Source organism: Trichosurus vulpecula, chromosome 7, assembly GCF_011100635.1.
Source record: "Trichosurus vulpecula isolate mTriVul1 chromosome 7, mTriVul1.pri, whole genome shotgun sequence".
NCBI lineage: Eukaryota > Metazoa > Chordata > Mammalia > Diprotodontia > Phalangeridae > Trichosurus > Trichosurus vulpecula.
Window position 1 is genome coordinate 270361076 of NC_050579.1, and position 141730 is coordinate 270502805.

The following is a 141730-nucleotide window of genomic DNA, read 5'->3' on the forward strand; positions in this document are numbered from 1 at the left end:
GTATGTTTAACCATGATACAAGAAGAGGATTTTCCTTAATGGAATAGAGTTGTAAAGGATGTTGACAAAAGTCAGTTGAGACTACAGCCCAGAGTCTCTGTGTCTCATTACATTCCATAACATAGTATATACCTGTAGAATATTAAGCAAGGTAATCTCTCTTGGGGTTAGGGTAATGTCCTTAATGATCTGGCCTTGCTGACAGAGGTAAGGGTATTGCCTGAGCAAACTTTTAGAGAGAACAAAGAAGCCCAGGTCCTGGATCTTCATCCAGTTACTCATTAAATCAGGCCCTGGGTCTGGTTGAAATTAGAAAATGATATAAAACAATATTTTTCACACCCTTCACTTGAATGTTCCCCAGTTGGACTATGTAACGCTATGGAGCTTTCAGCAGGCTGCAATACCTGTTATGGCCACAAGAGGGTGATTAAAGGTTATACTTCTCCCATAATGGCTCACTGTCCCTGGTTTTTTTGTCTTTCACTCTTCCCTTCAAAGTGGCGTTTCCAGAACTGATAAACTCTGAATGCATATTGAACCTTTTTTATTTTTAAATTTTTATTTTTAATAAGTTAATATAGAAATATATTTTGCATGTCTTCATGCTTCCTAAGACTCACTCGACTTCATTCTCAGGATGTCTGGCTCTAGATCAGTAACCGTCCCATTGGTGATGTTAAGATCTTTCTTGATAGGTCTTTTCTGTATTCTTGCCACCTCTTCTTAATTTCTTCTGCTTCTGTTAAATCTCTATCATTTTTTTTTGTTTTTATATATTGTTTTTATATATTTTTTGTTTTTTATATACCCATTTTTTCTTGAAACTTTCCTTTGATATCTCTAATTTTCTTGAAAAGATCTTGTCTTTCCCATTCTATTGTTTTCTATTTCTTGGCATTGCTTATTTAAGAAAACTTTATCTCTGCTTGCTATTCTCTTGAATTCTGCGTTCAGATGAGTATATGTTTCCCTTTCACTTTCCTTCTTTTCTCAAGCCTCATGAGAAAGCCATTTTGCATTCCTACTCTTTTTCTTTGAAAAGTTTTTTTTTGTTGCTACCTCGTATGCAATATTTCTAGCTTCTGTCCATAGTTCTTCAGGCACTCCATCTACCAGATCTAATCCCTTAAATCTATTCATCATCTCTATTTCACATTCATAAGAGATGTTATTTGGGTCATACCTATATGGTCTGATGGCTTTCCCTACTTCAAGTTAAGTCTGAATTATGCAATAAGAAGCTCAAGATCTGAGCTACAGTTAGCTGACTGTATAGAGCTTCTCCATCTTTGGCTGCAAAGTATATAATAAGTCTAATTTCTGTATTAACTATCTGGTGATGTCCATGTGTAGAGTCACCTTTGGATTATTGAAAGAGTACTTGTTATGACCAGTGAGTTATCTTGACCAAACTCTATAATAATAAAAATAGCTACCATATAATAGAGCTTTAAGATTTGAAAAGATCTTTACAAGTATTACCACATAACAACCCTGAGAGGTTTGACAGATAAGGAAACCGAGGCAGAGAGCGATTAAGTGACTTCTCCAGGGTCACATACCTCATAAGTATCTGAAGCTAGATTTGAATCCAAGTCTTCCGAACTCCATATTCATCACCCTATTTGCTGTACTACATAGCTACCTAAGAGAAGCAAGGATTCTTCCCTCTTCACCCAACCTGATCACTAGGCTAGATTCATAGTCTATATCATACTCTGGGTGACTAGTAAGTAATTTCCCCCTTGAATTTGGATTTTGCCTGGTATGGTCTGATGGGCACCCCATATTCCTGCTGCACTAGTGATATCTCAGCTTCATATGAAGGCCCCCCCCCAAAAGGGGTCATATATTATAATCATCCTCCCTTTATAGTACTCTCTGTAAGGCATATCTGATGGCAGAAAGTGAAGAGCAATTATGAAGCCTCTTGGCAATTAGTCCCATCACTTCCTGGCAAATAGAGAAGAAATGGAAGCAGTGTCAGATTTTATATTTTTGGGCTCAAAGATCTCTGCAGTGACTACAGCCTTGAAATGAAAGAATACTTGCTCCTTGGAAGGAAAGCTATGGCAAATCTAGACAGCATACTAAAAATCAGAGATAACATCTTGCTGACAAAGGTCTGTATTGTCAAAGCTATGGTTTTTCTAGTAGCAAGGTATGACTATGAGAGTTGGATTATAAGGAAAGCTGAGCTCCATGAAATTGATGCTTCTGAATTGTTCTGGAGAAGAGTCCCTTGGACAGCAAGGAGGTCAAATCAGTCAATACTTAAAAGAAATTAATTCAGGCTATTCACTGGAGGGTCAGATACTGAAGCTGAAGCTTAAATACTTTGACCTCATAATGAGAAGGCAGGACTCATTGGAAAAGACCTCGATGTTGGGAAAGATTGAAGGCAAAAGGAAAAGGAGACAGGAGAGGATGAGATGTATCATGGAGACAATGAAGATGAACTTGTACAGACTTCAAGAGATAGTGGGTGAAGAGAAGTGCCTAGTGTGCTATGGTCCATGGGGTCATGAAGAGTCATACCCAACTGCAAGAAATGAGCCCAAGGGTGGGTCCTTTATACCAGAAAAGCCCCAGAATTCATTCTAGCATATTGTCCCCCTCTGAATTGCTAGGGCTTTGGGGAGATCAAGAAAGGCAGAAAGACAAGACAAAATTCTATTCCTCTACAGACGAGGAAACTGAAGCCTAGAGAGAAGTGGGTAAGCTGCATCCAGAGCCCACGTCTTGTGACTCCCAGCCTTGAAGTACTAGAAAAACAAATGTTTATTATATTTGTACAGACACCCTAATAAACAGTTCATGAGATCATAGGATCCCTGATGTAGAGGCAGCAGATGGACCTCAGAGTCCATCTAATCCAACCCTTTCATTTTATGGGTGGGGAAGCTGAGGCCTGGAGAAGTTAGGTGATGAGCCAAAGATCACATAGTAAGTATCAGAGGTTAGACTTGAATTCAGGTCCTCTGATTCCAGAGCTCCTTCTGTCTTATATACTGCTCTTCCTTTTTGAACCAAAATGAAATGAGCAGCTTTTGTAGGTAATGAAATTCTCATCACTGGAGGTCTTCATAAGAGATACGATGAACATTCGTCTGTGATGTTATAAAGAGTATTAATTCATGCTTCAATTAAGTGCTGGATTACATGACTTCTTAGGTTCTTTACTCTAAGACCTATGATAGATCTTCAATTGATTTTTTTCCCCTACCAGTCACTGACCTCATTGGGAAAAGTGCTGCCTATCTCTTAAGATCTTATCTTCCTTGTGTGAGAAGTGTATGCCCATGTAGAATATTAACATCTGCAGGATTTATCTAAATGTGGTATGAGTGCAACATGGAAAGATATGCCTGGACTCTGGCTTACTCCTCCCCTAGGGGTACTGTGCCTTCTCACTCACTTAGGCTCTCTTTGTCCCTCCAACACCTTCCCTAAAACCATTCCTCTGCCCCCTCAATGGTGCTCTACTCCCTTCCCACTATTTGGTAGAGTTAATCATTGACCAAAGAAGATCAGTATAGTGGTGGAGCAGAAAGAGTCTTAGAACTGAAGATGAAAGACCTTAACTCCAATTCTAGTTCCAACACTTACTAGCCATGTTCCTATGACCAAGTTACTTAAACTCTCTAAGCCATAATTTCCTGATCTATAAAGTAAAGATAATATTTGTACTACCTGCTTCTCAGGTGAAAAGTGTTTATTCAGTTTTAAAGTACTAAAGAACTATGACACATACTTATATGTATATGTACTAAATATACTCTTATCTGTATAACCACATAGTTATACACACATATATAATGTGTTCCTAAAGTCTAGACACATAGGCAAAAATGCATATTTTCAAGAAATGAAATGAATGAAATTTTTAACATTTTATTTAATTAGAATATTAACAAATAACATCTTTAATGTGATTTCCATCATTTGTGATGCAAAGGTGTGCAAGATTCATGTGAACTCGATGCAGTAACTCCACATTGCTGTCAATTTTAGCACATTCACTATGCATTCAATCAAGTGTGTTGCATCTGTGATTTTCATTGAGTACACCTTCTCCTTTAGCATACCCCAGAAAAAGAAGTCAAGGGGGCTAAGGTCTGTTAATATACCAATTTCTTGAAAATATGCATTTTTGCTTATGTGTCCAGACTTTAGGGACACCCTGTATGTAGATACACATGTATATATAACATTATGGCTGTTAGGTGGTGAAGTGGATAGAGTGCTGTGCTGGAGTCAGGAAGACCTGAGTTCAAATCTAGCCTCAGACACTTATTAGCTGTGTGACCCTGGGCAAGTCACTTATAGCAAACCACTTCATTATCTTTGTTAAGAAAACCCCAAATGGAGTCATGAAGAGTCAGACATGACTGAAAACGACTAAACAACAACATATATGATATATAACATCATATAATATATAATATGTGATATGTAATATATGTATGTGTACATAAATATACACACACACATACACACGTCTATATGTATACACACATAATAAGCCTTTTAAACTACAAGGATGGAAAAATGAATGCCTCTAGCACTACCACCATATTAGGTAACTTCTGGACTCATTTCAATGTTGTTATTTGCTTTACACAGAGAAAGATCTAGGACTGAGAAAATGGCAACAATGGGGAATGGGCTGAAGAGGTGCACAATCTGGTGGAAGCATTTGGTGGCCTTTTTATCCTTGCCACTTAACTCAGACTTTGAAGAATAAATTGTAATGAATAGAAAATAAATGGAGACAACAGATGGACCAAAGAGGTCATAAAAGAACGAAAGAGAATAAAGTCTCTAATACAACAAGCAGATCCCTATGGAGGATTTTGGAAAAAACAGACAATAATTGAGTGGGATGAGAAATCCTGGAAAGGGTTTCCATTTTTGTGGGTGGAGGGACTTACACATTCTAATGAAATTAGATTTTTTTATAGTATCAAAGTAAAGACTAAACAGACTGGAGGTAGGGCTAAGATGGTGGAGCTGAACTCTCCTAACATTTTCTTCTAAACAACTTTTAAAAAAACTCAAATAAAATTTTGAAGTAGCAGAACCAACAAAAGGTCAGAATGAGACATTTTTCCAGGCTAAGGGAACTTGGGAGGATGGCAGGAGTGGTCTGTAATGCAGTATAGGAGCCTAGCCTGGAGCATAATAGCACCATAAGCAGTGGGTCTTGGAGGTGATTGCAATAGTGGTGGCAATGGCAGCAGAAGCAACAGCAACTTCAGGATCTATCAGCCAGAGATGATAAAGTGAGAGTGGGCATGGGGGGGGGGGGACTGGCAGTAGGCAACTGGTCAAAAAGAGATTACAGGCTACTCTTTGCTAGCACTGGGTACAGCTGGTGCTGATTGGGAACTCTGTGGCCCATAAGCAGTTCTGGATCACAACTCCAGAACAGAGAGGAGCTTTTGTAATAAGTCACAAGGGAGCAGGGTTCCTGGTCACAGTTCCAAGGTGGAGAGGAACACTACTGCTTATGGCCATAGGGAAGTAGAGGGGCTCTTCCTGGGTAAAGGCCAGAGTGAAGATCAAGAGAGCAGTGACCACACCTCTCCCCAGATCACACCACCTGGGAAGCACTGAAAACTTAGACTAACGAGTTTTGAACTAGCTCTAAAACAGCACAAAAAAGGCTGAAGCTTTGGACAGTTCCTCCTTACCCCCAGGTGAGCAGAACCCAACTTTAACATAAAGATCAAAGTCAAGAAATAGGCTTGAAAAATGAGCAAACAAAAAAGATACCTTGACCATAAAAAGCTACTGTGGTGGCAGGGAAGACCAAGATATAAGCTCAGAAGAAGACAACGATGTGAAAGCAGATACAAACCCAATAAGAATTCCTGGAAGAGTTCAAGAGAAAAGAATGACAGAGGAAAAATTGGGAAAATATTAGAGTGGTGCAAGAAAATTATGAAAAGATAATTAACAGCTTGGTAAAAGAGGCATAAAAATACTAAAGAAAATATTTTTAAAAATAGAATTGGCCTAATGATAAAAAGAGGAACAAAAATTCACAGAAGAAAAGAATTCCTAAAAAGAATAGGCCAAATGGAAAAAAAGTAAAAAAAAAAAAACATGGAAGAAAAGAATTCCTTAAAAATTACGGACAAGTAGAAGTTAATAACTCCATGAGACATCAAGAAACAATAAAGCAAAGTGAAAAGAATGAAAAAATGGAAAAAGATGTGAAATATCTAATTGGAAAAACAACTGACCTAGAAAATAAATTAAGAATAGATAATTTAAGAATGAATTAATCTCTAGTACCTGTACTACCTGAAAGCCATGACTAAAGAAAGAACCTAGACATTCTCTTTCAAGAAATTAGCAAGGAAAATTACCCCAATATCTTAGAGCCAAAGGGTAAAATAGAAATTGAAAAAATCTACCAATCACATCCCAAAAGAGATCCCCGAAATGAAAATTCCCAGGAATATTATAACCAAATTTCAGAGCTCCCAGGTCAAGGAGAAAATACTGCAAGCAGCCAGAAAGAAATAATCCAAATATCATGGAGCCACAGCCAGGATCAAACAAGATCTAGCAGCTTCCATGTTAAAGGAGCTGAGTGTCTTGGAATATTGGTGGGGCTGGGTGGGGGAGTGCAAAGCAGCTAGAATTACAACCAAGAATAACCTATCCAGTGAAACTAAGTATAATCCTTCGGGGGGGAAATGGAGAACTTTCAAGTATTCCTGATGATAAAAAACAGAGCTGGAGGCAGAGCCAAGGTGGCAGAAAAAAGGCAGGGATTAGCCTGACTTCTCCAAACCCCTGTAAATAATGCCCCAAAACAAATTCTAGAGTGGCAGAACCAAAAAAAGAATGGAGCGAAACAGTTTTCCATCCCAAGACAACTTGGTCAGCAGGAAAGGTCTATTGCGCCAGAGTGAGAGTGGAGTACAGTCTAGCACAGGCTGCACCCCAGCAAACCAGGAGCAGACCTTCAGGACAACTGAATCAGTGGCTGTGGTGGCGATTTCTGGGGGTGGCGATCTCTTAGCCCACAGAGGTAAGGGGATTGGATAACTGGTCAGAAGATTACAGGGATCCCTTTGCTGGCACTGGTGTCAGGATTGCCCATATCTTGGATCTGGGTTGCAGTCTTGGGTCTCAGTCCAGGGCAAGGAGGAGCACTAGCACACCAGAGCTTGCAGCCCCAGTGGAGAAGGGATCTGGATCATAGTTCTAGGGTGGAGACTAGTGTTTGTGGTTGCTCACAGACCAGTGTGAAGTACAAGACAGTAGTAAACACATTTCTCACTAGATCATACCATCTTGGAAGAACCAAAAACTTAACAGATTCCCAGGATTACCTATGAAAACTGTACAAAAACCCAGAATCTTGGGACAGTGCTCCCTCCACTCTGGAAGCAGAGCCTTACTTTAGCATGGAGTTAAAAGTCAAGAAATAGGCTGAAAAATTAGCAGATAGCAGAAAAAGATCCTGACTATAGAAAGTTACTATGGTGACAAGGAAGATCAAAACACAACCTCAGAAGAAAACAACAAAGTCAAAACTCCTACATCCAAAGCCTCAAAGAAAAATATGAATTGGTCTCAGGCCATAGAAGAGCTCAAAAAGGATTTTTAAAAAGCAAGTAATCAGCAGAAGAAAAATTGTAAAGAGAAATGAGTGATGCAAGAAAATCATGAAAAGAGGTCAGTAGCTTGGTAAAGGAGGCACAAAAAATACTGAAGAAAACAACACCTTAAAAAATAGAATAGGTCAAATGATGAAAGAGGCATAAAAATCCATTGGAGAGAAGAATGCCTTGAAAAGCAGAATTGGCCAAACAAGAAAAGATATACAAAAATTTGCTGAAGAGAACTCCTTAAAAAGTAAAATTGACCAAATGGAAAAGGAGGGACAAAAGCTCACTGAAGAAAATAACTCCTTAAAAAGTAGAATTGGACAAGTAGAAGCTAATGACATTATGAGAAATCAAGAAACAATTTTAAAAAATTTTCACGCAAATAAAATCAGATCTAAATAAATGGAAAAATATCAGTTGCTCATGGTTAGGCCAAGCTAATATAATAAAAATGACAATTTTACCTAAATTAATCTATCTATTCAGTGCCATACCAATCGAACTACCAAAAAATTTTTTTACCGAGCTGGACAAAATAATAACAAAATTCATTTGGAAAAACAAGAGGTCTAGAGTATCTAGGATATTAATGAAAAGACATGCTAGAGAAGGTGGCTTAGCCACACCAGATATTAAACTGTACTACACAGCAGCAGTCATCAAAACTGCCTGGTACTGGTTAAGAAACAGGGGTGTGGATCAGTGGAATAGGATAGGTACACAAGTAGGAGAAATCAACAAGTTTAGCAATCTACTCTTTGATAAACCCAAAGAGGCCAGCTTCTGGGCTAATAATTCGCTATTTCACAAAAACTGTTGGGAAAATTGGAAAATGGTAGGGCAAAAACTGGGCGTAGACCAATATCTTACACCATATAGCAAAGTAAAGTCAAAATGGGTTCATGATTTAGGAGTAAAAGCTGATACTCTTAAGTAATTTGGGAAAGCAAGGAATAGTTTACTTATCAGATTTATGGAAAAGTAAAGAATTCATGACCCAACAAGAGATAGAGAGCATTACAAAATGCAAAATGGATAATTTTAATTATGTCAAATTGAAATGTTTTTGTACAAAAAAAGCCAATGCAACAAGAATTAGGAGGGAAGCAGAAAATTGGGAGAAAATCTTTGCAACTAGTATCTCTTATAAAGGCCTCATTTCTAAAATATACAGGGAACTGAGCCAAATATACAGGAATACAAGCCATCCCCCAATTGAGAAATGGTCAAAGGATATGAACAGGCAGTTTTCAGAGGAAGAAATTAAAGCTATCTATAGGCATATGAAAAAATGCTCTGGATCACTACTGATTAGAGAAATGCAAATCAAAACAACTCTTAGATACCACATCTCTCCTGTCAGATTGGCTAAAATAACAAAACAGGAAAATGATAAATGCTGGAAAGGATGTGGGGAAACTGGAACATTGTTACATTGCTGGTGGAGTTGTGAGCTGATCTAGCCATTTTGGAGAGCAGTTTGGAACTATGCCCAAAGGGCTATAGATATGTTCATACCCTTTGACCCAGCAATACCACTTCTAGGGTTGTATCCCAAAGAAATCACACAAGCGGGAAAAGGACCCATATGTACAAAAATATTTATAGCAGCTCTTTTTGTGGTAGCCAAGAATTGGAAATCAAAGGGCTGCCCATCAATTGGGGAATGGCTGAACAAGCTATGGTATATGAAGGTGATGGAATACTATTGTGCCATAAGAAATGGGGATGATGCAGACTTCGTAACAACCCGGGAAAACTTACATGACATAATGCTGAGTGAGCGGAGCAGAGCCAGGAGAACGTTGTGCACAGCCACAGATATATGGATTCCGTGAGGACCAACCCTGACATACTGCGCTCTTCTCAGCAACCTAAGGGGCAAGGACAACTCCAGGGGACTCACGATGGAGAATGCTATCTTCATCCAGAGAAAGAACTGTGAAGTTTGAATACAGATCGAGGCGCACTACATGCTCGCCTTTTTTTGCTTCTCTTTTGTTTTTGTTTTTGGGTTGGTTTTTTTTTTTTTTTTGGTTCTGTTTCTTCTTTCTCATGATTCATTCCATTGGTCAAAATTCTTCTCCACAACTTGACTAGTGCATAAATTAATTCAATGCGAAGTTATACATGACAGTTATATGAGATGAGATTCCATGCCTCTTGGGGAGGGAGGGGGGAGGGAGGGGAGAAAATCTGGAACTCAAAACTATGTAGAACTGTGTGTGGTAAACTAAAAATAAATTTAAAAAAATTTTAAAAAAATCAAAAGAATGAAAAAAATAGAAGAAAATGTGAAATATCTTATTGGACAAACTTAACTGACCTAGAAAATAGATCTAGGAGAGATAATTTAAGAACTGTTTATATTCTTACATGGGAAGATGATACTTGTAACTCATTAGAACTTTCTCATTATTAGAAAGGCCCAAAAGGGATTTTGTCATGATGGGGAATATGGGGTAAGTGGGAAAGGGGAAGTGGGTGAACCTTACTCTCACCAGAATTGGTTCAAAGGGGGAATAACTTATACAGTCAGTTGGGTGTAGAAATCTTTCTTACATACAGGAAAGTAGGAGGGGAAGGGGACGAGAGAACAGGGGGAGGGGAGAAAATAGAAGGGAAGGCAAATTGGGGGACGTTAAAGTCAGAAGGAAAACACTTTTGAGAATGTACAGGGTGAAAGGAGAGAGAGTAGGATAAATGGGGAAAATTAGATGGAGTGAAATACATAGTAATCATTACTGTGAAAAAAAATTTATGGCAAGTTTCTCTGATAAAGGCCTTATTTCTGAAATAAATAGAAAACTGAGTCAAATTTATAGAAATAAGAACCATTCCTCAATTGATGAGTGGTCAAAGGATATGAACAGGCAGTTTTCAAAGTAATCAAAGCTATCTATAGTTATGTGAAAAATGCACTAAATCACTATTGATTAGAGAAATGCAAATTAACACAATTCTGAGGTACCACCTCACACACCTATCAGATTGGCTAATATAACTGAAAAGAAAAATGATAAATGTTGGAGGGGATATGGGATAACTAAAACACTAATACACTATTGGTGAAGTTGTATATTAATTCAACCATTCTGGAGAGCAATTTGGAGCTATGCCCAAAGGTCTATAAAACCATGAATACCCAGCAATACCACTATGAAGTCTTTGTCCCAAACAGATAAAAAACAAAAATATATACAAAAATATTTATAGCAGCTCTTTTAGTGGTGGCAAAGAATTGGAAACTGAAGGGATGTCCATCAATTGGGGAATGGCTGAACATGTTGTATATGATTGTGATGGAATACTACTTAAGCTATAAGAAATGGTGAACGGGATGCTCTCAAAAACCTGGAAAAATTTACATGAACTGATGCAGAGTGAAGTGAGCAGAACCAGAACATTATACACAGTAACAGCAATAGTGTATGATGATCTCCTGTGAAAAGTCTGGCTGTCCTCAGCAATAGAATGACCCAAGACAATTCTGAAGGACTTACGATGAAAGGTGCTGTGCATCTCCAGAGAAAGAACTGGTGGAGCCTGAATGCAGATCAAAGATACTTTTTTCTTTATTTTTTTTGGGGGGGGGTTGTCTTTGTTTTCTTTCACAAGCATGACTTACATGGAAATGTGTTTTGCATGATTACACACATATAGCCTATGTAAAATTGTCTGCCTTCTCAATGAGGAGGGGAGGCAAGTGAGGAATGGAGAGAATTTGGAACTGAAAATTTGGAAAAAAAAAAAAGTTAAAATTGTTTTTACATGTAATTGGGGAAAAATAAAATATTAAATTTTTAAAAACAGAGCTGAATAGAAAATTTGGTATTCAAACCCAAGACTCAAGAGAAGCATAAAAAGGTAAACATGAAAGAATAATCATAAGAGACTCAATAAAGTTAAATTGTTTGCATTCTTATATGAGAAGATAATACATGTAACTCCTAAAAGCTTTATCATTATTAGGACAGTTTGAAAGAATCCACATAGAAAACATGGGTACAAGTCAATTATGATGGGATGATCTAAAAAGAAAAAATGGAGTGAGAGGGATGCACTGGGAGAAGGGGAAAGGGAGAGGTAGAATGGGAAAATTTTTCTCACGTGAAAGAGACAAGGGAGAGCTTTTATAGTGGAGGGGACAATTGGGGAGGTGAGTGGCCCACAATGCTTGAACCTTACTCTCATCAGAAATTGTTCAAAGAGAGAAGAATATACACACTCAGTTGAGTATAGAAATCTATCTTACCCACTAGAGAAATAGTAGGGGAAGAGGATAAGAGATCTTGGGGCGGGGGGAGTTATGATGATAAAATGGGTAGATTAAGGGAAGCCATGGTAAAAAGCAAAACAGATTTTTGAGGAAGGACAGGATAAAAAAAGAAGGATTAAAAAAATAGGATGGAGGAAAATACACAGTAATCATAGCTGGGAATGGGATGCATTCACTCATAAAATGGAAGTGGATAGCAGAATGGATTAGAAATCAAAATCCAACAATATGTTGTGCACTAGAGACATTTGGAAGAGAAAGACACAGTTAAAGTGCTCGGGGCAGCTAGGTGGCCCAGTGAGTAGAGCACCAGCCCTGGAGTCAGGAGGACCTGAGTTCAAATCTGCCCTCAGACACTTGACACGTGTACTAGCTGTGTGACCTTGGGCAAGTCACTTAACCCCAATTGCCCTGCCCCTCCCCCAAAAAAACTAAAATAAAAGGCTGGAGCTGAATCTATTATGCTTCAACTAAAGTAAAAAAAAAGGCAAGGGTAGGGGGCAGCTAGGTGGCGCAGTGAGTAGAGCACCAGCCCTGGAGTCAGGAGGATCTGAGGTCAAATGTAGCCTCAGACACTTGACATACTAGTTGTGTGACCTTGGGCAAGTCACTTAACCCCAATTACCCTGCCTCCCCCTCTCCAAACAAAAAGGCAGTGGTAGCAATCATAATCTCTTTTCAAAAGCAAAAATAGACCTAGTTAAAGGATAATCAGGGCAACTACCTTTTGCTAAAAGGTACCATAGAAAATGAAGTAATCTTAAAAAAATTTTACAGCAAGATTCTTTGATAAAGGCCTAATTTCTCAAATATATAGGGAGCTGAACCAAATTTAAAAAAAATTTCCCAAATGATAAATGGTCAAAGGATGTGAAGTTTTCAGAAGAAATCAAAGCTTTCAATAATCGTATGAAAGAAATGCCCTAAATCACTATTGACTAGAGAAATCCAAATTAAAACAACTCTGGGGTACTACATCATGCCTATCAGAAATAACAAATGCTGGAGGAGATGTGGGGAAATTGGCTCACTAATAAACTGTTGATGCAGTTGTGAGCTGTTTCAACCATTTTCAAGAACGTTTTGGAAATAATACCCAAAGGGTTATAAAACTGCATACCTTTTGACCCAGAAATGCCATTACTAGGTCTGCACCTCAAAGACCTAAAAGGAAAAAGAAAAGGACCCATTTGTACAAAAATATTTGCAGCAGCTCTTCTTGTGATGGCCAAGAACTGGGAATTGAGGGGATGATCAATTGGGGAATGACTGAACAAACTGTAGCATATGATTGTGACGAAGTACAATAAGTGCTATAAGAAATGACAAGGGGGTTGGTTTCAGATAAAAACAGGGCAAGACATATATGAACTTATGCAAAGTGAGAAAAGCTGGGAGATCATTGTTTGCAGCAAGACCAATGTTGTAATAATCATCAACTGCGAAAGATTTGGCCACTCTGATCAATACAATGATCTGAGACAATTCCAAAGGACTCATGATGAAAAATTATTTCTACCTCCAGAGAAAGAACTGGTGGACTCTGAGTGCAAATTGAAGTATCATTTTCTCACTTTACTTTTCTTACTTTAAAAACGACATGGCTAATATGGATATATGTTTTAGATTTCACATGTCTCGTTGATGTAATTTTGCTTGCCTTCTCAGTAGGCGGAGAGAGGTGGGAGGGAGGAAGAGTATTTGGCACTCAATTTAAAAATGAAAACTATTTAAAATATATTTTTTAAAAAGAATAGGTTCTAGGTCATTAATGTGATAAGATGTATGGTAGTTTGCATGGCCCTCTCTACTCAGCCAAGACCCTGGACAGAGATGGTTATCAAATTGTCCTGCAACCGACCCCACACTGCTAAATCAATCTCAGATCTTTTTTATCCAAATATATAAATCATTCAATTAACAACTTGTGCCCCCATCCAACTAACCGCCCTGCTTTCATTATTGTTGGTCAGTTGTGTCTGACTCTTCATGACCCTATTTGGGATTTTCTTAGCAAAGATACTGGAGTGGTTTGTTATTTCCTTCTCCAGCTCACTTAACAGATGAGGAAACCAAGGCATACAAGGTGAAGTGACATGCCTGGGTTCACACAACTAGTAAGTGTCTGAGACTAGATTTGAACTCAGGTCTTCCTCACTCCAGGTCTGGCGCTCTATCCACTGTACTACCTTTATGCCCCCTGCTTTCATTCCTTTCCAGCATATTATTTCAATCAAACTCTCTGTGTAAGGGTCTTATGACTCTGATAAACAGTTTAACAATGAATTAAAGTATAATAAAATGCAAGTAACACACTTGCATCACAGAAGCTCCAAGTATCACAACCTCCCTGCTACCCCTTATGTTGGATTTTCACTGGAACTGTTTCACATTTCAGGTGAAAGAGAGAAGTATTAGATGTAGGGATGAATATTGTCACTAATTCATGATAGTCTATACCAGCTGAGAGCTGAACTTATTTTCCTGCTTCAATTTACTGCAGAGAACCTTGAACAGTACTCTTGCTGGTTCTCTGGGAACATTTTGCTCATCAGATTAACTGCATACAAACTTGCTTGCCCTGTTGTGGCCGCCATTCTGCATGCCTCCATCTCCCCCAAGCTCACTGACTTTCTTCTTAAAAGTCCAAGGACCAAGTGAATATGTTTTCATTCCCCTGCATAGGCTTCTGGGAAGTCAATTTCAGTACTAGTGTACTCTGTCCCAAGTTCATCTGGGATAAATAATCCTTGGAGAAGAGCGTGCAAGTTCTTAGTCACAGGACTGCTACAATTTAGCAGGGGTGGAAGGTTTTGTTTCATAAAATTTGTAGTAAGGTTAAATAGGCAGGTATATTCAGTTCACGTAAGTCTTTCCAGGTTTTAGAAAAACCAAATAAAATTGTGTAGGTACCCATGGCTGCTAATAAATGCCACCCTTCCACTCCTCACCACTGTGTGTGTTTCAATGTAGTTGTAAGTAGTCCTGCTCTTTTTCCTCTTTGCAACATTTCGTATAGACCTTTCTATATTTCCTATGTTACTACTTGTGTTTGTCATTCTAGAGGCAATCAGGTGGTGCAGTGGATAGAGTTTAAGTCCCTTGGCCTCTGTTTGCCTCTGTCTCCTCATCTGTAAAAGGCGGTTAACATCATTTGTTGTGAGGATAAAATGGCATGATATCTGAAAAACGTGTTGCAAACCTTGAAGCGCTTTATAAATGTTATCTGTTGTTATTTTTATTACCGTAGAGTGCCCCACAGTCCCCTCATCCAATCCTCATTGCTACGTTGGACACTTACGCTAGTCCCAGTTTTTTACTGTCTGGATGGTGCCAGCAAAAACACTTTGTATCAATTGGTATTTTCATCCTTTACATTATTTCCTGAGTATGTATTTTCTCCACAAGGGAGATCATGAGGTCAAAGGATATGCCCAGTTTCATGGCCTCTATTAGGTGTTGCCAGATAGTTTTTCAGAAAAATTGCACTTAATTTCAGTAGCCACCAGTAGTATTTGATTCTGTCTCCTAAAAGCTCCAGGAGCATCGCATTTTACCATTTGTATTTATTTTTGTCAAATTGATGTGTGGGCAGTATGGCCTCATTGTCACTTTAATTATAGTGAGGCTGAACCATTTTTGTTTATTAACTGCTTTGTCTCTTATGTGCTTTCTCTTCACATCTTTTTATTTGTCTAGAGGGACTAGGTATTAACTGCCCTTATAGACTTCTATCAGCTCCCTATAAATTCTGGCAGTCATGATTTCATCTGTTGAAATAACAAAAGCTTCTCTACCTTTCTGTTCATTCCTGTTCATCATTTTAACACTTTTCTTACTAAACAGCTTGAGAGAGACACTGGCAAATACTACTTTCTGCGTCCTCTCGCAATGCAGCATACTATCTAAGCAAAAAAACCCAAACCCAACAACAGCAGAAATCACCCAGAACATTTCTGCATTGTGTTAGGGTTAGATCTATTTAGAATCAAAGTTTCACTGTATAAATAAGGCAGTTGGCAGGAGAGTGGTGTCCGAAATGGACATAGTAACACCATGCCATCGGAGAGAGCTCTGAGTAATAGACTTGAATTGGTAGTTTTTATATATTCTCCGGAATAATCTAGGCAGCTATTTCTGGTTTATCACTTACATAAAATGTTACAGATTAGGATAGAACTGTTTGTCTCAAGAAAGCATTTTCAAAGACCTCATTGTAGTGTAAACAAAATAAGACATTTATAATGTTAATGGTCCTCAAGATGTGAAAACAGTTTCAAAATTTTCTATGGAAAGATTTAATTCATGTTTATTACTTTCTTTTCCTCTACACTAGCTCATATGCAATGAAGCTTAATCTATAGTTTTTAGGCCTTTGTTTCTAACTTAACTACAACTTGAGGTCTTAATTTCTTTGCTTCTACAATAAATTTTTACCCACCCTGAGCAACCAGCCATTTCAGGGAATATTTGTGCATAACAAACTTTTTTGGTTGAAATCTTCTTTTTAGTGTATTGGAGCTAGAAAAAAAATAGGTGACAGTCTCTCAAACTAATGCATATGTCAGCTTTAAGAAAAGTTATGATGCCTTTTGTTTTAATGTCATAGTCACTCGCCAGTACATCTTTCCCTAGACAAATGGAATCCTCTCTTGTAACAAAACTGTTAAGTAAAATCAAGCAACACAGCAACCATGTGTGAACATAGCATAGGCCACCTTCCACACCCATCCTCTCTCTAGAGAAGAGGGAGTTGAGATTCGTCACTTGTTCTCTAGGACTGGAACGGCTTCAACCTTTATCTTGTGCAGGTTGGATGAAGGGAATTCTTGAGAAGAGACTGCTTCCTACATTGAGTGAATTGAATGGTTGCACCATTATTCCAGAATTACAATTAAGTGATGGTTAGAGGTGTCTGTGCCTGTGATTTTTTTCATGGCTCAAATAGTGTAGATAGTTATGCATCAAAGATACCCTTTGTAGGAGATGCCGTTTGAAACAAGGGTTTAAGTTGGGGTTTTTTGTATTTGTTTTTACTGATTATGTTGCTAACAAATTGTATAGTCACTAACTTTGGTATTGAGTTGATTCTAGGAGATTATGTATATATGCACATATATGTATGTATGTATATATATGTGTATATATACATATATAAATAACATATATGTGTGCAAATGCATAAGGGCAACTAGGTGGGGCAATGGATCGAGCCCTGGGCTTGGAATCAGAGAGACTCATCTTTATAAGTTCAAATCTGGCCTCAAATACTTACCAGCTATGTGACGTCATTTAATCCCGTATGCCTCAGTTTCTTCATCTGTAAAATGAGATGGAAATGGAAAACATATCCAGTATCTTTGCCAAGAAAATTTCAAATGGGGTCACGAAGAGTCAGATACAACTGAAATAACCAACAACAAAACTACATATGCATACACACATTATGGGGAACCCAGAAGCAAGGTCTCCATGGTTCCGGTGAGAATTGCTGAGGATAGTGGCCTTAACAGCAGGTATATAGCACAGTTCCTGAAAAAAAAAAAAGCTGGCATTTGGCAAATGTTGTATAAACTTAGCATTAACTGGACACAGATTGAATGATTTCACTTCTGGAGACTCACCAACAACCCTTCATGAGCGGTGTTTTGTCTCCTCCCACACCAGAAATTAACTCCCTCAAAAAAATAATAAAGTTAGCTCTCTTCTAGGATATTTCAGTTCTGTTTTCCTGATAGCAACCAAGAATTAAGGTTAGCATTTTAAACAAAAAACGTTTTTATTACCCCGTCCAAAAAAAGATAAAGAAGTACATGGGGGCTGATGTAAAGTGAAATGTACTGTGCACAAAGTAACGGCCACACTGTAGGACGATCAGCTGTGAATGACTTAGCTATTCTTAGCAATGCAATGATCCGAGACAACTCTGAAGGACTTAGGATGAAAGCTATCCTAGTATCCTACCTATCCTAGCTAGCTATCCCCAGAGACAGAACTGATGGGGTCTGAATACACATTGAGCCATCTTTTTTCTTCTACTTTCTTTATTTTTCTTGAATTTTTTTGTCTATGTTTCCTTTCACAACATCACTATTATGGAAATGTTTTGCATGACTACACATGTATAACCTATATCGAATTGCTTGCCTTATCAATGGAGGAGGAGGGAAGGAGGAAGGGAGAGAATTTGGAACTCAGAGTTTAAAAAAATGTTAGAAATTGTTTGGGGGAAAATTAAATACTAAATAAATACAAAATAAAGAAAAGAAAAGAAATACATGGGACTCAGATCCCAGTCTAGTAGCAAGGAACAACTTCCCTAGCAATAACGAAGTTCCTGCAGTGTGATTGGGATTCAGAGGTGTACTAGAGACAGCTGGGAACTGACAACTGATTGTTAAATTTTCTGTGTGAGCATTTACACTTTAGAAATTGGCAAACTACAAACCAGGGCTTAATTCATTGTTTTGTCTAGACTTGAGAAAAGTAATGGCGAAATATTAATAATGCAGGTTAAATTTAAAAGTGTGTCTGCGTACATTTCCCCCCTCCCCGGGCCAGTTGTTAAACATTTACTGGAGCGTTTGAGTTTTTAGGTGAAGCGCACAGCAGTGTCCCTTCTTAGCCCTGGCACTCCCTGTTTCCTCTGGTTTCCCTTTGCAGTCTCACGTGGCTCAGTCTAAGATCTTAGAGAGACCAAGTTAATTCTTCTTCTTGTACTCTGGCTTAAGTCTCCTTCCAGATAAGTCTGGGAACACCAGAAATTAGATCCTTCCAAAAAAAGTAATAAAGTTCTTGTATAAATAAAACCAACGGAGCCAAGAATAGATGGAACGCAGAAAATTGGGGGAACATTTTTCATAGACAATCTCTCAGGATGTGATTTTGTTGGAATATTGCTGTGGTGTAGGAAACGATCAGCTGATTGCTTTAGAAAAACATGGAGACACCTGGACCTGTAAAGCAAGATGCTGTCCACCTCCAGAGGAGGAGAAGACGCATGGAAAAATGCATGGTACTGTCTTACACATATGTGATGAGTGTATGTCTGTGTATATATGTGTGTGTGTGTATAGATATCTACATATGTGTATATATATATATATCCATCTATAGCTCCACATTTAATTGTAGCCTTCTTTGGGGGAGGGGAAACAGAAAGTAAAAAATGCACATCAGAGAAGAAAAGAAAACTTACAAGGAAGCAAAAAAAAAAAAGCTGGGTAGCTTTGAAAACAATGTGTAGTATTTATTATATAAGTTTTCTTGAAATGGAAATTTATTGTTTTATATTGGATCCTCTCATGTTCTGCTTTGTACATGGCAATGTTTTTTTCTTTTCTTGTTTTGTACGTAAGTTTAAAATGAATGAAAAAGTAAAAAAAAAATAAAGTTAGCTCCTTTCTAAGATATTTAATTCAGCTTGCCTGGTAGAAACCAAAGGTTAGGGTTGAGGGGATGGTCCTGGTTTAGGACTGTTCTCCCTCCTGTTTCTAGTCCACAGGGTTCTGGGAAATCTGATCTTTGCACTCCTTTGCATTTCCTAATGCATACACCTTCTTATCCTGAGGGACTGGAGTAAGAGAGACTGGATAAACTACCGGTGAAAAAAATAGTGATGTCAGAAGGAGGGCCAGGTAATGACACCCAGAGGGAGGAGGAGAAAGAAAGTGCCTGTACTAAACTGATAATGCCCACATTCCGACATGGAGGGGAAGGGAGAGTCAGAAGAGATAGAGATTCCTCTTTCATTTTCACTTCATTTTTAAAAAATAAAATTTTATTGATATCTTTTGTTTTTACACCACCTAAATTTCCTCCTATATTTCCCCACCTCAGATCTTCCAGAGAGTCATCCCAAATAACAGAGTATATTTTTTTCCAAGAAAAAAAAAGTGGGAGAAAAGAAAAAAAATCAGTAAAACCAATAAATACATTGAAAAAAATCTAAAAATATATACAATGTCTGTACTCATGAACCTCTCGCTTCCTCATTTTCATTTTCCAACCAGACTGTGGCACATAAATGTAAAGAACATTGTTGTGTCATAAGAAATGATGAATAAAATAAATTCAGAGAAGCATGGGAAGACATAGGAACTGACACTGAGTGAAGCAAGCGCAACAAAGAAAAAAATACACGACTACAATAATATAAATAAGAACAAAAAGTCCACCCAAACTGAATGTTGTGTAATTATAATGACCCAGTTTGGCCCTAGAGAAGAAAATTCTGAGGTGGGGTAAAATGTTTGTGGAATATTGCATCTGTCAAACTTTGTTGATGCATTTGGTTTTGCTGAACTGCTCCTCCCCCCCCCCCCCGCCTTTTTATTCTTTGTTACAAAGACAAGGAAGAGAGTAAGGGATATATTCAGAAATAAAAAAGACGTAAAGACAAAAAAATCAAAAACGTTTTTTTAAAGGATCGGGTCATTCCAGATTAATCTCATCACCTCATTTCTTATTTTGACAAGCTGGAGAGAATCTAGACGACAGCAAAGACAATGATGAAGGAATTGGATAATATTTTATACAAAAATTGGTTGAAGGAAATGGAGACACTTAACCTGTAGAAGACACATATGTTAGGCAGAAGCTGGGCACATAATAGCTGTCTTCAATCCTACAGGGCTCTCATGTGCCAGAGGGCAGTTAGATCAATGAATGGAAGAGATGGAGAGGAATAGTTCAGCTTGATAGAAAGAAAAACTTCTTCCTAATTAGGGCCATCCAAAAGGCTGAGTTATCAGCGTACTGTAGTGAAAAGACTGCCTTAGAATCAGGAGAAGCTTAGCATGGTCAAGTCACTTTCTCTCTCAGAGACTCAAGTAACACCCTAAAATGTATCTAAATTATGAACGGGTTTCAATTTGCTTGGTCGAGCAAGTTCCCACTCAGTCAGTGAAATCTTAGCCTCACATATCTAGAGCTGGACGCGACCTTAAGGGCATCCAACACAGAGAGGTTATGGGATTTGCCTAGGGTAAAGAAGGTAGTTAAGCCGCCAAATTGGGATTGGAACTCCGTCCTTGTCTGCTTCTAAGAGAAGGGCTCTTCGGACTGCGCCATGCAAATCACAGATTCCTGGCCAGGGTCAAATGAGACGAGGTGCAAACAGCGGTTTTCCAGCCAAAGTACTCCCTCCCGGTACTTTGTCTATGTTCAGAATTCATTAAACAAAGTGAGGATCCTACTACGTACAAATATGGTCCTAGACTGGGGGTGGGAATAGGGTGGTGGTGGTGGTGGTGGGGACGTCAACTATTAATATTGTTACGTTGTGAAGGTCCAGGTGAGATTCTGTGAAGTTCAAGTCTGCAGTTCCGGAGTGAGGTCAGGGCTCTGGGGTATGGGATGCAGAAAAGTGAGTCGCATGACTCCCAGAGGTCTGAAGATTTCCCTTCTCTTCTCTGGGGAGGCTGAAATCCGATGCAGAACAGAAGTCTCTCCGCCCCTTGACCATCCTTTGGGGAAGAGCGGGGTCGGGGCAGGGGGTGGGGGTGGACCTCTCTCTCCCTGAATAGATGGGAAGGACGCCAGAATCCCTGAGCCAATGAAGAGAAGGCCTGCCCAAGAAGATAATAAACACACGTTCCTCAATGTTTTGACTGGAGACTGAGGACCACACAAACCCTTCTCTGAATAACTCCCCTTCCCGCAAACTTCCCCTGTCCCAGGTTCATGCCTTGGAATTCCTGATCTTTGCAGCCACACTCTCTCTTCTACCGGACTTTTCTACTTCTGCCTTCCAATCGCCACCCCCTTCTTCCCAACCCCCATTCAACCCCGCAAATAGCTCTTGCACCCCAATTGATCAACGGTTATGTACTGACAGTTTTCAGAGGAAGAAATCCAGGCTAACAATAGCCATATGGGAAAAAAATCATTAAATCGTTAATATTTAGAGAAATGCAAATTAAAACAACCCTGCAGTTCCTCCTTACATCCATCAAATCGACAAAATTGATTTTTTAAAAATGGAAAATGACATATGCTGCCATGGCTGTAGGAAAACAGGTATGTTGAAGACACAGTTTGTTGGTGGAACTGTGAATTAGTCCAGCCATTCTGGAAAGCAATTTATGATCCAGTGATATTCTAAGCCTATACCCCAAAGAGATCAAAGAAAGAGGAAAAGGATTCATGTACAAAGACATTTATATACTCTGTGTGTGCGCGCGCGCGCTTGTCGAGGGGCTGGAAAATGTGGGGTGCGGGACATGAATTGAGAAATGGCTGAACATGTTATTGTGCTATAAGAAATGATGAAGTGGATAATTTCAAAGAAACCTGGGAAGACTCATATGAAATGATGCAGTGTGGTGAACAGAACCACGAGAATATTTTGAATAATAACAAAAATACGTCAAAACAAACAAGTTTGAATGACTCATCCTCTCTGATCACCAATATAATGGTAATCAATGTTTGATGATCAATACAATTCCAGATGCATCATAAAATGTCACGGACATCCTGTCTGTCTCCTGATGGAGAGGCAATGGTCTCAGAGTCTCTGAGACATTTTTTGGTACGTGGTCAGTGTAAATATTTGTTTTGCTTGACCATGTATGTTTGTAACAGGGGTTTTATTTTTCTCCATTTCTTGGGAGGGGTAAGTAAGGAGATAAGGCCGATCTTCATTGAAAATAAAATAAAATTTAATTTAAAAAATCTTTCAGGCTGCCCTAGACAGCCTGATTTACAACCTAGAGCTTGCAGCGGAGGGGAGCCAAGAAATCAGAGGGGTAGGTGTGGAAAAGGATGAGGGGGGGGGGGACAATTTTGGGAAAGAGCTCTGTTTGGTAGCGCAACCATCACGATTCCCATTTCACAGCTGACAAAAGTGAAGCTTAGAAAGGTGAAGTGACTTGTTTAAGGTCACACAGCAAGTCAGTGCTAAAGCTAGAATGGGAGCCCTGGTTCCCACCGGGGTTCTCCGATACACCACATTTCCAACTCTTAACTTGGGCAACCTGTCTGAGCCTCAGTTTCATCAGCTGTGAAACAGAAGGAAGAAAACAAGCACTTGTTAAAAGAACATTAAATATTATTATTAATTATTTTTAAGTTAACGTCACTTCGCTGCATCAGTTCATATGAACCTTCTCAGTCTTCCTTGAAATTGTCCGCTTCATCCTTTCTTATAGCACAATGGTATACCACGATTTATTCAGCCGTTTACCAATCGATGCCCCCGCTCCAGTTTCTGGCTCTTTGTCATCGCAGAACAGAATATAATGATTGATAATAATAATAATATAATGGTTATTAAATATTAGTGAATTATTAATTAGTCAATTATCATACTAATATTAAATATTACCAAATATTAAATGCAACTAAATGATTATTGATTAGTCAATTATTATCATACTAATATTACATATCAGTGAATTATTATTAATTAGTAATTATTATACTAATATTAAATATTACTAAATATTAAATATTGGTAAATGCCTACTGTGTGTTCCATGCCGTGCTAAGCACTTTACAAATACTATCTCATTTGGTCCTCACAATTTCCCTTTGAAGTAGCTGCTGTTCTTATTATGCCTATTTATAGTTGTGGAAGCTGAGCCAGATGGAAGTGAAGTGACTTACCCAGGGTCATACAGCTAACGCATTTCTGAGGCAGGATTTGAACTCACACGTTCCTGACCCTAGGCCCCGTTTTCTATCCCACAGACCACCTAGTCACCAAGTTGCCTCATCAAAGATAATATTTGTCCCATCTACCTTGTAATGTGCTGTAAAAATTAAATAAAGTCATACTCCGGAAGGGTGGAAACCATATCAAATACATTTCCCCACCCTCCCACAGCATAAACATTAATTCAGAATTAAAGACATTTAACTAAAGCACAGGAAAAAAAATGGCAAGATTCCCCCAAACACATGGGGTCCTCTCTCCTAAATGTTACAGTGAAAAGTGGGGGAAGGCACGGAAGTAGGAGACCCACATGGGCCAGGGACAGATCACTGGAGGCCTTCCAACAGAGGTATTGTGGATGGAAGTAGAGGGTCCCGTTTGACCGGATCTGTTCTCTAAGACTCTATTTCTTTTACTGTCACAAGGCCCTTCACATAATTATCTCACTTAGTCCTCCTCACAGCTCTCTGAAACAGCTAGGCTAGGGATTACAATGAGCAAATCATCAGAGAGGGCAAGTGACTTGTCCAAGGTCCCACAGCCACAGAAAGCATCAGAGCCAGGACTCAACCCCAAGTGTTCTTGAGGAGCTCCTATGCAGTGCGCCTTACACCACAGCTGCTTCTCATTTTTATCATGCTGTAATCCAATATATAAATGAGTGAACGCAAAGATGGAAAGGAATTGTTTTTCAATTAGGCGGAGTACAAATGTCAAGGTAGAGATAAGCTTCTTGAGGTCAGGGGCCATGCCTACGTTATACTTGCTTATATCTTTCTCACATTACTTTGTATGTGTTCAAAATTATTAAACAAATCATAAGATTCTACTATGTATAAATATGAGGCAGCTAGGTGCATAGTGCTGGGCCCAGAGTCAGGAAGACCTGAGTTTAAATCAGGCCTCAGGCCCTTGCTAGCTGTGTGACCCTGGGCAAGTCACAACTTCTGTTTACCTTAATCCACTGGGGAAGGAAATGGCAAACCACTCCAATATCTTTGCCAAGAAAACCCCATGAACAGTATGGTCAAACAGGGTCAGGAAGACCCAGACACCGAATAACTAAACAAGTACATATGCAAATATGGTCCTAGACTGGGGATGGGGTAGAGATGTGGGGAGAAAAATATGAAGGTAAACAAAACCAGGCTCCAAATCTCAAGGGGAGATAGGGGAACACATAGTAGGTGCTTAATAAGTATTTGGATGAAATGAAAGTTTACACTTTAGTAGGGGAGATAAGATATAAATATTTGCTGACAAATAACTTATTTTCAATAGCTAGTGTGTGAGGATGGAGGTGAATATTTTGAAAGGATGGCTAGGTTAAGTGTAGGGTTAGGTATTGGAGACCCAAGACATCTACCTGGTGAAGCCTCCCCTTTCTCCTATCTCTAGCCCATGTCTATCAACTGGATTCCTAGAGGTTGCGTAGTGATCTGTGTAATGGAGGTAAATCCATCCCATTTCCTCTCCCGCATTGGACCACACATTGCCAGAGCTGAATTGAGCTCCCCTAGCTACTTCCAGTGATGTATGTGGCTTAGCATTGAAGACTTGGTGCTTTGAAACGATGAAGCAATTTCTTAATTGTCCCTTAGTTCTTGCCTTTCTCTTCCCAACCTATAACAGGGTGATGAGAAATGGCCACTAAGACTGGAAAAGCTTCCCGTTTGGTAGACTTTAAAGGGCAAGACAATTTTGGTTCTTGCAATCTTCTTCCTCTCAATGTCCTCTCATGGGGAGGAGAAGCAGAAGATTTCTCCTTTCCCTCTCCTCTGGTAGCAATGGCTATTAATCAAATAAGGCAGCTAGACTATGGCTCCTCTAGGTGAGTCTCAGTCACCTTGGCTGTCCCTTCCCTTTCTTTCCCTGAGCATTCGTGACCAAACAATGATCGTGGGATGGGAGTTCCCGCCTGGGTGGCGAACTCCTGAGTTTGAGATGTTGGTAACTCCCAAGTCCCTTAGTTGGTGTGGATGACTGATAGGATGATGACTCCAAGCCAGGCCAGGCTCCTGATTTAGTCTCATGACATCCACAAGGTCTGGGGTCACCATGCTGGGTAGAGATGCCCTCAACACATTAGAATGCAAGACAGCGGGAGACATCAAGATCTCCTCTAGTGCCTTCAGCTTAAGCACATCGATCTCAGCTTGGGCTTAGATGTTGGAGGCAGCAAAATATGCTGGAAAGGAACGTTAGAAGGAAGAGGAGTCAGGAGACTCCAGTCTGGACTCTAGTCTCATTTATTCAACTAAGAGAGATAACTAGAACATGTAAGGTGGACATGACCATGGCTGTACAGAAGACAGTCTGACTGGCCACGAGGTGCGCTTGGGCTGAGATTCAAGGGCAGTTAGACCCTTCCCCCAAAGAATTAGTGAGGGAGTCAACTTGAGTAAGGGGCTGGGGGTGGACCAGGGCACTTGAACCCTGCGAAGGGATAGGCCCGCTGGTCAATTACTACATGATGTTTTCAGACTCAGTTACCCTGGGAAGCCGGGAGTGTGCTGGAGCCAGTTCATGGTGGTGGATGGGGAGAACCTATTGTTAAAGTCTCAGTGTAAGCGTCTGAACCCCAGAAATCAGCAAAGGCTACCAATCGGGGTTTGGCTTACTGTCTCGTCGATTGTCTAGACTTAAGAAAGTGATGAAGTAAATGTTAATAATGCAGATTAAACTGCGTGTGTTACACGATATTTCCCCCCTCAGAAACATTCATTAAACATTTACTCTTTTTAAAAATAATTAATTTTTAGTTTTAGTTTACAATATTCAGCTCCTCAAGTTTCTGAATTTCAAATTTTCTCCCCTTCCCTCTCCTCCCCCCTCCGCACCCAAGACGGCGTGCGATCCGATATAGGTTCTACAGACACCTTCACGCTAAACATATTTTCGCAGCAGTCAGGTTGTGAAGAAGTATAGCCAATGGAATGACCCGGGAGAAAGAAGAAACAGAACAGAAACAACCAAAAAAGAGAGAGCAAATGGTTTATTTCAACCCGCCTTCAGACTCCGTAACTCTTCGCTGTTCGATCATGGACCTTGCACGGCTGAGAGGCGCCCAGTCCTCAGAGACAGCGCGTGTCCCCCACCACCGGGGCACCCGGGGAAGAAGCACCGCGGCGTGGGTGCCGGCCCTCAAGGCGCCCCAACTCAGTCAATACTTTTCGGACGCCTGCTAGGCGCCCTCTTCCTTAAAGGGAGCAACCAGGCGGCAGCGGGTGTGGCCAGAGTCAGGAAGAGCGGACCTCCACCCCGCGTGACCCTGGGCGAGTCACCGCACCGCTGTTGGCCTCAGTTTCCTCCCGCCTGCCATCCGGGGTGGTTGTGAGGACGCCGTGAGATCGGCGCAGCGGCTGGCCCCGAAATGTCAGCGGTTATGATGACGGGACGCGGGGCGATGACCAGTGCTGCCCGCACCCGGGGGAGGGGCCCACCGGCTATTTTCACTTTGTGTGTGGGGGGGGGCGGGGGGCGGGTTTCCTTGTTTTCCCTTTTGTTCTGTTTCCTCTTTCACCGCAAGACGGACGTGTCGGAGAATACGTTAAACATGATTGAGCGTACGTAACTGTCCTGGGGGGGAGGGGCTGGGGTGAGATAACTATCAAGAAGGGCTCTAACAGCCCACCCACCACCGAACCTCATTCGTTTGATTTAGAGGGGCAACTTTAGGACAGCGCCTAGAGACCCCCCCTCCGGGTTCGGGTAGATCCGAATTCAAGTTCTACCTTCCTGGCCCCGTGACCTTGGGCAAGTCACTCCCCTCTCGGCACCCGTAGGCAGCTCTCTGATGACGAGCAGCACCGCAAATACACGTCAGTACCGGGACGCCCCGGCGCTGGTGAAAGCTACATCCGCTCCGCCGGGATCATAAAGCTAATCCTTTTCGTGGTTTCCGCTCCGATAGCCGCGCGGTCACGCCCCGCCCCTCGGGGGGCGGGGGGCGCGATGGGTAGGGCCCTTTATAAGGCCAATTCATTACTTCCGCCATCGGCCCGCCTGCAGGGCCCTCCTAGGTCTGCGCATGCGCTTGGAGCGCGCGGTGGCGGGGAGCAGGAGGCGGAGAAGTCAAAGCCGCTGGCGAGAGAGAGAGTGAGGAGGAGTGGTTCCTAACGGAAAACAGAAGGCCGGGGGGAAAGCAGAGGGGGTGAGTTCACCAGGACGGAAGGAGGCGTGTCCTCCACCCCGGAGAGACGCTGCGATTGGCTGAGGGGTAGAGGCGGGATCTGTGATTGGTCACAAGCTGCTGCTGGGGTTTGGTTGGCTGGAGAGTCGCAGATTTGAATTTAAAAGGGTCGGGCGGCGCGGACGGCTGCGGACTGTGCTGGAGGCTGGGTTCTTGGGGGTCCTAGAATGTTTATTGTTGGGTGATAGGAGGGGGAATCCTCTCCGCCTCGCCCCGCCCCGCCCCTGGCCGGCCTGCCCCTCTCTGCTCCGGCGCCTTCCCTTCTCCCGCCTTGGGCCTTGACGAAACCGGAGTAGGAGCATCTGGTGAGTGAATGGACCCGCGACTCGCGGCTCCCCGCCTCGGGACGGTGGGGGGAGGGGCATCCACGGGGGCTCGTGGAAGCCCTCGCCGCGGGCCTGCTCCGGGCCCATCAGCCCCTCACTTTCCCAAATCCCTATCCCTTTCTTCACTCTTCCCCGCCTCCGCCGCCGGCCAGGACATTGTGAGAGTATGCGCAGGGGATCCCGCCTGGAGCGCGCGCGCGCGTCTGTGTCTCTGTTTGTGTCTCTGTGTGTGTGTGTGTGTGTGTCTGTCTGTCTGTCTGTCGGCAGAAATTGCAAGCTGTCCAGTTGCATCCCTCCCCCACGACGTTGTGTGTGTGTGTGTGTCTGTACGCATGTACGCTCCCTCTACGCCCTTGGTCTGTCTATTTCTTTTACCGTTTGGGAGAAGAGAGCTGAAACTGGAATCGGAGAAATGATTTTTTTTTTAATTAAAAAGTAGTGGGGGTGGGGGGGCGGTGCTGGGCTGGCTTTCTCTGTGTCTCCAGCCTCGAGCACAGAGCTGGCGCGCAGTCGATGCTTAATAAATTGCTTGTTGATTTGACTTGAATCCGGTGCTTGCTTTTCTGCCACCAGTGTGTGACTTGAGGCAAGTGACTTACACTCTCTCTGGGCTTCCCTGTTCCGTTCGGTTGAAGGAAGGAATTGGACTAGATGGCCTCTAGGATCATTTTCAGATCTAGATCAAAGGTCCTCCTTTGTGATCTCACCCTACAAACTGTAGAACTGGAAGTGACCTCAGAGTTTATCTAAACCCTCACTTCACAAATGAGAAAATGGTGGTTAAGTGACTTGCCTGAGGTCTTATAGGTGACAAACATCCGGGTCAGAATTTGAACCCAGATATTCTGGCTCCTAATGTAGATAGAGCTCCCTTCCTTCTGATGTAGAATGGGGGAGAGGGGGCTGTTAACATATGATATGTATATATATATATGAGACACTAGGATATATGCTCTAGCGTAGCTCTTACTAGATCAGGGCCTAGGTGTCAGGTTTCAGCCCATGGGGTTAATTTGTGTTGTGGAGAAGATGAGGTGGTACCTAATCGAAACATAGGAGAAATGGGAGAAATTCCTAATATTGTCCGTGGTCTGTTTTAACTGTGACAGCACATTTCATTGTTGGACAGCTTCAGCTGTTCCCAATCTAAACTGAAGTCTGCCTTCCTATAATTTTTGCAGGGAATTTCTTCCTCCAATCAGCCTTTCACATATTTGAAAAGTATCATATCTCCCCATTATCTTCTTTTCTTCTGGTAAAACACATCAAATTATTTCAACTGGAACTCATATATGATTTCTAGACTTCTAAAAATCTGATTCTCCTCCTAGTTTTTAATAATAGCCCTAGCAAGCAACAAGTGCTATCTGGTAGAGGCCCTCTGAAATCTAAAGGAAAAAGGCTCCATGAAGGGTTTCTTAAAGATCCTTTTCCAACATAAGATAAGGGGAATTAGGGGGTCACTCTATCCCGAATTTATAGTTGGAAGAATAACTCTTTAACTCCTTTATAACAGTATCATTTCTAATATATACCTTATCATCTACAAAGTACTTTATATATATGCAAAATAAACCTGTTACTATTCAGTTTAAATTTGGGCTGTATTGAAACCCTCGTTGAGCATACTCCTACGGATTGAAGCAAGCTGGATGGTTTGGAGAAGTCATCTATGTATGAATTACAAATTTGTTCCAGTTATACTTTATACTTTGCTCAAAGAATGAGAAGTTAATTATGTTAACATTTTTGAGAAGGCTGTTAGTCTTTCTCTTTTCATTATCGTGAGGGAATAGGATGATGTATGTATTCATCTTGCCCTGTGATCTTTTTCCCAACCAACAGTCCTTTAGATTTCTATGAGCACTGAGTCAAGAAAGGGGCCTTGGAGGAAGAGAGCCAATCAAATGAGATGTGTGTGAATCAATTACCACAATATCTCTACGCGTAGTAGGAGCTTAATGAATATGCTTGTTTCCCTCCCCTTCTCCATTCCTACTGCTAACAACCTTAGGTCTAGCCGGTTCATTTTTATACCTGAATTATTACAGTTGGTTCCTAACAGTCTTCTCCCTGTCTAATCCACCATACTGTTAGGTTAACCTTCCTAGCATGTTTTTTTGGTAAATATTGGCTTGTACTCAAAAACCTCTAGTAGATTCCCTTTGTCTGCAGGATAAAACCCCAAACTCTCCAACCTCATATTCAGTGCCTTTCATATAGTCTGATTCCTACTAGAGGTTTTAGCAGCCCGCCAATTCAATGGCATTTACTGGGTGATATTTCAGGAGAAAGAAGACTAAGACTGCATCAATACATGTGCAACATTAAGAACAGCTGTAAGGAATATCAGAGGCCATGTTGTCCAATTCGTACCTAAACAGGAATTTTTGCTATCAAGCCTCTGCTCCAAGAACCCTAATGAAGGGAAATTTACCACCCCAGGCAGCCCATTTTAGTTAGATTTATTAGGAAGTCCCATATGTACAAAAGTATTTATAGCAGCTCTTTATGTGGTGGCAAAGAACTGGAAATCAAGGGGATGCCTGTCAATTGGGGAATGGCTAAACAAGTTGTGGTATATGAATGTAGTGGAATACTATTGTGCTATAAGAAATGAGGAGCAGACGGACTTCATTACAGTTTGGAAAGGCTTACTCGATCTGATGCTGAGTGAGGGGAGCAGAACCAGGAGATCAATATATACAATTACAGACACAGTGTCTGTAAGGACTAACTTTGATAGGCTTGACTCCTCTCATCAATGCAAGGTTCAAAGACAGCCCCAAGAGACTCATGATGGAAAAAGCCATGCACATCCAGAGAAAGAATTATGGAGTCTGAATGCAGATTGAGGCAAACTATTTGCTTTTTCCCCTTCTTTTTTGGTTTCACTTTTCAGTTCTCATGATTCATTTCACTGGTTATAATTCACTAATTACAACTGGACTATTATGTAAATAAGTTCAATGTGAAGGTAAATATAGAACCTGCATTGGATTTCATGCTGTCCTGGGGGTGGCCGGGGAGGGGGGAGGAGAGGGAGGGAGAGAAATTTTGGAACCCCCAAACCTATGGAACTGAATGTTGTAAACTAAGACTAATAATAATAAAAAAAGAATTGTTAGGAAGTTTTGTCTTATATCAAGCACGAACCTACCTCTGCACTTTTAGCCATTGCTTCCACATATGTGCTCTGACTTGTATTTGGAATTTTGTGTCTAGTTAGAGGTGCTACATTTGGGGACATTGACAAATTCAAGTTTGCCCAGAGTGGGGCAACCAGGATGGTGAAAATATTGGATGCCATTCCATGTAATGATAAGTTGAAAGAAACAAGAATGTTTAGCCTGGAGAAGAAAAGACTTGGGGGTGGACATGAGAGCTGACTGAATTTAATAACCACTTAGTGCTTTGTGAAGGACTGTCACACAGAAATAAGAGTGGTAGGTAAACATTACAAAAGAACGTTCATTTTGGCTTAGTGTAAGGAAAAGCTTTCTTAACCCTTAGAAGGTAAAAAAGAAATAGAACAGGCCGCCCAAGGGGGGAGTTTCCCTTCATCTGCCCCATCGCTTGAAATTGGTGAGTGGAGGATCACTTGGGATCACTAGGGATGCTGTAGAATGAATTCCAGTTCATGTGTTAGGTTGGCCCTGCCTATCTTATCTAAAGCTGCTGCCCTGCATCTCTGCTCCAACCAAACTGGTTTACTCATTTCCCCTGTGTGATGTTTATTTTTACTTCCTCCATTCGCCCCTTGCCTGGAATGCCCTCCAAGACCCAACAAAAAAAGTCCTGTCTCCTTCATTAGGCCTTCCTTAAGTGCCCTCTTCTGAACTCTTATAGCACTTCTTGTCTATACTATTCATTTAATACAGGATGTGAAGGTGTGTTTCACGATGTCTAGAGAGCATAGAGTACCTGAATTAATAAAAAGGGAAAGAAAACCAGAATATACTTCAGTATGTCTGTCCTACTTCCCTAAGTAAATTATAAGCTCTTGGAAAATAGCGTCTCATAGTTTTTACATCCAGGGTGCCCAGTACACTGCTCTATGTGTAGTAAACTTTCAGTAGATATTTGCTGCTGATAACAAAAGGGCTGTAGGGAGGCAGTTAAGAGAATTGTGAGGCAGTCGGGAAATAAAAATGTGGGGGTAGCAGGAAAACCAAAAGGTCTGAGTGGCTTCCTTTTTCTTACAGAAGTTATCACTGATGGAAAAGGGGAACGTGGAGTTGAAGATGCCCCCAGACAAGGCCTCATCTTCTCGATTGCCTGTTCGAGGCCTTGGTACAAAGAGAAGACTAGATAAAGAGAATGCTCCTGAGCCTGAGAAGGTGAGATGGACTAGAGATATGTGGGAGCCTGGGCAGAGACAAAAGAGAACTGGGTTAGTTGGGAAGAGTGGGAGCCCAAAGAGGTGGTGAATGGGAAGAGGTTCTCTTCTCTAAAAGTATCCTTTTTTAAAATATTTTTAACCCGGTGAAAGACCATTTTTAACGTTCTTTTTTTTTTAAATTTTGAGTTCCAAATTTTCTCTCTCCCTCTCCCACCTCCACCTTTCCTGAGACAGTACAGTAAACAATTTGATACAGGTTATACATGAAAACTATCCTTTCGCCTTCCTCAGAAGCGGATGCGAGGTCCTGGAACAGCAGTGACTTTCGCCATCTCTCGTCCCAGGGTCTCCACTGTGGCAGCCACTATGCCCAGGGCAAAAAAACAGGAAGCAGGTAAATAAACACCTATAGGTTTGAGAAATGACAAAGGAATCCAAAGTGTCATCTTCCCTATTTATCATTACGTGACCAGAGTAATTCTGTCTTAGGTTATATGTGCAGTAGGAGAGGAACAGATCTGAGAGGAATGGGTACATTATCTCTTTAGAACATGAGCCCAACCCTAGGCTGGCTCTTATATTCTTTCCAGTATAGAAACTGCCCTGAGGATGCTCCCTATCATCTTCTTCCTTATCTCCTCACAGCCCAGAAGGCTCCCCTGAAAACAGGACCTTGGCATCCTACAGCCACCACCACAGGTGAGTAGGTATCTCAGGGAAATGAGCATAAGTTGGAAACTGAGAAATGACGGAGGTCTTTGGCTGCCTGTGACTCAGGGCTTGATCCCAGCTCTGCAACTTATGACTTAGGTGAATTTAGGCAGGGTACTTAAACCTCTAGATCTTCGTTTTCTCTGTAAAATGAGGGAGTCAATCACTACCAGCTCCAAATTATTATCTCTTATCTTTGTGCAGATGCGAAGAGTCGGAAGCCAATCTCTGCCATCTCTGCACCAAAACCTGGTAGGTGATTAATTTAATCCCTCAGGTTAGGCAGTGGACCACTTGTAGAGGGAATAGCACATGTACTGAGTTCTCTACAAAAACTGTTAGCCCATTTCTGTCTCCCCTGTGAGATAAGGAGGAGGGAATGGGAGGCAGTGGTGTTTGTTACTCACTGAAAGGAGAAGAGAATGGAGCTAGAGTTTTCACTCACCTTGCTCCTCCTTCCCATTCACAGTATCAGGAGCGTCCCCTACAACAGCAAGGAAAGGATCTAGCAAGCGTCCAGCCTGGGATGTGAAGGGACAGCTGTGCGACTTACGGAAGGAGTTCAGTGCCTGCCAGGTACAGACCGAAGTTCTAACCAGGGAGAATCGGGAACTAAGGAGCCAGTTTGGGCAAGCCGAGCAGCAAGCCAAAACCTTGGAGGCTGAGAACAAGGTGCTGACTGAGGAGCTGACTGAGGCTCGGGCCCAAGGTAAGCAAGACCAGCTGGAGCTGGGGAAGTTGCGTGCCCGGGTCCAGGAGCTGGAGGAACTTACGCATACTCAGAAACACCTAGTTCAGTCAATGCAAGAAGAGCGGTTACAGTTGCAAGGAGAGCGAAGGGACCTGGCTGCCCGGCTAGAGGTACAGGAGGTGAGTGACACTTGGGTGGACAAAACATCATCCTGTTTGTGTTCACATGGAGTTCTTGCTGACCTTCCTTTCCCTTGTGGCTTGGAGTATGTCCTCCCCTCTCAGACGTTTTACGAGCTAAGGGCCCCCTCCCCTCAGTTTTGACTTGCATCTTTCAAGGAATTTCTGTGTACGATTTCCCTAGCCTCGTACAGTTTCAACTTGATTTTGATTTCATTTTCTCTCCTCTTTCTTGCCGTCTGTAATTTTCTTGTCCCTTTTCTTCCGTTCTATCTCTCCTTTCCTGATGTGCCTTACCCCATCTTTATTCCTCTTTCTGCATCTCTTCTTTATTCTAATCCCTATTTTTATTCCCTCTCCACCAGTTACTCTGTTCCCTCTCACAGTGGCCAGTCTTTTTTTTTTTTGGAGGGGGGAAGGCAGGGCAATTGGGGTTAAGGGACTTGCCCAAGGAAACACAGCTAGTACATGTGACAAGTGTCTGAGGCTGGATTTGAACTCAGGTCCTCCTGATTCCAGGGCTAGTGCTCTACTCACTGCGCCACCTAGTTACCCTCCATACTTTTTAACTCCTCTTTCCTCTCTGTCCCATGCCAGGCACAACTCCAAGAATCAATGGCAGCCCTGGCCAAGAGCCAGGCAGAGATCACTGCCCAGGCAGCCTTGTTGGTTGAGAGGACAGAGCATCTTCACGGTCTTGAGATGGAGCGGCGTTATCTTCACAACCAGCTGCAAGAGCTCAAGGGTAACATCCGGGTCTTTTGCCGAGTCCGCCCTGCCCTGCCTGGAGAACCCACACCACCTCCTGGCCTCATCCTTTTTCCTCCTGGGCCTAATGGGGTCTCTGAGCCTTCCACCAGACTCAGCCTTACCCGGCCAACTGATGATCGGTGTAGCATCCTAGGAGGACTTCCAGGTCCTCCTGTCCGCTATGACTTCTCCTTCGACCGAGTGTTCCTACCAGGGAGTAAACAAAATGAGGTGTTTGAAGAAGTCTCCCTGCTTGTGCAGTCAGCCCTGGATGGTTACCCTGTGTGCATCTTTGCCTATGGCCAGACAGGCAGTGGCAAGACATTCACGATGGAAGGAGGGCCAGGGGGAGACCCTCAAGTTGAGGGGCTCATCCCTCGAGCTGTAAGGCATCTGTTTTCAGTAGCCCGGAAGCTGGAGGCCCAAGGCTGGAGCTACACCTTTGTGGCTAGCTATGTGGAGATTTACAATGAAACCATCAGGGACCTGTTGGCCTGTGTGGGTGGGGCCCAAAAGGGCCAGGGGGCCGAGTATGAGATTCGACTGGCTGGCCCTGGAAGTAAGGAGCTTATTGTCACCAATGCCCGATATGTCCCCGTTTCCTGCGAAGAGGAGGTAGGGACTGAGGTAGACAGAAGGGGATAAGATTGAGGGACAAGAGAGGAGATTGGGACATGGGGAGATGGAGTGGGGGGGGGGGGATTTGGGGATATAGGAAAGATTTGAGGCTATGAGAAGTTGTCAGGTCAGGTGCAAGGTATCGGGAGTGGGGGAATGTTCGTTCTACAGAAACCAAGAGTTGGGGAAAGAGTATACGTATGCTCACTTGAGAAGATGCTGACAGTGACAGTCTTACTCTCCTAATTCAGGTGGAGTCCCTGCTCCATCTGGCTCGTCAGAATCGGGCAGTGGCTCGAACAACACAAAATGAACAGTCATCACGAAGCCACAGTGTGTTCCAGCTGCAGATTTCAGGGAAGCACGTGGGGCAGAACTTACACTGTGCAGCCCCTCTCAACCTAGTAGACCTGGCTGGGAGTGAAAGACTGGACTCTGGCTTGTCCACTGGCCCTGGAGATCGAGAACGACTGAAGGAGACCCAGGCCATCAACAGCAGCCTCTCTACTCTGGGCCTTGTCATCATGGCCCTGAGCAATAAGGTAGGGACAAGGGAGATCATAGCTGAGCTATTTTTCTGAAATTTTAAAATGCTGACTTGTCCCATTTTAATGCCACCTCCTCCATAATCCAGGAGTCACATGTGCCATACCGGAACAGCAAGCTCACATACCTGCTGCAGAATTCTCTAAGGGGCAGTGCCAAAATGTGAGTCGGACTGGGAGTAGTGGGAATAGCAACTGTGATACACCAGCTTATTAAGGATGGAAGGGATTTGAGGACTGGCTATAAGCAACACTAACAGGTGTGGACAAGGGAGGGATAAAATGTCCTAGGAATGTTGCCTTTGTGCTGAACCCCATCTCCCATCTAGGCTTATGTTTGTGAATATCTCCCCATTGGAAGAAAACTTCTCAGAGTCCCTCAACTCTCTGCGGTTTGCCTCCAAGGTACGGACATCTCCCATTTATTAAATCTTTGTTTTTGATTTCGGTCTGGCAGCCCCTGGCTCTTTGAAGGGCCACTGTGCTTTTGATGGGTGGCCTGTCAGCGCTCACTCCGGCCCTCCTCTTTCCCAGGGCTAGGGTGTCTGGGCACCCGCTTCCTGATTTCATTTGAAGGAGCTCTAGGAGGGTTGTATCCCTCCCAGAGGAATTGTTCTGGTGCTTACACAGGCATCTCTTCTTTTCCCCTTCCAGGTAAACCAGTGTGTTATTGGCACTGCTCGAGCCAACAAGAAATAGAAGGGCCAGTCTTTGTGTCCTGTGTCCTGTGTCTGTGCTTTTTACGTGTGTGTCAGAGGCGATACTTGTGATTAATTACAGCGGCAACTGGGTTTATGTAACTAGGTTAATATAGCCATAAGTGACAAAATAAAGGTACCCCGGCACGTGCCGGCAGTGGTTTTATGTGCCCGTTACTGCTGGTGAATCGCTGCCCCTTGGCCTTTGAGGGGCGGGATGCTTTCGGAAATGAAGGCGGTGTAGAAAACAAGGCCAAGATCCCTCCAGAAGCTGCCTTCTTCCGCCGCTTTCCCGGGAAGTTTCCTTCTGGCAAGCCTTGGAGAGGGCCCGAGTTGCCCGGGGGCGGCCGGCTCCTCCCGCCCCCCGCACCGCGTCGGTCTGTCCCCAGTTGCCAAGCGGCCGCGGCCGGCGCGCCCTGAGCTGGGCAGCTCCTGCCTCGGCCGCGGCGGGCGGGGTTCACGGGCTCCGAGGATGACTCCCGCCGGAGCGCCCCATTCAAACGGCCCGGGCCCCGCCCCGTCTCCTCTTCATTGGCTCTGTCCGCGCCAACGCCCCCGGCCCCGGCGATTGTCCGACAGCTCCGCTTCGGCCCTCGGCCCTCCTTCCTCCCTGCCCCGCGCTTCCCGCCCTCCGGGGCTCAGGAAGCGCTGCGCCAGCCCCCAACGGCCCCGCCCCCGCGGGGAGAAGGGGGCGCTCCAGCTCCGCAGGTGCCGCGCGCGGGGCCGGAGCGGAAAGGTGGGGAAGGGAGGTGGACCCGCGCATGCGCCTTGGCGGGGAGGCTGGGTGGGCGAAACCGGAGGGGGAGGGGGGCGGGGCTCGGGGCGATTGAAGAGGGGGGGGTGGGGCAGGGCCGTGGGGGGAGGGGGCGCGAAAGGTGCGGGAATGTGGCCGCGGGGGCGGCGCCCGGGCAGTTTCGGATTGTGGCGCGAGGCCGCGAGGCCGCGGCGGGGGCGGGGCCGGGGCCGGGGCGGGAGCCGAAGCCGAGCAGGGATTCCCTGCCGCCGGGGGCGGGCCGGGGCCACTCGGAGGGATTCCCCGTCGGCCTCGGCGCCCGGGTCTTGGGAGGAGGGCGTGCACCCAGCCCCACCCCACCCCGCGTGGCCCGCCCGGGAGGCGTAGGGGGTGGGGTGAGGTGGTTCCCGCCCCCCTCCCCCCAGCTCCTCCCTCCCTCCCAGGCCTCCCCCCCCCCAAGCCAGTCCGTCCCTCCCCTCCCTCCCTCCCTCCCTCCCTCCTCCTCTCCCTCCTCCTGCTGCCGCCGCCGCCGCCGCCGCCGCCGCTGCTTTGGCTGCTGCGTCATACGCCCCAGAGCAGCCGGGACGGAGGGGCCGGGCCTGGGGACCCCCCCGGCCTCTGTCTGCCCCCTCCCCCGGACGCCTGGACACCTCGGCCCCTCCACGGCTCCCCCTCCCCAGCTCCCCGGCGGCCGCAGCTGTCACCGGTAAGGAGGAGGCGGAGAGGGCGGTGGGGGGGGCGAAGGAGGAAGGGGAGGGGGAGTGCAGTCAGGGAGCCCCCCCTCCCCCGGGAGAGGCGTTGGCGCTAGGTGGGGGAGGGGTCCCTCTCGCTCCCCCCACCCTCGTCTCCCCCACCCAAGCTCTCCAGCCACATGCATGCAGGGACCCCCTTTCGCAAAGGGGCTGCCCCCTGTCACCTCCGGGTTTGCCCCATCTCGGGGAGTAGAGATTGGGACCGGGACACGCCCCCCTCTCTAGGTACACGGGGAAGTTATCCGCCCTACCCCCACCCCTGGGTTGGAGGACCTCAAATTTGAGGAGGACTGAAGATAACACAGAAATGGGAAGATTCTTCAGAATGGATGGGAGGGAATCTCATTACTGAGGACCCCCTCCCCCCAAAAAGCAGGTTGTCTGAACTCTGACATCTGTGGGCAGGGAAATTCCACGATGAAGCCAGCCAGGATGTAGGGGTGGGACTAGGACCCGAGGGGAGGCCTCTCTTTCTCCAATCCGTCATCCTCTGAAAATCCCTGAACCCGGAGAGAAACTCCCTGAGAGAGCCAATCCCCGGAGGAATCTTGGGGGTGGGAGACCAGAGAATCAGGTGTCTATGCTCCCTCTCCCCGCAATCCTAGATCCGAGGGACCGAAAGAGAAGAGTATGGGGTTTTGTGATGTTGAACTGGGGGGCGGCAACGAGAAAGCTGGAATATCGAATGTTGAGTCCCCTTGGGGGAGCCAAGCAGGGAGATGGGGATGCTGTTCGGGGTGGGGGGAGGTAACTCTTCCCCCTCGTCCCACCAGGCTCCCCAGGATGCAATGGCGCAGCCCTCCCGGCTGAGCCGCTCTGCCGCCCCCCAACCCTGGGAGTCCACTTCCACGGCCCCTTCCCCGGGTACCAGACCCCGGCTTTGGGAGGGGCAAGATGTTCTGGCCAGATGGACCGATGGACTCCTTTACCTGGGAACTATCAAGAAGGTGAGATCTAAACCTCTGACCTGGCCCTCAACCCCACTTTTCTCCTGCAACATTCACTTTAGCATTCCCTTTCTGTCCCCCCTGACTTAGATCAACTCTGTCCTTTTCTCTCTCCCAGGTGGATAGTGCTCGGGAGGTCTGCCTAGTCCAGTTCGAAGATGATTCCCAGTTCCTTGTTCTATGGAAAGACATTAGCCCTGGTGAGACACGAGGGAGCTTGGTCCCTAAAAGGAAGCAGAGACTGGGGGACCAGAAGCTTGGCTCTTAAGCATAATGGGGCCCTTAGCTTTCTTTTCCGTTTCCTAGCTGCCCTCCCTGGAGAAGAGCTCCTGTGCTGTGTCTGTCGATCTGAGTCTGCGGTCCCTGGGAACCGGCTGGTCAGCTGTGAGAAATGTCGACATGGTAAGGAATGCCATTTGACCCCTCCCAGCCTATTTCTACGATTTCCTTCTTTCGCTTTTTCCTATCCGTATAATCCTAAATCTCTTCCCCCTAGTCATTCCTCCTCAACCCTCCATGATCCCTCTTCTCACCCCTCAGCATATCACCAGGATTGCCACATTCCAAGAGCCCCAGCCCCTGGAGAAGGAGATGGCCCATCCCCTTGGGTCTGCAGACAGTGTGTCTTTGCAATCGCTACCAAGGTACGGGGATGGCTTCTCTCACTGACCTCCCACCCCACCCCCAAGCTGTGACTGACTTTTCTGTTTCCTCACCACCAAACCATCTCCACGTGTCTGTCCCTGCAGAGGGGAGGTGCCCTGAAGAAGGGTCCTTATGCACGGGCAATGCTGGGGATGAAGTTGTCTCTGCCATATGGGCTGAAGGGGCTGGACTGGGATGCAGGACACCTGAGCAACCGGCAGCAGAGCTACTGTTACTGCGGGGGCCCTGGGGAGTGAGTCACAGAAAGGAGGGAAGGAATGGGGAGGGCTTCTGGAGGGGGTGATGCTAGTGAGTCAAGGTGGGTGCTAGGGAGAGATTTTGGGGAAGGGGACCCAGATGTAGTAATGGAAGTGATGGCAGATGAGAGGGTCATGGAGGCAGAGCAGCTGCAGGCCTCGCCTGGTACTCTCTCTCAGGTGGAATCTAAAGATGCTACAATGTCGGAGTTGCCTCCAGTGGTTTCATGAGGCCTGCACTCAGTGTCTGAGCAAACCCCTCTTGTATGGGGACAGGTGAGCCGCGGGGCACAGAGCAGGGAAAGGGGGCTAGTTCTTTAATGTCTGTCCATGATGCGGGCTCCATCTTCTCTTCCCCCTTGTCTCCCTCGGCCCTTTCTCCTTTCCATAGCTCTGTTACTCCTCCACTGCTTTTCTGCTGCTCATTTCCAGGTTCTATGAGTTTGAGTGCTGTGTCTGCCGAGGGGGACCTGAAAGCGTCAAGAGACTTCAGCTTCGATGGTGAGCTAGACTGAGGGAGTTCTCTGAGACTCCTTGTCTGTCCTCCAATTCCTCAAATGACTGCTCTGAGCCTTAAGGCTGGGGATGGAAAGTGTCCCTGCCTTCCAGGAACTCCCAGTCTGATGGGGGAGGCAACTGCAAACCACAGTGGAGGAACTAGAAGAGGGCAGGCTAAACTGGAGCTAATCTCAGGGAAGGACAATAGCATTAAAAGCGCAGAAGGTGGCATTTATTCCTCACACCCACATAACTGTGGCCCTGTATTTCTCTAGGGTGGATGTTGCACACCTCGTCCTCTATCACCTCAGTGTTTGCTGTAAGAAGAAATATTTTGACTTTGACCGAGAGATCCTGCCATTCACTTCAGAGAACTGGGACAGCTTACTCCTGGGGGAGGTGAGGAGGGGGTGCCACCTGAGTGGGACAAGGGGAAAGAAATGCCGGGACTGGAGGATTCATTGCAACTGTTAACCTGCTCCTTTCTCCAGCTCTCAGACACCCCTAAGGGGGAGCGTTCCTCTCAACTTCTCTCTGCTCTCAACAACCACAAGGACCGGTAAGTGATAGTAGTGTGGGGTGGGGTAGTGCACCTGGGATCAATAGAAGAGTGAGATAGAGGTGGGGGGTATTAAGAGACTGAGGAGAATCTTAGCTACAAGTGGAGAGAAGTTGCATCTCTGGAAGGGGCAGTGAGGCAGGCCAATGTGTCTTTTCTGTCTCACTGCTATTTTCCCCCCACCCCTAGGTTTATCTCTGGGAAAGAGATAAAGAAACGGAAATGTCTGTTTGGACTCCATGCTCGGACTCCTCCCCCTGTGGAACCCCCCACTGGAGATGGAGCACACACCAGGTCACTGGCCCAGGGGGGGTGGGGAGCACTTTCTGGGATTCATCTGGGGAAAATGTACCTCTGGGGGTGTTCAGGAGGGGGCTGGGGGGGTAAGGAGGCCTCTTACAGCTTCCCTTCAGGGCAGGGCCCGGGGGTGGGGGTCTCACGCCCCCTGGGGAAGCGTCGGCGACTGGAGCCAGAGCCTCGGAAGAAGAAACCACCAAAGGGGAAGGAAGAAGAGCTGGGGGAACCCCAGGAGGGTCGAGATCAGCCAGAGCCCAAGGAGCAGAGGGAGCGGGCACGTCTTCGGAGGGCGCTGCAGGTAAAAGGGATGTGGGGACTAGAAAGGAGTTAGGGAAGAGGTAGAAGTAACAAAGAAGTGTGCTGGATTTGAACTTGCTAAGTGTGTGACCATGGGTTTGTCACTTTACTTCTATGACCTTCAGTGTCCTTTTTTGGTAAAAATGAGAATGATAGCTGCAGTACCTCCACGGTAGGGTTACTGTGAGGTCCAGATGAGATAATGAAAATTTTAATAATATTATGCCAAAATATAGTGTCAATTATTATTGTTAATAAAGGTTAATTGGTTATTCCAGGGTCTCAGTGCCCTTCTAAGAATACTTCTCTCCCCACCCCCATCCTCACCCCATCTCCAGGCTTCAGTGTCTCCACCTCCCCCCAGCCCTAACCAGAGCTACCAGGGCAGCAGTGGCTACAATTTCCGGCCCACGGATGCCCGCTGCCTGCCCAGGTAAGTCTTCCCCCTGGAACCTTACCCAGGCACACACCACTCCTATCACCCCCATAGTTAGTAGTCCAGGGGAGACTTTCATCAGCTCCCTCACCTGTCCATATTGGTTGGGAGGAGGGCACTGTTTGGGCTCTAGTCTTCCCTTTGAATCTTTATTCTGCTATGGGGAGGTGGGTCCCAACCTACCCAAGTGACCCCACCCCACACAACTGCAGCAGCCCCATCCGGATGTTCGCCTCCTTCCACCCCTCGGCCAGCACTGCAGGAACCCCTGGGGATGGAGACCCCCCAGACAGGTGAGGACCCCCCCCCATGTGCTTGTGATTCCCCCTTCCCTCCAATTCTCTGGTGTTTTCCCCTTCCTCTTCCTATATACTTTAATCCCTGAATATATACCTTCCCATGATTCCAATGTTGTTTTCCCCTGTAACAAAACCATTTTCTCTGTTCTAAGTAGGATACATCTGCTTTTACCCTTTCTTTCCCCATAGGTCACCTCTGGACCTTCAAGTTCCTGGTTTCCCTTCAGATTCCCCAAGGAGCGTTCCCCACTCAACGTCATCTTCATCCCCAGGCCCATCCCCTGTTCCCTCCCGAAGATCAGCTCCCCAGAGTCCTTCCCCTCTATGTCGTGGCTTATCTCCTGGAGCTGGTGTGGGAACCCGGGTTGGGGCTGGGTACCTGTCCCGAGGAGACCCCGTCCGTGTGCTGGCTCGGAGGGTTCGACCTGATGGCTCTGTGCAGTACCTTGTGGAGTGGGGCGGGGGAGGCATCTTCTAAAAGGAGGAGCTGATGGCTCCTCCTCTCCCTAGCCCTTATTCACCTACATACAACAGGCACTTTCACACCCTGACTTCTGACCTCACCTGCAGCTGGGATGTACCTGGGGGGACGGTCTGGGGTGGGGGCCCTTCCCTACCGCCCAGGCTGGAGTCAGGTGGGGAGAGACCCCTCTCTTCCTCAACCACCCCTTCATGATTCCTGACCCTACAGCCTTTTTCCCATTTCCCGTGATATTTTGTTACAGCTTTTTTTATATTTTTAAAAGTTATTTAATCCCTTAGGGGAGGGGGCTAGAATAGGGAATCCTGGGCTCTGTATGGTTGGAAATAAAGATAAATATACCCTTCAGAAACTTGACTTCTCTTGGTTGGGCTTACTACTGTACCCTCACCGAATACTCAGCAAATGACACGCGTAGTAAGGAAGAGATTCGAGGCAGCGCTCTGGGGGTAGGGTTTATTAGAGAAGGGGTGTAGAAGTCAGCCCGGGGTACCCCAGCAGGCTCGGGGGTCACCCAGGCGGAATTATCCCGGATAAGCGGTGCTGTCTTTTACCCACCGAAGGTACGGAAGGTTCCCCTGCTCCACAGGCAGTGCGATGACCTCGACCACTTCATAGGGATGCACAGAACTGCCGGAAGGGCAAAGGTCAGCGATAGTTGGGGCCCTATTACAAACACACCCAGGACCCCCCTCCCACTCCCACCAAGAGGGCCTCACCGGATAAATTCCGTCAAGGGGGCCGCCAAGGCCGTTTGGGTCTTCATCATCTGAGGGGCAGAGAGCAGATGAGGGCACTGCACAAAGGGGCGGGGGCTAAGACAAGGGGCAGGGGCCGGAAGGGGAGGGGGCAGGCCTCACCATCAGCACCTCGCTGTCCTCCTCGACCTTTCCCTTCCATTCGTAGCTGAAAGACACGGCAGGGGGCGTTAAGGGGCAGGAGGTCCGCGCCCCTCCCCCCCACCCCCACCCCCCAGGTGCCCCCTCGCTCTGCCCCGGGACTCACATAGACGTGACCTGGGGCACGAGATTGACACAGGCGGCCAGGCGCTTCTCCACCGCAGCCCTGGGAACAAAGCCAGCCCGGTTCAGGGCCGATCCCTTCCGCTCCACCCCGGGGCGCCCCCCACTGCCCCCCACTGCCCCTCCGACCTGGCGATAGTCTTGGCGACCTTGTCATTGGGGCAGGTTACGAACACTACCGAGACGGAGCCGGCGGCGTAGTCCGAGCCGGTGGGGGCGGGGGCCGAGGCTTCCGGAGGCCGTGTGGCCATGGAGAGGGCTCGGGGGAGCAGCCGTAGGGAGGGGTACACGGAGAGCAGCGAGGGCATGCACAGGAAGGCCAGGAACAAAGCGGCCTGGGCGGGGGAGGGGCGGCGCGATGAAAGGATGAGCCCCGGCTCCGGGCCCCGGAACTGCTGTCCTCCCCAAGCCCAGGGGTCTAGGCGTGGGTAGCGCCCGCTCCCTCCTCACCCCCGGTCACCGCGGATGCAAAACGAAGACCCTAAGCTAGGAAACTGAGGCACGGACTCCTGCCCGGAAGGGGAGGGGAGGGTAGAAGATCGATACGGAGGCCGGGTAGGCAAGCTAAGTGATCTTCGTAAAGGGGGGGGTCGTCACTCACCGCTCCGCCGAGCCAGACCTGGGGGCCCCGCCCCACCAACATGCAGCCTGGGCGGGCAAAGGGGGGGGTAGGGGTCAAAGGTCACGTGACCGAGCGAGAGGAAGACGTCCCAAAGCCTGGCACAGAAAAACCCGAGGTAGTATACCTGTAAGGCGACCACGTGATAAGAAGGCCCGAACCCTCACCATACCACGTGACAAAGGAAGGTCCTAGCTCACCGCGCCCCTCCACCCCATCCCAGAGGTCCAGCGTTTTCGATTTACCCCCGCCCTCAAGAGGAGCTAGGCGAGAGGAGGGAGGGGGAAGAATTGGCCAATCGGGAGCTGAATCCGTGGACACGTGCCGTCCCCACCTCCGCCTCTCAATGACCGTTAAAAATCATTTGCCCAAGAGCTAGCCTCGTTGCGGTCTTCTCTCGTCACGTGATGTAGGAGGCTGGAGAATGACGGGGGCAGTCAGTCCGAGGGGAGGGGCGGAGAGGGGAGGGCTGGATGTCGTTCGCAGCCAAAACAGGACTTCCGCGCGAGGTGGGAGCTGGCCAACCCTCACGCAGTCCCTCAAAGCACGTGACGTGGCTCGGGGCGGAGCGATAGGGCGGAAAGCCCCTCCCAGTGCCTGCGTGCTGACACGGAGTGTGGGGCGAACCCCGCTGGTGGCACCTCCCTCTGCCATTAACAATTAGTGAAACTGTCCAGACCCTGGAGGATGAGGTCTGGTGGAGCAGGCAGGGGTGCAGCGGCGGCTGCGGCGTCCCGTCCAGCTCAGCCCCAGGTTCTGGGCCGGGCCTGAGCCGTGACCCGAAGGGCTTGAGCCCAAGTACTTTTGGTCGTAACCCTAGGTGTGACCCGGGAGAACCGCAGCTGGCTGGTGCTAGCGAGAGAATGAAGTGGGGAAGAGAGGCGAGGGAGGGCTTTGGGCGCGTCCCGAGCGCTGGGGATCGCAGAATTCCACCCGACACAGTGGGGTTCGTGCCCCCTTCCACAGGACAGCCAGGATTCCAGACGTGCCTGTTAGGTGGTGGACACATGAAAAGAACACTGGACTTGGATGCAAAAGACTCGAGTTCCGAATCCTCCTGCCTTTGTCATTTATCGTGACCTTGAACAAGTCAACGTCTTTGAGCCTCACTTTCCTTACCCACGAAAAGATAACACTTGTACAACTTAGCTCATGGGAGTGCTGTGAGAAGCCCAGGTGCACGCATAAGTACCCTGAGTCAGGAAGACGGTTCAAATGCTACCTGGCATTCAGTCACTTCTCTCAGTCTCATCTGTAAGATGAGATATTGACATCTGCAACATTGTAACTCTTAAATTACTATATAAGTGCTAGCTATGGTGATGATGTGGGTGGCACAGAGGCAACATGACGTTGTGATTAGTGAAATTTGGACCTGGGTTCAAATAGAGCCTCTAACACTAGCTATGTGACCCCGGGCGAGTCACTTACCCTCTGAGTGTCATAAAACTTTCTAAAACTTACCACCTAAGAGGATTTCTCCCTACAGTTTTTTTTGGCGTGATGTTAACTGCTCCCACCTATGTGATATTGGTACCGATAGGCACAGAGGAGATAAAGATAATCTTCATATTTACTGCTTTTAAGGAACTTACGGTCCAGTAAGAGCTGGGTGTGCCATAAATACAATTCAGTTCAAATATATTAAGGTGAACAAATATTAAGCACCAATTTTGATGCTGTTGGATGCCATGCACAGAAAGACGAAGAATCATACTCCTGCACTCAAGAAGTTTAAAGCTAGTAGGGGGGAATAAGATGGACACAAATAAATGTGATATAAAGTGATCTGACAGAGGCAGAGGAAGAGTTAAGACTATGTAAGAAAATGGAAATCATTGGCCTTGGAGTCAGATTGTCTAGCTTGGAATTAGAGCCACTTAGTTGCCATGTGGTGCAGCTGGGTGGTCCAGTGGATAGAGAATGGGGCCTGGAGTCAAAAGAACCAGGAAAACCTGAGTTAAAATCCAGCCTCAGATACTTCCTAGGCATGTGACCCTGGGCAAGAAACTCAACCACTCTTTGCCTCATAGATCACTTCCTTGTCATGGCAGTGGTAGTGAGCCCTAGCTGACAAAAAGGAATCCACTGGAGAAGCAAATGGCAAACAAGACAACTTGTTGCTAAGAGAACTTCATGGACTGTCATGGGGTCATGAAGAGTCAAATACGACTGAGCAACAAATTAGGCATGTGACCTTGAACAAGTCACTGGGCAAGGCCCACCTCGATGTACCTCAGTTTCCTGTCTATAACCTCCAAGATTCTCTCTAGCCCTGATATTTTGTGAACCACAGGGAAGGCATAGAGGTGGTGGCATTTGTGCTAGACCACAACTTTGTGGACACTGGCAGAAAAGGGAAGATATTGGAGAGATCACATATGAAGGAGACTTGAGTGGTATGGTGGTTCGGCACATCCTCCAACTCTATCCTTTCTGAACTCCGTTTACTCAGGCTACCATCTCCTTCCCACCCTGCTCTGGGTCTCTAACCTACCCTATCCCCTATGGATACAGGGACTGCCCTACATTCCTTCCCTGGGGCCCTGGCGCATCTCATGACCCAAAAATGGAGAGAGGGGGCCACATTAGATGAGAGGTGGAGGAAGCAGCAAAGAAAGCTTCCTATCCCTAAATGATGGGGTCTCTAATATGTTGCTTGGTCTCAAGTCTTTTTTCTCTAAAAACTCTATTTGGGTCTGGGGTGTCTCTTGGGTTAGGCTTCTCATTGAGTTAATAAGGTCTCTCCTGGTTGAGAGGAATCTGTGTCAGGGGAACCCATCTTATCCTGAATCTGGATCTGTTTTGAGTCTAGAATGTCTGTCTCTGAAATTTCTTTTTGCATCTGAGGGGCTTGGTCTCTTAAGAGATCTCTCACAGTCAGATCTCCTCCTAGGTCCCAAGTCTCAGTTTTGCAGATTTGTCTCTGAAATCTCTGCGTCTGATGTCTCTTAGATCTCTTTCACTGGGTTTGAAATCTCTCCTTCTTAGTTCTCCCTCTGAGTCTGGGGTCTCTCCATCTTAGATATCTCTCCAAATCTGGATTCTCTTACCTATCTTTCTCTAGGTTTCTCTTACCTATCTTTCTGTGGGTCTGGGTCTCTTTGTATGACATCCCACTCTCTGGGTCTGGGGTCTCTTTATCTGCCAACTCCATTTCTGAGTCAGGGGTCCCCTGTCTTTGATTCTCTTTGGGTAGGGGTGGGGGCTGCAGTGCATCTCCTCCTCCTCCTGCTCTCTCCTCTCTGTTCCCCCGCCCCCCTCTCTCTCTGCTGCTGCCGCTGCTGTTGGCTCCTTTTCTCCTCCTCCTCCTCCTCTCTCCTCCTCTCTGCTCCTCTCTGCTCCTCTCTCCTCCTCTCTCCTCCTCCTCCTTCTCCCCCTCTCTCTCTCTCTCCCCCTCTCTCTCTCTTCTCCTTCTCCCCTGTCCCCCCCGCCCCCTCCCCCCCAGGCCTGATGAGCAGGTCTCGAGCCTCCATCCATCGGGGGAGCATCCCCGCGATGTCCTATGCCCCCTTCAGAGGTACGAGGTGGGGGGAGGGGGAAAGGATCAGGAGGGGGAGGGGGGAGGGGGAGGGGCAGGGGGCGGAGGAGAGAGGAGGCCCGGGGTGAGGGGGAACGGAGGGGAGAGAGGGTGAAAGAAGAGGAGAGGCCGGAGAGCCTGGCGTGGGGGGGGGGCGGAATAGGGAAAGGGGGTGTAAATGGAGGCTGGAGCGAGGAGGGGATTAGGGGAATAAGAGAAGCAGGCCTTGGAAGAAATATTGAGAAGAAATAAGATGAAAGGATGAAGAAGTAGAGGAAACACATGAGGGAAAGGTATAAGGGAGAACAGATAGAGGAATATGGGGGTATTAAGAAAGGGGAGGGACACGGAGATGGAGATGGAGAGGCAAGGGGGGAAACAGGAAGGTAGGGGTGGACAGCATGATGACGGGGTAGAGGGATGAAGATAGATCAGAGGGGTGAGAGAACCAGGTAGATGGAGAAAGGGCTGGAGGATGGAGGGAGAGAAGAAGAGGCCAGATGGAGGAGGGGGAGGGGGGAAAGGGAGTGATGGAGGGGCCAGATGGAGGGAGGAAAGAGTGGGGAGGGAAGGTGGGCTGGGGGAGGGGGAAGACCAGGGCAGAGGGAGGGCCAGATGGGGGGGAGGGAGCAAGCAAGACTGGGAGGTGGGGAACCGGGCCTCCCCCTCCTCCCCAAGTCCCTAACCAATGAGATAGAACTGGAGTCCTACCTTATTTCCATTTCACCACCAACATCCCTCCTCCCTTCACTTCCCTATATTCAGTCCCTGTCCCACCCTTAGTGTCCATCACTTATGTCTGTCCCCCCTCCCCCATATGGTGTACATCCCTTATATTAGTCCCCTTTTATGTCCATCCCCTATATCTGTCCCCTCTCCTGGTGTCCGTTCCTTATATCCCTCCTCCACCTGGTGTCTCCCTTATATCTGTCCCATGCTCTTAATCCCCTCCTCTTCTCCCCCTCCTCTTTCCCTTGACCCTCTTCCCTTACCATGCTTATCTATTTCTCTGGTCCATATCCAATTACCAGCTCGTGGTATTTTTTTTCCCAAGGGGTACTTTACTATCTGTCTCTCTTCCTGTCTTATATCCCCAGTCCGTAACATGTTCCCTCCCTTCCTTCCCCCAGTCTTCTACTCAAAGGCCTAGCTATGCCTTACCTCCTCTCACCTCTAATGGCCTATTCCTTATCCCATTCCCCTTTCCTCTCTTCCTGACTCCTTAGGTTATTTTGCAGGCTTTGGGGTGGGGGTGGGTGGGACAAGGAGATGGGATTAAGGGTACAGGAATCCTATATGAGCACTCAGAAAGATTACCCCACTGTGGACCCTTCCCCTTATCCATGCACCACTCACTCCACCCCCACCCCATACCCCCACATACACACACATTTGCCTCAACTAGTGTTCTCCCGCCCCTGCTTATTTTCAAGCCTAGACACATGGCCGGGGACTCTGGGGAAGGGGAGGGGAGAGAAATGATGGGAAGAGAAATAGAAATCCCTGTGAGGCATATAAGTTTACCTGCCTTCTCTCACTTCTCCCAAGAGGAAGTATTTCTTGAGGTCTAACTTTCCTCCCTTTTGCTGCAGTCAGCCCCTTCCTCTGTGGAATGGTAACGTTTTCTCACCTGGGGTCCTGGAGTGCTTATGGAGGAGCTAGGAGTTGTACTGTCTGGAGTATTAACCTGTCTTTGGTACCAAGAATGTCTGAATTGTTCCTATCTGGAAAGTATTAGGGTATTAGTAAATGAGCGTGGCTAGTATTGAAGTATTTAGGAGTTCAGAGTATCTGTAGTTGGGGAGGGTTTACCTCTGACCCTGAGTCATCTTGTTTCCTAACTACCCACCCTGCCATCCAGAGAAGTCAACCTAAAAGGCTGGAGGATAGGGGAACATTTTGAGTGTGTGAATAAGAGGCCATGAAGGAAATTGGATTTTGGAAAGATCACCAGGCCAAATGCCCTACATCCCATGGAGTCTAAAACTTGCTTCTCTTCACTCCAATGTACCTGCAGCTTTATTTCCCGGTGGAGGCTGCAGAACTTGCCTTTCTTCCTCTGACACCCTCAGAGCTTAATTTTTTTCCCACTCAAGTGCCCCAATCTGATTTCTCTCAGTCTGACCATCGTAGCCTGATTTTTTTCACTGATACCTGCAGACTGATTTCTCACTCTGATATATCCCCGCAGTCTCATTAACCTGTTTTAGCCTCAATTTCTCTATCTGTAAAATAGGAACAATGCAATACAAACTTCCCAGCGTGGTGTCAAGGTTCAAATGAGATAATTTAAAGTGCCTTGTAAATCTTATGGCGATATGTAAATGATTTTATTATTATGACTACTGCCAAGGGAACCCCCTTGCTATAAAGTTGTTGGGGCTGGGCTGCACTTGAGGGGCAGAATGGGACAGGGGGCCGTCTCAGGGCGTAGGTAGAGATTCTCACATTCTCCTGTTCTCCCTCCGGATATCCTACCCCCAGACACAGAGACCCACTTTCTTTCATGAGATATGTTATCCCCGTTGCCTTTTCTTCCCTTTTCCATTCCTCCATACTGTGTCCTGGGGGATATTCTGTGCTAGAGACTGGCTTCTCCAATCATTTGGGAGGGAAGAACCACAGATGTTGACAGGGGCAGTTCCCTGGGCTCGTGTTACTGTTTTTTGAGGGGTGGTGCTAAGAGGCCAATTTGATCTCTCCTCCTTCCCTAAACAAGGACCTGAACTCCTGGGCCAGTTGCTGATAAGAGCTTCCCCCTCCTCCCTTCCACTCCCCAAGGAAACAAAACTGTCCCTAGGGACCTGGGAAGGCTAAGGAGGCCATGGAAGGGATGGCTTCCATCTCTCCTGAGACTTACAGGTATCTCCCTCCTTCCTTTTCCAGAAGTTTGGTTTTCGCAACCCAGTTGTTCGGGACACCTTCACTCTTCCCAAATGTGCACCCTTCCTCCACCCCATGTCACTGTACTCCCCAGGTGTTTCGCCATCTTCACTCTCCCCAGATATATTTCGGTTAATTCTGTATTCATCCCAAACGTGCAATCCCTTCTTTCGTTTGCCGTCCCCAGCACTTAGCGCATTGCTTTGTACATAGTAAGCGCTTCATATTTTTTAATTCATTTAAATGGGCCCGTGTTTACCACAATCCCTCTCTCTGCCCATCCTGGACCACCCTTTGTGTTTTCCCCTCAGAAGTATAATTACCCTTTTCAAATACTGGGGCTCTGTGTAGATCCCTTCTCCCACTAAATTCTTATTTCCCATATCCACCTAGGTGTGTAGAATCTCTTTCACCCTCCCTGTTTTCCCACATGTTCAGGTTCACCTTGTGTTCCTCCAGATTTTTCAGATGTCCCATCATCTGTGTCCCCCAACACGTGTAGTCTCTTTACCAATCCTGTCCCTCTCCATATCTATCTACAATGCTATTATCCTCTAAATATGAAAACTTCCCCTTATTCCATATTTGTCTCCCAGATATGTGGGGCCCCTTGACCCTTCTCTTTATCTATTTCTCAGATGTACGGGGACCCCCTATGCACCGAACCCAGTACGTTCATTCCCCATATGAACGTCCTGGCTGGAACCCCCGATTCTGCATCATCTCGGGGAATCAACTGCTCATGCTGGACGAGGAGGAGGTGAGAGGGAGGAAGGGAGGTTGCACAGAGGACCTTTCTTTAGAAGGGAAAGAATATGTAGGTTAAGAGGGGAAGGACAGTAAGGTGTAGAACAGAGAAAGAGGAGACAAATGAAGATGGGGGAAGATAGAAGGGATGAAGCATGAGACAGGAGAGCAGCAAGAGATATGCACATTCAGCCTGCACAGTGTCTGTCTCCATGTCTTGCTCACTGACTCCTATTTAGAGGTGAACCTTCATATCTGATCTCTGCACCGTCGTGGAGCAGATAACGTGCCAGGTAGGATGAGGAAGGACTGGTAGGCTGCATCGAGGGCTTGAGGTATCTAACTGGATGGAGGAGAGTTAGAGTAATGAGTAGAATGATGGAGGTGGCTGGAATTCTGGTTGGCTGGGTATTTAGGACTGAAATGAACAGAAAGGGGAAGCAGAGAGGACAGTGGTGGTTAGGTAAATCAGGGTGAATGCGAAGGAAGAACTTTATCGATTTAGGGTATTAGGGGGAACCAGGGGAGGGATAGAAGAACAAAGTAGAATAGTAGGACTATGAAGGCTAGATAAGTCAGGGATCTGAGGAATTAGGGGTGGCTGTGGAGCAAAGAGTAAGGAGGTGATGACCTAATGATTAAGGGGGCTGGGAATAAGGGGTATAGTAGAGACTAGACCGTGAGACCAGGGAGGTAAAAGTGAAGATGAGAACAAGAGGAAAAGACTTGGGAGACAGGGAATTGGGAGTAACCAGATGTTAGGGATGATTTGGAAGCCCAAGGAGGGGGGAGAGGTGATTTGGGAGCCTGAGGGTGAATGAGCAATTTGGGAGAGTCAAAGATGACTGCGGGACAAATGTGGAGTACAGGATAGTAAGAGGGTGGTGTCCTGATGATTCAGGTGAAGGGAGGGGAGCAGAAGGGTCTGAGGGACCAGGTAGATAGAGAGAACACCGGAGTGAATCAGGTAGCCAGAGAAGGCAGAGATAGTTGGGGAGTTACTGAGATCAAGGAAAAGTAGCCTCAAAAACTGGAAGAGATGGATAATAGGAATATGAAGAAGTCGCTAGGGGAACCCCGGGGAGTAGAGGGAAGCTTAGGGGCCAGGGACTTGAGTGCACAAGAAATGAGGGTTAAGGGGAAGAAAAAGATGATTTGGGGGCTGAAGGGCTGTGAGCAGGTCACGTGGAGTAACTGATAGATATCACAAGTGAGAACTGAAGCGAGAGAACTGGGGGCATTAGCAGCGGTGAGAAAGGCTGGGCGCGTTTCATTGAGGGAGAGAAGGAAGTCCAATGAGAGGTAATCAGATATAATTAGAAGGTGATGATAGGATAGTAGAAAGGATAATGGGAAGATAAATAGAGGAGGAATGCCAGGAGAGATATCAAAGGATGCCCATGAAGCCCCGGGGCTGCCTAGGGTAACCCAAAAGAAGGTTGATGAGTGAGTTAGGGGAAGTGGGGGTGAGGGTTAGTGGATTGAGGAGTTGTGTGTACAGTGACCACATTGGGAGATGGCTGGGAAGTGACACTGGCCTCTAGTGGTGGAGAGGAGAGATGATTAGGGAAGGGGGTTTGAGGAGGAACATGATGGAGATAAGGGCCCAAGCTTGGGGCTGTCAAGAGGAATGGATGTGTTAGGGAGAAGTGGGAGAAAGGTGATGGAGGACATAGGCGAATCATAATGAGACATGATGGAGCCTGGGGGAAGAAGTTAGAAGGTGTTAGAGGGGAGCCGGGTGGGCAGTAGAAGGGAACTGGGGAGAGGTGACCAGGGCCTTGGGGAAAGGGAGGGCTGGGTCCCAGTCTGGCCGAGTGCCTGGCTGTGGGAGGGAAACAAGCTGTGATCCTGATTAGAAATGCAGCTTCTGCTGCCCCCGTGACAGGCAGTAAAGGGGGCTGGGGGTGGGGACACTGGAGGATGAGGGAAACTGAAGGTCAATGGGAAACTGGACCAGGTGAACCCTGAAGCCTAGATGAATTGGAAGAAGGGCCGAGAAAGGCTGAAGAGAAACCTTTAGGGCGTATTGAAAGAAATGGAGGAGATGGGGAGTAGCGAAGGGGTGGGCGTGAGGAATAAAGGGTAGGAGAGGAATACACCCATCCACAGACAAACACAGGGTATGGCAGGAGGGGATATGAGGGTGAGATAGGGGCCATCATTTTGAACGTCTTTGATAAATGTTAATAGTTTTCCTGGTGGGGGAAGGGGAGTGTGGGCCACCCAGATCTGACCATATCCCCCATCCCATAGATACACCCCCTTCTGATCCGGGACCGGAGGAGTGAGTCCAGTCGAAACAAACTACTGAGACGAACAGTCTCTGTGCCTGTGGAGGGCCGGCCCCATGGCGAACATGGTACGGGGCTCTGGAAGAGAAAGCTCTCATGCCCCCGTGTGAGAGAAGGCTAAGGGGGGATGTGGGTGTGTGGGTGAGTGGGAGGGTGGCTCTTAGGCCAGGGGAGAGGAGGGCTTCAAAGAAGGTCCCCGAATTATCCATTTGGGGTGGGGGGGAGGATAAAAGGCCCGCGTCTTGGCTTCACCTTCCCTCTTCCACCCTAACTGTGAGATGTGCCTGGTTTCCGGGTGCTTATAAAAATAGTCTCCCCAGATCTTATGCTTCCTCCCCTCCGTTCTGGTCATCAGTGCTCCCCTACTGACGATGACCTAGTTCCTTCATCCCTCCTTTTATCCGCCTTCTCTCTGCTTCCCTCTGGCCCTCAACCTGGCCACGGTCTGCGGATCAGTCGGCCCGTCCTCTCTCCTCCCAGCCTCTCAGTGACTGCCTCTCTCTCCTCTCTCGCTTCCTTTTACACTTGTCTTCCAGATTCTCCTTCCCTCCTTCCTCCCCTCCCCCCTCCCCACTGGTCCCCCTCATCTCCTCTCACCCTCCTGATACCAGGTCCCTCCTGTCTCTGTGACCCAGCCGTCTCTACCCCTGCCTTTGCCTCTCTCTCGGCTGCTCCAACTCTCTCCTTCTTCCCATCTGTCTCTTTCCCTCCCTCTCTTCCCCCCTCCACCCCCCTCTTTAGTCATTTAAAAAAAGATTTTTGTCTTCCTGAGAAGTTCGCTTAAAAGGTTTCCATGGGAACGGTGAGGGGAGATGAAGGCAGAGAACATAGATCCTGCCGCCAAGGTGCAGAGAGACGCCCTCAGCCCCCGGAAACCACCCCCCATCTCCATCACTGCCCCCCGCCCCCCACCTTCGTCCCTGCCCCCTCGACCTCTCTCCATTTCTAGGACCCAGCCATGCGGCCGTCGTTTTTTTCCTCGGTCCCCACTCCCTCGAGGAGCCATGCGTCCTAGACCCTTTCATTTAAAAACCCCCACGCGTCTGGCCCTTTAGCCCCTCTGCTTGTCCTATCCCCTCCTCTGGTCGGCTCGGCCCTCGAGACCCTAACCACGCTGGTTTGGATCCGTATGGATGCCTTCACAGCTTCTGCCCATGAAGGATCTGGGGTGTGTGGGCAGCAGGCTGTGCATGGCAGATCCCTTGTATGCATGTCATGTTTGTCACGGATGTGTGTGGCACGTCTATATGGGTGCTGCCCTGTGTGCCCTTTCATGTGGTTTTGAACCCTACACCCACCGTCCACTGTAAACCAGAGAGCCCTTCCCCCTGCCCTTATCCACCCACTCCCCACTCACCCCGCCCCATCCTCTACCCTAGATCCTCTCCTTACCCTCTGTCCTCAGGGCCTGGGGGTCTCTGATTTTGGTCTTTTTAGGAGGGGTGTGTGTGTGTGTGTGGGGGGGAGATCTTCGGGGGAAGGGCTGTGTTGGAGAGTGTCCTCAGATATGGGTCTGTGGGTGCGGGTGTGTCCACCCATTAGGGGAAGGTCCTTCCGTGTGGGACAGGGCAGGGGAAAGGCTGAGGGTCATCAGTTGCGGGGGGGGGGGGGGGCTGTCTTTCCACGAGGGAAGGTCCATGGGGGGCATCCACCCGAAGGTGTGTGTGTATGGGGGCATCCTGTGGATGAGTGGGTGTCCATCCAAGCGTACATAGGGATATACTCGGGTAAAGGTGTTTGAGTGGGGGGGGGGGTCCACGGGGGAGGAGCGTCCACCCACGAGCGCGGTGGAGGGAGGCCGCGGTGGCAGATATCCCTAGGACCTTTGAGGGCGTGGAGGTTAATGTTTGGGGGCTCCACCTCCTTGGGGCGGAGCTGTGGCCCCACGTTTCCCTCCGTGCTTGGGGGGGGTCCTTACGGTGGGGGGGAAGGTGTGGGGGTCCCTGGTTCGTTTTGGGGGTCCCCCCTCCCCCTAACTCTCGCGCCGTCTCCGGGCGACGGGGCTCGTGACAGAGGCGGCCACGGCAGCAGCGGTCGCCTAGCAACGGCGGCGGGGCCCGGGCAACGGCGGCGGCGGCGGGAGCGGCGGCGGTCGGAACCGTTACCCGAAGCTGTCCCCGCGGCGGCCGTTCCCCCGGTGGCCCTTCCCGGCGCCCCCGCCCCCATCCCGGGCCGTGGGAGCCGAGCGGAGCCGAGCGGAGCCGAGCCTGGCCGGACCGCCCCCCTGCCCTCCGTGCCCCCCACCCCCGCCCCACCTCGGGGCGGGGGGCCCCTCCCCCCCTCCGGGGACCCCCGTTCCTTCTTCCTCCTCTTCCTCTTCCTCCTCCCCTACTGACCCCCCGCGGGGGGGGCGGTGCGAGGTAAGGGCGGGGCCGGGGCGTGCGGGCGGGGCGGGGGCGCGTGGCGTTGGGGAGAAGCGGCGTGCGGGGGGAGGGGCACGCGGGGGCGCGCGTGTGCGTGGGCGCGCGGGGGGGAGGGGGAGGCCGGGAGGCCGCTCGGCGGCGGCGGCGGCGGCGGCAGCTGCTCCCTCCGCATGTTCTCGCTGCATCTTCCGAGTGGGGGGAGTTATGGTAACGGGGGTGGGGGGTGAGCGCTGGGCTTTCTGGGGGGGGTTGGGGTCGGATTTCTTGGCACTTGCGGGGGGCCGTTGGAAGGTCCCGACAGCCGAGGGCGGAGGGGATAGTGTGTCCGTAGCCTCCGTGTGTTTCTGTTCTTTTCACGCGTGTGTTCTTGCCTGTGTGTACTCGTGTCTCTCTCTTTTATGCATATACCCTTGTGCGTGCAAGCGTGTCCACCGTGCAAGAGGTGTCACCGTCTCCTTCGGAGGCTCCCCGTGTGCAGTGCATGTCCGCTGGGGCCGGTGACCCCGGCCTGATGACTGTCTGTGCCTCTCCGTGTCCGGCTGCCTTGTCACCTCTGACCCCGGGTGCACGGATGTCATCCCCGTGTTTGCCCCAGCGTGTGTCCCAGTGCGCCTGCTGGCTCGCACATGCATGAGCTGGTGCTGGCCACAGCTGTCCAGGGTGTGCCTGGGTGCGAGAGGTGGGCAGAGTGGGTTAAGTGTGCCCTTTTCTATGTATGAAGCATCTTGGGTCCAGAGTAATAGATGTAGGCAAGATCTCGCCCTTTCCCTGGCCTGGGAAATGGAAAAGTGAGTTGAGGAGGGCAGAAGAAAAACTTGGGGAGAAAATCAAGGAAAAGAGAGAAAGCTGGGAAGAAAGGCAAGAGTCGAGGGAGAAGAAGGGAGCCAGAGAAAAGTGGAGGATGGGAAAGGGGAGAAAGACAAGAGTCAAAGAGAGGAGAGGCAGGGTGATGGAAAGGAAAAACCTGAGATAGGAAACTAAATTTGGGGGATAAGGGACAAAAGGAGGAAAGGAAAGGGAAGGAAAAAAGAGCCAAGGCCTTCTTAGGGGATAGAGGGTCTGTGAAGGAAGTGAGGAAGAAAAATGGCAATTTGTCTGCTGTTGGGCCTATGAGAAGCCATGAAGAGTAGAATCAGTGTAGGCCTTCCAGGAATGGGATCTGTATTAGTGTGGGGCCTGTCATAACAGTGACTGTCAGTATAGGTCTGTCAGCTCCTCCCTTTCCTGTCCCCAGCACAGATCTTGTCCCCAATAACCCTCTTCCTCCTTTCTCCGCCCCAAAGTCCCACCGCTTCTGGCAGACTAGTATGAAGTGTATATTGTTCAGCTTGTCCTGGCCCCTTTTCCATCTCTTCCACCGGAAAGTCAACCAGAGTAGCTTATTGGCAAAGAGATGCTTGGGGAGAAAGGAAGAAGGAAGGTTAAGGACTTGGGAACTGGAGGACTGGAAGGGGGGAAGAACTTTTGAGGTAATGACAAGATGAAGGAGGTTGGTAGGGTGGTAGCCCAGGCGCTTGCTCTGTGTGTGTGAGGCAGTTGTGTGTACATGGGGTGTATACGTGTGTGGGTGTCTGCACAATGCCTGTGTTACGAGTCTGTGTAGGTGGTGTGTCTGTGTACATTGCGTGTAGAGATGAGGTGTGGAGACATGGAATTCTGTATGCTTATAAGCAAGTTCTGCACGTATACGTATGTATGTACTGGATTTTTTCACTTGGCATCTCTGTTCTTAACTCTGTGTTTTTGTCCCATCTTCCCCATGCCTTTTTGTGTCTCTTTCTGGGTACCTATTTATAACCACATGTGTCTTCTCTGTGTACCTGTGACCAGTGTTTGAATTCACAGATATGTGTTTCTGGCGATTCTTATATGCATATATTACTTTCTGATATGCCTGAAATATTAGCAAATTAATGAATTCTTCTGATTATCCTTAATTTCCAAAAACTGCATATTCATTTGTTTAAAGTTAAATGTTATGTTTTGATTAGAAATGTTTCAGATAAAAGTATTGGCTGAGCTGGTTTTAGAATGCTGACGACCTAGATAGTGTAACGTTTATGAATGTGATTCATTCTTTTAGTAATGGTTATTGGACCCCAACCTGTTAAGTTAAAAAAAGTTTAATTGAGGTATAAACAGAAGAGTAATGAATTTGCTAATTGTTCCTGACTTTTCTAGAACAGTAAATATGAATTAAGAGATAGGAAGAAACAAATGGGATCAGTGGAGTATCAGCAGTGTGAATGGAGGATGTGTACATCTGTTTGTGGGGATGTGTGTTGGAGGTTACAGTGTATCTGCATGCCAGATATTTGCATGGGGTTAAATGTCTTTCCATAGTGTGCCCACATTGTAGCTAAGAGCCAAGTGTGTATCCTCATGTTATAGCATTCCCCCAGTTAAGCACACATTCCCACATCAGCACTTCGCATGTAGGTGTCTGAGTCTAAGCATGTTGTGTACGGTCACCTCTGTTTCTGGCTCTAAGCATGTGTTACCATGTTCCAGTGCTCAAGGCTGTCTGTAGGTCTGATAAACATATATATATACATATATATATTCTCACATATTTTCCATGTTCTCCCCACACATGTGCCTGTATAACTAACTGTGTCCCCGTGATACACACATATGTTCCCAAGGGACCAAGTATATGTTCCCGTCATGGTGTTAACACGTCAGTGCAGGCCTCTCGCACTGGCATTTGAGAGGTGCATGGACGCTATGTATGTCCCAGTCTGGGCCAGTTCTCAACCACAAAGACAGATCTTTGTAAAAAGATAGAGATGGCCTTTTGGGCTCCCCTCTTCCTGTTCTGGAATGCACAGAGTTAACAAGCGGCTCTTCCTGCCCCCCCTCCTCCTTCCAGCCTGTAGCTTCTTGTTGCCGTGGTGATGGTGGCCCCGCCCCTGATGCAGCACCTGCCCCCCCATTGGCTGCAGTGGTGACTGTGGGGCTGGGTGGGGGGAGCCCGGGCCTGGGCAGCCATTCTGGAGCTGGAGCCGGAGCTTTAGCATCCCCCCTTAAGCCCCTCAGAATTCCCTCAACCCCCACCCCAGCCCCTCCAAATTCCCTGGGATTCATTAGCTTCAACATCCGTCCCTCCAAACCATCCTTCAGTAACCTCCCGGGGGTCAGAACCTTATCGGCGTTCAACCTGCCTCCTCTGCCCTTCCCCCTACTTGGGAGCCCCAATATTCTCCCAGCCAACCTCACTTTCTTCTCCCCTTCCCCTTCTTTGTCCATCTTTTTTTCCCCACCCCCCTCCAGAGGCTACTGCAGTCGAGGTGGAACCAGTCTCTTCTACCCACTACCCACATTCCATTCCCCACCACTTCTCCCTTTTCTTAGGATACTTCCTCTTCTAGCCCACATACCCTCACTAGGTCCCCAACAACCCGGTGACAGCCCCCCCCACCCCTTCCCAGGCCAAGGAGGGGGGAAATGGGGAGCAGTCCTGGCACTCTGAACAAGCAAGGCCCCCAGGAAGGAGAAGCGGGTTGATGATGTCCCCAGCTGGAGGGGGACTGACATTTGACCTACCTCCTCTCCAGCTATGTCCCCTGAAGGTGTAGAAGGGAGGGTACCGGAAAGACAGCCTCCCTAATCGGCAGATATATTTCACTACCCAGGGTCTCTCTGACCCCACTAGCTATGTCCTTCTACTGACTGCCAGCCAAAATGATGGGCATAGGGCCTCCCACCCCTTCTTTGTCTGGGGGCTCCGGCTCTAGCTCCTTACCCCCACCTTCTCGCTGTCATCACCGCTGCTGTTCCTGCTGCTTTCCGGGGGGTAGGTGAGGCTGGGGTGGAGGGAGGGGGAAAGGGAGAATTTAGGGGAAAGGGTACAGACATGGGGTGACATCTTCCCCCCTTCCTATCTCCTCTCCCCCCCCACCTCCCCTTCAGAATACCACCTGGGCCGATCCAGGAGGAAGAGTGTCCCTGGAGGGAAGCAATACAGCATGGAGGCCGCCCCCGCGGCCCCTTTCCGGCCGTCGGTGAGTGAGTGACTGCACCCCTGCCAGATGTGGTCCCAGCTAGGCTCTCCCTCCCCCTCAGTCTCAGCTGGTATCCGTGGTTTCTGGGAAAGGGGGCAGGGAGGAGTGTGTGTCTGTCTGTCTGTCTTGTGTCCCCACCTCCTCCACATCCCTTCTTTTCAGCTCTGTCCCGTGCTTCTTTGACCAGCCTTCCCATGTTCTCTTGGCTGAGATGTGTATATAGGAACTGTGAGCAGGCATGATGTTCTTCTCCCTCTAAGGTTTCCCTTAGCTTCCACCCGTTCGTTCCCAAGGTATCTCTCCCTGGTTGTTGAGGTGGGAGGGCACTGCTGACCTTGCCTTTCTCTCCCTTCCCTTTCAATCCCAATCTTTCTATTCCCCACCCCACCCCCAGCAAGGCTTCCTGAGCCGGAGGCTGAAAAGCTCCATCAAACGCACAAAGTCGCAGCCCAAACTTGACCGGACTAGCAGCTTCCGACAGATCCTGCCTCGATTCCGCAGTGCTGACCATGACCGGTACAGTGGCTAGGGTTCGAGCTAGAGGAACATAATATTGTGGGAGGGGGGCAGATGGTTGAGAAAAAACAAGCTCACAGTTATGGGGGAGGATTACCGTGGGTCAGAAGGAATGGAGGAAATACTAAAGGTGTACATAGGTATTTATACATAGGAAAAGTGGGGTGCTGGGTTACATAGATAGACAGTGATCTGGGTGATGGTGGGGATAGTATATATTGGCAAATGGAAAGATGATGGCAAGTCCAGGTTGTATATACAGGTTTCAGAAGGACTGAGGTAAGGCTAAACAGAATATACAGGCTGGTAGAAGGAAGGTTTGAAATGGGGGAATGGATGAGATGGACTGGGGTGTTGGTAACATACAGGTGGATAAAATGGGAGGGAGAGAGGCTATGAGTTAGTGGGGAATATACATGGGTTCAGAAATGGATGAAGCTGGGATAGAAAAGTCACAGGAAGGGCCAAACAGGGTGAAGCCAGTAGATATGATTTTATAGGCTGAGTTTTTTTGGGGAGGGGGAGGGGTTTAGATTGAAGGGATAAAGCTGAGATGAGGTGAAAAATACAGGTTAACAGGGAAGGGGCTGAATCTAGGGGGAAATATATACCTGGACAGGGCTACCTTTGATAAAGTAGGGGGGAGGGGGTAATCTACCAGTGTCTGTTTCCATTTCTTGGAGTCTCTCTTCCCACTTTGCTTCCTTTCCCCCATCCCTCCTACCCCCCAGGGAGAGCCCTATCCTACCCTTCCCCCATGTCTAGCCACCCCCAGGGTTGGGCAGGTAGAGAGATTGGGATAAGGTGAGTCATATATCGCCCCCCCCTGCTCGCTCCCTCCCCCCCCCCCGCTGAAAAAGCTGAATTTAGGGCCAGTGGGGGGTGAGGGCATGGTATTCCTGGCCGCGGGGGCGGGGGGCCGGGGGAGCGTGGTGCTGACGGCAGCCAGAGCCCGGGATGACGGGGCTGCTATAAATAGTCTCAAGGAGGCTCCCACACCCGAGTTCCCCCCTCCCTCTTCTCTAAGACTCTCCACTCCTTCCCCTTCCATCACTAGTCCCCATGCTCTAGTATCTCAAGGCTTTTTATTATTTCCTATTCTCATGGGGAACATGGGACAGGAATCTATCCCTTCTTTCCATTTCTCTCTCCTCTCCCATCTCTCATCTCCTCTCCATTATTCCATCTTTAAATCTTCCTTTTATAACTACCCTGTTTTTTTTTCTATTCCCTTTTATCTACCTGTCTTTCATCCTTTCTTCCCATTCCCCTTTCTCTCCCCTATTTTACTTCTCCAAATTAATTCCTAGTACCCCATTCCTCAATTTCTCTGCCTCCTAAAGCTTCCTGAATTGAGAACTTGTCTCTGAAGTCACACAATGTCTCTGGTCCATCCTCATCTCCTTTGTCTCATATCACATTTTATCCTGTTTTCTTTTCTGCCAGCATTCAGCTATGTACTTAAGGTGTTATGTATATAACAGTATGTTTTTGAATACCCCTGCCCCAAATTTCAAAGCCTATCAATACATAAGGATTTTTATAGCATCTCAAGAGTTCTTCCCTTTCCTCCACCCTGAAACTTCCTCCCCACCCCATCTCCCAAGAACTGGATGAAACTTATCTGTCTGTATTCCTGTCTGTGTGTGTCTGTAGCTCTGTGTAAGGAATGTGTATACAGGCAGATAGAAGGGCTGTCATGCCCTCAACTCCATGGGGAGAGAGTTAGTTAAAAAAAAAGATCCATGTTGTTTGCACATGTATAATCTGTATCGGATTGTTTGCTGTCTTGGGGTTGGAGGAGGGAGAAAATTTTGGAACTCAAAATCTTACAAAAATGAATGTTGAAAATTATCTTTACATGTAATTGGAAAAAAATAAAATACTATTAAGTGGAAAAAAAGAGAAAAGAGGTAAGGGGTGGAAACATAGGAAAAAAATCCATGTATGTTCCAATTCTGTACCCTTTCCCACTCCCTTTCCAGGGCCCGGTTGATGCAAAGCTTTAAGGAGTCTCACTCCCATGAGTCCTTGCTGAGTCCCAGCAGTGCAGCTGAGGCTTTGGAACTCAACTTGGATGAAGACTCTATCATCAAGCCCGTGCACAGCTCTATCCTGGGCCAGGAGTTCTGCTTTGAGGTGGTGGCCAGAAAATGGGCTGTGGAGGGGAACCAGACAAGAGATAGGGGTTTCATTAGAGGGAATCAGGGAAAGAAAATGGCGGAAAGCTGCAGAGAGTTAAAGGAGGAGAGAGCAAGCCGTTAGGGGAGGCGTTCTCCAACCTCTGTGGCTTTTCTTCCTTTGGAGATCTCACCTGTCTATCCTTTGTGCTCTTCCAGGTGACAACATCATCAGGGACTAAGTGTTTTGCCTGTCGCTCTGCAGCTGAGAGGGACAAATGGATCGAGAACCTGCAGAGGGCAGTGAAACCCAACAAGGTATTAAGAAGAAAATCAGAAAGACTAGGGAGAGAAATACATAAAGGAAAAGAGGAGAAATCAGAGGATGGAAGACAATCTATCCTTTTTCTCTGCATCCTCCATTTCTCTCATCTTCTCTCCCTCCCCTCCTCCCTTTCCCCAATCAGTCCTACAGCCTTCGCTCACCTGTGGACTTTTAGACCTCAGAGTTCTTGTAGTTTAACTTCCCTCCTAATGCAACAAAATAGGACCTTACAGAGTCCATGGATGTAGAGCTGGAAGGTATCTTAGAAGCTATTTAGCCCAAACCCCTTATTTTACGGTCTGACGAAACTGAGGCCCAAAGTGGTTAAGTGATTTGTTACATGATAGGTAGTAGATAACAGATAGGATCTGAACCCAAGTCCCCTGACTCCAAAGCCAGTACTGTGCTGCACCAGGTGGGGCATCTGGCTTCTGCTTGAACACTCAGTAGTGGGTATTTTCTTTTGATGTTAACACATTTATTAAAAGGCAGCTATACTTATTTTTAAAAATCCTTACATCCCTTATGTTGAATAAAAAAATAAAATCTGCATCCCCATAACTTTCCCACTTTGGTCCTTATTCTGCCTTTGGAACAACAAACCTAATGATTCTGCTCCTTTTTTTGAATGAGTCTTTCAAACTTTGGAAGATAGCACACGGCACAGTGTAATCCAAAGAGCCCTGGCCTGCAGTTTGGGAGCCAGGGGGCCCAAGCTTACTGCTGCTGAGAACTGCGACCTTGGAGGAGACAATTCACTTCTCTGGAAGTCGCACGAAAATGACCTCTAAGGCTGCAAAGGCCAGCTCAAAAATTTAATGTTTGTGCCTGAAGTCTTCTTTTCTCCAGGTTAAATATCCTGAGTTCCCCAACTCCTTTATCTGTGACACTGTTTCCCAACTCTTCACTGGCCCTTCTCTGGAACGTATCCTAGGAGGGTTTGGGTCAGTGCTTCCTTTAACCTGAAAACCTGGCTAACGTCATATTAGTTTCTTTGGTACTTGTGTCATAATCATGACTCTTGAAATTAGACTGACTACAGCTCCAGGGGTTGGTTTTTAACATGAATTGCTGTTAAATCAGATATCCCCTATCCTGTACTCAGATAATTGATTTTTAAAAATCTAAACATAGGACTTTACATTTCCCCCTACTAAATTCTCTTTTGGTTACATCCATAGATTCTGCCTGTCCCGACCTTTCTGAATCCTGATTCTGCCATCCAGCACATTAACTATTCCTCCTAGCTTTGTGATCTGCCTTGCTGTCTTTATCTTTCCCCCTGCCCCTCTCTCTCTTTGGGCATCTCTGTCTCTTACCCGCTTGTCTCATATTTGTCTCATACTTCTGTGCCGTCGTGCCAGGATAACAGCCGACGTGTGGACAATGTGTTGAAGCTGTGGATCATAGAGGCCCGGGAACTGCCCCCCAAGAAGCGGTATTACTGTGAGCTGTGCCTGGATGACATGCTCTACGCTCGAACCACCTCCAAGCCTCGGGCAGCTGCTGGTGATACGGTCTTCTGGGGTGAACACTTTGAGTTCAACAACCTGCCAGCTGTGCGCTCACTTCGGCTGCACCTCTACCGCGACTCGGACAAAAAACGCAAGAAGGACAAAGCGGGCTACGTGGGCCTGGTGTCCGTGCCTGTGGCCAGCTTGGCCGGCCGACATTTCACTGAGCAGTGGTTTCCTGTCAGCCAGCCGGCGGGCAGCGGTGGCTCTGGGGGTGCCGGAGGTGGCTCTGGAGGGGGAGGGGGTTCTGGTGGCTCAGGGGGCAAGGGCAAAGGAGGCTGTCCTGCTGTTCGGCTGAAAGCGCGCTATCAGACGATGAGCATCCTACCCATGGAGCTGTACAAGGAGTTTGCTGAGTACGTCACCAATCATTATCGAATGCTGTGTGCTGTACTAGAGCCTGCGCTGGGTGTTAAGGGCAAAGAAGAAGTGGCCTGTGCCCTGGTGCACATTCTGCAGAGTACAGGCAAGGCCAAGGTAAAGCTTGGACTGATGTGGAGAGGGGAGGGGAGGAATTCTAAGGACAACTGGGAGTGAGGAGAGTAGAAGAGAAGAGGCTGGTTACTAAGGGAAAGGAGGCTTTTGCCTTCACAAATGTCATTTTGCAGTGCTAGGGTGAGGGGTCAGAGATGGTATCATTTCTTCAGACTGACCCTTGCACTTTTTTGGCACTCAGGATTTCCTTTCTGACATGGCCATGACCGAGGTGGACCGGTTCTTGGAGCGAGAGCACCTCATATTCCGCGAGAACACACTCGCTACTAAAGCCATAGAAGAGTATCTGAGATTGATTGGGCAGAAATACCTCAAGGATGCCATTGGTATGGCACTTAGCTCAAGAAGCCCAGCCCACAACATCCCTACTTAGTCCTAGATCCTAAACCTTATCTTTCACAGTCCTAATCCCCCAACTGTAACCTCTCGTTATAATCTTTCCCAGCGCAGATCCTCTAGGACCCCAGCCCCTGACCCACTTGACTTCTTGACCTACCTAGCCTTGACCTTTTCCTCTGTCCTTGCCTTGGAGATTGTGACCTTTCCTGTGGTGGTGTGTCTCACAGGGGAGTTCATCCGAGCTCTATACGAGTCTGAGGAGAACTGTGAGGTCGACCCCATTAAGTGCACAGCATCCAGTCTGGCTGAGCATCAGGCCAACCTTCGTATGTGCTGTGAGTTGGCCCTCTGCAAGGTGGTCAACTCCCACTGGTGAGACTTGGGACACTGCTGCGGGGGGATTCATTTGACACATATGTATTGAGCAAGTGAAGGAAACAAAATCATATAAGAAACGCTACCTGCCCCCCCATATGAATTTAGTCTAGTAAAGGAATATCCAAATTCCCAGATAGCTTTATGAAACATAGCAGCAAAAGTGCATATGTGTGTGGCACAAAGGAAGTACTCTAGGAATTCAGAGGCCACTTCTTGGATAGGGTGATCAAGAAAAGTTTCATGAAGGAAGTAGAATTTGATGTGGGTTTTGAAGAATGGGTAGGATTTCCATACGTGGAGATTGGAGGATGGGATGATCACTCCAGGCAGAGAGAATGGCAGTAGTGAAGGCACAGGGATGTGTCTAGGGAGTAGCAAGTAAACTTATTGGGCTGGAGTGTTAGGGAGCACGTAGGAGTTCTGGAAGATGGGATAGGAAAGCTGTAGCTGGAGCCAGAATGTGGAATGCCTTGACTATCTGGAGAGGAGTTGGAACTTCACTCAGTAGGTAAAGGGGAGATATGGATGAATTTTGAGCAGGATAAACACATGACCAAAGCACTGCATTAGTAAAATTAATCTGCCTTTGGTGCGTAGGTTCAGGTGGGATGGGGAGACATGAAGCAGTAAGGGCCAACTAAGAGGCTATTGTAAAAACTATCCATAAAACCATAAGGGCCTGAATTAAGGGGGTGTCAGTGTGAATGGCGAAGAAGGAACAGATGTGAGCGAGGTTATGAAAGAAGAATTGAGATTTGGTGACTGCTTATAGGGAATAGGTGGGAATCAAAGGTTTGTGGGTTTTAAAATGTTGGGTGACTAGGAGAATGGTTGTGCCATTAACAGAAATTGGGACATCAAGAGAAGCAGCTGAGTTGGGTTAAAAAAGGTGATGAGTATAGTTTTAGAAATGTTGAGTGTGAGGCAGTGATGGAATGAAATGGGAGTGGGGGTGGGGGAAAGAGTGAGCCCTGGCTTGTTTCAGGGCTTTATAGATTAAGCGTTGAGACTACTAGTCCCTGTTTCCTTGTAATCCAAAAGAGTTGGGTGTCTAAGCACCTTGTATCTTATTAAGTGACTCCCCATCTCTATTCCATCCTTGTCTCCCCCTGGTGTCTGTGATTCTGTCCTCCCCATTTTCTCCCCTGGCTTTATCTCACATATTCTTCTGTCTCTCTCTTCCCTGCTCCACCTCTCTATACCTCTTTTTCTTTTCACTTCCATTTCTTTCTTCTTCCATCTTTCTCCCACCCTATCTCCTTCTCTTCTGCACCCTGTCCCTCTCCCTCCCTTCCTTCCCTGTCTCTCCTCCTGTCTTTCCCCTTAATTCTGTCTTCCCCCCTCAGCATGTTCCTTGGGACCTGAGGGGTCTCTGGGACTCAGTCCCGGTCTCTCTCTCTCTTTCTCTCTCTGTCTCCCCTCCCCTCCCCCAGTGTGTTCCCGAGGGAGCTGAAGGAAGTCTTTGCATCATGGCGACTTCGATGTGCGGAGCGGGGCCGAGAAGATATTGCTGACAGGCTGATCAGCGCCTCACTTTTCCTACGCTTCCTGTGCCCAGCTGTCATGTCCCCTAGCCTCTTTGGCCTTATGCAGGAGTATCCTGACGAGCAGACATCACGTACCCTTACCCTCATCGCCAAGGTCATACAAAACCTGGCCAACTTTACCAAGTGAGGGACACTCCATGGGGAGGGCATGAAGGGGAAAAGAAACCATGATCCTTCAGGGAATCATTGGAGAAACCCAGATCCTGGCAGATTCTGCACCCACAAAATCCCTGAGATAGAGCACGGGTGTTTGAGTATGTGTGTGTATAAACCCCCAACTCTTGACTTTCTGGTTAGGTTTGGCTCAAAGGAGGAGTATCTGGCATTTATGAATGAATTCTTGGAGCTGGAGTGGGGATCCATGCAACAGTTCCTGTATGAGATTTCTAACCTGGACACACTCACCAATAGCAGCAGCTTTGAGGGATACATTGACCTGGGTCGTGAGCTTTCCACACTGCATGCCTTGCTCTGGGAAGTGTTGCCGCAGCTGAGCAAGGTGAGAGACCTTCCCCTCAAGGTTCCTTCCAGAGACATTTGCTACCTCAGATACCCCTTTAACTCCAGAGACTACCTGACCCTTAGGCATAGATTTCTTCTAAATCCCACTCCCACCCCCCCCCCCCCCCAATAACCATGTCTTGATCTGTGAAGTACTGCCAGAGTTTATGAAGGTCATAGATACTCCTTCCAGCCCTGGAGACACTCTTAAAGGTCGTGAACGTCTCCCCATTATCCTTTTAGGAGGCGCTGCTGAAGCTGGGCCCACTGCCACGCCTTTTGAATGATATAAGCTTAGCACTGCGGAATCCTCACATACAACGGCAGCCTAGCCGTCAAGGGGAGCGATTACAGGCCAAGCCTATGGTACTTCGTGGGCCATCTGCTGAGCTGCAGGGCTACATGATGCGGGACCTCAACAGGTGAGAACCTTGATCCTCTCGTTCACATTCTGTCCTCTAGGGGTTCCTCCATCAGGGACTCCTCCCTCCTACCCCAGCTCTTCCCTGAAGTACTGACTATATGCACCACCAGGAGAGAGGGAACCCCTTCCCTGGATCCCAGAGCCCTGTCCTTGGCAGAGCTAGTTCGTGTGCTAGAGAAAAAGAGAGAAAGACTAAGATACTCATGGATAGAGAGAACTTCATAGGCAGAAGTCCTTAGTGATAAAGACCTAGAACATGAGACACTGGGAGCTCTGGGGCAGGGGTGGGAATCGGCCCCAACTGGAGGGAGGAGTAAGCAGTCTATTTCTGATGATCTTTCCCTCTGTCCGTCCGTGCTTGTCCTTCTACCATCATTCTCCTTCTGTCCATACATACCCATCCCTTCATCCCTTTTTCTCCCTCTGTGCATCTGTGCTCATTCCTCTCCCTTTCTGCATCTATGTGTATTCCTCTATCCATCTCTCTCCAGCTCCATCGACCTTCAGTCCTTCATGGTTCGAGGCCTCAACAGGTGAGGGGCTCTCCCCTCCCCCTGTCCCTCTTCTCCTTTCCTCTTTCCTTCCTTCTGAAACCCCCTCATCTCCTCCATATCTACCCCTCAGCTCCTTTTCCTCTCCCTCAGTTCTGCCCTCTCCTTCTCTTCCCATTGTCCCCTCCCACAGGCCCTTATTTTACCTATCTCCTCCCCACTTCTCTCCTTCCAGTGTCCTTTCCTTTAGTTCCTCATCCCCCTCTCCCCAGTGTCCCTTCCCCTAACCCCACTTCTCTTCCCTAGGTTTCCCCTTTTCTCCCCATGAGTATCCTTGCTTGGGTCATGTTGGGCTGTGTCCTTCTGGTACCACTGGACTCACCATCTGCCTTGGTCTTTGCCCTGCCCTTCCCCCTGTCTTTTTACAGCTCCATGGACATGGCCCGCCTCCCCTCCCCAACCAAGGAGAAACCCCCCCCACCGCCCCCAGGAGGGGGTAAGGACCTGTTTTTCGTGAGCCGTCCACCCTTGGCCCGCTCATCCCCAGCTTACTGCACGAGTAGTTCAGACATCACTGAGCCAGAGCAGAAGATGCTGAGTGTCAACAAGAGCGTGTCGATGCTGGACCTACAGGGCGATGGACCAGGTGGCCGTCTCAATAGCAGCAGTGTTTCCAACTTGGCTGCTGTTGGAGATCTTCTGCATTCCAGCCAGGCTTCCCTCACGGCTGCCCTCGGGCTCCGGCCTGCACCTGCTGGGCGCCTCTCACAGGGCAGCGGCTCCTCCATTACAGCTGCTGGCCTTCGACTGAGCCAGATGGGTGTCACCACCGACGGTGTCCCTGCTCAGCAGTTGCGCATCCCGCTGTCCTTCCAGAACCCACTCTTCCACATGGCAGCTGATGGTCCTGGCCCTCCAGGGGGCCATGGAGGAGGGGGTGGCCATGTTCCACCCTCCTCTCATCACCACCACCATCATCATCACCAGCACCACCATCGAGGTGGGGAGCCCCCTGGGGACACCTTTGCTCCTTTCCATGGCTACAGCAAGAGTGAGGATCTGTCTTCTGGTGTTCCCAAGCCACCTGCTGCCTCCATCCTGCATAGCCACAGCTACAGTGATGAGTTTGGTCCTTCAGGCACTGATTTCACTCGACGGCAGCTCTCACTCCAGGACAACCTCCAGCACATGTTGTCCCCACCCCAGATCACCATAGGCCCTCAGAGGCCAGCCCCTCCAGGTCCCGGAGGAGGGGGTTCTGGAGGAGGAGGAGGAGGAGGAGGAGGAGGACAGCAGCCCCCACTGCAGAGGGGCAAATCCCAGCAGTTGACAGTCAGCGCTGCCCAGAAGCCCCGACCATCTAGTGGAAACTTATTGCAGTCACCGGAGCCCAGTTACGGTCCTGCCCGTCCCCGGCAACAGAGCCTCAGCAAGGAGGGAGGAGGAGGAGGAGGGGGCAGTGGGGGCAGCAGCGGTGGAGGAGGGGGTGGGGGGCTTAAGCCCTCCATCACTAAACAGGTGAGGAGACAAAAGGATGGAGTCAAATGGGGGATGGGAGGAGAGAAAGAGGGAAGGAAGGAACTGAGACCAGGGAGCTGGAGCTGAGAGTTTAGGCTTGGAAAGGGGTAGGCGATCTGTAGAGTCTGGGTTTGTGCTTGATGTTACACACCTGATCATCTCACCTGCACCTAGCCGTGCTTCTTTTGCTATGTATATTCTGCTTTTCTTCCTGCCACACTCCAGCACTCTCAGACACCATCCACACTGAACCCCACGATGCCAGCCTCAGAGCGGACAGTTGCTTGGGTCTCCAACATGCCTCACCTCTCAGCTGATATCGAGAGCGCACACATTGAACGTGAAGAGTACAAGCTGAAGGAGTACTCCAAGTCTATGGACGAAAGCCGGCTGGATAGGGTACGCCTCCTCCCCCATCTCAGATCTTCTCTCTCTCTGTGGACCCTTCCATGAGCTTTCCACTAGGATATCTCATTATATACTCTCTTAGCTGCAGCTGTACACATCAGAGGCCTGTCATCACTTTTAGGCAGGACAAGGGCATATGTAACCTCTGGAGATAAGAGTCCTGGGTTGGGTGTTTCAGGAGTTAAGTAAAGATAAATCTTTCGTTTTCAGAATATTCCCAGCCTAAAGAGATATAGTTCTCACTCTTGGGAAGTTTCCTGTCTGATGGTAAAACATAGTCCCCATGCATAGCAAGTTCCCAATATAATATGGGGACCCGTCTCCTACCCTTGAGGAGTGCCCAAGGACAGAAGGAGGAGCCATGTGGAAGAACATGTGGGCAGATTAGCACGGTGCAGAAAGCACTGGACTTGGAGTCAGGTAGACCTGGGCTCATCTGGATCCCACCTGTGACCGTTATTAGGTGTGTGATGACAGACAAGTCATTTACCTAAGCTGGAGTTTGCTCTTCTGTAAAATTAGAAAGTTGGATTCCTTATCCTTTGGAGTCTCAGCTTTAAGCCTGTGATCTGTGTAAAATATATAGTCAATTCTGGTTTTTTTTTATCTTGAAAGTCATATATTTTGTGGATTATCCACAGTAAAATTTTAAATCCTGGGTTTAATGCCACATGCTCAAAATTTCAGTAACTTGTGCTCAGGGAAGGAAAATTTCCCCCACCCCTCAATTTTTTAAGCATTCAAAATATACATTATATTTGAATTGTCTTGTACTGTTACTGTTCCACGTACACAGTGGAGCTGATGTATAATAAATGACAGAAATGCTTTTTAAAGAAGGGCTGAGGGGTGTTGAGGATTATGTTGAAGATTGGGTAGGACTAATCAGGAAGGCTTCTGCAGGAAGAAGGCCACTTCAAGCCCACGAGAGTGAGGTTGGAACTGGGGTGGGGGGTGGTGCTTCATAGAAAAGCAGATTAACTAGAAGGAAGATTTTGGGCTGAGGCCGAATGGAGGATAAGAGTGGAAGAACAGGAGTTAATCAGGGAAGGTTTCCCTGAGACTTTATCTCCAAGGGGGAAATTTGTAATTCTAACTCCTTTCAATAAAGACAGGTCAGTAGGTAAAAGTGTAACCTAAAAGATTTCAGCCAGATGAGGGGGGTAAATGAGGGCCTCCTTGAGAGAGAATACTTAGGAAAGATTTTCAGCATTGAGAAAAGTCTGTGTCGGATTAGGTGTGAGCTCCCTGAGAGCAGGGGAATGGGCAGGGTTCTCCCCGAACTTGGAATTTTGTGATCACTGACATAGAGAGAGGACTTTTTCCATTTCCTAGCCTCAGACCCTACATACTGCTTTGAATGGAGAAGCAATGGACTCCTGATTGATGACACCTCAAGGGAAGGAGACAGCCCAGACAAGAGAGTCAAACATAGGCCTACCCTTTCCTCTCTTCCATGTATTCTGGGACTAGGGCAAAGAGGCAATGTTAAGAAAAATTGAGGGGGGGGAGAGTCTTTGACTTTACTTCCTAGGAAAGGGGCTTAGATTAGATGGAAAGATTCTAAAACTCCAGATACATGTAAAGGTACATTTCTGTTTCTCTGAGTATGTGTACATAAGTGTCTGTATGTATACATGTTTATGTTCCTGTGTGTATACCTGTGTGAGCATTACTGGGCTTCTATCCCCATTCCCTAGATGTGTGACATCAGGGTGGGTTGGGATCTTCCCCGACAGGAGAGAGGAGGGGCATGTGTGTACTCAGCAGGAGTGAAAACAGTGGGCTTGGACTTTCTTTAAAACGGAGTGTAACAGGGTTTAAATGATGTAGTGGGAGGGGAAAGGAGTCCATGTTTGGGTCAGGGTCAGAGCTGTCCCTCACAGTGCGGGGTGGTGTGCCCGGCGGGCAGGTGAAGGAGTACGAGGAGGAGATCCATTCGCTGAAGGAGCGACTGCACATGTCCAACCGGAAGCTGGAGGAGTACGAACGGAGGTTGCTGTCCCAGGAGGAACAGACTAGCAAGATTCTGCTGCAGTACCAGGCAAGGCTGGAGCAGAGTGAGAAGAGGCTGAGGCAGCAGCAGGTGGAGAAGGACTCGCAGATCAAGAGCATCATTGGCAGGTGAGGGGCGGCCTGGGAAGGGAGGGGTGACAGAGTGTGATTGAAGAAGAGAATCAAGCTTAGCCCCTTGGGAGGACAGAGTCACATTCATCCCAGAAGACACAGATGCCTCTCACACCCACAAATGTTACCTCTCTTTTTAAGAGAGAACCCTTCTGAGGGATACACATTACCCCAGGAAAAAGATGTTTCCCAACCCCTAACCCCTATAGTATTTCGGAACTTACTTCTGAATTCTTAGAAAATCGTTAGAAAACTCTCCACTGCCTCCACTTCCCTGTATCCTGGGAGGGGACTGAAGACCTTAGATATGCACCCTCAACCAAACCTGGTCATCACTGTCTTCTCTCAAACTTCATAAACCCCACCTTTCCCATTTCTGGGGTGTAGTGGACTGTCCATTCTCAGAAAGGAACTTCTAAACTTCAAAGAATGACTTCTCATCCTCAGCGAGTATTCTCGGGCCTGAGGCAATGAATGCTCTCAGTACAAAGAACCACGTTTGGGAACCCTCTTTAGACTAGAAGAGAAGTAGTGGGAGCGGGGGTGCCATAGGGTAGGGTGTGATGGTAATGGAGATGTTGGGAAGAAATACCTCAGGACGGATTTGGGGCTGGGGGCAGTGAAGCTGCCTTTGGCATAAGGGGTTTCTGGGAGGAGAGGTGTCATTCCATTTCTAAGGGGGAATCCTGGGTGAGTACAGAGTAACCGTAGGGCTAGAGGAAGGATCCTGGAGGGAATCGTAGTGAGTCAGCAGTGTTAAGTGGTTACCAGAAGGGACATGCAAAGGGTCATCGTTTCATAACCCTTCAAGAGTTACAGGGAGCCTAAGAAATCATTTATTCTGCCTGATATGACTGTTATGACATCCCAGATGAATAGTCATCCAGTCTTTGATTATTTCCAATTATAGGGAACTACTAGGAGATGGTTGTGGAATGTTTACAAATAATTGTAGTTCCTGGAGAGGGTTGTATAAATGGTTTCTGGGAATTCTTGAGGGGAATAGATATTGGGGGTGTTTCTGTAGGAGGAGGGACGGTTAGTATTATTTGGGTGGGATCTGAGCGCCCTGCCCCCCATTAACCCCACTGAAGCCCGTCCCTTCAGGCTGATGCTGGTGGAGGAGGAGCTGCGCCGGGACCACCCCGCCATGGCTGAACCGCTGCCTGAGCCCAAGAAGAGGCTGCTCGACGCTCAGGTGGAAATTACAATGTCATTTATCTTCTCCGTGTCCCATCCCCATCCATCCCACTGTCCTCTGTGCTCCCAGTGCCACCAGTAAACCCATTCCAATTTCTAGCCATCCCACTTTCATCTGTGCCTAGTGCTCTTAGTGAATCCTCCAGTGACCCCATTGTCATTCCATTGTCTGTGCCCCAGTCACTCCCAGTAACATCCATCCAGACAGTACTCTGACCCTTCCTGTCTTTCCCACTCCTTTCTATATCCTAGACCCTTCTTTCAGGCCCCTAATATTACTGTCCCTAGCAGAGGTGGAAAATTCTGCCTTCTAGGAGCTATTCTGTGATAAAGGATTACAGAAGCTATAATTCCCTGTGACAGGAGGGAATGTAGCAAAGGATGCTAGAGTCTGTTAGGAGTTCTTGGTGGGATTGATAATCCCTGTCATAACGTCAGTTGTCTTGGCTACTGATTCATGATTTCCCTGACTACCCGATTTCTCCCAATGTCTACATCCTCTTTCAGCTGCTTTTAAGGTGGTCCTTAAATATAAGCACACCCCTTTCCCAAAGTCTTTGAGAATGTACTTACCCCTTGGTCCTCACTGATTACTGGCTAACTCTACTATATGAACTCGTTGACCTCCCCAACCCCTGCCCTGGCCTTATTTTTAAGCCTTTTCTCTTCTGCCAGCAAGCATTTCAGGGCCACACCTCCCTGACATAAGTTTCTTCATTAGCCCTCTGACCCTACCTTCATTTTAACCTTTGGACATCATCCCATCCCTATCTTACTCTCCTTGACTTTACATCTTTCCACCCACTTGACTTCAGTCTGACCCCTGATCCCACTGCCCCTCCCCCCAGGTTCAACACTTCAGGTTCCTAATCCCTGATCCCATGACCCCACTCTCTCCCCCTGCAGCTCCTCATCAGGTAATTCTCCTGGTTCCGCTTTGGCTACGGGCGGAGGACACAGGGGGAGGTGACTCCGGACCACAGCAGGTTGGTCATGAAGCCCACTTCCCTCCACTCCCAAGAGACCCCTCTCACTCAGATAGCATACACAACTACCTGCCCTCCACAGAGAGGATGCCTTTTCTTCAGATTGGTTCACATCCACAGGAATTTTTCCCCATGATACTCACCCTCCTGAGATACCACAAAGGATGCCCTTCAGATTCCTCATTAATATATCCAGACATCCAATCAAAGTTCCAAAACACTTCCCTGGAGATACTTCTCTAAGAGCATTTACAGAAATCGCATCCCACAGAGAGACCTGCTTGACATATTCAGTAATCTTCCCCTCCCCCCACACACAAACCAACCTACCCTAGAGAGAATCCCCTTTCCCTACACAAAGGTAGCCTTTCCCTCACTACCTTATCCCTTTCCTCTCCTCCTTCCGCCATTGACATCTGTCACCCCCCATTTCACCAGTGCAAATACTGAGCTTGGGAAGTTAGGGGAGGGGAGAATGTTATAGAGGCTAGGGCTGATGGGTTAGCGGTTCCTTCATCATAGGGACCATGTCGATTGCAGCAGGTAGGTGTGTAAGGGGTTGGGAGGGATTTTCTCTCTTTACCTTTTCTATGTATCTCTTCCCAAACCCTTTTCTCTCCCTCCCTCCCTCACTTCTTCCTTTCCTCCCCTTCCCCTGTTTTTCCTCTTCCCTTCTTTTCTTCAGCGTGAGGGGTGGAAGGCATCTAAGGTTTACGACTCGATTTCTTAGTGGAAGTGGAGTGTTAGAAGTAGGAGCTGAAGCAGAGAGAGTTCAAGCAATACTAGAGAGGAAGGAATGGATGGGACTTGAGAGGGAAGGGAATGGGAACATCGCTAAAAGTTGCTTTGAAAGGGTTGTACATACAGATAAATGTCTAGACATGAAATCAGTTACTGGGATAGGCTTGTCTTAGTAGACAGGAAAAATGTCCCTCTGAGATCCAGGGGTCTTATTCCTATATAGAGTTGCCTGGTGGATAAAACCTGAAAACCATGTAAAAAGCCCCGCCCTCCTTTGCCTAGCACATCCTGCTTTCTCTGGTCAGTAGCCCTGTCACCACCCTCTAGACTGTGGACTTTGCGTAAGAGACAAATGGGTTTTGCACCTAAAAAGCCAGTGAAGTGATGGGTTCAGATCCCATCTCTGCTGCTTAATTTCCTGTATGACTTTGGGCAAGTCACTTCTCTCTGGGTTTCAGGTTCCTCCTCGAGGGAGTTGAACTAAATGAACTTCTAAGTTCTCTCAGTTCTAAGATGTCTTTCCAACTCTATGTTTCTGTGAAAATGAATGGGAACCTGTTCTGTTAACTTCTGGTCTCATGATAACTATTAAGATGTTTTATTTTAATTTCTTATTGATCTGCAATAGTGAGGTTCTTATATTGTTATTTTAACTTTAACGGCCAGCTCAACTTTTCTCTCAGGTATGGTTACTGATAAATAAATGCAAAAATGCGAAATAGGACCTCACTATTTAAAGGAAACTTGTGATTTATAAAATGAATAATCAAATCATAACCTAATTTATCTACTTCCTAAATTTGGGTGTATGGAAGTGTATAGGGGGCATGCCTCTAGTCTGTTCCCAGCCGAATCTCCAGAGGAAAGAGGGGTTTGAAATTCCCGTCCTCCCTGCCTCACTCCCCACACACCCAGGATTCCCTAAAATACTTTATTATCGCTTCTCTTCTGACAGCTCTCCAAGAAAAAAAGTATAAAGAATGTATGCTAGACATATTGCAGGTTGAGAGAAAGGGCAGCTCAGTTTAGGATGAGGGATTGGTGCCCTTGTGAGAGGTGAGCTATTTGTTCCTAGGGTAGAGGAAGGGGAGCTCATCTCTGGGTAGGAGTGACAAATTATACCTTTCCTTCAATTTTATGATTCCTCAGGGAGTAGTCAGATAAACTTCATATTTCAAATCTTACTCTCCGAAGGCAACCATAAATAATTTGAGATTTAGTCTGGACCACGGTGTTTGGATTATCTGCTGTTCTGTTTCCCTGCCATTAAAAGTAAATTGGTTTGTGCTTGTATTAGGTAAGAGTCTGAGAAGAATTTTAGACAGCTCTTTCATTCCTTTCCAGCAAAAGAAATAGAAGCAGGTGGGTAAGAGCAGGACTGGGAGTTAGGTGCCCCTCTTGGACTGTGAGAGTGTAGTTAGAGATCAGGCTTCCAAGCCAGGGAGACCTGAGTTCAAGTCCTGCCTCTGACACCCAAATGACTTTCTTTGACCCTGGCAAGTCACTTGACCTCATAGTGAGCTTAGGAGAGGTTCTTTACCTAGGAGTTCCCTATACCAGTGAAATCACACGTCTAGCCTCTATCCCTCTTTGATTTTAAGGCTAAGCAGAATAACTGAAGGAAACATGATGGGCTTGAAAAAAAGGTGAGGACTATTCAGGTTTCTGGCACTACAGAGACTGGAGGGGAAGGAGTTACTGCTCTGGCCCCTAGTCATTTCTGATGTAAGAATGAGGGGGAGACAGCCACTCTTTCCTGTTATTTTAATAACGTTTCCTCTCAATAGGATTGTACTCTTCAAATCCTCTCCTCACATGGGTGACCCTCCCTAATTTGGAATATATTCTAATGGGGAGAAGGCTGGTCTTAAACAAAAGACATCTGAGTGATAGAGCATTTAAAAGAAATGGAGTTATTATTTTAAAACACATACAGTAACAAACTAAGCTAACAGTGTTTCCTAATTGAGGCCCTTAGGAAACCTGATTTAATGAATACACAGGAAAGAAAAGTTTGTTCTTTCGTATAGGTTCAGTATCTCCCCTGCAGTCGTAATTCTGCCATTAATTTGCTCAGCACACCCTTTCTTCATGGAAAAAAGGAAACTTCAGTCCATTCTTTGTTCATGTTATCGCAGATTCTAAGCCAGTGGGGGTCCAGATTAATGAGTTTTTTTGTACAGCCCCCCAATACTGCCCCTGTTCCCTTGTCACAAAATTCCTAGCAAAGTTCAGAGTGTATCCAGGCAAAGTTATGAGGCGTATTCAGGTAAGGATGAAGGTGGTTAGGTTAGTTGTGGAGGAGGCAGGATTAGAAAATAGCTAGCATTTATGTAGGACTTTGGGGCCTTACAAATATTATCTTATTGAATTCTCACAACCACCTTGGGAGGTACGTGTGCTATCATTGTTCCTGTTTTACAAATGAGGAAACTGAGGCAGGCCTAGATAGTAAATGACTTGCCCAGCGTCGCACAGCTCATAAGTGTCCCAAGTAGGATTTGAATTCAGTGTTGTCTGGTCTTTAGATCGAATGTTCTATGGGCCACTCTGTGCCTTTTAGCTGTCTAGATTACACGGGGTCCTTTATTCCTCTGAGCTAGTTACTTGGTTTGACTCCCTGGTTTAAGGGCCCTCATCTTGTACAAGGGGATGTGGGTCTGGAGGAAAGGATAATACCTTCCTCTCCCCTCTCTACCCCCTCAGAGGATGCAACTTCTTTGATGAAGGTGAGAAATGAGATGTATGGGGAGGGCTGAGGGAGGAACAAGAGGGTGAGTCCTGGGGTTGGGGCGGAAGCCATGGTTGTTGGGGAAGGTTGGTTGGTGGGGACAGAAATGAGGACCCCTTGAAGCGTCTCAATAAGTCCGCGCTCTCCTTCTTTGGTGTCTTGCAGGAGAGGCAGCTTCCCACCCTGGGTCCAGCAAACCCGCGTGTGACGCTGGCTCCCCCCTGGAATGGCCTGGCTCCCCCACCCCCACCACCCCCACCCCGGCTGCAGATAACAGAGAACGGCGAGTTCCGAAACACCACGGACCACTAGTCCACCCAGCCTCATTGACATCTCTCAACCCTACCGCTACCATCTCCAACCCTGGACCACCGCCTGCCAGAGACCAGATGTCGCCGAGGGACCAAGGGACTGACTTCTCTGTGGGAATGACTCCCACCCCTACCCACCATTCTTCTGGGGAGGGGGCTGGGGACCCTCAAACTCTCCTTCCCTTTCTGCTGGGGCAATGCCTCCTGTATGTCTCCCCAGGGCTCTCCTTTGAGGGCTGTCGCCTCTCATACATCTCCCTTCCACTCTGGGGTGCTATCCCCATCTTCTGCCTCATTCCCACTCCCCTGAGCACCGGGGGACAGTTCCCACTCCCATCTTGGGGGGTGTGACACCTCCAAACTCTCAACTTCAGGGTGATTTTTTAGCTGTAACCAGAGCCGACAATCTAACTCCCCCAGCCCCCCCCCCCCATTTTGGCCTCCCCTGCCCCCCTTGCTATGGGGAAGGGTCCCCAGATGGGGGTCCTACTCCCCTTTGATTTCTCAGGAGCGCCTGGGGGGGGCTCAGCACGCACAAACTCCCTCTCCTTCCACCATTCTTCTTAAACTCACTCCCTCCCACCTTGACCCTAGATGGGGAGGAGGGGGCCACTAGGGGCAGGGAAGGAGGGGTTGGGCAGGGGGGATGGGAGTCTTCTCCCCTTCCTCCCACACCTGATCTGCTCTTGGCTGGTCCCAGAGCGGGGTGAGGGGTCTTATGCCCCAGCCTCCCCTGGTGTGTCGGGTGGGTGGGTGGGAGAAATGAGGCAGCAGGGAGAGGTTGGGGTTTACGAGGGTGGTGTGTGTTTACGGGGACACCAATTTAATCTGCCTCCCCTAATTCTCTCCTGCTCCTTCCCTCCTGCTCTCTCTCCCTCCCGCTCTCTCTCCCTCCCCTTGGTCTCTACTCCCAGGGGGAGGGGGGAACTTAATCTAGGAAAAGCCATGTCTCTCTCCCCCGAGGGTGGGGTGGCGTAGGGGGCCCCCTTCCGTGTCTCTGTCCCCTTGGGAGGTGGGACAGGGCTGGGCTTCCCTCTTCTCCTCCCCACTTCCCCCTCTCCCATCCTCTTAGCGCCAGCTCCACAATTTTTCGGTGTTTCTCTCTGTACATAGCTCTTTGGTGAGATGGGAAAGATAGGATGGATGAGGTTTGGGGGAGGAGGGAACCCCCTCTTTGGTATCCCCTTCCCCTCTCCCTGCCTTGCTCTTTTCTTCTTTTGTTTGGTATCGGGGCCCTCGCCCTACCCCATCATTATTCTTTTGTATGGACAGTTCTCCCACAATTCCACTCTCCTCACATACCCAGCCGGGGCCGAATTTATAGTATATACAAGTTGTAAATATGTGAAATTTTACCCCCTGTGCCCTTCTCTCCTTCGCTCTCCCCAACTCTAGGCCCCACTTCAGTGCCCCTGTTTCCTCTCCTCTCCCGTCTTTGGCTGTTGTAATTATCTGGGGTTTGTACTGTACATATCCAGGGTGTGTGTGTGCGTGTGCGTGTGTGTGTGTGTGTGTGTGTGTGTGTGTGTGGGCTGGGGGGTGATTCCTCTGTACAGAGCTTCCTGGCCCTCCCCTCTTCTGTGCGCCCCATCCACCCTTCTATGGGTGGGAGACTTGCCATACCTCTGGTTATTTTTTTTTCTCGTTCTATGCCCCAATTCCATTCACAGCCTTCTCTGTCCCGCCCCCCCCCCATCCTATTTTTTCCACTCCTAGCCCCATTTCCTTTTTTTCTGGAGTGTGTGGTGAAACAGAAAATCCTGTTTAATAAAAGGAGATTGTTCTTTTATTGCTGTGCTCCTGACTGTCTCCCTGACCACCCCATGCAGGAACCCCCCATAGTAGTAGTGGAATCTCCTCAGTGAAGGCAAGGCTGGGAGCCATGGACTACATTATTCCCCTCTATGATGTCACAAGCTCTGCTCTGACTTGACTACTCTGATTTGTTTTAAAGTTATTAAGGGCTGGCACTCTGGGGGAAGGGCCCCTCCCTTTTCAACCAGAAGGGCCTCTTTTTAGGCTGTCTCCCTGCCCTAAATTTGGAACCTGCCTTACCTCTCGTGGAGCTCCATGTCTTCGCCCTACATATACAAGGGCATATGCCAACAGTGGCCAGACTGACCAAGAGGTAGGGGCCTAGGATTGGCTGATATTTGGATAAAGGGCTGCAATAAATTTATTTTTCAAAAACTTATTACCCCCATGTTTTTTTCTCTATTGTTGGTTGGTTAAAGGCAGCCAGGTGTTGAAGTGGATACAGTGCCAAACCTGGAGTCAGGAAGACTCATCTTCCTGAGTTCAAATCTGGCCCCAGACACTTACTACATGTGTGACTCTAGTCAAGTCACTTTACCCCATTTGCCTCAGTTTCCTCATCTGTCAAACGAGCTGGAGAAGGAAATGGCAAACCACTCCAACATCTTTGCCAAGAAAATCCCAAATGGGGTCACAAAAAGTCAGACAGGACTGAACATCAAATGGTTGGTTAAAGCAGCTTCATGTGTCTCATGTAACATTTCCCGTATTTTGTGTCTTGGTGTCGGAAGCCCCTTGTTAAGACAATCCTCAAGGTTCCCAAAAGACGGGTTCCCTATGTTTTTAATGGCAGAGTAAACCCAATCCGTAATAGTAATTCTTATTATGGTTGTTTCAAGGTTGATAAAGAAAAGACCTGGCTTTAGGGCCAGAGTTTGGCCATCTTTGGTGTGGGCCGAGTTTATCTGTTACTTCCAGCCTCCATAGAGGACAACCATCCCACCCTTACCCCATCTCTGGCTCGGGTAGAACCGTTACGTCTTGCTGTCCCTTCTCTTGGATGGTTACCGAAGGCCAATGTTCTTTTCCCTGACACTTGTTAAGTCTTGGTGAAGGTGGCCAATCTTTTTTAATTTTTAATTTTATTTTTCCCCACTTCCTGATATTTTATTTTTCCAATTACATATATAGTTTTCGACACTCATTTTTATAAGGTTTTGAGTTCCAAATTTTTCTCCCTCCTCTCCCCCTCCCCTCTGCCCCCTCCCTAAGACAGCAAGCAATCTTATATAGATTATACATGTGCAATCATGTTAAACATATCTCCATATTGGCCATGTTGTGAAAGAAGAATCAGAACAGAGAAAAACTAGGAGAAGGGAAAAAACAAACCGGAGGTGAAAATAGTCTGCTTCCGTCTGCATGCAGACTCCGGATGTGGGCAGCATTTTCCAGCAGGAGTCCTTTGGCGTTGTCTCCGATCACTGCATGGCTGGGAAGGGCTAAGTCTATCAGAGGGCGCCACTGGGCAAAGCCGCTGTTGCTGCGCACAACGTCCTCCTGGTTCTGCTCACTTTGCATCAGTTGGTAGAAGTCTGTGCAGGCGTTTCTGAAGCCGGCCTGCTCATCGTCTCCTCTGGCGCCAACAGTAACACTCACACACCACAGCTGGCTCGGCCCTCCCCCGACAGACGCGCACCTCCTCAATTTCCAATCCTTTGCCGGAAGGTGGCCAATCCTAATGAGGCTTGTATACTCACTGCAAACGCTGACTTCTGATTGGTCGCCTTGCCAGGCCCCGCCCAATCGCGTCCAGGCTGCTGTTCGGACGCGGAGGTGGCCCTGCGTTTCCTGCTAGTGGAGTGCTCGAGTGCCCGCTCGGAGGTATAGCCGGGGTGGGAGGAGGGCTCCCGAGGCTCCGGGTAATGGGATGCGGGGGAGGGGGCCGGGGGAGGGCCCCGCGGGAGCCCGGGAGCGAGCCCGGCATGGCGCGGGCGGGGCTCCCGCTTCCGGAGTCGGAGGGCGTTAGGGGTGGGGAAGCTGCGGCCTTAAGGCCGCACGTGGCCTTCCAAATCCTTAAGTGCGGCTTTTGGACTGAAACCAAATTTTGTTCCTTAAAATTCAGAGTCCGGCCAAAGGCCGCGCTTAAGGATTTAGAAGGCCACAAAGCCGCAGGTTCCCCACCCCCAGTAGGACTGGGGGACAGCCGAGGCGTTACCGGCCGAGGCCCGGGTCCGAGGCGAGGGCGGAGCCGGAGGCGGCCGCAGGGGCCGGGGCGCGGAAGGCCGGACGAGCCCCGGCAGAGCCGAGGGGGCGTCTCTGAGTCCGCGTCTTGCCTCCGCAGCCGCCATGGACGCCCCGGCGCCCCCCTCCCCCGCCCCGGCCCCCAGGACCATCCAGATCGAGTTCCCCCAGCACAGCTCCGCCCTCCTGGAGGCCCTGAACCGCCACCGCCTGGAGGGGAAGTTCTGCGACGTGTCCCTGCAGGTGCAGGGCCGGGAGCTGCGGGCGCACAAGGCCGTGCTGGCCGCCGCCTCCCCCTACTTCCACGACAAGCTGCTCCTGGGGGACGCCCCCAGGCTCACCCTGCCCAGCGTCATCGAGGCGGACGCCTTCGAGGGGCTGCTGCAGCTCATCTACTCCGGCCGCCTGCGCCTGCCGCTGGACGCGCTGCCCGCGCACCTGCTCGTGGCCAGCGGCCTGCAGATGTGGCAGGTGGTGGACCAGTGCTCGGAGATCCTGCGCGAGCTGTGCGAGGGCGCCTCCCACCATGCCACCCTGCTGTCCCCCTCCTCCTCCCCCGGGGTCTGGTGCGCCCGCCCGGCCCCTCCCCCGCCTCCTGCGCAGCCCCCCGCTGGCGGGGTGGCGGGGGAGCTGGGGGAGGTGCTGCAGATCCAGGTGGAGGAGGAGGAGGAGGAGGAGGAGGAGGAGGAGGAGGAAGAGCAAAAACCCCCGCCGGTGGTCCCGCAGCCCCCGAGTGTGGCGGGGGGAGCCCCTCGCGCACCGGGTTCGCTGCCTCCGCCCGCCACCACCCGCAGGTTACCGGACGGTGAAGGAGTCTCAGCCGAGCCTCCCGCGCCCCTGCCCCCCAAAATCTTCTACATCAAGCAGGAGAAGCTCGACCCTGAGGAGGGAGCGGCGGGGGGCGGGGCCCAGCCTGAGGGAGGCACGGAGGAGGCCAAAGAGGGCTTTCCTAGTGGGGGCGCGGGAGCGGGAGGAGGGGATCTTGGGTTCCTGCTGCCCCCCGGGGCGGGGGCCGCTTCCGGCGGAGGGGACTCATCCTGGAAGCCCGTAGATCTGCATGGGAACGAAATCTTATCGGGGGGCGGTGGGCCGGGAGGGACGGGGCAAGCCGTGCACGGGCCGGTCAAGTTGGGGGGAGCGCCGCCCCCCGATGGGAAGCGCTTCGGCTGCCTGTGCGGGAAGCGGTTTGCGGTGAAGCCCAAGCGAGACCGCCACATCATGCTGACCTTCAGCCTCAGGCCGTTTGGCTGCGGCGTCTGCAACAAGCGCTTCAAGCTCAAGCACCACCTGACGGAGCACATGAAGACGCACGCCGGCGCCCTGCACGCCTGTCCCCACTGCGGCCGAAGGTTCCGAGTGCACGACTGCTTCCTGCGGCACCGAGAGCTGTGCAAGGGCCAGGGCTGGGCCACGGCTCACTGGACGTACAAGTGATGGCCGGTGTCAGGATGGAGGGCTCCTGGCGAGCCCCTTGTGGAGGCCCGGGGACCATCAGCCCTAGCTGCGGGTGCCTTAGCAGTCCAGGATGTGGCACTCAGATCCACTTTGGTTAGGTCACCTGGCGGATTGTCAAGGTCGGGCCCCAGGGACAGTGATCCTTGCAGACCAGAGTGCCTCTCAGGTTTTATTGAAGGGTGTTCCTCACCCGAGAACCGACACCAACGGGCACCTTCCTCAGAGGGATGCCTCCCAGTTGGAAGGATTCCTGCAGCAAAGGAGCGGTCTTCAAGAGATGCTTCCCTTGGTCTGTGTGGGAGGTCTGTAGATGGATCTGTCTGAGGAGCTCCATTCAGGCGTTCAGAAGCTGACCTCTCACCCTCTAGCCTAGGCTCCAGCTCTGGCTCCACGTGGAGTTTACATGATCCTTTGTCACTGTGACCTACTTTGGGGCCTAGCCTTTTTTATATCTGAGATGGATGGGTTCCCACTCATCTCTTCCATGATCCTGTTCATTCTCAGTCTGAGGAGGTTTCCTCTGTGACCCATTTGCCCCCAAGGCTTATCTTCTGTAACACTGATGGCAGATTCCAGTAGTCCTGGAGAATGGAGTTACAGTGACAAGTGGTCACGGTGGCTGGAATGTGACAGACACTGACCCAAGACGTGAACATTTACCTCCTTTTTTCCAGGCATGAACCCACTTCATACAGAACACAAAGAGATGACTAGGTTTAAAAAGACCCTGAGGCTGGTCGAAAGAGAGACTTGACAGGGGTGCCCAGGCACAGGGTGTGACACTACCCCCACCTCCACACAGCTGAAGCATCGGGGTTCTTTATTGCTTCAAATAAATACCTTTTGAACACTCACTACTAGACATGACTGGATCATGTGTCTGGACGTGAGAGCAGACTTGGGGTGACTAGCTGGTGTGTGAGAGATGAAGGATGTTCTGTAGTTTGGAGGTGGACATCGGATGTGGGTGTGCCTGCTCGCTGTCCAGGCCTTACCTAGGGAATGTGTGCACCAGCTCCGGATGGGTTTCAACTGCAGCTGTTGTTACCGGATTGCCTAGCTTGCGTGCGCATCTGTTTTGTCTTGGGAGGCTTTCGTGGGCCTGTTATAATAGTTTACTGGATGTGTTAGCATCTTCATCAGAAGGTGAGCCAGGGCCAGTAGAGCAGGAAAGAGGCAGTCAATTTAGTCGTATCATCCGGAGGATCATTCACAGATTCTGTTCATCTTTGTTCTCCCATCCATTTGAATGCAAAGGCCATTGTATTGGTGTGCCTTGATAAAAGATATTTTTGGAATATGTAAAGATCCATGGTTTTCTCAAGGTTGGGTACTCCACTGATACATATTGCAGCCCTTCCATAACTTGTTCAGTGTTAGTCTTGACCATTGTTAACCAAAAATGCTCCACAGATGATTTATGTAGGACTACCATAAGAAGAAAAAAAATTGAAGTTTACAAAACATCAAATATTTGATAGTCGCTTTACAAAAGGGGATTTCAAAATGGAGACCCTCACCCCAAACTCCCAGTGCCTTTATGTCCAGATTCATGTTACAATTTGGATGACCAATATGCAGGGCACACTGGGAGTAAGAAATGAGTTTTGCAGCCCCGGCAGTGACCAACCCTATACTAACAGTACCCTGCAGTGATTAGAGCAAACACCACCTGAAAGCTAGTTACCTGACCAAGTAAGACTGTGTATATGAGACCTATATAAAGTCAATTTATAGCCTGCTTAAGCTACACAAACCCAGCAGGTCTTTTTCATCTAAAACTTGGTTACCAACTCCAAAGCAATTCCATCATCTGACACCTCTAAACTAAGATCTTGATACCTAAAGGTAATATAGGTAGGGACCTACAGGGAGTATAACATTTTGTGAAGAGAAAAAACAGATTGAGAGACTTTATGTTTATTTCCATTTTCCTAATTCTGTATTTAGAGCTATCTTAAAATGCAATAAGCTATCAGGAGGTAAGGGCCTCATATATGAAGCAAGGTCTTTAAAAAGCCTGGAACACCATTTATCAGGGATGCTACAAAGGGAATTCCCGAACAAGTATAGGTTGGACCAACCAGATGGCCTCGAATATCTCTTCCAACTCAAGAGTTTATGATTCTTAGCATTGAACAAAGCGGTTAATAGGGACTTCCATTATAACAGGCCCATGAGAGCCTCCCAAAACAAAATGGATGTGCATACAAGCTAAGCAATCCAATAACACCGACTAAGGCAAAACCTGGGCTCTAGCAACCTCCCAGGTTGCAGACCTGCAGAAGTATGGTCCCAGCATGAGCAATGAGTGTTTGGGGGGAGACAACAGATGGAGTAGGTTGTACGGTGGCCTTAAAATCAGGGCTTCTGCTCTTTTTCCAACAAATTTGTGCAGCTAAAACCAAGTATAGGTTTAATTAGTAGAGGGTGTTTTGTTTTCCTAATGAAGTTTTTGAAAAAATGGGTTATTTTACCCAGGTCAGAATGAAAAAATTAAACTATTAGGTTATGTAGCTAATTCAGTCTTTATTTTCCTTTTAGCTATTAGGAGCATGGGACCAGGGAACAGCAGTGAGCCTTCCCTATCCCAGGCCCTGGGATGAGTCAAGGGAGAGTGAATAAGGGGGTTGCCAGCTGGTGGTGATCTGAACTTGGAAGCTTATTGTCTGCAGCTGATCTGGGTGGGATCCATTCCTCCCTCCTTTTCACAACTTGTTTTCCTATCTAGAGTCATCTTCCCCCTCCTGCCTCCAAGTCCCAATGAACCTCTCTCATTTAGGGCATTTCCTAGAAGACTGTAGCCTCATCTTTCCTGGATCACCATTATATACTTCTCCCTTCCGTCTCCTTTCCACACTTTTCCCAAGAACTACTTTCCTACCTTTAATCTTTTTTGGATGTCCTCATGCCTGTTTCATTCTCTCTCTCTCTCCGCCCCCCACCCCTCACCCCCCACCCCATTCCCCTTTAGTAACCTGATCCAGTTGATGGGGGTGGGGGGAATGCCAGCTAATCTATTGGGTAAGTTAAACCATGTGTCTCGGGTTCTACTTTGGAACTCTCTGTCCTGTAGGTTGAAAGTATTGTAAAGGCAATATGACAGTGGGAAGAAGGCTGGATTTGCAGTCATAGTTAAATTCTTGCTTTTACTTCTTACTGCCTATGTGACCTTGGGCAAGCTATTTTCTGGGCCTCAGAGTTCTCATCTGTAAAACGAGGTGGTTGCAATGGTTTCTCATGATAGCTAGCATTTATGCAGCACTTTACAAATGTTATCTACTCTGATCTTCACCACAGCTCTAGGAGGCAGGTGCTATTTATTATGGCCATTTTGCCGTAGAGGGGAAGTGACTTGACCTGGGTCACACAACCAGTGTCTGAGACTGGATCGAACTTGGGTCTTCCTTACTCCAGGTCCAGCACTCCATCCCTTATGCCATCTAAATTTATCTCTAAGGTCCTTTCAACCTCCCAGTTTACTAAATTTGATGGAGATGTGCCAAACCATTTTCTTATTTTGAGAGTCTGCTAGGGTGCAGAAGGTTCAATAAACACTTTGGCTCATACTCCACCAAAAAGGAAATCAGTCATTAAAGATCGCTTTGATCTCACATTGTGATAAAAAACAGTTTAATTAGTTTATAGACAAAGAGTGTTAAGATCAAGAAGCATTGGATCCCCACCTAAGGTTACTTTCCAAGCCAAGGTTCTCCTATCACATCTCCCCAGATCAGGGTGCTCCAGCCAAGCTATCTCAGAATGGGTTTTGATTTGGTGGAAATCATTAAGTTGAGAGAGGTAGGTCTTGTTACAGATACTGGTTACCAAAACTGCATCTTGAAGTTGAGTCTCCAGAGCCTCTCAGCACTGAAATACTAGTTGGACTTATAACTACTTTATTCCTGCAGAGATGGGTGGAGTCTGAGGGGCTGCAGGTCAGCCAATCAGATTTGAAGTTCCACCTAGCTGATATGTAGCAGATGCAGGAGAGATTACTGTGTGTGTTTAGGGGTCTGGGAAGGTCACCACTCGAATCTGTCTTTCATCCCCTCTTTCTTCTCTCCTTTTGTCACTACCTTCATTCTTAGCTCAGTTCACACAAGCCTCCCCCCACCCCCAACCAGGTGCAAAGTTATCCAGGAAGAAGAGGCAAACAAAGCTGTATTGGAACACCAGGGTCTTGGCAAGGTATCAGAGGATGCTCCTCTTTCCTGCCTTTTCAGATCCCAAATAATTTCTTAATTTAGAATAAATCAATTCAAAGGAAGAATAACATCATTTCCAGACCTGCATCAACAGATAACGCAGTTTTCTTTAATAGTAGCAAAGAGCGGCATCACGTGAGAGATGAATGAATAAAAAAACATTTATTAAGCGGTTGTGATGCGCCAAACGCTGTCCTAAGTCCTGGAACTACAGAAACAAAGACAGTCCCTTCCCCTGAAGAGCTTACGTTCTAATAGGAAAAGATAACACACACAGGAGAATAGTATGCAGGGAAGCGTATTTTGGCCTGGAAATTTATAGATGGTAAGTGTAGCTGTAGAGGAGAGAGTTGAATTGATGAGGTTTTCAGAACCGAAAGGCGGAGGGGAACAGAAGATCTGCACTTGAGAGCATGCTGGATGGAGAGGAAATGTCTTACGAGTGAAATGAAGCGGGACTGAAGTCCAGGCCTAAACATCAATCATTATAGTAGGACCACGGGGTAGGGGATTCAGGCATGAAAGGGTAAATTCCTCCAGGAATGGGGAGGACATGGTCAGTATCAATGTGTCTTCAGAAACAATAAATATGTCGAATTCTGAGAAGTATGGGAAGACTTAAATGATCTGCTGCAGAGTGAAGTAAGCAGAACCACAGTAATGCATATCAAATGAGTGCAACCAATTAAGTGGAAAGGCCAAAAACCCCAAAGTAACTATATAAATTCTATAAGCCCCTTGTGATTATGATGACCAAGCTTAGCCTGAAGGAAAGATGAGAAGCTGTACTTCCTCCCCTTCTTTGTAGAGATAGGGAACACTTCATGTGCTATCAGACTTGGATGATGTCTTGCGTAGTTCTGCTGAACCGCCTTTCTTTCTCACCTTTATTCTTCATTATAAAAGATGGGTTGGTCGGCACGGCAGGATCTAGGGGTATATTCTCAAATAAAGGTGATGTAAAAACAAAGGGCATCAAGAAAAATCTAAAATTACAAAAAACTACTACTAAAAGTTGAATTCAATTTAGATGCCAATTTAATTCGTTTCTTAGAAGCCTACTATGTACAAGGCACCACGAGATAGAAAGTTTAGATGATAAATTATTTCAGGAAGCTAGCAGTAATGGTATGAAGCACACAAACATAACAACAATACACAACATCGAAGTGCATCAGAGAAGAGCTATTTGAGGTACGAGATGGAAAGTCATTAGCTTAGGGGGATCAGGGAAGGCTTCACGTTGGAGGCAGCATTTAAGTTGGGTTTTAAAGGATAGATGGGAATTTGTAAAGGGAAAAAGAAGAGGTGGGGCATTCCAGGTTTAAAAGCACAGCATGAACAAAGACCAAGAGGTACGAACACATGGTTGTCTTCAGGAGAAAGCAGGACAGAATTATAGAATTTTAGAATTGCAAGGGACTTTAGTTACCAACTTGTCCAACCCGTACCCAAAAAGGAATCCTTACTATTAAAATATGTGACAAGTGGTCATGTAGCCTCTTCTGGAAGACAACCAATGAAAATCTACTATCTTCTAAAGCAACCCACTCTATTTTTGGACAGCTTTAATTATTAGGAAGTTTTTCCTGCCATCAAGCCTAAATTTGCCCCTTTGCAACTTCTACTCATTATTCCTGATTCTGTCCTCTATTACCTACAGAATAAATTTAATCTCTTTTCCACATGACAAGCCTTCAGATACCTGAAGAAAGCTATTATGTTGCCCCTGAGCCCTCCTTCAGGTTAAACATTCCCAATTCCTTCAACTGATTCTAATGTGATTTGCATTCAAGATTCCTCACCACCCTAGTTTCCCTTCTCTGGACATTCTATAGCTAGCATTTATATAGCACTTTAAGGTTTGCAAAGCCTCTCCCTCCTTTTTTTTTAAACAGAATTGGAATTGGTTCCTTTATGGAAAAAAAAATTAAAATTAAATCAGTTTTTAAAAGCCACATCCTAGAGCTTTCCATTTCTGGCCCTGACTGTGGCCCTCTAACAGGGAGAAGCTCATGACCAGGGAAGAGATTAGAGAGGTTCCTCCCAATCCCATCTCCATCTTTAGGGGAAGAATTGAACCCCAAGGAAGAGGAAGCCCAGTCCCAGGCCCACATGTGTACCACCAAACGCTTCCTGGCCAGCTTCTGGCCTGTAGTATAGGGCACATGCCTCTACTCCTTGGCCTGAAAAATTAAAGGTATGGAAGGTATTCTAGATCTTGAAGGAGTCCCAGGAACCAGTGGTTATGGCCATCCCATCGTCACCCCAAGACAGTAAATACCACTGTCATGACCATTGAGGACACCTGCTCGGTCACCTTTCATGGCATCCCAAAAATTGCAGTTGAAGTCATCATGGCCAGCCAGCAGCAACTGGCCACTTTGGGAGAAGGCAAAAGATGATACCATAGATGGAATTGTCATGAGAGTACATGAATAGTTCTTGGTCTGGCTGAAGGCCAAAGAGGTGGCATGTAGTAGCAATAGAGTGCCTGGTGAAGGCATAGCTGTTTGGAAAGGTAGCCACAATGTTGATGTTAGTCATGGCCTGGGAAGTTTTGCTGGCATATGGAGTCCCAAACATCTCATAATTTAGAATAAATATCAGAGGCACCAGAAATGAAGCTCTGGACAGCCAGAGCCCAGGACAGGAACATCAAGTCCCCACTGTGCCAGCAAAGCCCACTGTCTGCCATCCTGTTTCTGTATCACATAAGGCACAGACTGTGTCTTCACAACTGATGACGATCTGGTGATCATCTAGGAATCAGCATCAAGATGGATACCCAGTGTGGCCTAGAAGCTCTCTGCTGACCCTGACTTTGCCATGTTGGGTTATGAGATTGTAGGCGGAGCAGATGTCTTAGCAGCCTCGAGTCTGTACCCCAGGACCCAGAGGCCCATTGTGTTTTCATCTGAATTCTTCCAACAGGGTCTAGGCCACTTGTAATCTCAGTAAGGGTTGAATCCTTGCTTGCTTTCTGGAATCTGGTTCTAGAGCTGCTTTGCCTCCTGTTTCAGCAGATTCAATTCCTTCATGTGGCAGCAGGGCGGCAGGCTCCTGAGGCTACATCTTTTCGGCATTCAGGCAGATCTGGGGAGGGAGCTAAATCAGAGGTTGGAGCCACCAGGACGTTCAGAATCTGTGGTGGTAGATCTCCTCAGTGAGGAGGTCGGATCTGGCAGGGAGGGGAGCCAGGGGTCTTGTATCTGCAGAAATGGATCTCTCAGTGTCATGAAGAACACTTTACATATGTTAACTTATTAATCTTCACGACGACCCTGTAATGTAGGTGCTCTTACAATGATTTTACAGATGAGGCACAGGGGTTAGTGACTTGCCTAGGGTCACACAGCTAGCCAGTATCAAAGTCACATTAGAACTCAAGACTTCCTGACTCCTGTATTCTATCTACCGTACCACCTACCTGCCTACAATTTATCAGTGTCCTTCTCAAGAGTGGCTCCCAGAATTGAATACAATACCCTAGATTTTGTCTGACTAGGGCTGAAGTCAAAGAGGATTATCATCTCATATCATTAGCAGCTATGACCCTCCAGCCCAAGACTGAATTAGTTTTTTTTTGACTACCCTATAATACTATCCACTCATAATTGAGCTTGCGGTCTATTAAAACTATATCTTTTTCAGGAAGCGCGTGCACGCGCGCGCACACACACACACACACAAAACTTCTAGTTAACAATGATTTTCCTATCCTGTATGTCTGTCCCTCTCAACTTTGTATCATCTGCAAATTTTATAAGCATGCCCTCCCTCAATGCCTTTATCCAAGTCATTGATAAAAATGTTCAACAGTTTAGGAATGAGCAGAAATCCCTGCCAACATGATGCTGAATCATTAACAATCATCCTTTTATCTCAACCAGCCAATAAGTTCCAAATCCATCAAATTATATTAGCATCTAAGTCCATGTAGGATCTCAATTTTGAGCTAGAGGTGACCTTAGAAGATAGCTAGCCCAATCTCCTCCTTTCACAAGAGAGAAACTGAGGCTTGGAGAATGCCCAGGGTCATCTCTCCATCTTTTCCTACAAAAGTAATCTGTGATAACTTATCAAACATTTTGACAAAATCTAGACAAACTATGTCTACGGCATTCTCTTGATCTACAGGTTCCCTGTCAAGAAAAGAAATAAGCTTAGTCAGGCATAAGCCGCGTTCCGTAAAGCCCTACTGGCTCTTTGTCATCTTTCCTTTTCTAGGTATTTATTATTGCTTTAATGAGACAATCTCAACTTCACTCAGGAAGCAAAGTCTAGCTCACTATAGCTTACAGACTCTGATGCTTCCCTTTGGGGCAACAAAATCATCTTTCTTCAATCCTGTAGTCCCTCTTCCATTTTCCATGATCTTTCTGCAGTGGCTCCGCAGTCACATCTGCCAGTTCTTCTAGTACCAAGTGGAGTTCATCTGGGCCAGGTGACTTGAATTCATCAAAAGTAAGTAGGCATGCCCTTATCATTTCCTTGCTTATCTTGGTATCATATCCCCACTAGACATCTTAGTTCTGTCCTTTCCAATGCTAAGGTCATTCTCCTTGGCAAAGAAAACAAGTGTAATCCTGACTTCAAGGATGGTGTCCTTGAAATACGTGAGAACCAAAGGCAGTACATTGTAGCAGAAAGCTGCAGATCTTTCTGGTTTCCTGGGGTCTTGAAAGAGTCGTTTCAGTCCTGTCCAACTCTTTGTGACCCCATTTGGGGTTTTCTTAGCAAAGATACTGGAGTGGTTTGCCATTTCCTTTTTCAGTTCATTTTACAGATGAGGAAACGGGTAAGCAGGGTGAAATGACTTACCCAGGGTCACACAGCTAGTAAGAATCTGATGACTATTCCTGATTCCAAGGCCGATGCTCTATTCACTGCACCACCTTGAAAGAGACTTCCATGGAAAAGCCACTCGTCCAAAGGGAGGAGGAGGATAAAGCACTGATTTGGGACTGCATGCTGACAGACCAAGCAAGATGAGTAGGGACAGAGCCTTCAGCCATTGCTCACCTGACAGCGACAAAGAGATGGCAATAGGGAGAAAGCTGGGAGTGGATCCAGATGCAGATTGACTGGAACTAACCAGAGGAATGGAAAACAGGGCAGGTGGAAGCATTGTATACCTGGTTGGTGAGATGCCCGGAATCCAGTGTGAGGAAGCCTTTGCCTCTGCAACCATCTTACTTCCTGTTTCCCTTCTGACCAATGGGAGGAGGTGTGCATGTGTGTGTGTATATGTGTATTGCTATAATACACACGCACACACACACACACACACACACACATATAAATAATTTGTCCCTTTAGCCATTGTAGCCTAAATTACAAAGCCATATTCCTTTGAATGCTGATTTGGATTTCTGTGTTCTTTGGAGCCACTATAAAAATACACAGCCATGACTTTCATTTGCTTATGTGTACATGGCTTGAAATTTAAAGTATGGAAGGTAACCCAAAGGAAACCAGATTTTTCTGGGAGCACTGGGGTGGGGGCCTGAGCCAGAAGGGAGAGACAGAGAGACACTCAGAGAGGTACAGATACAGACAGAGAGACAGAGAGAAAGTTCCTTAGATCTTATTCTAGCTTGCCTTTTTGAACCCTGAAAGAGGTTTAGCAAGACAATGAGCCAGTAAACTGAGCGGTGAAACATTCAGACCTGTGTGTACGTCAGCGTGACTAACACCTTCCCTTGTCTGGTGTTAGAAGATTCCTGGTACCACATACCTACACGGTCTACATTTCATGAGGACCTCCAACCTGCAGATGCAATATTAAATAACTCTTTCTTCTATTTGTTGTCAGACATTGTCTCATCTACTCCAAGCATTAGTCCTTGTCCTTTTTTAGATCATCTTCTTTTCCCCAATATAGCTTAAAAAAAAACTAAGCCCACTTTTTCTTTTTTTATAATTACTTTATTTTAACATTCATTAAATTTTTTTGAATTCCAAATTCTCTCCCTCCTTCAAGCCCCTGTCCCACCCACTGAGAAGGCAAGCAATGTGATAACAATTGTACACGTGAAATCATATGAAACAGAGTTCTATTTTAGCCATGTTGAACAAAAAAGGAAAAAAAAAGTCTTTTACAGTTGATCATCCAACAAGAATTATGTAAACAGGAGCTATCCGAAGAGACCAATGTGGATATGCAACTCCCCAACTGAAGCAGATTTTTAAGAGCTGTGTACGGAATATGGGTGCAAGGGCAAGTAAAGGAGGATGAATATGAGAGCATGGCGCAGTCTTTGAACAACAGTGTCAGATAAGAAATGAGGGGAATTATCGCAGAAAAGCCTGAGAAGACTTATATGTACTGATGCAAAGTGAAGTGAGCACAACCAGGAGAACATTCCTCACAGTGACAGCAACAGCGTAACGATAATTAATTGTAAAAGACTTAGCTACTCTAATCAATACAGTCATCTAAGGCAATTTCAAAGGGCTTATAATGAAAAAATGCTATCTAGATGTGAGAGAAAAACTAATGAACTCTCAGTGCAGATTGAAGAATACTTTTTTCACTAATTTATTTTTCTAGCCTTTTTTTCACATGATGGTCTTTTTTTTTTTTTTGTCAACCAAAATTGTACCCCTGGACCAGCAATATTGAGGTGGAGAAATAGATTTAAGTCTAGTCTGGTACCCCTCTCTGAGAGGAGAAGAGAGCTGGCAGCCATATTGCCCCTTTTCCCACTCCCCCCAAGGCAAGAATCATCGTCCTTGAATAGGTGAGATTCCAGAAATATTTATCTATGTCTTCCACCATTTGAATTTAGAGACTGTCAGCTCTCTTGGTTTAAAAGAAAAAAAATCTGCTTTTCTAAACATTGTTCCTTAAAGCAGGGCGCGGAAGATTTCTTCCATCTTCCATCTACCAGCTTGGCCCCTTCCTGCCAAACATTGGTTATACAAAAGACTATCCTAAATAGTGAATAATGAGTAAACCCATGTTTAGAGCTTGCTTCAGCATGTTGAGGGGAATCTCATTCTAAGAAAGAATGAAGAATGTTTCTCCTTTCCAAATCTTTCACACCAAATCTGTCGCTCATGCAGGCACTTGATGTCCCACCAGCATTCTCTCTCTGCCAATTTGGATAGTCTTATGCAAAATGTCCTAAACTTGGCTGGAAACTTGTGTGACAGACAAATAGACTATATAAACTAATTGCAGAATAGAATACATATATATGTTGGAGAATATCAGAAAAATCAGCTGTCGATTTAAGATAGGATCCAGGAAGAAGGACGAGTATGTCCATCTACCATTCCGAAGATTCGCTGATCATTTTTAACTATACACGGGTACTAATAAGTCTGTCTATGGCCCAACTAAATAGATTTTAATCTTCTCACTTGAGATTGTCTACTTCAGGTTCAAGGTACTCTGTGGGTGTTCATCCACCCAACATCTTAGCTCAAGCCACCACACCGCTGATGTATTTACAGTTACTAGTTATCTAGAGGAAACAAATAGTTTAAGACAAAGAAACAGCATAGTAAGAGAAGTAGTGATGAAATATTTCCCTCATGAATCCAGACTCACAAACACAAGCATAATCAGTAGCAAGAGTGTTTATTCCTAGGGAACAAACAGAGGGGCACACGCGTAGGAGTCGTGGCCAAGGAACACACCAGAAGAGGTATGCTGCAGGGAACACGTGTCCAGGACTCATAGTTAGAGGGGAATGCACATAGAGAACACGTGGCCATGTGGAGAGACAACACATGACACCCAAGATTCCTGGTGATATGATGAGGGTACTCCTACTGGTCCTGTTCCCTTTTGGTATCTTGTGACATGATCTGTTGCAGGTGTGGTGTTTCTTCCAGGCAGTATCATGCTGGTCTCTGGTCCCAACTAGGCACCAGCCTCTTGTTCCTTGCTAGGCATTGCTCAACTAGGCCTGTAGTTGTCAAGCTTTTCTCTGCATCCAGCTTCTGGCTTCAGGTTGAATCCTCAAATGAGATGCTGCCCCTTCTCCATAAGAGAAGAAGTGAACCCTACCATCTCTCTATTATCAAGGAGCCCAGAGGCTTAAGCTTCATCTCTTCGGTGAGGTATGCTCTTCACACACCCAATATCAGATTAGGAGAAAACCTGCAACTGTTTTTCTCCCCTCTACCAGAGCTGTAACTGTGGTCAAATTCTTCCCTCCAGAGAATCCATCCCTCCATGGGCCAAGCTATTTTGGAGCACAGAATAGTCAAGTAGCCAAGTGATGTGAGCAGGCATTTAATCTGTCTTTGCATCTTCTACTCAGCAGGGGTAAGATTCTTGTTCCAAGCCTCTATCAGACATAGGATTAGAAACTCTTTGGAAGTGCTACTTAAATTCTTTAAGGATACCTTGCAACTCCAAGCCCCTCTTCATGGAGAGCTTTGCCAGAGGAACCACACCAGAGTTATGTGGGTCTCAGTTTCCCCCAAACTTCAGCTTCTTTGGATCTTTTGCTAAAATGAAGGGGATCAGGAAGGACATGTCAGATATGGGACCAGCAGTGATATCATTGCTTACAAACTACAAGTGGGCCCAGCCAAACTGAAATGTAATTGGGAAATATTTAACAAAATAAATTAAAATATAACTGAACATAGTTAATGTTATTATGTGGTTTTCTAAGTTCACAGTGCCCTCTTTTCTATTCGAATTTGATTAGAGGTATTACCTTTCCACCTCAATCCTCTGTTCCAAATTTCTCCTTTTATTGTGTGTGTGTGTGTGTGTGTGTATAGTATTATGTAATACATAAAATATATATCATATAATATATGCAATATACATTGTCACATATACACATATAAATCAGCAAGGTTCCCAGGGCTTTATCCTATTTACAGTATTCATATCTTATATTATATATCTATCTATCTAACACATATGTCATAGATATGGTACCCTTCTATCAGAGTCAGTAATTTATTGGTTTTCTGTGGACTGTTGGTCCCTCCTCTCCCAAGGTGATTCAGACGGCTCAATGCTTGAGCACGTTGTTTTGGGTTATCATCTTTCCCAAGTCATAGCCAGAGCCCTGAACAATACACTTGTATGTCAGACTATAAAAAGACACATGAATTCAAAAGCAAAGGTAAAAATACATCAGAACAGGATGCTGGGTAACAATGATTTTTGCCAGGTAGTAGTTTTTTTTCAGCCCATACACAGGGGGAAAGGGTTGAGGAGGAGGGAACAAGAATTCATTAAGCACCTACAGCACCTACAATGTGCTGGGCCCTGTGCTGAGCAATTTACCAATATGATTATCTCATGTGATTCTCACAGCAGCTCTGGGAGGTAGATACTATTATAATCCCCATTCTATGGGGGAAGAAACTAAGGCAAATGGAGGTGAAGTGACTTGCCCAGGGTAACACAGCTACGAAATGTCTGAGGCTGGATTGGAACTGAGTCTTCACTCCAGTCCCAGCCCCTGTCCAGGGCACCATCCAGGTAGAACTCCTATCCTTATAGGAGTGTACACTCGAATTCCTCTTTCACCCTTCTGCTTCCTTTAACACAGCAGGAAAAAGTCAAAGAGTTCAAACTCATAGCATGAGTGATTGGAGCTTAGGGTCTGTTCTTCTTTTCCTCCTGAGTTTCCTTTTTCTTTAGTCTGATTGGTGAGGACTACACAGTGCTAATACCTCATCTTCTCTGCAATCACCCATTGCTCTCATGTGGCTCAGCCATAGTTCTTTCTGCCTTCTTGCCACCTGGCTACTGTCTTCTGATCCCTAACCCTTCCACCCACATGTCCATGCAGGAAACACCATGGAAGTCTTGTATCCTGGAGCTTTCCCTCATGAGCTCTTCCTAGGTCAAAAAGTGAGAAAAATGAAGTTTCACTGGAAAACCTTGAGTTAAGGGCAGAGGGAATCTCTGCCTACGTGAGATGCTGGGCCAGCTGCAAACACTGAACTTGGGGGTGGAGTGCTGGAGATGAGGCCATTAGTGCCAAATGTGAACTAAATATAGAAACTTCTAGTTTAGAAGGAACACAAAAGGGCTGGGGATGCGTGTAGGAAGACCCTTCAGAGTGGGAACGGTGCTGGACTTGTGGTTGAAATTTCTGGATTTAAATCCAAGTTGTGACAATTTCCAGGTAACCTTGACAAGTCATATAACCTTGCTAAGCCCCAGTTGCTTCATCGGTAAGATGTACATAATAGTGCAGGTACTCTGTGGCTCACAGGGTCATTGTGACTATCAAAGGAGATGATCTGTGCAAGGCTGATTTGCGACAATAAGATGCTAGAGAAATGTGCGTTATTATTTGCATAGCTTGGAGGAACCTTGAGAGGTCTAAGACTGACATAAAAGCCACTCACGCCCGCAAACCATCCACCCACATATGCGCACATAGAACACAAGACTAAAGGGACTATCAGCTACTCCCAGAATGCCTTCACCCATCTTAAGATTGACAGTGTGGCGTTATAGGGGCGTTGTGACCAGTATTTGCTTTTAATTAGCAGTTAGGACTGGAGTACATCACTCAGCACCAACTCTGAGGAAGCTGGCCACTTTTCTGAGTGGCATCACTCAGTCTATTAGTCTATTGGTCTGTATTGTCTAATCAAATCGATAGTACCCCCATCCTTCTAGCCATCCAGGTTCCCAACCTCAGAGTCATCCTTGATTCTTCACATTCTACACCTCTCCCTCTCTCTCCCTCTCTGTCTCTCTGTCTCTCTGTCTGTCTGTCTCTCTCTCCATCTCTCTCTCCATCTCTCTCTCTGTCTCTCTCTCCATCTCTCTCTCCATCTCTCTCCATCTCTCTCTCTATCTCTCTCCATCTCTCTCTCTCTGTCTCTGTCTCTCTCTGTCTCTCTCCATCTCTCTCTCTATCTCTCTCTTTCTCTGTCTCTCTCTCTGTCTCTCTCCATCTCTCTCTCTTTCTCTGTCTCTCTCTCCTCTCTCTCTCTCTCTCTCTCTCTCTCGCTCTCTCTCTCTCTCCATCCCTTTCTCTCTGTCTCTCTCTCCATCTCTCTCTGTCTCTCTCTGTCACTCTGTCTCTGTCTCTCTGTCTCTCTCTGTCACTCTGTCTCTCTCTCCAATCAAAGTTAAGTGATTTGCCCAGAGTCAAATAGCTAATAAGAGGCTGTATTTGAACTCAGGTCCTCCTGACTCCAGGTGCTCTATCCACTGTGCAGACCTTTGCCCTATACTTCTAATCGTTTGCCTGGTCCCATAAGTTCTACCTCCACAGCTCTTTCCTGTCTCTCTTACAGGGCCACCATTTTAGTATGGGCCCTTGTCATCTCTCACCTAGACTGTTGCAATAGACTCCTAATCGATCTCTCTGCCTCATGCTTCTCCCCCCCTGCCCTCCCACCAATCTATCTTCCACACAGATGCCAAAATGATATATTTTTTATTAAAAAAATTATTTTCAGTTTTAAATTCTCTCCCTCCTTCTACTTTCTTCTTTATCCATCGAGAAGGCAAGAAATATGATACTATTACACATATGAAATCATGCAAAACATTTCCACATTAATGTTGCAAAAAATCAAGAAAAATAAAGCAAAATTTGAAAACGTTTTCATCTGCAGTCAGAGTTTATCAGTTTCCTCTCTGGAAACGGCATTTTTCCTCATGAGTTCTTTGCCGTTGTCAGAGATCACCGTATTGACAAGAGCAGTCTTTCATAGTCGATTATCATTACAATATTTCTGTTACTGTGTACAATTCTCCTGGTTCTGCTCACTTTAACAAAGTGTGTTCTTAAAGTGAAGCTCTGGCCATGTCGCTTCCTGTATTAGGAGGGCAGAGTTTATAATCTCAAAGAGGATCATAAACATGTCTGAAACGTTCGGAATCGCCGGATATAAGAAACTCTCAAAGTAGAAGGCAGAAGAATCAAAACATTTATTTAGGCTCCACAGTAACCAACCCATGAACCAGCAACCCCATTTTGATATATTGATCAAAAGCTTCCAGGCCCAATAAGTACGCCTTGAAAGAGTAACCAGGAGGCTACAGAGAAGCATGATTGCGTAAAGCAAAATCATGTTTCCCCCTCTATGGTAATAAGATTACCCACTGGCCTGAAGTCTTTGTTCAGCTTTCTCCCGTAGGTCAGCTCTGCTACTGGCAGCTCCTGCTTCAGCTGTGTCTGTGGCTGTGGCTGTAACTGACGTAACTGCCGTAACTGTCGCTGTAACTGCCTCTGGTTCCAACGGAAGCTGCTTTTAACCATCCAGCTTCTGCGGGGGTGTAAGGTACGCCGGGGAAAGCACAGGCTCCCCCAATCCACTGGCCTGAAGTCTTTGTTCAGCTTCCTCCCGTAGGTCAGCTCTGCTACTGGCAGCTCCTGCTTCCACTGTGTCTGTAACTGACGTAACTGTCGTAACTGCCTCTGTAACTGCCTCTGGCTCCAACCGGAAAAGGAAGAGAGAGAGCTCTTCAAGCTGTCCTCTCCCCTCTTATAGGGTTTTTGACATCATCAAGCACCGCCTGAACGACCAGGGCCGATTGGTTCTTGACTTGGCCCCTCCCCCTAGCATAGCCGTTAACACCTCCCCTCAGCCAGCCCCATGACTCATCACACAGGAAGTTGTCTGCTTCCCTGGAATGCTCCTTGGGCCTCCTGCCCCGGAAGAGCAAGCCACAGTGTCCAGAGGCTCAATGAGGTAAGCTGAGTCATTCAAAGAAAACAAAGGCCATTCTGGCTACACTCCACCCCTTGTTATAGGATACATAATCTAATCAGCCATGTATCCTAGAACATACATTGTGATCCAATTACAAAGGAAACTAAAATATATCATTCATTATAAAGCAAAACATATCATTTGGTGACATTCCTAAATATTGGTTTACGATTCAAATGTGATCCACCCCTAGGTCCCAGCAAGATAATCTCTTCAATCAATCATCCCCAAAATAATTATTAATAATTCAAATGTCCACCCCTAAATCCTTGTATCCATTACATAGGATCAATAATATCATAACAATAAAACAACACAGCAAGGATAACACAAAATAAGTAAACAGAACACTATCATCATTTCCACCCCCCTTGAACGATTGGGGCTCAAAATCTTGGGGTGAGGGGTGAAGGTCTCATTTTCCATAGCTTCTTCATGCTGAAATTGGATGTAGAGATGGCCCTGCCCCCAAAAAGTCCCATTCCAGAGGTCATTTCTTTAACAAGCTGGCAGGAATTCCAAGAATGCTACATGCTTAGGCAGTCACCGGAAAGTGCAGGGTGCTTAAGCCTGAAGGAAACAAAACTAGCAACAAGGTTAGCCAAAACAAAGGACAAAAAGAATAGTCTGTGAATCTATTATTATAACCTATTCACGGTAAAATATATGGTTCAGGGGTACGATTTGGTAATTATTTTCCCCTGAATAGACAACTGTTACAGTGTTGTCCTTCCCATGGGCTATAACTTCTGCAGCCTTTGGAATATCATCTGGCTTCCGTTTTACCCATACCTTAGCTCCTGACTTTATTCTATCAATGGAGCAAGACCCTTTTGCCCCTCTAGTAGTTATTTTGGGAGGAGGGTCAGTTTTCACAAAGGGTATTTTTTCACAGGGGATAATAATGACTTGAACCATCCTATCATTTCTACAAAATTGTACAGGTTTTTTACCCATATTCTGGAGTGTCACAACAATTTCTTTTTGATAATTAGAATCTATCACTCCAGCCAATACATGTATTCCTTGAGCCGCTAATCCTGGTTTAGGTAATATCCGTCCAAGATGATTCTTGGGGATTCTCATACATACTCCAGTAGGGGTTTTTCTTATCTCTTTCCTATTTAACCTAAAATTCTCTATACAATGTAAATCATATCCTGCTGAACCAGGTGTTCCTGGACTTGGTAGTGGGACATCTTCCCTCACAGTCCAAAATTCAATGTTTTGGATCTCACATGTTTGCTGTTCTCTGATCTGCAGATTTGGGGTCATCATTCTGGCTAGAGGTGTACTCCCCCCTAAGGGCCTATTATTCAAATTACGTAAGGCAATAGACAAATTATCCTTCCAATGTCGATATGAATTATTTGAGCTTAATTTTCTCAGCTGTTCTTTCAACAATCCATTCATTCTTTCAATTAGCCCAGATGCTTGTGGGTAATATGGAATATGATATATCCATTCTATATTATTCAACACACAATATCTTTTCACTTCTTTGCCCTTGAAATGTGACCCATTGTCACTTTGAATCTGCATTGGGGTTCCATAATATAAACTTACAATATCTAGAGTTTTACAGGTGTTTTTCTGAGTTGCGTCTTTATAAGGACAAGCCACTAGTACACCGGAATAGGTGTCAACACACGTACATACATATTTACATCCTTTATCCTGGGGTAGTGGGCCAATATAATCTATCTGCCAAATTTGGGCTGGAACTTTTCCCCTTGCTATTTCTCCAGTAACTATCCTAGGAAGAGTTCGTTCTTTTTCTAATTGGCATATACAACACTCCTCTGTTATTTGTTTTAACAACGCATGAGAAATACTGATACCTCGATCCTGTGCCCATCGATGGGTGGCCTGGACCCCTAAATGGCCAGCAGTCTGGTGGACCCATCTTGCTAAGGCTGGGTCATCAGTTGGAGTCGGAGTAGGGACAATACATTCAGTAGCAATCTTTGCTAGTCGATCCGCATATGCATTGTACTCACGTTCTGGTGTGGTCAGGGTTGCATGAGCATCAACATGAAAAACTGACAGATCTGTAACCAAAGACATGTCCCATATATTTTCCCATAACTCTTTACCCCAAACTTGTTTGCCATGAATCTCCCAATTCTGATTCCTCCATATAGGCATCCACGTAGCTAATCCATTAGCTACCGCCCACGAGTCAGTAAATATATGACACTGTCCTCCTTTCTCTGCTCTGATGGCCTGATGCACTGCCATCAGTTCAGCATATTGGCTACTTCCACCTATCCCAGAACTTTCCAGAGTTCTCCTCGTACAGGGGTTATAGGCTACTGCTTTCCAATGTCTCTTCTGTCCTAAATATTTTGCTGTCCCATCAGTAAACCAAGCATGTTTCTTCTGTTCTTCATTTAGTCCGTCATATCCATTATTCCATTTCACTAAGGATGGTACCATCTGTTGCTTAGATTCAAGGGGCTTTTCATTGCTCTCAGTATCAATGTTCGCCACAGATTCATGTAGAGCAGAAACTCCATTTTTGCCTGCTCTGGACCTATTCTGAATATACCACTTCCATTTGATTATGCTTGCCTCTTGTGCATGTCCAATTCTGTGAGAAGCTGGGGTACTCATTACCCAAGTCATAATTGGAATTCCAGGCCTTAATACCACTTCATGACCCAGAGTTAGTTGCTCAGTTTCTACTAAAGCCCAATATGCAGCTAACAGCTGCTTCTCAAAAGGTGTATATTGCACTCCAGATGAGGGCAGTTTCCTTGACCAAAAGCCTAAAGGTACACTTCGGCTTTGTTGTTTTTGCCACAGACTCCAATTTGCATAGTCATCTTGTACAGTCACTTGTAACTCCACTGGCCCATTTTGCATAGGCCATAAGTCTAGAGCTAATTGAATAGCAGCCTTTGCTTCCTCAAAAGCTCTACTTTGTTCAAGTCCCCAGTCAAATTCATATTTCTTTCTGGTGACTTTATACAAGGGTTTTAAAATCTGTCCCAAATGTGGGATGTGGTGTCTCCAATAACCAAACAGCCCTATGAACTTTTGGGCCTCTTTCTTATTGGTAGGGGTGGGAAAATCCTGGATTTTTTGTCGAGCTTGTGGGAGAATTTCTCGCAGTCCTCTATTCCACTGTATCCCCAAGAATTTTACAGTTTGAGCTGGCCCTTGAACCTTTGCGGGGTTGATTTCCCATCCTTTGCTTTTCATATGGTCAATTAATAATACTAAACTCTCCTCCACCTCCTTTATATTCTTTCCCTGTATCATGATGTCATCTATGTAATGTGTAAGTTGTACACCAGGTAACTTTAATTCATCCAAATGTTCAGCTACAATCCTGTGGCAAATAGTTGGGCTATGAATATATCCTTGCGGCAGGCGTGTAAATGTATACTGTCGGCCTTGCCAAGTAAAAGCAAACTGATTCCATTGCTTGGGGTCTATTGGGATTGTAAAGAAGGCATTGGCCAAATCAATAACTGCATACCAAGTCCCTTCATGTTTTTGTATTCTCTCTATTAAAGTAACCGTGTCTGGGACAGCAGCATACAAGGGAGGAGTCACTTTGTTCAGCTGTCTATAATCTACTGTCATCCTCCATGTTCCATCTGATTTTCGGACTGGCCAGACAGGGTTGTTCCATTGAGTAGTTGTAGGGACTAACACTCCTGCCTCAACACATTCTCTTATAGTGTTGGCAATTTCATCTTGCCCACCTGGCACACGATATTGCCTCAAAGTAATTACTTCAGAAGGTTCGGGCAAAGTGATTGGATCCATCTTGATTTTCCCCACTAAGACTGCATTAATGCCTATTTTCCTCACAGCAAATTGGTATTTCCCTTCAGGTAAATTTAAGGTCATACCCTTCAAAATGTCTATTCCAATGATGTATTCAGGAATAGGCACAATAACCACACTATATTCTTTCTTGGGCAACTGTCCAATTTTCATCATCAATTTAACTTGTCTGGCTGATATTTCAGTCCCTCCTAGTCCTGTAATGGTAATAGGAGTTCCATGGCTGAACTTGTCTGGATTTCCATAAATAAGGGTGGCCTCGGCCCCAGTATCTATTAATGCCTCAGTTACCGTACTTGACCCATTTTTCCAATATATGGTCAAGTTAATGTGAGGTCTGCAATCCAGCCTGTGTATTTCCTTAATTTGGACTGGGGCTCGGCCTGTTCCCTAGTATTCCCTTTCATATGATTCACTTGGGTTTGAAGGTTCAACATCTGTAGTATTTGCAGGAGCAGTTCTTATTTCCCTATCTCTCCTGTTATCAAGGCCTTTATCTCTGTACATTCTATATAATTCATTGGTTGGAATTCCATCTATCATTTCAAAACCTACCCCTGCTCTCAATAAAGCAGTAAACATTTCTTTCCTTGTTACTCTCCTTTGGCGCCAAGTTTGCTGGTTATTCACTCTTCTCTCTCGAGGAGATCTATCCCTTCCCCAGTCACCTAAGTCATATAACTGTAAAATCTTATTTATCACTGTTGTAAGACGGCTCCCTACTTCTCCAAGTAATAAATTCAAAATTAGTTGTTTATAAGCAGGGGGAGCTGTCCTAATTATTAAATTCCTATGAGGCAGTCCCATTGGATCATTGTAATATTTGTCTGCAGTTCCTATCATAATGGCAGTCTTCATTACCTCCTCCTTTAGTCTCATGATACAATCTCTAAGTGAATACCAGGGTCTGTGCTCAGTGGGCCACATAGAATCAGTATCATATCTCTTATTGCATCCCACAGCGGCTAATGCCAACAGAGTAGTCCTGCTATCACCATCTTCTTGCTGATGATGTTCCCTAAAAGCTTGTTGAACTAGAGGATCATGGCTGATACCTATGAATCTCATGCAGTCTGTCCCATCTACTGATATTCCACTGGCCCCTTGATCACTGAGTCTTACCATCCAAGATATCAATGGTTCTCCTATTCTTTGGCTGAATCTACTCAAAATATCTGTGACCTCTTGCGGTGAGAAATCTTCCTGAATTTCCCTTGTAACTGAATCTTCACCTCGGGTTTCTGTCTTCCTCCTTTGTATGGGTCGAGCCCTTGTCTGATCATTTAGCCATCTCCTATGCTCTGTGTGAGGCACATCCTGAACCCCAGTAGTGTTTTGTGCCTCAGCCCCTAACATTGTCTCATTCTCTCCCCACTCACTTCCTCTGCCACCATGGCTAGGACGAAGCAGGCAGTCAGGCTCTTTCTGGGCTGGGTTGAAATGCACTCTGGGCTTTTTTAGTCTCCTGTTGCTCTTAGCCACATTAATAGAAAAGTTCTCATTTGAGTCAGTTTGGTCTCCTGCTATCTGAGATTCCTCTTCTTCCTGTGGGGTAGGAGTGCCCCCATGTCTTTCACTTAATCTCAATCTTTCGTATACTAGCCGGTAGGCTGATAACACTATCCAGCTTTGCCTAGATAGTGATGCCCCTGACTGAATCCCAACTTCTCGTAAACACTTTTCCAAATCCCTAGGATCTCCTCTCCGTAGCCTTGGTTCCCAGTTTTCACAGGGTCCAGCTTTTTTAGCCAATTCTTTTGCTAGGGAGGAATAAAATGGATCCTCCCATCCTGGGATATTCATCTCTTCCTCTGGAATTGTTCTGCTTCTAAATAGAGATCTTATACCTAGCGATCCCATCCTCGTCGCCAAATGTATTAGGAGGGCAGAGTTTATAATCTCAAAGAGGATCATAAACATGTCTGAAACGTTCGGAATCGCCGGATATAAGAAACTCTCAAAGTAGAAGGCAGAAGAATCAAAACATTTATTTAGGCTCCACAGTAACCAACCCATGAACCAGCAACCCCATTTTGATATATTGATCAAAAGCTTCCAGGCCCAATAAGTACGCCTTGAAAGAGTAACCAGGAGGCTACAGAGAAGCATGATTGCGTAAAGCAAAATCATGTTTCCCCCTCTATGGTAATAAGATTACCCACTGGCCTGAAGTCTTTGTTCAGCTTTCTCCCGTAGGTCAGCTCTGCTACTGGCAGCTCCTGCTTCAGCTGTGTCTGTGGCTGTGGCTGTAACTGACGTAACTGCCGTAACTGTCGCTGTAACTGCCTCTGGTTCCAACGGAAGCTGCTTTTAACCATCCAGCTTCTGCGGGGGTGTAAGGTACGCCGGGGAAAGCACAGGCTCCCCCAATCCACTGGCCTGAAGTCTTTGTTCAGCTTCCTCCCGTAGGTCAGCTCTGCTACTGGCAGCTCCTGCTTCCACTGTGTCTGTAACTGACGTAACTGTCGTAACTGCCTCTGTAACTGCCTCTGGCTCCAACCGGAAAAGGAAGAGAGAGAGCTCTTCAAGCTGTCCTCTCCCCTCTTATAGGGTTTTTGACATCATCAAGCACCGCCTGAACGACCAGGGCCGATTGGTTCTTGACTTGGCCCCTCCCCCTAGCATAGCCGTTAACACCTCCCCTCAGCCAGCCCCATGACTCATCACACAGGAAGTTGTCTGCTTCCCTGGAATGCTCCTTGGGCCTCCTGCCCCGGAAGAGCAAGCCACAGTGTCCAGAGGCTCAATGAGGTAAGCTGAGTCATTCAAAGAAAACAAAGGCCATTCTGGCTACACTTCCCTACCTCAATGAGCTTCAATGCCTTCCTGATGCATTTAGGATAAAGTACAAGTTCCTTTTTCTGTTGTTCAAACATTTTTCAGTTGTGTCTGACTCTTCGTGACCCCATCTGGGGTATTCTTGGCAGAGCTACTGAAGTGGTTTGCATTTCCTTCTCCAGCTCATTTTACAGTTGAGGAAAGGGAGGCAAACAGAGTTAAGTGACTTGCCTAGGGTCACACAGCTAGGAAGTGTCTGGGGTCAGATTTTAACTCTGGAAGTGAGTCTTCCTGATGCTGGGCCCTATGGCACCACCAACTGCCCCTTTAGCTCCTTCAGTTGGCAGTTAAGGTCCATCATAATCTGGTTCTAGGTGACCTTTCCAGATTTAGTAGGTATCATTCCCCTCATGGGTGCTACATTCCAGCCACAATGATTTACTTATTTTTCCACCTGCAGGACATTCCATCTCCAATTTCTGTGTTTTTGTGCAGGCTGCTCCTCAAATCTAGAAGGCACCTAGGCCTCTGAATGGAAGCTCAGCTCAATGGCTACCTGCAAAACAAGGCTTTTGATTCTCTTCTCCCACAACCTCCCCCCTCCCGGGCTGTTAATGCTCCACCAATTGCTTTGTATTTACTTAGGTGAGCATGTGTTATGTCCTCTGATCTTACCTAGGCTCCTCGAAGACAGATCTTGTTTCATTTTTGTCTTTTTATTCCCAGTCCTTGCATAATTCCTGTACATTAAAATGCTTATTAGTTGGCTGATAGATCCAAAAGCCGATCCTGTTTGAAGGGTCCTCCTCCTTCCTTCCTGTTGTCGCTGCATTTCCATTAAGGTTTCTGAACAGCCAGGATTTGGAGTCAGAGGATCTGGGTTTCAATCCTTTATTTCCTGAGTGACCTCGGGTAAATCATTTCCCTTCTCTGCAATTCCCTCATCTGTCAAATGTGGAGATTGGACTAGACGGCTTCTAAGTTCTCTCATAGCTCTAAACCGATGATCTCACAAATACTAAAGTTACGTAGAGGCAGCAAAGAGGAGCTGACTCGGAGGCCCATCGATCCCTGTACTGCTCAAACAGCTGGGAGGGCGGGGTGTGTGCGTGCGTGTGCGTTCACATGTGTCTGTGTGTGTGTGCGTTCACGTGTGTGTGTGTGTGTGTGTGTGTGTGTGTGTATGAGTGTGCACTGCACTACTCACAAAGTGCTTTCTATCCATTATCTCGGACACAAGTCTTCCCTAACTCAGAGGAATGACCAGGCTTGATGTCCTGGCCCGCCACGGGCTGAACTAACCCAACGGTCAGCGGTTGCTGCTGTGTCTTTTCTTTGAGCTGAAAGAGCTGGATTTCAGCTCTGATCTTCCTGGGACTTTTCGCTTTGATATTTCTGTGTTTTCTGTTTCCACTTTGTTCCCTTATTCTGGGCAGCTAGGTGGCAGTGGATACGGTGCCGGTCCTGGAGTCATGAAGTCCTGAGTTCAAAACTGGCCTCAGTTTGGTTCAATGTGAGGAGCTAGGAAGACTCATCTTCCAGAGTTCAAATGCGGCCTCAGACATTGACTGGCTGTGTGACCCTGGGCGAGTCACTTCACCCTGTTTGCCTCAGTTTCCTCATCCGTAAAATGTGCTGGAGAAGAAAATGGCAAACCACTCCAGTATCTTTGCCAAGAAAAAGCCAAAGGGGCATCAAAAAGAGCTGGGCGTGACGGAAATGACTGAATAGCAACGGACCCCTCATTCTAGGCAGCATGGCGCGTAGAGTTCCTGGAGTCAGGGAGACCTGAATTTGAATCCTGCCTTAGGCACGAGCTGTGTGATACTGGGTAAGTCACTTCACCTGTGTCTGTCTCAGTTCCCTCACCTGTGAAACAGGGATCATAGTAGCGCTGCTTCGTAAGGTTGATGTGAGGGTCAGATAAGAGAGCGCATGGAGAAGCGCCTGTACACTTTGGCAAACACACTGGAGCGGCTCGCCGTTTCTTTTTCCAGTTCATTTTGCAGATGAGGAAACCGAGGCAAACAGGGTGAAGTGACTCGCCCAGGGTCACACAGCCAGTAAGTGTCTGAGGCCAGATTTGAACTCAGGAAGATGAGTCTTCCTGAATCCAGGCCCAGCGCTCTATCCACTGAGCCCCCCAGCTGCCCTTTGAATCCTTCAGTCAGTCAGCAAACATTTATTATCATCATTAGTCCTTAGCATCGTGCCCGGTACACATCAGGGGCTTAATAAATGTTGATTGATTGATTATGTATCCCCAGCATTTCGCACAGGTGCCTTTGACATCTGATATCATCTCTCTCTGTCCACCGTCCTCCTTTGGGTGCAAATCAAGCAAATAAAATTGATGTCACCTTGTCAAAGTTGTTGATTGGTCCACGCAGTAGCAATTTCCGCTGTGGTTACTGCCGTCCACTGCAATGAGAGTCTGCCTCTGTCAACTAGCGGTCAACTTGTGACTGCTCTGCAGCCTCTCTCGTGCATCTTGTCTTCTTACCTAGACCACAAGGCCCCAGAGCTCCGCTTTCTTCTATCCTTTCCCTACGGTGTTTATGTAGTATTGTATAAGGAACAACACGCCTAGGTCCGCAAACTAATCTGGTTAATAGTATAACTTTGCCCACACCGATGTGCCCAGGGACATGTACATGAGGTGATCATATCAGACACGTTTCCCTGCCAGGCTCAGGACCGTCCTCCTAACAGTGGGGTCACTAAACTGCGCCCTAAATATACTAGACGCAATAAATATTTATTGAATGAGTCAAGAATGTGGTATAACTAGGGTAGGTCAACTATAGCTTTCTCAAGGTCGCCAGCATCCGAGGAGATATTCGTCTTCCTTCAGTGATGATCCCTTAGCCTGCTACATCCATGAAATAGCATGATTGTATGGCCATCCTACTTCCCTATCTAGCCTGAGTCCATTGTCTCTAGCATCCTGCCATCATTGCTTGCTTCTCTCCTAAGACCTGCCTTCTGTTCTCATACACACACACACACACACACACACACACACACACAATATTCCCCAACCCAATTCCTCCCTAGGGGTTGGAAAGTCAAGAGTTGGAGGTTGTTGGCCATGCCACAGGAATGCAGAATGGATTCTCTAAGGAATGGACTACCCCCTCTCTGGGTACCCAACTGACACTTGTCTCTATCTTCAGTGTTTGGTTCATCTGTTGGATTTTCTTTCTTTTTTTTCTTTTTAGGTTCCACCCATTAAATAATTAATACAATTCCTTTTAAGTACAAAATTCAAATTCAACAAATATTTATTAGGTTCCTACCATGTGAAGGCACTGGTGATACAAAGACAAAAATTAATAATTATAAATAAATAAATAGAAATAAATCAGTCCCTCTACTCTCAAGGAATTTGCATCCTGCTGGGGGGGATGTATCTGCATACAGATAAGTAAATACAGAAATGGGGAAAATCAGGGCAACCCACTCTCCCCCCATTCCCAGCTCTATCTGGGGCACTTCCCAATGAAGCTGATCTTTCTACCCTGGTTTCTTCCAGTGGCTCCATGATCAGACTGCTTGCAGTGACATATGTGTTTCTTGCTGAAGGGCAAGCAAAAATAGATGCTTTTGGTTGGTCCCTTGGTCTCCATGATAGTGGGGTGGGGCCATCCCTAGGAAAAATGACCAGTGAGTAGGAAGAGCTTCCATCTTAGTAGATCTAAAAAGGAGAGACCCCTTCTGCTATTGCTCTTTCTTCCAGTTTCTTAAGACTGGTGGGACTCTTTGAACTTTCTCTTAGTCTTCCATTGGGGGTGAGGAGGGAGGAAGGCATCTTGTTCCCTTCCTCCACTCCATAGCAATAGAGACTGCAAGTACAGCAGAGAGCTCATGTGCTGGTTTAGAAGAGCCAAAAACTGGACCTTGTTTCTGGCTGTCCCTTTGGCTTTGTGTTTCTTCACTTTAGCACATGTAACTGAATGAACAGTCCTGAAATGAGATACTAGCTTTGGCATCTCTCCTCATGTTCTTCCAGTGTCTTTTCAAAGACAAGATCATCTAGGCACACCGAGACTTCCAGGTAATTCATTTCTCTGACTACTCTCCCTGACTTCCTTTGGAACCTGCAAGTGTCCCCAAGATGCCTGGGGACATATGACCCGACTGGTAAAATCCAGCCGGGAAGATGAAAGCTATATTCTTTTCTCTTCCTCAACCCTATTAATCTGCTAGTACCTTTTGCTTAAATATAAGACTGAGAGCCAAGGACCCAGAGCAATAGGCAAGGACCTGTTTGATCCAGCCCACTAGTGAACCGACATATCTAGCCAAAATAATACAATCTACCAGGGGAAACCCAGCTAAGCCACCCATCCTGCCAAGATGTGAGGAGCCAGACCAGAGAGCAGTGGAGTGACTTGTCCAAATTCTGATACCATACCCTATAGTGGACTTCTATGAGGACCCTCAGGAAAAAGAAGGGACTTCAAGGTCTTGTAGTTCTGGAGTGTGAATTGCCTGGCCATCTGTCTTTGCTACATGTGTGCTTCACTTACCACAGTGCTTTGGGTTCATTTCCACTCTCTCCCCAAAAACTCTGTGCGCATTCGTGGAAGAGCGTGTCTCTGGTTTTGAGTGAAATGCTCTGTAACTATTCTTGCAACATTGTTTATATAAATGCCTTTGCTAAAAGGACTGGCTGAGTCTATCGGGTGATCGCTAAAGGAACACGTACCGGTGGGGGCTTCCCCACTAGTGCTAGGAGGTTAGCCACGCACAGGGCTGCCGTTAGAATCCTGAGAGCCACAGCAGTCACCCTGCAGGGACTCCATGTGCCTGTGGTGATGTGAATTTGGCGCATGAGCCCAGGATGGTGTGCTGCATGTAGGATGGGATAACAGGGGCGTGCTGGAGCCAGCTCATACCGGCTCATTGGCAATTGTTATATTTTCAGCATGGGTATTTATACTTTAGGAGGAAAAGGGGATGGTTGTGATGCTGAGATAACAAATAATGAGAGTTAGTATACCGAGCTTTACAGCTATTGTATCAATTTATCCTTACAAAGCCCCCAGGAGGTAGGTGCTTTTAGCATTTCCATTTTACACACGGAGAAACTGAGGCAGAGAGAGGCAAATTAACTTACACAGGATCACATACCTAGTAAGTATCTGAAGCAGGATTCAAACTCAGGCCTTCCCGACTCCAAGTTAAGTCCTCTGTCCACTGCACCACCTAGCTGCCTCTAGTCTTTTATTGAGAAATAAGCAATAGGGGCAGCTAGGGGGCGCAGTGAGTAGAGCACCAGCCCTGGAGTCAGGAGGACCTGAGTTCAAATCCAGCCTCAGACACTTGTACTAGCTGTGTGACCTTGGACAAGTCACGTAACCCCGATTGCCCTGCTTTCCCCCCTCCAAAAAATAAAGAAAAGAAAAGAGAAATAAGCAATAATACTTTTGTTGAATGTGGGGGCAAGGGAGAAGGAAGGGACAAGGATGACTCCAAGGTTGCAAATCTGGTTAACTGGAAGAACAGTGGTTTGGAAATGACGGGTTTTGAGGAAAACAAAAGGAGTTGCTTCTGAGACACGTTGAATTTGAGAGAGCTTTTAGAAGGCAGTTAGTTGGTAATTCAGGATTAGAGTTCAGAAGACAGACCAGAGCTGGATATATAAATTTGTGAGTTATCTGCATAGATAAGATAATGAAGGAAGGAAAACTGGTAAGATCTCTGAGAGAGTGTCAAAAGGGTAGAGGAAGGCCCAGAACGGAGACTCAAGGGACTAAAGCAGAAATTGAACCTTGGGAAGAAGCGACCACTCCTTAGAGTTTATGTTAGAGGAGTAAAAAAGCAGAATGCAGTCCATTATATGCTTGGTTTGAGGACAACAGATTCCAAAGGATCGGGGGAAAGGACAAGTATTGTCTCATGGCCTAAAAATTCTGTAAGGGAAGTCAGTTCTGAAGACATAAGAAGTCCTCAAAAACGAAATTTTAAAGACACAAAGAGAAAGCATTCCAATGAGGAGCAATTACCTAAAGAGATCAATACGAATGCACAAAGAATTTATGAATCAGTTTGGAGCTTCAAAAGGCATGTACTGAAGATGGAAACAATGGCACATAATGGAGGATTAACAAAAAAGCATGGCAAAGTTATGTGAAGATAGTGTTGAGAATGCCAAAGATCAGGGTGACCTAGGTCTGGTAAGAGAAGCTAAGAACAACAAGGCTTTATAAAGCTAGAGTGGGGAAAAAAGAAGGATGAAAAAAGGGGCAAGACTGTGGCTCAGGGTGGATGGGATGATAATCATTGATAAGGAAGAGAAGGCAGAACTACTCAACTCTAATTTGACCTCTATTTTCTCTTCCAAAGAGAATAGTATTTGTATAGGAAAGAACAGAACAAAAATATTGAAAATGTTGAAAACCTTTGATAAGAAAAGAAATCATAAGGAACACTTAACTACCCTTTGGGTTCAAGAAACCAGGTCCAAATAAACATCATCCTGGGATACTAAAAGAAATGACAAGGAACTTTTCCAGAATATTCATAGAGAGGCAGACAGCAGCACAGTCTTGACAACTATGTTGCTCCCTGCCTATAGAAAATGGTGAAGGAAATGATTTATTATGATGTTGTGGGGGTAAACCCAAGCCCTCCTAAGAAGAACTAAAAAAGGCATATAGGAATCTAGCCTGGAAATACCAACTATGCAGGAATCCAAATGAAGTAGAAAAGTTCAAATAAATTTCTCAAGCTTCTGAAGTGCTTTCTGAGGCAAAGAAAAGGGACTTACATGACAAATGTGGAGAACAAGCCATCAAAGAGGGTGGTTCTAGTGGTTGCTTTGGTTCTCCAACAGATATCTCTGAAATGCTTTTGGAGGAGGCAGGAGAATGAAAAGGGAATGGAGAGATAAAAATCTTGTTTGGCAGTTGTCGGTGACCTTAGAAAATTTATATAATGGTGCAACAAGAAAACTGGCTTTGCAAAAGAATGTAAATTGTGATCAACATGAAGGACGAGTTGATGAGAAAGGAGCTGTAAACTGCTGTCCAAATTGCAGAGGGACTGGAATGCAAATAAAAATTCATCCTATAGGGCCTGGAATGGTTCAGCAAATTCAATCAGTTTGCATGGAATGCCAAGGGCATGAGCAATGAATCATCTCTTAAGCTAGATGTAAAAGCCGCAATGGAAGGAAAATTATTCAGGAGAACAGAACTCTGGAGATTTGTATTGATAAAGGCACAAAAGATGGTCAGAAGATAATATTCCATGGTGAAGGTGACCAGGAACCAGGCATTCTTGTCATTATTTTGGATCAGAATGACAGTGCTACATTTACCCAATGAGGTGAGGACTTTTTCATGAGTATAGATATCCAGTTAGTTGAAGTATTGTGTGGTTTTCAGAAGCTAACGTCAGCTTTTGACAATAGCAACCATAGTCGTTACATCTCATCCTAGTGAGACTGTCAAACACAAAGATAGCAAATGCGCACTGAATAAAGGCATGCCAATTTTTCACCAGTCTTACAGCAAAGAGATTGTAATAATTTAATTTAATCTTCCCAGAGAATGGCTTTCTTTCATCAGATAAACTACCTTTGTTGGAAAAGTCACTGCTTGAAAGAAAGTAGAGGAGACTGAAGAAATGGATGGAGTAGAACTGATAGACTTTGACTCATCTTAAGATGGAAGATGCCATTACAAAGGAGAAGCTCATGAGGATGGTGAGCATTCTCCTAGAGGCAGTGTTCTACATCAAACCTCTTAATGGGGGCTAGTGAATACTCTGTATTGTAATGCTGGCTTTTGTATGCAATAGTGAATGACCAAAGGACTTCAATCATCTTTTTAAAAAAGTATTTATTTATTTATGTTAATTTTCAACATTCACTTTTTCAAGATTTTGAGTTCCAAATTTTCCTCTCCCTCCCTCTCTCCCATTCCCCCTCCCCAAGATGGCAAGCTATGCATATACAATCATATTAAACATGTTTCCACATTAGTCATGTTGAGAAAGAAGAATCAGAACCAAGGGAAAAACCACAAGAAAGAAAAAAAACAAAAGAAATGAAAATCGTATGCTTCGATTTGCACTCAAACTCCGTAGTTCTTTCTCCAGATGTAGATAGCATTTTCCATCGTGAGTCTTTTGGAACTGTCTTAGATTAGGGCTGTCCAGCATGCGGCCTGTGGTGTGATTTTATGAGGCCTGCCTGGGGGTTTTAATTTTCATGAGCGAAAAAATAAAATAATGATTTGCATGGAATGCATATTAGATTTTTAAATTCCATCACTAATAAATAATCTCATCGATGTTAACTTTCTTTGGTGTTTTTAAGCAGTACTACAGATGGAGCATATCACACAGAATTTTCAGTCGATCTGAGGGGTGCGTTCGGTCTGTACAATGCAGACTAGTCAATATGTACCTACTTTTATGCTGTTGTGTCCTCGCTTTGTTGTTTTGTGTTTGCTTTTGCACTTCACACCCTTGCCTGTCGTATTGATGATGTACATTGCCTCACTTTCTATTAGTGTACTGTATTTTTTATTTTGGGTGTGGCCCTCAAATAATTATTTTATTTTAATGTGGACCTAAGATAACCTAAGTTTGGACAGCCCTGGTCTTAGATCACTATATGGCTATGAAGAGCCAAGCCTGTCAAAGTTGATTATCATAAGATGCTGCTGTTACTGTATACGATGTTCTCCGGGTTCTGCCAACTTCACTCTGCATCAGTTCATGTAGTGCTTCACTCATCTTAACCCACTCACTCTCTGCTATTTTTTTGGTGTAATATTCAACTATTTTTGTTGTTCAGTTGTTTCAGGCCTATCTGACTCTTCATGACCCTATTTTGGAGTTTTCTTGATAATGATTCTGTAGTGGTTTGCCATTTCCTTCTCCAGTTCATTTTACAGATGAGGAACTGAAGCCAAAATGGTTAAGTGACTTGCCCAGGGCCACACAGCTAATAAGTACCCAAAGTCAGATTTGAACTCAGGAAGATGATTCTTCCTGATTCCAACCCCGGTGATCCATCCACTGTACCACCTAGCTGCCCACATTGGACAATAGTTATGCTTTTAAAAGCTAATGAACAAAATCAGTAAAATAAAATGCTGGTATTGCCATTTATGTTTGGTGTGCAAGACAGTTTAACATTGCTAATTATGTCTTTATAGTAAGGAAGCCAATGAGCATTTTTTTCATCACTTGTATTTTTGTTTCAATGTGTTTATGCAGGGGCTTAGACTGAGGGTTGATGCTTGACTAAAAGCATCGACCCAAAAGCTTGACCAGAAAGAGAAGTAGATAGAGCATGGGCCCTGGAGTCAGGAGGACCTGAGTTCAAATCTGGCCTACTACTGACTAGCTGTGTGACCCTGGGCAAGTCACTTAACCTTGATTGCATAAAAAAAATAGAATATGCATTCCATTGACATGACCCAGGATCCCCTCTGTGCTATGATGAGGTATGGGCCAAAGAGGTTTACGCATCAGTGGAGGCCAGTGCTATTAGCTGATAAAATTAGCACCTCACACTACAACGTAGAGGACAACGAGGGGGTAGGGTGAATGGAGCCTGGACCTGGAGTGAGGAAGACCTACTGGCCGTGGGACTCTCGGGCGAATCACTTAGCTTCTCTTTGCCTCAGTTTCCTCATCTGTAAAATGGGATAATGATGGCGCCTCCCTCCCAGGGATCTGAGGATCAAATGAGATAATGTTTGTGACGCTCTTAGCGACACCCAGTAGGGATTATGTAAATGTTAGCTGTTATTACAGTCACCTTAATGAGTGAAATGTGTTATTTCAGCTGATTTTTAGGTGGCATCGTTAAGTAAATTGAATGAAGTTAAGTTGAAATTGGCCAGTCATTGGATACTAGGCACAATCTATAGAAATAATGAAAAAAGGGAAGGTAGAGGAGGAAGATTTTAAATAAAAAATTCAAAATAATTTAAAATAAAATTGTTTTGAGGGGGGGCTGGCAGGGCAATTGGGGGGTAAAGTGACTTGCCCAAGGTAAAATAAAATTTCAATAATACTCAGAAACCTTTGCAAATATTATTATTAATTATTATTTTGTCCAAAACATTGTACATTAAAAGCTTTATTGTGCTTAAAAGCACAAACATGTTACACAATTGCAACACATGGCAAATGAAGAATGAGAGCCGAAACAACGTAAAGGAGACGGTTCTTTGGTTGGAAAGTGGAACAGGGACCTCCTCCCAAAACTTCCATTTAAGGAGAGTTCTGAGGATGGCCGTCTTTTCCTTTCCCACCTACCTGCCCTCCTTTAGAATTCTGAGCATCTTTCCTTCTCTCCCCCAACACCCACCCCTCTCACTTTTTGGCTTTCTTCTTCGTGGATTGTAAGCTCCTTGAGAGCAGGGACTGTTCTTTATATCTGCGTTCCCAGTATTCAGCATAGCACCTAACACGTTGCAGAAACTCACATGTTTGTGGACTGACTCTTGATGGTCCAAAAGTGTCCATGTGTAGTTCCTCCCTCCTAGGGCTACCACCCTCAATCTGAATTGTATACCGGGTCCCCTGCAGGGACAACTTCAACCCCAGGGTCAAAGGGTGGGCCCCCACTCTTAAAACTTTAGCCCAGGATTTCTCACTGGTAGGCTTATCTTTAATAGATAGCCAGGAGACACAATTAACTCACAGCAAAAACATTAACTGGGATGGTATAGATAGTAACAGCAGTACTACGGAACATTACCTCTATAAACCTGAGGCATACTCTCCCCAGGGCCAGCTAGGAGGTGGCAGTGGATAGAGTGACAGGCTAGAAGTCAGGAAAACTTTTCCTGAGTTCAAATCTAACACTTACTAGCTGTGTGACCTTGGGCAAGTCACGTAGTCCTGTTTGCCTCAGTTTCCTCACCTGTAAAATGAGCTGGAGAAGGAAATGTCAAATCACTCTAGTATCTTTGTCAAGAAAACCCCAAAAGGGGTCACAAAGAGTCAGACATGAACGGAAAACAACTAAACAGCAAACACTCTCCCCCAAAATACATATGGCATCAAATGGAAAAAGTGTAAATAAACTTAAGAGCACGCTGGTGGTGAGGTATGTATGTGGTGATCCAGATGGCCAGAGCAGCTCATGCCTCCAGTATTGCAAGCCCCAACATTCTTTCTCTTCTTCGCCTCCTGCCCCAGAGGCGCAGCGTTTCTACTGAGTGAGCCATTCAGCTGGGCTCCCTGTCGCTCAGTTCTTGACTCCTGGGGTTAGCTCTCTCTTGAGTCTAGAGTCAGCTCTTTCCTCTGCTGCCAGACTTGATCCTTGTGTATTGCCTTGAATGCAGCCTCTCTGTGTTTATGTCTGTCCGAGGAATGTGTTTCTGCTTCCTACTAGAGTGGTATTTCCCACTGGACAAACAGCTCTGCTGTGGGATGGCATGGCCCCTGGGGATGGGATGGAGAAGCAGTGTTAACTTGGGGAAGGTGAGAAAGTTCTTTGGTAAAAGTGCAGAGTCACACTCCATAAAGCTTCTCTCTGAAATGATCGCTTCACACGTCTCAACTGGGCTTAGTAGAATTAATCCTATAAAGGCCTCCAGACAAGGGTCTACAGGAGCCAGCTCTGACCCTGGGCCAAATTTTAAATTTTAAGTGTGAGGGAAATTAACAAATGCTAAGACTTGTTGACCCTCTACTAGACTTCAGAAAGAGCTGGAGAAAATGTTAACAGTGCAGATTAAATTTAGAGGTGTGTCCTACGTACATTTTGGAGGGCAGCCCACCGCTGTCTCCAGGGGGTGTGGCCAACCTTTCCTAGCCAATGCCCATCTGCCCTGCCAATTCAATCAGAGAATTCTTCACTTTTTTTTTTTTTAAAGAATGACAGGTATGTCTCTCTGCATTTTGTTAGCATATCAACACCAAGTCGGATGCCCTTCACTTTCGGTGATTACATCATCCAGCGATGGGAAGGGAAGGAAGGAATTCAGAGTCAGGTGCTCCTCCCACTAGGCATGCACCTGATAAGAAAACAGGAGAAGGGATTCCAGCATGTTGGATAGACCCGCTTGTCTCAGATTGACAGGAAGACATAAAAAGTCACACAGAGTGGGCGGGCACGAATATATTGCAATCTGCAATGTTGGAGGGAACGTGCACTCCCATGAGTGCACAGCTAGCACATAATTTCCTATATAGCTAAGTCATGAGATGGATGGCATGGGCTAGAATAGGATGGTAGTAGAGTGTGGAATGGTATGAACCACTGAATAACTATGACCTTGGGAAAGTCACTCTCCCTCCTCTGGACCTGAGTTGCCTCATCTGTCAGACGTGAGGGGTTGGATCAGATGGTCTTTGACTTTCTAGCCTGACATTCTATGAATGGAAACGTTGTGGAATATAATGGGATGGAATGGGATGGGAGAGGATGCAATGGACTGGAACAGTGGGGAGATTTGGGGGATGTCAGCTGATCAACCCTCATTCAACGTTGGGGACAGGAACCAAAAGCCCCTTTCTCTCACCTCACCCCCAAAGCCTCCAAACAGGGCTGAGGACAGAGACCAAGGAAAGAAAGCTGAAGAATGCAAAGGGCATTTAAGAGATGTATTATGGTGATGATAATTGGGAAGGGGCAGAGGGAGGGGGAGTCTGATGGGGGGGGTGGCTTGAAGAAAGAAGGTTAAAGCATGGTACAGTGGAAAGAACAAAGGGATTGGAGTGAGGCATCCTGGGTGCTAGTCCTAGCCCTGCCGTTTACCTGGCTGATGATCTTCAGGGAGTTGGAATACGGGTTTCTTCCAGCTTCTGTGTTTCTGCATATGACCATGACAACACTAGAGGGCAGCAAAGGCCAGGGGAAACCACAAAACCAGGGTGCCACCAGAGGAGAGGGGGTATCCAGGAAGGAGGGTGTGGACTTACTTTGTTCCAGTCTATGTACCTCTTCTGAAATGAGGGTGGGGCTCCTTCTGTGAAGCATAGATTTGGAGCATGGAATGAGGCCTCATCTCTGCAACCCTGGAGGATTTCGGGAGGGGAAGATGTCACGTATGGTATCAGGAGTGGGGTAAGGAGAGCCTCACTGGATGCCCTTTGGAGGTAAGGATGGGGTGGAGCAGGATATAGGGTGGCATAAGACCCTGTCCCCATTTCTCAGTGTGAGATATCTGACTGGGAATAGCAAGAGATGAGTCTTCGTCCTCCCTACCTAAGAGTGTGTTGGAATAAGCACAAACCAACTCACCTGGAGATGATTGTTAAATTTTCAACGTGAACATTCACACCTCAGAAATCATAAAACACTACAAATCAGGCTTGATTTATTACTTTTTGATAGTCCAGACTTAAGAAAGTGATGGAGAAAATGTTAATAATACAGACTAAACTTTTAAAAAATGTATTTTTATTTATTTCGTTAAATATTTCCCAGCTACATGTAAAATATTTTTTAACGCTCATTTTTCAAAATTCTGAATTCCAAATTCTCTCCCTTTCTCCCACTCCTTCCCCCTCCTTGAGAAGGCAAGCAATATAATATTGATTATATGCGTGATGTCATGAAGAAAACATTTCTGTATTAGCCATGTATGCAGATTAAGCTTGAAAGTGTGGTATATGCACATTCCCCTTCCCCCTGGAAATCTTGTTGTTAAACATTTACTAGGATACCATCATTCCCATCTCAAGATTTTCTCCATTCCAGGAAGTGGGGAAGAATCTGCAGTCAATGTGGGCTGAACTGTCTGCTCCATCCCTAGCTTCTTTGGCACAGTGAGGACGTGGGGGAGGAGAAAAGGGAACTGAGGGTAGAGACCAAACCAGAGCCTCCTGGAACAGTGCCCTGGAGGATAGGAGGAGCCGGACACCCAGGCGTCATGGATCTGTTGGCTGTGGCAAACTCATGATATGGGTCAGGGCTGCCAATCTGTAAAAAGTTCCCCGGCCACCTTGCCTCCTCACCTTCTACACTCTAGGTCTGCACGTTATTCTTTTCATATATTCCACTCTAAGTCAGGCCACTCCCTCTTCCTGTCTCTGCACTGGCCTCCACCATGCCTGGAATGCATTCTCTCCTCAGCTCAGGCTTTTGGGATCCCTGGTTCCCTTCAAGACACCTCAAGTTCAAGAGCAAGAGACCCTTCTTGATCCTCCTCCCCAACTGGGGCCTCTCATTCCCTCCAGGATTACCTTGTATCTGTACCATATGTGCTTTATATGCACCTGCATATGTGCACACTGTCTCTCAGGTGAACATATTTGAAAGCAGGGTCTGTATTTCAGCACCTAGCGAAGAACCTGGCAAATAGTAAATGCTTACGAAATGCTTTTTGACTGACTGATCCTTTTCTGTATAAGGCTGCTCCTGTTCACCTAAAGCAGATTTCATCTGCATAAGCCCCCCTGTTCATACCTAGTAGGAGCAAATAAATTAATTTACATAAATTAACAAATACATAATTAAATCCACTATCCTGCTTTCTAATTTTTTTTTGGAGGGGAGAAGGCAGGACAATTGGGGTTAAGTGACTTGCCCAAAGTCATTCAGCTAGTATATCAAGTGTTTGAGGCAGGATTTAACTCAGGTCCTCCCAACTCCAGGGCTGGTGATCTACTCACTGCACCACCTAGCTGCCCTACTTCTCTTTCTAAATATTGTTACTTCCCCTGGCTTCTGTGACACTGCACCTTCTAGTTTTTCCTTCTTCCTGTCTGACTATTCCTTTTAGTCTCCTTTGATTGCCCATTCTCCTCCTAAGTATGGATGTCTCCCCTAGCTGTGTCCTCCCCCCTCTTCTTATCTCTTTCTATACCCTCTTCTTTGGCAGTCCCATTCACTTTCAGAGCTCCTGTGATGGTCTTTATGCAACAGCTTCCAAATCAGTCTCAATCTTTCTCCAGTTCAAGTCCTGTATTTCCACCTGCCTTCTGGACATTTCCATCTTGGCATCCCAGTGGGAACTGTCCCAGAACATGTCCAAAAGGAGATGCATCATCTCCCCTCTGCCCCCCCTACCCCACTGTCTTCTTTCTGTTGATGGCCCTGATGGGGTGCTTGGACCCCTGTTCCAAAATCACATCTCTCCCTAGCCTCAAAATACTGTCCCTTGCAGTTTCTCTCTAGCAGAGTAGGACAGCATGCCCTAGCAAAACACTTATCTCTCTTCCTGATGCAGTGGCCAGCTGTGCCTATAGAATTTATTAGTTTGAACCAGCTGTGTACTGGGTCATAGAGATATTCACTACTCACTGGCCTATCATATGCATGCTAGACCTAGACATGTGTATACTCCCTTACATTTATCTTGTCTAACAAGACATTGATGGAAGCAGCCTGGGTATTTCCCAGTCAGCCCTGTTAGTTGACTTAGTCACGTTTCAGGCCTAAAACCACACCCCTATGTATCCCCGCCTTGGACTATTTCCCACTTAACTCCGGGTAAGATACAACAAGTACAAGTTCCTTTAAGAACTGACCACTCCTTAACCACTCCCTAATCCCTCCCTGAATCACCTAATTAGCATATTTGGCACATGTTTTACTATAGAATAAACTATATAAACTTAACCTGCACCCCTTCAAGGTTGCAGGTTCCCTAAGAACTCTTGCCTGCTGAAAAACATAATAAATCATTGCCACCTTGACTTAAAGAATGTTTGAGATCGTGAATTCATTCCAGATGGCCCAACCCTCTCCAGTACTCTGGTCCTTGAGGAGTACCCCCCACCCCTCAATGATCCTGTTTGGAAACTCCAGTCTTAGGGTTCCTGGACTTCATCTCAACTTCAACAGCACCACCCAAGCTATCTATTCTCCTATAAGAGTGTAAATTCCTTGAGGTCAGGGGAATGTTTCAATTTCCTATTTGTATCTCTAATGCTTGGCAAACAGTTCTTGGGGGGAAATGTAGACACTTAATAAATATTTGCTGATTGATTTATTCATCCTCATTAAATTTCTTTCTTTCTTGTTTAGATTTTTTTCTAACACTCTAGCTGGTCAATATCTTTCTGAATCTTAATTTTAAATGAATTTCAATTTAATGAATCACTGCAATATCTGCCTCCTTTTGAAAAACATTATCAAATATAGTGTGAGGAGCTATTTATTCTCTCCACATAAGCTATGTTTGGTACCTTTCCAGAGCCTCTCAGGGATTTGTGGCCCACAGGCTAGGAACCACTAGACTAGATAATCTCTAAATTCCCTTTTCATTTTATCAGTTTATAAGATTATTATGATCCCCTTTTTTGCAACAAAATTCTGTAATTTTAAATCGATAATGACAAACCAGCAGAAGAGGGAACTGGGGAACAGATAAAAGAAATGGTACCTGTGTTCTTAGTAGCTAGGAAAGCTCTAACAGAGAGTTCTACTTCTGAGAGAACCAAAAGGACTTGAACCCGGACCAGTAAGGAACTAGTCAATGTTAGTGCCTTCACTCTGTTGGTTATTTCTGATTTATCCTGTATATAGTTTGTTTGTATGTTGTTGTTTGCATGTTTTTCTGCCCTATTAGCCCATGACCTTCTTAAGGGCAGGGACCATCTTTTATGTTTTTTTGTATCCCCAGTGCTTAGCACAGTGCCTGGCATATAATAGGCTCTTAATAAATGCTTATTGAGTGATTGGATTCAGGTCTAGGCCAGAGGTAGGTTTATGTATTAAAGATAACTGGCCTGATTACTAGAGAGAGAAAATTTAAGGTCAGAGCTATCATGGGATACTAATTTCATTCCGAATTCTTTGTTGTTCTTTGATTGTTTCCAATTGTGTCTGACTCTTTGTGACCCCATTTGGGGGATTTCTTGGCAGAGATACTGGAGTGGTTTGCCATTTCATTCTCCAGCTCATTTTGCAGATGAGAAAACTGAGGCAGACAGGGTGGAGTGACTTTCCCAGGGTCTGAGCATGCATTTGAACTCAAGTTCTCCTGACTCCAGACCCAGCGTGTTATCCGCTGTACCACCTAGTGTATTAAGAGGGCAGAGTTTATAATCTCAAAGAGGATCATATATATGTCTGAAAGGTTCGGAACCGCCGGATATAAGAAACTCTCAAAGTAGAAGGCAGAAGAATCAAAACATATATATAGGCTCCACAGTAACCAACCCATGAACCAGCAACCCCATTTTGATATATTGATCAAAAGCTTCCAGGCCCAATAAGTACGCCTTGAAAGAGTAACCAGGAGGCTACAGAGAAGCATGATTGTGTAAAGCAAAATCATGCTTCCCCCTCTATGGTAAAAAGATTACCCACTGGCTTCAAGTCCTTGTTCAGCTTCCTCCCGTAGGTCAGCTCTGCTACCAGCAGCTCCTGCTTCGGCTGTGGCTGTGGCTGTGGCTGTGGCTGTGGCTGTGGCTGTGGCTGTGGCAGCCTCTGGCTCCAACGGAAGTTGTTTTTAACCATCCAGCTTCTATGGGGGTGTAAGGTACGCCGGGGAAAGCACAGGTTCTTTCAATCTGCTTAAGCAAGGTGAAGGGGTTGACCAGGAAAGCACAGGTTCTTTCCATCAGCTTAAGCAAGGGAAGCAAGGTGAAGGGGCCGACAAGCTTACTCCAGTCCAACATAGAAACAGCATTCAGTTCAGGGGAAAAAGCCAAACTAGTCAAGGGCACTTGTTGACTAAGTGCTAAGGAGCCCATTTTTGGTTGCCAACACACCTAGCTGCCCTATTCTGAATCTTTGGCAGAATTTTTGGAAAAGTGACTTGAAGAAGGGAGTGACCCTTTCTCCCTTTATGTAGCAAAGAGCTTAATAACTGATTCTAGATAGGATAAGGCCAAGATGGAAGAAGGGATTATCAATCATCTTTATCATAAGAGGGAAAGTAACATGAATGACCTAACTGGCCCTGTGCATAAATGGTGGAGGGGAAGGAACAAGCATTTATTAAGTTCCTTCTATGTTCCTGGCACTGTACTAAGCACTTTACAAACATTATCTCATGGCTCATATCTCTTCTTACTGTTGTTGCTCAGCCACGTCCAACTCTTTGTGACACCATTTGGGGTTTTCTTAGGAAAACTGTTGGTGCGGTTTGCCATTTCCTTCTCCAGGTCATTTTACAGATGAGGAAACAAGGCAAAGAGAGTTAAGGGACTTTCCTAGGGTCACACAGCTAGTAAGTTTCATAGGCTGGACTTGAATTCAGGAAGCTGAATCTTTCTGACTCCAGACCCAGCACTCTATCCATTGCCTGCACCTAGTTGCCCATCTCATATTACAGCACGACCCCTCCCCAAACCATTTTGAACCCCCAAGACCTGAGAAAGGCCTACAACATGGAGTGGCCAATCAGGAGAGACATTTTGGCCCACTCTGAGCTTAACCTACCATAATGCTCTGGCATAACAGAATTGCTTTGCTTTGCTCTCTGAGTGAACCCAAAATGCCCCTTCCTGTGTCAGCAACTACAAGGTTGGATGAAGCAGACCAGGTGCACTCTTCTGTTTACGACTACCAAGAACAAGGCACCTTGAACCAGACACTGTCTTCATAATGAGACTTTTCTTATCTTGGTATTTTATGGACATATATTATGTTATGTTGTATCATGTCATGTAAATGATAGAAGAAACACAGATGCCCTGGAGCTATAATTTCAACTGACACTTTAACACTTCTCCTATCTTATTGCATTTGCAGCCTATTCCGCTTAGGAAATTCCTTTCTCATATTATGGTTAACATATATGGAGACTATAATTTTAGCTGACATAGGCATTCTGAGCCAGGAAGGGAGGGAAGGGTGAGAGGGAATTGCTCTGAAGATATAAAATCCCCTTTTGTCTGTCCATCCTTGGGTTCATTGTCTACAATGAGCTCCTATGCATATCTCTATATGCATGTTCTTCAAACTTTAAGAGAAATAAATGTACACATGTAGCTTAATTTTGTTTATCTTTCTAAGAACGAACTCAGTAATGATTGACACTAAATAGAACTGAAATAATAGATTCTAAGCACCTTGAGGGCAGGGACTGTCTTCTGTCTCCCTTTGTACCCCTAATGCTTCCTGGCTTATAGTAAGTGCTTAATAAAGTTGATTGGTTGATATAGAGAGAGCTGAAACATCCAACAAGAGTAAGGAAATAAAAGACAATGATACTGAACAAGTCCTCATAACTAAGTCATAACTGTAAAAAAACCCCCATACCTTCGTATTTTACAATGTAATAATACCAAACCCTTATGTTGATATAGTACTTTTAGTCTTACAAATAATTTTCAAACATGTTCAGATATGTAGATGTTTCATACACCCAGCAGAACTGTGAAGGAGGTAAAAGTTGATATACTTAGCTCTGTTTGGCATAAGGAGAAGCTGAGGCCTGGAAGTAACTTGCCTGAAGTCATGAAACAATTAGTGGCTTATCTAAGAATAGAACTCATATCTTCAGACCCCCCCATCTTCTTCTCACTAAGCTATAGCTACTCCTTGGTATTCTATCTTATTTACTTAGGGGTCAGACTTGAAATTTCATCACACAGGAAAATCCTGAAAAGAAAACTCCCTATACCAGTGCAGATCATTATTTATTCAGTGGCAGCTACAGGACACAGCGGATAGAGTTCTGGGCCTACAGTCAGGAAGACTCATCTTCATGAGTTGAAATCTGGCCTCAGACACTTATTTGCTGTGTGACCCTGGGCAAATTGCTTTACCCTGTTTACTTCATTTCCTCATCTGTAAAAATGAACTGGAGAAGGAAATGGCAAACCACTCCAGTATCTTTGCCAAGCAAATCCCCTAACTGAGACCATGAAGAATTGGACATGGCTGACAACAACAACTATTCTGCAACTTCTGTGGTTTTTGAGAATCGGGCCCCTGCCTGGGATCCGTGTGTGTCATAGGTAGAATGTGAATCCAGGTTGTCCTGACTCTGAGGCCAGCTCTGTATCCGTGCCGTACTGCTTCTTCCACTAGGTATCAGGATTTCTCTGCACAGTGAGTTTAAAGATGATGTTAATTTTCCTGTGCTTAATAATCAGATCAGGAGGCAGCATATGGAGATATGGAGGATGGCCTGTGGGAAGGCATGGAGGGCGATGGAATGGCTACGTTCAGGGAACCCAGTTTGGGAGGAACACAGTATGTGTGAAACAGAGGAATGTGAAACAAGACTAGAAGGGCAGTTCAGAGCCAGACTAGGCCTTAAATGGCAGGCCAAGGATTTTGTCCGTAAGTGGCGCAGCAGATACAGCGCTGAACCCAGAGTCAAAAAGACCTGAGTTCAAATCCATCTTCAGACACTTCCTAGCTGTGTGACCCTGGGCAAGTTACTTAACCTCTTATCTGCCTCAGTTTGCCCATCTGTAAAATGAAGATAATAATAGCACCTATTTCCCAGGGATTTTGTGAAGATAAAGTGAGATATCTGTAAAGCCCTTTGCAAACCTTAAAGAACTATAGAAATACTAGCTGTCCCTGTGTCGATGGTGGTGATGATGATGATGATGATGATGATGATGAAGATGATGTTATTCTGTAGGCAAAAAGGGAACCATTGATGTTTTTGAGCAAGGCAGTGACAAGAAAGATTATTTTGACAGTTTTTCTTAATCATTGCATGTTCCATATGTGCAATTAATTTCCAAATAATTTCAAAAGCTTTCCTTCTCATGTGGTTGGCATTATGTCAAGTTGTGAATTCAAGAGGTTCACACTTGGCGTGTTTATAAGGCTTTTTCTCCTGCAATGAATTCTCTGACTCAGATTACCTGTAATACATCTGAATGCTTTCTCACAATCATAACACTTAATTAAGGTCTCAACACTGTCCTTGGAGGCTTTCTCACATGCCTTTCATTCCTAGTTTTCTCCCTATGTGGATTCTCTGCTGATCTATCTATAAAGACTCTATTCCTCTAGTGAAGGCTTTCTCACATTCCTTCCTCTCATAGGGTTTCCCCCATGTGGATTCTGAAATGACTAAAATGAGTTGTACTTCCAGTAAAGACGTTACCAGGGTTTACATTCATAGCATTTCTCTCTTAGGTGGACTCTGTTGAAAAGTAAAAACTGAGTTATAACTTAAAGCTTTTCCATACTTCTCATACTCAGGATTTCTTTTAGGTATGAAGGCTTGAACCTGTAATAACATGTGACAGTCCCTGGAGGTTACTTGTATATTGGCTAACATCAGCCCCCCACAAGGTGGAGAAAAATAAGAAAACAGCCTTCATTTGTCCAATGAGATTCTATCAATTTGAGCTCTGACCCAAGGGATTTCTGAAGACCCTGACACTTTTTAGTGACTCTTAGAAAAGGCAGTTGGTTGGTGACATTAAATCACTTGGAGTTCTGGTTTATACAGATGTTTTCATTATATTTTGGAAGAAGTCAGAAGAACAGGAGGAGAAAGTGGCATTCCATTAGCTAGAAGCTGCTGGTCTAAAATTGTCAATTGACAAGAATCAATCCTGCCAAACTCCTGTCAAATATATGTGTAACAGCCCCCATCCCTTCTCCCAGATGTCTCCTCATACTGGGCAGGCCAGGTCACCAGAGGGCAGTTTGTTAACTCCTGCTCCCCTCCAAGTTCTAGGGATGACCCTGAGGAGCTGGGAATTCTAGTACTAATGCTCATAAGTCTCACTCATTGTGCTCCCCACTGGTTATCACTTAGCTGGCCAGAGTTAATTAGCTTTTAGAAACAAGTATTTACTAAGTTAGTATAATAAGAATGGTAAAAAACTTTCTCCTCCAGACCAGGGGCACACTGTCCCACACCCAAGGTCCTGGGCAGACCAAAGCACATGTGGAAAGGGTAACTCATGGATCCTAGTTAGTGGAAGTCTGTTTCTCCCTTGGGGGAGACCTCAGGAGGTTTACCCTTGGGTATAGTTCTCTGCTGGGCTCTGAGGGTCAGTACCCTTGTGGAGCCCTAGAGCTTCCTTTCTTCAGTGTGTCTGATTTGTCCTTGGCATATCTCAGTTACTGATACAGATATTGCCATTAGCCACAGATACTATGGGGACCCTGCTCCTGACAGTGATGGGAAGTCCAAATCTTCAAATGTTTCAAAATTCACAAAGTTGTCACCTGATCAATGATGGAGGGTGAGGAGGGAAGAAATTCAATCCCTTCCTGCTCTCCTCCAGGGCAATTCCTTCTATCAAAACTTGATCCATTTGCTGCTGGAATCTTCAGCTAGAAAATTCTTACTGGAATTATTCTGCTGGACTGCTGTATTCTCAACTGGCCTAGTATAATATAAATACACCCAATGGCAGGTCTAGTTCCTTCAACTGGTTTCTAACATATTTTCTGTACTGTCATCCAATGATCAAAGTACTTTCCAAATTGACAAAGAATTGTTCACACCTAGTTTTCATTTTTGGTTGATTCAGTATAAGTGTCCAGGACTATTCACACCTTGTTTTTTAAGTGATTAATTTTTATTAATTTTTTATTAACATATTATGATTATTATTATTTAATATTTAAGTGATTAATTGAATGAAGTCTTCTGGGCCTCCATTAATTGGAGCCTTCTTTCCCTCTTATACATGATTCATGTAGTATCTTAGCAGAGAATATTGAGCCTGAGAAAACAGAAGTGTTGTTTACCTGACCACATTTGCAGAATTACCAGGAATTGGAAATGTTTCTGGGATTTGATGGTGCCTGGAAATTTTCTTTTTATTTTAAAAATCAACCAATCAATTAATTAGTCAACTAAGATTTGCCTTTCTACCTTCCCACTTTCCCCCACACCCAGTGAAGAAGATAAGAAAAACAAAACCCATTAAAACATTTCCATAGTGTCAGTGGTCTCATTCTGCATTCTGAGTCCTTCACTTCTCTTTCAGGAAGTGGGTGGCAGGTTTCATCATCAGTGCTCTGATAAGAGTTCAGCACAGTAAATATTTCATCATATTTATCATGCTGTAACTTGTTAATTCATTCCCCAATTTACAGGCACCCCCTCAGATTCCCATTCTTTGCCACCTCAAAAAGAGGAATATTTTTGTGCATCCTTAGTTTGTTTTACTTAGGACTAATCTCTTCCTCTCTTTAATTCCTTCTTCTCTCTTCTCCTCTTTCCCTTCTATTTCCCTGTTGAGTGACATGTATTTCTGTACCTGCGTGTAGGTATGGGTTTGTGTGTGTGTGCACATTCTTTCTTCTTTTGACCAGTTCAGATGAGAATGACCTTCAAGTATTAGTCATTACCCAAACTCTCTCCTTTTTATATAGATGTCAATTTGTGCATCCTGATTATGTGAGGTAACTTTCCCTAAACTTTTCCCTCACCGCACTCTTAGCTCCACCCCTCTTCCCTTCTTTTTCCATTCTTTTCTTAAAATCACCAAGATATAACAGAACTACTCCCTTGTCTGACTGGACTCCTGTAATGAATTCTGATGATAGAGTTCTGAGGGGACACATGTACCATCTCCCCATATTTGAATGTAGTTTATCTTTGGTCCTTTTTTGCTGTTCATTCATGTTTACCTTTTTATGTTTCTCTTAATGTTTGTGTTTGTGCTTCAAAGTTTCTACACAGCACTGTCTTTTCAGCAGGAATGTTTGAAAGTCCCCCATGCCTGGAATGCTCTCCCTCCTCTGCTGTGACTACTGACCTCCCTGGCTTCCTTTAAGTCCCAACTAAAATCCCACCTCCTACAGGAAGCTTTTCCCAATCCCTCTTCATTCTAATGCCTTCCCTCTGTTAATTATTTCCTATTTATCCCACATTGCTTTGTATATATCTGTTTGCATGTTGTCTCCCCTATTAGATTGTAAATTCCTTAAAATATACACTGTCCTTTGCCTCTTTTTGCATCCCCAGTGCTTAGCACAGTGCCTGGAACATAGTAGGCACTTAAAAAATATCGATTTGTTGAAAGTCTTTTACTTCATTAAAGACCCATTTCCTTCCCTGTAGCATTCATTGTGCTCAGTTTTGCTGGGTAAATTATTCTTGGTTGTAAGTCTATAGCCTATAGCCTTCTAGAATTTCATATTCCAAGTTCTCCTCTCCTTTATAGTGGTGGCTGCTAAGTCATGTGTGATAAGGCTCCTTATGAATTCTTTTTTTTCTTCCTGCTTGCAGTATTTTTTTCTTTGACCTAGAAGCTCTGAATTTTTGTGAGTTTCCATTTTGGAATTTCTTTCAGGAGGTTACTGGTAGATTCTTTCTACTTCCACGTTGTCCTTTGGTTCTAAGAGATTTGGGCAGGTTTTTTTTTTCTTTAAGACTTCTTGAAATAATCATTCATGGCATTCAGATAGTCTGAGGTTTCTTAAATTTTTTTTCTCCTTGATCTGTTTTCCAGGTCAGTTGTTTCTGTTATGAGATACCTTACATTTTCTTTGCTTTCTTTTCCCCTCAATCTTTGACTTTGTTTTAATATTTCTTATTGCTTCATGGAGTCATTGGCATCTCTTTGGTCCATTCTAATTTTCAGGGAGTTTGTTGCTTGGGCAAGGTTTTGTACTACTTGTGCCAAGCTGTTAATTCCCTTTGCAAGTCTTATAACTCATTTTTTTTTCCCCATTTTTCCCATCCAGTGCTCTTATTTCATTAAAAAAAAAACAGGTGTAACTCCTTTAAAAATTCTTGCTTCCTTTCTTCTAGGAATTCTAGTTGAATTTGTCCCCTTGCTGTGTTTTCCTGTGAGGCTTCGCTTGTAGATGTTTTGGAGCCATTTGCTTCTGTGTTTAAGTCTTGCTGATTATGGTGTAGTTCTTTTTTGTTTGCCCATTTTTCCAGGCTACATCCTGACTTTGGAGTTGATGTTAGGTCTGGGTTCTGTCACATTTCTGGAAGGAAAGTCTTGTTGCTACTTTCTTAGGGTAGTGAGTATTGTTATTTCCGGAGTACAAAGGTAGGCTATGGACCTACAAGCTTTCAAGGCTCCCAAAGTGGCCTGATCCATATTAAAGTCCGATTGCTAATCCCCCACCCCTGCCTCTGTCAGTCTGAGCTCTGCAAATTCCTAACCTGGGTTCGAGTTTATGCACGAGGAGGCTGCTGCTGGATTCAGCCCCTATCAGCCAGCTGGAAAGCTCTGTTGGTTCAGAGTTGCAGAACTATAGGCTCCCCTTTGAGCTGAGACTCCTGCCTTGGTTATTCCTCTGCAGGTTGGGGTAGATGCTGGAAGTAAGACCCAGGTCTGTGGTTGGGAATTGAGCCACACTGCTGCTTCTATTGCTACTACTTTTGAACTTCCTCCTTTCTCAATACATCACTCAGGCCCTCCTTACCTAGGAATATCACTTCCCTGTTCAGGTCTCCTTCTCACTCTGGATTTGTGACCCTGGGCAGTGAGGAACAAAGCTGCCAGTTGGTACCTATCCCTATTGCAATGCTTTAGTATGGGTCTAGAGGTGCCCCATATGGGTCTGGGAGCTCCTCTTGCTTAGGTGCACAGCCTTCCCTGGCCATTTGAGTGCTCATCTCGGCATGTTCCTGCCAATCTTCAGTGTCTGCAAACACTTTGTCTGTCTCCCTATGCTGACCTGGACTGGAAAAAAAATGACTCTGACTTTTTCTGAATTTTCCCAATTAAGAATCAATCTGATTCATTTTCTAGATCTATTTATGTCTCACTACACTGCTTCCTACTGCTCCACCATTTGGCCCCACCTTCTCCCCGTCCTTGGGAGATTTGTGAAGGACTTTGCCATCAGAGTCCTAAAATCTTTTTGTCAGATTGCAAAACCTCTCAATGACCTCATTTTTGGATCTATAACTGAAAAGAGCCATAGGCAGTAGAGTAGAAGAGGGAAATGTGTGTGAAGTTTTGGGAGTTCATTGGAAAGAGAAGAGTGATTAGGCCCCTTAAAAGATATGATTAGTTGCAATACACATGCTCTGGGGCTGGCTTTTGTAGATGTGAGCAATCTCTTTTTGTCACAGACTAACGGCATCCTGGAAGGTTTAGGATCAGGGTGTTTTTTTTTTTTTAAGCCAGGAAATAGACCACCAGTAGCTTATTATATTTACTAGTAGGAGACTAGGAAATACAATACAAAACAACAGACATAGTGTCTCATCCACTAGTTGGGGGTCTTGGCCTTGGAGTGTGCTGTTACTAAAGTTCAGGGTTATAGGCATGGAGCTTGATTTTAAGCATTGATGGGCAGCAAGCACTGAGACACACACACACACACGTGTGTGTGTGTGTGTATAAAATATGTGTGTGTATGTATATGTAAATATCTATATCTATATATATCTGTATGTGACATTTAAAAAGGTTCAAGAGACATAGTTTCTGGGTAATTTAATCATTTTATTAATAAGGCCAGCAGGTTATTAATAAAAGGATGCTCATTTGGCTGTCTCTCTTAGACCAAAGGCCCCTAATGGTGGTGGGGTCACAGTTCATATGCCCTTCAAAGAGGAGGTATCCCTGAGGGGTGGCAATCAACTTGGCTTGGTTAACGCAAAGACAAGTGTGGACTATATTAAAATGAAGTTCTTGGGGTACGTGACTTAGGTCACTCAAATCTTGGTCAAAGAGACATTAATTTCCATATCACTTGTCTTTATAATAGGGAGAATCAACATTTTTCCAGACCTGTTAGAGCAAACATAATGAGTATTTTTATACCTCCATTAGCCCAAACTTAGAATTACTTCTACTGTCTGGTTAGAGCTTGGCATGGGTAAGTCTCTAAGAGAGATTTCCCACACTGGTTGGTTTCTGGATGAGGAGGTAAAAAGGGGGAAAAACCTTGGTCCTAATACAATAATTAGTTATTAAATGTAAGAGAGAAATATTTATTTCTCTCAATATACATGTCTCGAATAAACCCTAAGTGGTATGCCACCAGCAATAAGTGGGTACTGTTGTGTTCCCTCATGGCTTCACTGTGCACTATTGACCATGGAGAGCCAATGTGAATGTGGATACCCAGTTCCTTAAGTTCCAGACATCAGAAATCATGATGATCCCACTGAGGGGATGAAGGCAATCTATGACACAAAAGGGGGAGGACTCACTAATATAGAAAAGCACAGGGTTACTAATATAAGCACAGCCAAGAGTCCAGGGCTTCTTTGGGAAATCGGGCCATCTGTGGAAGTGATCTTTGTATCCTGGAGCCAATCTTTCCTGCCTAAATTGTCTACAGATTACTGGTAGCAAGCTTAGTATTTCGTTGAAGTAACATTGGCCAAGAGAAAGGATTGACCTTAGGGAGTAACATTTAGCTCTTCTGAAGATACACCACTGGTTGAGGTAGTGGAAAAGTTGGTTTTCTACCATGGGGTTCTGTATTGGACTATAATTGATCCAGCCTGAGGTATGAGGAGGCAATTAGTGTGGCCAAAGCCTGCTAATTGATGGTTATAAAAACCCATCTTGATAAATTTGTACCTGGGTCAAGGACACACTCTATTTTTTAAATTTATTTTTCTATTTTTAGTGTACAACACACAGTTCCACAAGTTTTTGAATTCCAAATTTTCTCCCCCCACAAGATGGCATGTAATCCGATATAGGTTCTACATATACCTTTGTATTAAACTTATTTACACAATAGCCAAGTTGTAAAGAAGGATTATAACCAATGGAATGAACCATGAGAAAGAAGAAACAAAACCAAAAAAGAAGGGGAAAAAAGAGAGCAAAAAGTTTGCCTCAATCTGCATTCAGACTCCATAATTCTTTCTCTGGATGTGCAGAACTTTTTCCATCATGAGTCTTTTGGAGCTGTCTTTGAGTCTTGTATTTTTGAGAAGAGCCAAGTCTATCAAAGTTAGTCCTTACAGATACTGTGTGTCTATAATTGTGTATAATGTTCTTCTGGTTCTGCTCCCCTCACTCAGCATCAGATCACGTAGGTCTTTCCAGCTTATTATAAAGTCTGTCTGCCCCTCATTTCTTATAGCACAGTAGTATTCCATTACACTCATATACCACAAGTTGTTTAGCCATTCCCCAATTGATGGGCATCCCCTTGATTTCCAATTCTTTGCCACCACAAAAAGAGCTGCTATAAATATTTTTATACATACTGGTCCATTTCCTACTTGTATGATCTCTTTGGGATACAGCCCTAGAAGTGGTATTGCTAGGCCAAAGGATAGGCCCTTTTTTAATAGCCCTTTGGGCATAGTTCCAAATTGCTCTCCATAATGGTTGGATCAGTTCACAACTCCACCAACCATCTAACAGTGTTCCAATTTTCCCACATCCTCTCCAGCATTTATGATTTTCCTGTTTTGTCAAGTTGGCCAATCTGACAGGAGAGATAAGGACACACTCTAGAGGTGATGCGGAAAAGATCTGGAATGACAGGAGACGTATATAAGAAGTTTGTGACCTGTGGCTAATTTATTAAAAGGAAAGTACTATTGTTTTTTTTTGTAGTACCAAAGAATTAGAAGAAAAGTGGGTACCCAATGATTGAGGTATACGTGAACAAATTATACTATATAAATGTCATGAAGGAGTATTGCATAGTGCCTAGCATGTGCCTGTTATCACCTAGAAGGGTGCTTAATAAATGCTTGTTGATGCTAAAAGAAATGAGGACTATGAGGAATTCAGAGAAACTTGGGAAGACTTGTATGAATTGATGCAGAGGAAAGAAAACAGATCCAGGAGAATGATTGATATGAGGGAGACACTAATATAAAGAAAAATAATACTGCAAGATTTCAAAACTCTGATCAGTGCATCAATGCACAGTAACTAATTATGAGTTTAGAAGATGGTTGATGAAGTACGCTTGGCAAAGACGTTTTGGGCCATAGATGCAGAATCAGGCACGCGTGTTCAGACACGGCCAATGTTTTAGTTTGCTTAACAGTAGGTCTTTTACATTTTTTTTAATATTTTCTTTATATCATCTCTATTTCTGAACACACTCCCTTCCTTTTCCCTCCCCAGAAAGCCCAGGTCCCCTTCTCAGTCCACTCTGGATATGTGACCTTGACACTGGGTAGTGGGTGACAAAGCTGCCAGTTGGCTCCTATCCCCATTGCAATGCCCTGGTATGGGTCTAGGGGTCTAGGTTATAAATCAATATTGAGTTATAACAGAGAGAGAGAGAGTGAGGGAGAGAGAGAGGGAGAGAGGGAGAGAGAGGAAGAGAGAGAGGGAGAGAGAGAGGGAGAGAGAGAGAGAGAGAGAGGCAGAGAGAGAGAGACAGAGACAGAGAGAGAGAGAGAGAGAGACAGAGAGACAGAGAGAGGGAGAGGGAGAGGGAGAGGGAGAGAGAGAGGGAGAGGGAGAGGGAAGGAGAAAGAGAGACTACCTGCTCTCAAGCTTACATTCTAATGGGGGAGATCACATATAGAGGAGAATAAATAGCGGTAAGGGTTTGGAAAGTTACAGTGATGGTGGGTATACTGATAGGTAAGTAGATTGACACAGCTTTTCCAGGAGCAAGGACAAAATTGATTATGTTTCCACATCTAGTATACAAGAGTGTAAGGAAAGGGGTACTTGAAGTGCCTTGGTAGCTAATGAAGGTAAGTGGGCTGGACCGTCCCCACTCTCCCCCATGCAGTGGGCAAGTAAGGCAACCAATTAGCAATTAGAGGTCCCAGGGTGGGAGTTCTGGGCATGAAAAAGTTACATCTTCCAGGGCTTGGTTTCTGGACTCCAAATCATGACTGTTGGAGAGGAGTGAAGGATATAGAGACTCAAGATCAGTATGTCATTTAACCCATACCAGTTGAGGTTGACCTACTATTAACTATGTCTCAGGTCAGAAGAGCATAGAGATGAGTAAGAAATAATGTAATACCATAAAAACTCCAGTCAGGAGATCTAGTCCTGTGACAAAACTTGCTACAGTCCTGGGGACACACAAGACAGAGTGAGAGAGGAAGGAAGCATTTATTAAGTACCTACTGTGTGCCAAGTACTATGCTAAGTGCTTGACAAATATTATGTTCTTATATCCTTTCACCAATCTTGGGAGATAGGTGCTATTATGATCCCCATCTTACAGTTGAGGAAACTGATACAGATAGCAGTTAAGTGACTTGTCCAGGATCACATAGCTAGTATGTGTCTAAGGCTAGATTTCTTGGGGGGTAGGGGGAGGAGGGAGAAAAAAAATCTAGATCTCGAAATCTTGTAAAAGTGAACGTTGAAAACTTTCTTTACACATAATTGAAAAAAATAAAATACTATTAAATGGGGAAAAAAGAAATTTACAGACATTAAAAAATAAAACATTGAAAAAAAATTCCTACTTTCACATTCCCATTATCTCAAATGAGATGATATTTGTAAAGCCCTTAGCATGGTTCCTGACCCATAACAGGTGCTTAATAAACACTTAGTCCCTTCCCTTCCTTTCCCTGCCATGCTGTGCCTGGAATGCTCTCTCCTCACTGCTACTTCTTGTAATTCCTAGTGACTTTCAAGGCTCAGCTTAAGTATCACCTTTCATAGAAGTTTTCCCAGAGAGCCCTAGTTTGTTTTCTTCCCACCTGAAATATCACCTTTTTCGTTACTTACCTGACCTCATGTTCTGCCGTCCCCTCCCCCCTTCCCATGTGAGCTTCTTGAGAGCAGCACTCACTGGTTTTGTTTCTATATCCCCAGTCGAGCACAGGGCGGCCATGTACAATAAGGGCTTAATAAATGCTTGTTGACATTTGACTTAGAAGAAGAGGAGAAAATGCAACCTCTTCCCCTCCCCCCCTTTTGGGGAAAGGTACAAAGATTTACAGGCGTGGATCACCATCTATGCAGTCAGATTTGGGTTTTGTCTGGTTAGTTTTACTGAACCGCTTCTTTTCCTCTCTCTTTTATTCTTTATTATAAGGGATGGCTCTCTGGAAAGGAAGAAGAGAGGGAATTGATTTAGAAATGAAAGCGATGTAAAAATAAAAGACATCAATAAAAATTTTTAAAATAAAAAATGCTTGTTGGATTGAACTGAATGCTGACATTACCTTGATACTGGGGTGCTGAACAAAATTTCCACGTGGACAGGACACATCAGAACAAAGGCATCAACATTTTTTTTGAGTTGTGGAACTCTGCTCCAGCTATATTCATATGGAACAGCAAGAACCCTAGCATACCCAGGATGGCCTGCTAGCACGGGATCTTTAATCTGCTTTTCTAGGAAAGATAGCTTTTTAGGGGTCAACAATCTTTAATTATATTCATTAGTTCAGGGGAAAAGTCAGCACCCTGAATGTCAGAGAAAATATAAGCAGAGAAAATACAAGCAGAGAAATTAGATCAACAGAGAGGTCTCTGACTGTCTGAATCAAAGCAATATTGATGTGTCCTGTCCATGTGGAAATTTTGTTCAGTACCCCAGTATCAAGGTAATGTCAGGATTCAGTTCATTCCAACAAGCATTTTTTATTTAAAAAATTTTTATTGATGTCTTTTATTTTTACATCACTTTCATTTCTAAATCAATTCCCTCTCTTCTCCCTTTCCAGAGAGCCATCCCTTACAATAAAGAATAAAATATAAATTACATACACCACTGGATTGAGAGAGCCTTTACATCTGAGCAGTCAGTGAGTTCTGAGCATATGGCTACTCAGAGTCTTGACCTGGGTATCAAAAGAGCCTTCTCATAAGAGAACACCCAAAGCAAAATATACAGAGCATATATACACTTCTCAGAGCCAGAAAGCATTACAACCCTCAGTGACTCAGTGCCTAATCAACTTAATACCAAAAGGTGTGAAAGCCTTCCTATAAGCAAGCCTCCCCTAAGCAAGCTTCTCTTAATGGGCTTCACATGAGGGCTATTGATGGGCTGGAAAGGTCTTCATATCCCATTAACATTACACATATACACTAATACAATTGTTGTGCAGTTGTGCTCTACTCTGTGTGACCCCACGGACTCCATGGGGCTTTCTCAGCAAAGATACTGGAATGGTTTGCCATTTTCTTCTCCAGGTCATTTTACAAATGAGGAACTGAGGCAAATAGGGGTTAGGTGACTTGCCCAGGGTCACACAGCTATTACATGTCTGAGGCTGGATTTGAACTCAGATCTTCCTGACTCCTGGCCCAGTGCTCTATCCACCTAGCTGTCCCCAATACAGTGATACAATAGAGGTCCTCAAATCAATGTAATCAACTTAATTCTTACAAAAGTATAATGATCAGTCATGCTAGGCACTAACCAATTTTGGTCAATCATAATGCTGACATTTAACAAACTAAACTATTTTGGACTCGATTTCATCAGTGTTTTTTTCCCATTTTTTCCATTTTTTCTTTTAGCTCCCTAATCTGGTTTTTAAAATCCTCCTTTAGCTCTTCCAGCAGTGCTTTTTGGGCTTGAGACCAGTTCACATTCCCTTTTGAGGTATCAGGTGTGGGTACAGTGTCATTGCTGTCCTCTTCCAAATTGCTATTTTGATCATACCTGTCGCCATAAAAAGAATCAATGGTCCTCGGTTTTTTTTGTGTTCTTCATGTTGGTTAGCCTTTTCCTGGCTTTACAATGAATTTCTGCTTTTGGGGCTCAGGGCTCTCTGTCCCAGCTTTCTTATTCTGGGGATTGTGAGTCTAGTTACTGGCTTTGTGAATTATAGCTTTCAGTTTCGTGAGGTGTGGGGGAGGGGTCTTCCCCTGGGGCTGCTCTCCAGCACTGTTGCTCTTCAGCAATGGTCCCAGTTGTTTGTTGTTTGAGCTGGTGTCTGGTACTTCCCCTGGGGGAGCAAGGGTACGTCTGGGCTCCTGGTGTTGACCCCTGCTGGCTCTGCCCCTCTGGGACTCAGGAACTCCCACTATTCAGCTGCTGAAGCCCCACTTCTGTCTCCTCTATTCCAGTGTTTTTTCCCCAGGAATTCTGGGGTGGGGGGAGGGATTAGAGCTGTTTACCTGGTGATTATGTCTCCCGGAAGTTCAAGAATACCCGTTTCATACCTTTGAGCTGCAAGCCTCAGGAGTTGATGTCTCAAGGCTGGTGGCGTTGCGCTGCTGCCTCTCATTGCTTCCACAGACTGCCATCTTGTGTTGGGAGACCTGGGGATCTCCGCCAGTTTTGGGGCCCCAAACTAAACTGTTTTGAAGACCTGTAGAGTATATTCAGAAAGACAAATTTCAATTCTGCCTGTGGGCAGATTATAGATATTATAGATAGATGGTGGCTCTCAACTTTGTCTTCAGTAGTTGCATGAACTTTCATATACCCAGATGAAGCCCAAAGTCATTTAGTCTCAGGTAGTTAAGCCTTTACTAGCTTAATAATAACAGCTAGCATTTTACTGCACAGGCCAAATCCAATCCTGACCAGGGTACTCCCCTGACCAGGAAGCTACAGTGATATTCTTGCATCTGGGACAAAATGTAAACTTGTCTGGCTTTTAAAGTCCTTCAAAATCTGACTCCAACATATTTCTGTAGACCAGGGGTTCTTGGCCTAGCCTTTTTGAGCTAAAAAAACAAAAACTTTTTAGTTAACTCTATTTTGATTTAAAAGAAATGTCAAACCATTCCAATATCTTTTAGGGCAGCTAGTTAGAACAGTGGATAGAGCTCTGGACCTGGAGTCAGTAAGATCTGAGTTCAAATCTGACCATAGACACTTATTAGCTGTGTGACCCTGGGAAAGAGTTCAAATCTGGCCTCAGACGCTAGCTTTGTGACCCTGGGACTCTACCTTAATCCACTAGAGAAGGAAATGGCACACAAGTCCAGTATCTTTACCAAGAAAACCCTATGGACCATATTAGTGTGCTATGATCCATGTGCTCATGAAGAGTTGGCCTGAATAACTACAGCAACATTTCAATATAATTGGTTTCCTTTTCAATCTTGTATATTTTATTTTGTGCATTTAAAGACATCACTCTGAGAATGAGTCCACAGGCTTCCAAAAACTGTCCATGCCACATAAAAAAGTTAGGAACCTCTGTTCTAGACTGATTTCCCAACAGTCTTTGTTTCATTCAAACTAGCATCCTTTTGGGTC

General features: G+C 45.9%; 5 protein-coding genes and 2 pseudogenes across 8 annotated transcripts; 5 read left to right on the top strand and 2 right to left on the bottom strand.

Annotated features, from left to right (window-relative positions):
* Positions 1 to 27148: 27148 nt before the first annotated feature.
* Positions 27149 to 36800, top strand: KIFC1 (kinesin family member C1). Of its 2 annotated transcripts, none has more exons than XM_036765720.1 (11): positions 27149 to 27725; positions 32296 to 32430; positions 32724 to 32826; positions 33078 to 33131; positions 33348 to 33395; positions 33613 to 34013; positions 34611 to 35378; positions 35633 to 35923; positions 36016 to 36089; positions 36256 to 36331; positions 36581 to 36800. In XM_036765720.1, the coding sequence occupies exons 2-11, from the start codon at positions 32308 to 32310 to the stop codon at positions 36623 to 36625; spliced, it is 1983 nt and encodes a 660-aa protein (XP_036621615.1). In that variant the 5' UTR covers positions 27149 to 27725; positions 32296 to 32307; the 3' UTR covers positions 36626 to 36800. The 2 variants fall into 2 exon arrangements, with proteins under 2 accessions (XP_036621615.1, XP_036621616.1); XM_036765721.1 differs by lacking the exon at positions 27149 to 27725 and adding an exon at positions 27845 to 28069.
* Positions 36801 to 37876: 1076 nt separating this feature from the next.
* PHF1 (PHD finger protein 1) lies at positions 37877 to 43182 on the top strand. 3 transcript variants are annotated; one of them, XM_036768871.1, is made up of 16 exons: positions 37877 to 38063; positions 38335 to 38485; positions 38883 to 39056; positions 39175 to 39256; positions 39363 to 39458; positions 39597 to 39700; positions 39806 to 39954; positions 40139 to 40234; positions 40391 to 40459; positions 40732 to 40855; positions 40948 to 41015; positions 41205 to 41309; positions 41418 to 41610; positions 41948 to 42042; positions 42213 to 42338; positions 42534 to 43182. In XM_036768871.1, the coding sequence occupies exons 3-16, from the start codon at positions 38898 to 38900 to the stop codon at positions 42820 to 42822; spliced, it is 1755 nt and encodes a 584-aa protein (XP_036624766.1). In that variant the 5' UTR covers positions 37877 to 38063; positions 38335 to 38485; positions 38883 to 38897; the 3' UTR covers positions 42823 to 43182. The 3 variants fall into 3 exon arrangements, with proteins under 3 accessions (XP_036624766.1, XP_036624765.1, XP_036624767.1); XM_036768870.1 differs by lacking the exon at positions 38335 to 38485; XM_036768872.1 differs by lacking the exon at positions 38335 to 38485 and having other exon boundaries at positions 42258 to 42338.
* An 85-nt stretch (positions 43183 to 43267) lies between these two features.
* Positions 43268 to 44679, bottom strand: CUTA (cutA divalent cation tolerance homolog). Its single transcript, XM_036767676.1, has 7 exons — positions 44594 to 44679; positions 44449 to 44495; positions 43977 to 44182; positions 43831 to 43890; positions 43686 to 43731; positions 43545 to 43594; positions 43268 to 43455 (listed from the first exon to the last, which is right to left on the bottom strand). The coding sequence occupies exons 1-7, from the start codon at positions 44634 to 44636 to the stop codon at positions 43350 to 43352; spliced, it is 558 nt and encodes a 185-aa protein (XP_036623571.1). The 5' UTR covers positions 44637 to 44679; the 3' UTR covers positions 43268 to 43349.
* Positions 44680 to 51581: 6902 nt separating this feature from the next.
* Positions 51582 to 78950, top strand: SYNGAP1 (synaptic Ras GTPase activating protein 1). Its single transcript, XM_036769460.1, has 18 exons — positions 51582 to 51629; positions 53873 to 53978; positions 60186 to 60277; positions 60672 to 60793; positions 62779 to 62932; positions 63133 to 63231; positions 64603 to 65229; positions 65429 to 65573; positions 65814 to 65958; positions 67398 to 67634; positions 67809 to 68010; positions 68256 to 68434; positions 68928 to 68969; positions 69356 to 70445; positions 70671 to 70844; positions 72766 to 72977; positions 74088 to 74178; positions 78804 to 78950. The coding sequence occupies exons 1-18, from the start codon at positions 51612 to 51614 to the stop codon at positions 78948 to 78950; spliced, it is 3882 nt and encodes a 1293-aa protein (XP_036625355.1). The 5' UTR covers positions 51582 to 51611.
* Positions 78951 to 81948: 2998 nt separating this feature from the next.
* ZBTB9 (zinc finger and BTB domain containing 9) lies at positions 81949 to 85257 on the top strand (the record flags this gene model as incomplete). The annotated part of the gene is made up of 2 exons (XM_036767799.1): positions 81949 to 81968; positions 83059 to 85257. Coding segments are annotated over 2 exons (1344 nt in total), but the record flags the coding sequence as incomplete, so codon positions are not given.
* A 5568-nt stretch (positions 85258 to 90825) lies between these two features.
* LOC118858024 lies at positions 90826 to 109864 on the bottom strand (annotated as a pseudogene).
* A 4584-nt stretch (positions 109865 to 114448) lies between these two features.
* On the top strand, positions 114449 to 115620 carry LOC118858705 (annotated as a pseudogene).
* Positions 115621 to 141730: the final 26110 nt, after the last annotated feature.

What these genes read in the sequence shown, in the direction of transcription:
- KIFC1 (XM_036765720.1), top strand. Translation starts at nt 32,308, where the DNA reads ATGGAAAAGGGGAACGTGGAGTTGAAGATGCCCCCAGACAAGGCCTCA. An exon ending in CCGTTTCCTGCGAAGAGGAG is followed by an intron (nt 35,379 to 35,632) that starts GTAGGGACTGAG and finishes CTCCTAATTCAG; the next exon opens with GTGGAGTCCCTGCTCCATCT. An exon ending in CTAAGGGGCAGTGCCAAAAT is followed by an intron (nt 36,090 to 36,255) that starts GTGAGTCGGACT and finishes TCTCCCATCTAG; the next exon opens with GCTTATGTTTGTGAATATCT.
- PHF1 (XM_036768871.1), top strand. Translation starts at nt 38,898, where the DNA reads ATGGCGCAGCCCTCCCGGCTGAGCCGCTCTGCCGCCCCCCAACCCTGG. An exon ending in CTGTGAGAAATGTCGACATG is followed by an intron (nt 39,459 to 39,596) that starts GTAAGGAATGCC and finishes CTCACCCCTCAG; the next exon opens with CATATCACCAGGATTGCCAC. An exon ending in AAGAGACTTCAGCTTCGATG is followed by an intron (nt 40,460 to 40,731) that starts GTGAGCTAGACT and finishes GTATTTCTCTAG; the next exon opens with GGTGGATGTTGCACACCTCG.
- CUTA (XM_036767676.1), bottom strand. Translation starts at nt 44,636, where the DNA reads ATGGTGAGGGTTCGGGCCTTCTTATCACGTGGTCGCCTTACAG. An exon ending in AGGTCTGGCTCGGCGGAGCG is followed by an intron (nt 44,183 to 44,448) that starts GTGAGTGACGAC and finishes TCCCCCGCCCAG; the next exon opens with GCCGCTTTGTTCCTGGCCTT. An exon ending in GTGCCCCAGGTCACGTCTAT is followed by an intron (nt 43,732 to 43,830) that starts GTGAGTCCCGGG and finishes CGTGTCTTTCAG; the next exon opens with CTACGAATGGAAGGGAAAGG.
- SYNGAP1 (XM_036769460.1), top strand. An exon ending in ATGGTTCGAGGCCTCAACAG is followed by an intron (nt 68,970 to 69,355) that starts GTGAGGGGCTCT and finishes GTCTTTTTACAG; the next exon opens with CTCCATGGACATGGCCCGCC. An exon ending in ACGAAAGCCGGCTGGATAGG is followed by an intron (nt 70,845 to 72,765) that starts GTACGCCTCCTC and finishes CCCGGCGGGCAG; the next exon opens with GTGAAGGAGTACGAGGAGGA.